The 144,179-nt window shown below is 37.4% G+C and overlaps 1 protein-coding gene across 1 annotated transcript; it reads left to right on the top strand.

The window, feature by feature from the left end:
- The first annotated feature begins 64,007 nt into the window (after window positions 1–64,007).
- Window positions 64,008–126,987, top strand: RYBP (RING1 and YY1 binding protein). Its single transcript, XM_051980847.1, has 5 exons — window positions 64,008–64,140; window positions 64,742–64,867; window positions 120,696–120,872; window positions 120,971–121,069; window positions 122,853–126,987. Exons 1-5 carry the CDS (start codon window positions 64,109–64,111, stop codon window positions 123,103–123,105), a joined length of 687 nt encoding a protein of 228 aa, XP_051836807.1. The 5' UTR covers window positions 64,008–64,108; the 3' UTR covers window positions 123,106–126,987.
- Window positions 126,988–144,179: the final 17,192 nt, after the last annotated feature.

Here is a 144,179-nt window from a genome sequence, read left to right as displayed (position 1 = left end):
ATAGATATAGAGAGAAATTGATAGATAGAAAATAGATAGATTGATGGATAGATAGATAGATAGGTAGGTAAATCTTGAGAGAGAGAGAGAGAGAGAGAGAGATTTCCACTATGTGGAAATTTAAATTAAGGAGTTTCTTTATCTCTCAATGTCTCATTTTCCTCAGCTATAAACTGATAGAATTGGAACAGATCTCTGAGTTTCCTTGTATCTCTCAAAGTTCTACAATTGTTATTGCTTCAGTAATATTTTCATTTTAAATCTTGATACTAATTAGAAAGGCAGAAGAGTTGCCCCTTTAAAAAATCAGGGAGCAGTCTAACAGGTGGGGAAATTGTGTAAAGGAGGAGGGAAGGCATTTTTCTGGACCCCTAGAACTGGCGACTGCCCCTTCTGCTGATTTGGCTTACAGAGTCTGGGGAGATATTTTCAAAATGCCATCTGGCCAAATATGGCAGGTGGTTGGATTTGCAGAAAAGGAATCTAGAGCCTTCAGTTCCATTCAGCAGAGACCAAATGAGATAAAGAATTGGTCTAGCGGGGATATCCCAGTAAACAGGAAAGATTATAAGTCTCTGTCCAAGGCTCTCAAAACTATATTATAAATAGAAGTTACGGTTCCAATTTGTCCAATAGAGATGTTCTGGCTCTATGCCATTTGAAAAAAAATACTGCTCTTAGTTTATGATCAACAGTTTGGGAAAGATACATGCAGTTCTTGGCGAAAATGCTAGGAAAAAATTATGGGCTAGGACAAGGATTGCTCTTATGGAAATTTTAATTCAAGTTAATTAGCATTTATTAAACTCTCACTATGTTCAAAGTACTGTGCTTTTGAGTTGTGGATATAAAAATAAAAAAAAATGACAGCCCTTGCTCTGAAGGAGACTATACTTTAACAATTTTTGTGCTTCACAGAACTCTCAGTGTCCTGTGCTTTTCATTCGAATGCAACAGAGTATTGGGATAAAACAGTTACCAACCAATCAATTAGCATTCATTAAGAACCAGCCATGTGCTAGACCCTGTTCAAAGCGCTGAGAAAACTACAATCAAGTAGGAAACAATCCCTATTCTTAGGGAGATTGCATTCTATTGGGGAGGCAATATTCAATTATGTACAGAATGAATATAAAATAGATTTGTTGTTGTGTCCAGCTCTTTCTGATTCCATTTGGGGTTTTCTTGGCAAAGATACTGGAGTGGTTTCCACCATTTCTTTCTTCAGCTCATTTTACAGATGAGGAGACAGAGACAAACAGGGTTAAGTGACTTGCCCAAGGTCACACAGCTAGTGAGTCTCTAAGGCTGGATTTGAACTCAGATCTTCCTGACTCTAGACTAAGTGCTCTATTCACTGCACCACCTACCTTTCCAAAATAAATGTAATGCAGCTAAATACAATGTAGTTAGGGGAGAAGGGCAGGAGCAGTTGTGGAGAATCAGAAATGGTATAATGTAGAAGTTGCTGCTTGACCTTTCTCCATTCTTTGCAAAGATGGGGAAGTACAGATGTGGAATATATATAATGATATATGATTTTTTTTTAGTGTGTTGGTTAGTTTTCCTGAAGTGTTTATTTCCCCCCAATTTTAAATATTATTAGGGATGACTTTGAGGGGAAAGGGGGTGATGTCAAAACAAGACATATCCAAAAAATGTATTAAAAGTAAATGGTACTTGAACTGTATCTTGAAAAAAGTCAAGGATTCCATGATCGAAAAAGTGAAAAGAAAATAAATTGTAGGCATAGGTTGTGACCAATGCAAAAGCTCAGAAGAACTGTGGATATCCTTGCATGAGAAACAGAGACAAGGCCAAGTTAGCTGGATCTTCATGTATGGGGATGGGAGTCTTATATGATGAGATAGGACAAAATAGGACCAATTTAAGAAGGATTTTATATTTCATCCTATAGGCAATAGAAAGCTACTAGAGCTTATTGACTAGGATAATGATATAGCCAAAGCTCCACTTATATGGAAAATCACTTTATCAACTATGTGAGGAATGGATTGGAGAAGGAACAGTTTTAGTCAGAAAATCCAATAAGAAGGTTATTTCTATCATCCCAAGTGAGAGATGTTGACAGTCTGAATGAAGGCAATGGCTGTGTGAATGAAGAAAAGAGAGAGAGAGAGAGAATGAAAGAGAGAGAGAGAGAGAGAGAGAGAGAGAGAGAGAGAGAGAAGAGAAGAGAAAGAAGAGAGAGAAGAGAAAGAAGAGAAGAGAAGAGAAAGAAGAGAAGAGAAGAGAAGAGAAGAGAAGAGAAAAGAAGAGAAGAGAAGAGAGGAGAGAGAGGGGGCAGGGAAGGAAGGAGGGATGAAAAGACAGAAATGGTAAGATTGGATGTGTGTAGTGAGGGAGAGTGAAGCTAATATTGGGATTGCATAACTGGAAAACCAGAAAAAAAAAGTAACTGTGCCTTTGGCAGAAATAAAGCTCAGCAAAAAAGAAAGTTTTGGAGGATTGATAATAAGTTATATTTTAGACGTAGTCTCAAATATCTCTAGGCAATGCAGCTTGAAAGATCCACTATTCATTTGATGATGGGGTTCTGAAGCTCAAAAGAGAGATTGAAGTTGAATATTTAGATCTGTGATTCATTTGTGTAGAGTGGTAATCAAATCCATGGGATCTCATGAGCTTCATCTAGAGAGAGAATGTAGTGGTAGAAGAGAAGAGAAGAAGTCCTAGGATAAAGCTCTGGAGTACAACAGAAGTTAAGAGACATGATATAGCTGATCAATATGCAAAGGATATGGCAAAATAATTATATGGACAGAAGAAGAACAGGGAGAGAAATTTTTCAATGAAAAATCAGAAAATAATGAGTATCCAGAAGAGGGTGGATGTCAAACATAATTATAAGAAAGCTCATGTTTGATAAAAATTATTGACTATTATTGTTATATAATTTTTAATAGAGCAGTTTTAGTTGGAGATAAAGTCAGAAGTCAGATTGCAGAGTTGAGATGTCAAAGGAAAGTAGGAACAGAAAGTATAAACAGCTTTTTCTAGGAAATTGGTTGAGAAAGGGAAGAGAGACGCAGTATGATGGCGCAAAAGGAAGATGGGATCCACTGAAGGCTCTTTAAGAGGCATGAACTGACTCATCCTGAAGAAATGGATATTCTATAAGGTGAGATAATGGGTATTTATATAAGAAAATTCAAAATCTACACAAGATATAAGGTGATTCATCCAGCCATTCTGGAGAGCAATTTGGAACTATGCTCAAAAAGTTATCAAACTGTGCATACCCTTTGATCCAGCAGTGTTTCTACTGGGCTTATACCCCAAAGAGATACGAAAGAAGGGAAAGGGACCTGTATGTGCCAAAATGCAGTAGCCCTGTTTGTAGTGGCTAGAAGCTGGAAAATGAATGGATGCCCATCAATTGGAGAATGGCTGGGTAAATTGTGGTATATGAATATTATGGAATATTATTGTTCTGTAAGGAATGACCAGCAGGATGAATACAGAGAGGCTTGGAGAGACTTACATGAAGTGATGCTAAGTGAAATGAGCAGAACCAGGAGATCATTATATACCTCAACAATGATATTGTTTGAGGATGTATTCGGATGGAAGTGGATCTCTTCGAGAAAGAGAGCTAATTCAGTTTCAGTTGATCAAAGATGGGCAGAAGCAGCTACACCCAAAGAAAGAACACTGGGAAATGAATATAAACTGCTAGAATTTTTGTTTTTCTTCCCGTATTATTTATACCTTCTGAATTCAATTCTCCCTGTGCAACAAGAAAACTGTTCAGTTCTGCACACGTATATTGTATCCAGGATATACTGTAATCTATTCAACATGTAAAAGATTGCTTGCCATCTGGGGGAGGGGGAGGAGGGAGGGAGGGGAAAAATCGGAACAGAAGTGAATGCAATGTTGTAAAAAAATACCCTGGCATGAGTTCTATCAATAAAAAGTTATTTTAAAAAGATATAAGGTGATTTTTGAAGGGGAAAATGCTAATAGCTCAAGGAATCAAGAAAGGTTTCATGAAGACAATGTCTCGAGTAGAATTTTGAAGGATTCCCTTTCCTACTCTGAGATTCTGACCTTTGTGAAAGAACACTATAGTAGGAAATTAGAAGGCCTGGATTGGGGTCCATTTTCCCACCAATCACTAGCCACGGAAAATAGACATCTCCTGTGATTCTGAGATTGCATATTCTCCTCAACAAAATGATGAGGATTATAATGCCTTGTAATAATAATTACAAGATTGTTGAGAGGGAGTACTTTGATTTAACTGCCAAGTGGTTTAAACCATCTGAGTGGTCACTCAGTGGAAAGTCCCATGTTTAGGGACTTTTATGCCCATACTATGTGGTACAGGCATTTTCTCATGGCTGGGTAGAAGTCCTTGGTATCTAAAGGACCAGAGAGTCAGGGACTCTCCAACTCTCAGCTCTGCCTTTTTCTCTCTGTCTCTGTGTTTTCTCTGTCTGTCTCTTATTTCTCTCTTTCCCTGCCTCTCCCTCCTTCTCTCTCTGTCTCTGTCTCTCTCATTCTCTCTCTCTTTCTTCTCTCTCTCTCTCTCTCTCTCTCTCTCTCTCTCTCTCTCTCTCTCTTTCTCTCTCTTTCTCTCCTCTGTCTGTGTGTGTCTTTGTCTCTCTCCCCTCTTTATCTCTCATAGCTCTTTCCCTTCCTGCCTCCTCTTTTCTTCTTTCTCTTTCTCCTCCCTTCTTTCTTCCCCCTCCTCTCTTTCTTCCCCTTCCCCCTCCTCCTTCCTTCCCTCCCTTCTTCTTCTTCTTCTTCTTCTTCTTCTTCTTCTTCTTCTTCTTCTTCTTCTTCTTTTCTTCTTCTTCTTCTTCTTTTCTTCTTCTTCTCTTCTTCTTCTTCTTCTTCTCTCTCTCTCTCTCCTTTGTGTGTGTCTCTGTCTCTCTCTCTCTCTCTCTCTCTTTTTATCTCTCATAGGTCTTTTCCTCCCTCCTTCCTCTTTTCTTCTTTCTCTCTCTCCTCTCTTTCTCCCTCTTTCCCTCCCTCCTTCCTCTCTCCCCTCTTTCTTTCTCCACCCTCCTTCTTTCCCTTCCTCCTTCCTCTCTCTCCTCCCTTTTTCTTCCCCCTCCTCTCTTTCTCCCTCTTTCCCTCCCTCCTTCCCTCCCTTCCTTCTCTCTCTCTCTTCTCTGTGTGTGTCTCTGTCTGTCTCTCCCCTCTTTATCTTTCATAGCTCTTTCCCTCCCTCCTTCCTCTTTTCTTCTTCCTCTCTCTCCTCCCTCTTTTCTTCCCCCTCCTCTCTTTCTCCCTCTTTCCCTCCCTCCTTTCTCTCTTTCCTCCCTCTTGCTTCTCCCTCCTCTCTTTCTCCCTTCCCTCCCTCCTTCCTTCCCTTCCTTGTCTCTCTCTCTCTCTCTCTCTCTCTCTCTCTCTCTCTCTCTCTCTCTCTCTCTTCTGTGTGTGTTTCTGTCTCTCTCTCCCCTCTTTATCTTTCATAGCTCTTTCCCTCCTCCTTCCTCTTTTCTTCCCTTTCTCCTTCCTCTTTCTTCCCCCTCCTCATTCTCCCTCTTTCCCTCCCTCCTTCCTCTTTTTTTCTCTCTCCTTCCTCTTTCTTCCCCCTCCTCTCTTTCTCCCTCTTTCCCTCCCTCCCTCCTCCTCTTTTCTTCCCTCTCTCCTTCCTCTTTCTTCCCCCTCCTCATTCTCCCTCTTTCCCTCCCTCCTTCTTCTTTTTTTCTCTCTCTCCTTCCTCTTTCTTCCCCCTCCTCTCTTTCTCCCTCTTTCCCTCCCTCCCTTCTTCTCTTTCTCTCTCTCATCCCCCATCTTGTGAATTTCAGAGGGATGAAGGATTTAAAGGTTTTCATCTGCATCCTGGCAGCTTGCCCAGAAGCGGTAGAGCTGTTGGCAGCGCCTGCTTTAGAAGCTAAGGACAACTAAATGCATTGAGGAAAATCAGCTTTAGGACTCTACAAGAGGCCCAGCAGAAACTACTCTGTACCTAATGGGGACATATTGAGTACTCCAGCAAATTATAACAATAATGATAGTTAGCATTTCAATAGCACTTTAAGGTTTGCAACAAGCTTTACATATGTTAACTCGTTTGATCCTCCCAACAATCCTGTGAGAGAAGTGCTTTTACTATCTCCATTTGTAGATGAGGAAACTGAGGTATATAAGGTTGAATGGTTTGCCCAGTGACACCCAGAGTATCTGAGTTAGGATTCATACTCAGGTCTTCCTAACTGTAAGTCCTGTGCTCTATCCATTGTACCACCCAGCTGCCAAGAGCTATTAGCTATCTTTAAACTCTCTAAACTTGAGCCTAATTTTTTCTGGATTCTGTATATACTGATGGGAAACTGTATTACAGATTGGGGGCGGGGCGGGATGTTGTACCAATTCATCTTACAATTACATCTTTTTTTTTTTTTTTGAGACAATTATAGTTAAATGATTTGTTCAGGGTCACACAGCCAGTAAGTCTCCTCCTGACTTTAGGACTAGTGCTCTATTCACTGCATGACTTAGCTTACATCTTAATAAGTAACCCTTTCTAAAAAGTCTGGTTGACTGATATCAACTTATAATCACCAGGGAAGCATATTGATAGGAGCTCATAAATCGTAGTATTTGGGGGGTGGGGGTGGGAAATAGTCCCCTGTGTTCCCGGGAATACTGAGGAAATAAGAACTTAGCACAATGTCTGGCACATACTAAATGTGTGTAATTTTTAAAAATCTCAATGATTGCCCACCAAATGATTCGAGACCTAAATTTCCTCCCTGTTCTCCCTTTACGAGCTCTCTTTTGTCACAGATAAGTATAGTCAAATAAACTAATATATTGGCCATATTTTAATATGTATGTCATATTTTGCACCCCTAGTCCTTCATCTCACGGCTAAAACTTGTGAGGTAATCTTAGTTATCAGTCTTTTGCAGTTGCTGGACTGATCAGAATTCTTAAGTCTTTCAAAATTATTTTCCTTTCCATTCCTGAGATTGCCATGAAATTATTTTGCTATTTCTACTACTCGTTTCATATTATATTGGTTAATACAATTCTTCCCAAGCTTCCCAAGCTCTCTGAATTCTTTCTGTTCAGTGGTTCTTGTCGTAAAATAATATTCCATAACATTCAAACACTATAATTTGTCAGCCATTCTGCAACTGATGGGCACCCAATTTATTTCTAGTCCTTGCTACAACAAAATATGTGACTGTCAATATTTTTACACATCTGGATCTTTTACCCTCGGTCTTTGATCTCTTGAGGGTATATTTCTAGCAGTACCAAAGCCTTAGATGGTTTCTGCTCTCAGGAAGGTAGTTTGTAGCATAGTTCAGCACATGAGATTGCTCCAGGGACATCCACAACACTGGAGAAAACAAACAGAGCTGTGCAAGGCGAATCATCATATGATCGCATATATCTTACAAATCTCTATCTTCTTCTAAGCCAAACCATTCCCTTGAAGAGATAAGATGGGCCAGTCCTGACAGACCCCACTGAAGAAGGTCACTTCATCCAGCTGTTATCTGCTGCCTTTGAGCATGAAAAAGGAGGAATGTTCTCAGGATTACTGACCATAACTGCTGCCTCTGTCTCCAAAACACAGGTGCCCTGAGTTCCTTACTTTGACAATTCGATGTTTTAAAACAAACAAACAAAAAACTAAAGAAAAATAAGTGTGCACGGATTGTCTAAATATATGGAGGTACCAAACCCACATCCAAATGTCACATTTCTTTTGGCTGGGCCCTTAAATCAGCTGCCACTGGATACATCTTCAAAGCTGGGCCAACTGGTTGTAAGATTTGTCATGGCCTTGATGGTAAGATCTCTTCCATAGTTCATCTTCCTGACCTTTCAAAACTGGGAAAGTCACAACCTCCAACCTTGTTCCCCTGAACAAAAGAACAAAATGCAGAGACAAAGAGATCTATATTTACAGATCACTTGTCAGCTTCAGATAGGGAGGACCCAGGCCTTTCCCCTTACAACAGTGTCTCTCTTCTGTCATCCCTGCACCATCAGCAGGAAGAGGTCAGCCAAAGAGAGAAGGCTGCCTCTTTTCTTAACTGCATGTGCAGCACTCTATTCCCATCACCCCAATTGGACTGAATTAGACACTTTGCTTTTCCTTTTATACCTCTTTGTGATCAGAAAAAAGAGATTATCTTTTTATTTTTCCCCAATTACATGTGAAAACAATTTTTACCACCAATATAAAAAGACTTTTTATTTCTAAATTATCTTCTTTTCTTCCCTCTTTCCTCACTGATAAGGCAAGTAATTTGATATAGGTTATACATGTGCAGTCATGCAAAACATATTTCCAAGTTATTTTGTGAAAGAAAACAAATTTTTTAAAAATAAGAAAAAATATGCTTTGATCTGCATTCAGATCCAAGAGTTCTTTTTCCTGGAATTTTTTTTTTTCATAAATCTATCAGAATTGTCTTGGATCATTCTATTGCTGAGAATAGCTAAATCAATCACAAGCTGATCATGTTGTTACTGTATACAGTGTTCTCCTGGTTTCACTCATTTCACTTTGCATCAATTCACAGAAATCTTTCCAGGTTTTTCTGAGAGGACTCTGTTCTTCATTTCTCATAGCACAACAATATTCCATCATAATCATATAAAATTTATTCTGTCATTCCCCAGTTAATGGATATCTCTTCAACTTCTAATTTTTTGCCACTATATAAAAAAAGGCTATAAATATTTTTAAACACAAAGATCCTTTTTCTTTTCCTTTTTTTTTTTTTTTTTTTAATCTCTTTGGGATACAGACCTAGTAGTGATATTGCTTGGTCAGAGAATAAGCATGGTATGCACTAGGCTTTTGGGCATAGTTCCAAACTGTTCTACAGAATGACTGAATTAGTATACAACTTCACCAACAATGCATTAGTATCTCAATTTTCCCACATCCCCTTCCAAAATTTGTCATTTTCCTTTGCTGTTATATTAGCCAATCTAAGAGACAGAGTTATTTCTCTGAGCAATAGTGATTTAGAACATTTTTTATGATTATAGGTAGCTTTAATTACTTCATTTGAAAACTGCCTGTTGTAGCTATCTTTGACCATTTATCAACTGAGGAATGGTTCTAATTCCTATAAATTTCACTCTGTTCTCTCTATATTTGAAAAATGAGGTCTTTTTCAGAGAAATTTGCTATAAATCTTTTTTTCACAGTTATGATTACTATATATTTCCCCCCCTGTTTATTCTATTTTCTCTTTTTTGCTTCTGACTCTTACTTCCCCCAATCCACCCCTCTCTTCTACAAACTCCTTTTCCCTACTTCTCTTATTTCCTTCCCCTTTCTACTTTCTGTAAGGTTAAACAGGTTTCTTCACTCCATTGAATGTATATATTATTTCCTCATTGAGCCATTTCTGATGAGAGTAAGGTTCGTGAGCTTCCCCTACGTCAATCATCCCCATTTTCATCTTTCTCTCAAGTTTTTTTTGGAGGGATTTAGGAGAGAGCTCAGGAGAGTTCCTGCCTTTTCTCTGCCATCTTGGCTCCACCCCCTACAAGACTGTGTCTTAACTTTAACTATTTGGAACCAGCATTACACAGTGCACTTTATTGGGCTGAATTTTGTTACCTTGGAACATCGTCTCCATTTACGATATTGTAGCCATCTATTGTTTCTCTCACTCTCCATCAGTTCACTTAAGACAAAAGGACCTCAGAAGGTCTCTGAGGTCCTTGGGGAAGAACAAACCTCTTCCAAACCATACTTCAAAAACAATCTTCCCTGCAGCTTTCCTGAGAAGTAGCTATCCAGCCTCTGCTTGGAGATCTCCACTGAGGCACGACTCTTTACTTCCAAAAGCAACTCATTCTGCTTTGGGACAATTCCAATTGTTAAAACATTTTCCCTTAAATCAAGCCTAAATTTTCCTTTTTGCAGCTTCCACCTAGGGTTCCTAGTCCTACCCTCTGGGGATAAAGAGATAAAGCTTAATTCCCCTTCTGTATCACTGCTTTTCAAATACTGGGAGATTGCTATCTAGTTCCCCCAGAGTCTACTCTTCCCCAGGCTAAACATCTGGGGAAGTCTATTTAAGCTCTTTTCCTTAGGTTTGGAAATAAGTCACTTAGCTATTTTGTGGATATTCTAGAGCTTATCAATGACTTCCATAGATACAGGGCCTTGAACTCAATACAATACTCCTAGATATGGTCTGACAAGGTCAGAGGACAATTAAACATTAGACCTAGCTCTTCCTAGAAGTTATGCTTATTTTAATAGGGATATTATTTTTGTCTAGTCTCGAGACAGTAGATTTGCTTTATCATTTCACAGAAATCTCCTTACCCTGACATTCACTTTACCCCCAACTTCTCACCAGAAGTACCTCACCCTCCCCATCATCCCACTCAATCTCTGCTTTCCTGTCCGCTTCTCCCATCTCTTCAGTCTGCAGAAGCTTGAACCAGCTCCCAAGAGATGATCATTAAATTTATAGTGTTAAGTATTTGCACCCAGGAAATCAGCAAATGCTACAAATCAAGGGTTGATTTATTGTTTTGCTGATTGTCTAGATCAGTGATGGAGAAAATGTTAATGATGCAAATTAAAATCTCAAATGTATCCTGCATATAATATATATATATTTCATATATATGTTGTTAAATATTTACTAACACATCCTGCCCATGCTGTACCCTTCCTCTGGCTGATTCTTCTTAGAACCTCCATTTTAAGGAAAATGTCTAAACCAGCCCTGTTGTCTTGTCTAGATTGCACCCCTGATTCAGTAGACTTTTTTACCAAGCTTGTTCTTTTTGTGTATGTCTTGTCTTTTCCCACTAGAGTGTAAATTCCTTGAGGGTAGGGATCGTCTTTCTTTGTGTTTGTATTTGTATTCTTGGTAGAACTTATCACATCTCTTGACACTTAGGGCTTAATCCAAGCTCGTTGAGTTGACTTGGTTGTCATATTATGTAAATATTGAGCTAACTAAACCCACCAAACTACTAAACCGTTAAAACCAAGCTTTTTGTTTTTGTTTTTGTTTAGGATGAATTAATATATAAATGTGCTTTCTCCTCATCTTGTGTTTATGAAATTGATTTCTTGACCATGAATGTAAATGTATTTATCCCTAATAGGCAGATGACTCAATTTATAGGACCCTGGGCCTGGGATCAGGAAAACTTAAATTCAAATCCAGCCTCAGACTTAATTTCTGTTTGCTTGTATCCACTAAAGAAGGGAATGGCAAACCATCCAATATCTTTGCCAAGAAAACCTCACAAACAGTATGGCTCACAGGGTCATGAAGAGTTGAACACAACGGAACAAGAACAGTAAAATTTAATCTTATTAAATTTGATTTAATTCTGTAGCCCATCAAGATAATTTTAGATTATGAATCTGTTATCTAATATGTTAACTATCTCTCCTAGCTTTGATAAGCATACCATCTGTCCCTTAGTCCATGTCATTGACAAAAATGTTAAATTGCTTATTTCCAAACACAAATCTTTGGGAAACTCCACTGGAAATCTTATGAGCTGACATTCATTGGGGGCAGTCTTTGAACATGGACATTCAACTAAGGCAGAATCTGTGTAATTGTACATATCTTCTAGTGTGATCTTGTAAGCTTTTCTACAATATTAGCCTGAGATACTTTATCAAGTATTTGGCCAAAATCTAGGTCAATTAGAGCTATAGTATTCTCTTTAATCTTCTTTTTAAAAAGAAGAATAGACTAAAATGATCCCTCCCTCCTTTTTTTTTTTTTTTTTTTTTTGGATGAATCCATTTTGACTTTTTGTGCTTAGGTTCCATATCTTTATATTGACCATCTCTTTAATGATATATTCTAGAATTTTGTCAGGAGTAGCACAAATTCCCTGGCCAAGATTTTTAGATGACATTCTTTTCCCTTTTTTGGGGGGAAATTGGGATGAGATCCCATCTCCAGTCTTCTTCTTCTGATCCTCCACTATCACCAAAATAGAATTGGTTAAGGAATCACATCCTCAGAAATGAAAAACAAAGGAAAGTTGCAGATTTTGTCACTCAATGGGGCCCTTTTAATATTACCCCAAATTGATTTACATAGGAACCAGGGGCATCATGGGAAGTTGAAAAGAACTTCATCAACCCATCTCCATATACTTCAATTTGCAGAATGGAGTAATTAGGATGACCTGAAGGATGCTGACTAACAGCCAGGGATCTGATAGAAGTCGAAAGAAATTTCAGATTAAAATTCAAATAAGAATAGAGAGTAGCAGCAGCAAAAACTCACATCAGAGAGAACAGACAACATCTCAAAGGAGATACCCAACAGAGAGAAGTAGAGCAGGAGAAGAAATAAGTTATTCAATGACATCATCGAATGGACAGAGGAAGCTTAATAGTGCCAAAGGCTTGATTTCCCCTGGCTAAATATATACTTCCCAGTGCTTTTTCTTGACTTTAACTATTCCTTGTATACAGGAAGGGAAATGCTAGTACACATTTAACTGTTTCTCTGGGGGGAAATATATGTCCAGCACACTTTTAAGTTTTATGTTCATTATTAACTTTTTCTTTATCATCTTCTTAAGTCTAGAAAAATCAACCAAATAAATTAATTCCTAATTTGAAGCATTTGTCATTTTCCACAGTGTAGTACAGCTCATTGTGGAAATTTAACTGTAGGCTCTACACACTTGCTTTTCTGGGTCTTCTCTCCCACTGGGAGAGTGGTAACCTGTGGGAAAATGCACCTCCATTTGCAGGAGGGAAATTTTTGTCATTTATCTTTTTATACTGCTCATTTAAATGTCTCTTCTTTGAACTAATTTGTCTCCTGGATGACTGATAAAAGAAATTCAATATCAATTTTGTAAAAGGTGACTAAAGGCGTAGTAGAGAGAACATTGAGCCTGAAGTCAGGAAGATCTGAGTTTAATTTGGCTTTGGACTCTTACTGGCTATGTGACCTTGGATATGTCACTTCACTGCTCTCTGAAAGTGTTTCCTCAACTGTGAAATGATGATAATGATAGCACTTAGCTCTCAGGGTTGTTGTAACTATCAAATGAGATAATATTTTTAAAGTGTTCAGCATAGTGCCTGGCAAGTAGAAACTATATGAATACTTATTCCCTTCCCCCTAATGAGTGGGCCTGATTTTTAGTGCACACTGACTTATACCCTTAAAATGCCTGGAGATTCAGAGTAATGCATTTTTAAACTCCATTTTTTTCAATGTACAAAAGTTTATTTAATTTTCCTCCCACCTCCCTTCAACTCACTGAGACAGAAACAAAAATAAAACTTTTGTAATAAATATATATAGTCAAGCAAAACCAATTCTTAAATAGCCACATCCAAAAATATGTCTCATTTCATTTATGTATGCCAGAATCTTGAGTTTATCATCTCTCTGTCAGGAGATGGATAGCATTCTCCATTTTTAATCCTCTGGAACAGTGATTGGCCACTACATTGATGCTTAGTTTTTAAGTTATTTAAAGCAGTTTTTCTTTACAATATTGTCTTTATATAAATTGTTCTCTTGGTTTTGCTTACTTTACTCTGCATTAGTTAATATAAATCATCCCAAGTTTTTTTTGGGGGGGAGGGAGGGGAAACTGTCCTTTTTTTCTGCCACTTTTAAAGAGCTCTGTAGTATCCCTTTGCTTTCACACTTCATAATTTGTCCAGCCATATCTCCTCACATCCACCTCCTGACTTCCTTCAAGTCTCAGGTAAAACTCCATTTTCTGCAAGAAGCCTTTCACAGTTCCCCATTCATACTAACACCTTCCTTCTGTGATCACCTCCAATTTACTCTGTTTTTACTTAGTGTAAGTCCCTGAAGGATGAGTGCTCTTGCCTTCCTTCCATCCTCAGTGCTTAATATATTACCTGACATATAAGTATTTAATAAATGCTTTTTTATTGCATGAGTGATTGACCCCTTAAACCAAACGTAGAGCAATATTCATGATACCTGATGGATAAAGAGAACTCCAGAGTGTCATCTATATTTCTCATTCTTTATGGTACAATTATATTCATGACATTCTTATACTACAATTTTTCCATCTATTCTTAAATCACTGGACACATAATTTCTTTCTAGTCTTTTGCCATTACAAAAAGTGCTGCTATGGCTATTTTGGTACTTTTTTTGACCTTTCTTTCTGTCACTGACTTCCTTGCAGATATAAACCCACTTGTAATCTTCCTGGATCAAAGAGTAAGAAAAGTCTAGAAAATTTTCTCTTGTGATTTCAAATTGTTTTCTAGAACATCTGGGCTAATTCATAACACCATCTTCAGTGACTGAGTGTATCTGTTTTTCCACAGAATTGACTTTTTCTCATCTTTGCAAAATTGAATGGATGTAAGGTAATACATCAAAGTTGTGTCATTAGATTTCTCTGATTATTAGTGCTTTTGAATACTTTTCTCCATGTGGCTATTGAGCATTTGCATTTCTTCTTTTGAAAACTGTTTTTCTCTTTTGATCATTTGTCTTTAAGTTACTAAACCTTGACCTTAAAGATTTGTGCCACTCCCTATAGATTGCTAGCATCCGACTTTTATCAGAGTTGCTAGTTACAAAAATATTTAGAAATTGAAATCTTGTTGTTAATCAGTTTTCCCCAGAATGCAAAGATCAAATTGAACTCTAGCCCAGGTGCATTATCAAAAAATTACTAGTTAATAGATTCTGAATTAATGAGGCTTCATTGTGTATTTCTGGCCATTAGAGAATTGTTGCTCGAGTAGAATTAGGAAGCTTATAACATTTCCTACATGCATACAATATCATTCCCTAGAGAAAGAATTATGGTCAGACTTCAAATTGGATCAACAGATAAGACTAGAAAAATCTCTTGAGGAAAATGGAATTAATTATTTATAAATATTTACAAAATTAACTGGAAGAAGGAAGATACCAAAAAAGAAAATGCAATGCATATAGAAAAGAATTCAATAGAAACAGGATTCACTTGAATTTCCTATCAGCAAAAAATGCAAAGGGCACAGGTTTGAAAAGTGTTTTATATCCACCATCTTATTTGAGTTTTATAACACCCTTGATCATTCCTTCTGCTGGTAGATCATTCAATAGTTAATTAAAGATTTATTTACCTATAGCAGAGAAAGTCTATTCAAGAAGGCTAAGCCTTGAGAATCCCTTGAGCTGATTCTGGAGAAGAGTTCTCAGTGTAAAGCATCAGCCAAGTGATAGTGAACTCCTAACACTCCTCAAGGCTATTTTGTCCTCAAGTGATCATAGGCTGAGTCTTTATTATCCTGAGCCAACCTTTTCTAAAGGAAGGTCTCAATTTTCTTTTAAGAGAAAACGAACATCATCTGCATGGAGGAGGGGGTTTGCTCTTACAACACTGGTGCCTTGGGATAAGGTCCTTTGGGTCTTCCAGCGGTCCTTAAACTTTTGTTCTCAACATTTTTGTACTATTAACAATTATTTAAGAATCTGCCTTAAGAAGGTTTTGTTTATGTGGGTAATGTTAATAGATATTTACCATATTAGAAACGAAAACTAATTTTGAATTCTAAAGGGTTTCGGGGACCCCTAGGATTCTCTGGTCCATACTTTAAGAATCACTTTCTAGGGGAAGTATTAAAGATATTACTAATCAACCCTGACTTCTAGTATCCAAGAAACCTGATACAAATAACACTAAAGGAAGAGGAGAAAAATGAAAACAGAAACATAACAAAAGCAAAACAATGTAACAGTTCCTTGAAGGAGTGACTGAATTTGGGAAAGTCCCAAGACACATCCCAAGTCTAAATGATTAGGTTCATGTGGGTAGGAAGCCAGATCTTTATAGTTCACAATGATTCTCTCAATATAAAAAGATGAAGATAAGCAGGAGAAGGAATATCAGGGCTATAGTAACGATGATACTATTTCCTGCATAGCCATCAATTCTTACAGATAAAGATGATTGCTCTATACCATCATTCACTTAGTTTTCCTTGGACCACTAGCCAATATGTCCTTTTCCTAGGATTCTCATGGGACTAATATCCAAAATATTGCTCCTATCATAGGAACCTGAAAAGATTATGGTGCCATCCATAGAAATGGGGAAATTGTAAAGAAACAGGTTTTTTTGGTGGGGAGGAGGAGACATGATGAATTCATTTTTGGACATGTTGAATTTGAGGTATAGACAAGTTATCCAGGTGGAGATGTCCGCTGATAGTTATAAGCGTATGATTGAAGCTCAAGGAAGCAATTGGGCAGGAGTTTAGGTGTTATTCTTGGATAAGCACCCAGGGAAACTATGTAAGTGCTTGAAATCACTAAGTGTAGAGAGAGGAGAAAAGGGAGCAGAGGAGAGAGCTTCAAAGGATTCATACTTGGAGTATAAGTAGAGAAAGATGAAAAGGACTCAGGCAGATAGGAGGTAAATCAGGAGAGAGCAGTATCAAAAAAGGCAAGGGAAGAGAGAATATTAAGGAAGAACATAAGGCAGATCAAAATACAACAGAAAGTCCAAGAATCATGATGGCTGCTGAAAAGAGGTCATTCTCCAGGAAATTAAGAGATCACTGCTCATTGTGAGAAGGAAGGTTTCAGTGGAATAATGGGAATGGAAGCCATATTGCAAATGAACTGAGTAAGTGAGGGACTGTTTAGGAAACAAAAGTAATTAATGCCAACTACTCTTTATAAAAATTTATCAGTGAAAATGAAGGAAAATATAGGGCAATAACCTGAGAGTTAATGGGGCCATTGGAAGGACCTTTTAGGATTAGAGCATCCAAAAAGTTATCAAACTGGGCATACCCTTTGATCCAGCAGTGTTTCTACTGGGCTTATACCCCAAAGAGATACTAAAGAAGGGAAAGGGACCTGTATGTGCCAAAATGTTTGTGACAGCCCTGTTTGTAGTGGCTAGAAGCTGGAAAATGAATGGATGCCCATCAATTGGAGAATGGTTGAGTAAATTGTGGTATATGAACGTTATGGAATATTATTGTTCTGTAAGAAATGACCAACAGGATGAATACAGAGAGGATTGGGGAGAGTTGCGTGAACTGATGCTAAGTGAAATGAGCAGAACCAGGAGATCATTATACACTTCAACAACGAGACTGTATGAGGATGTATTCTGATGGAAGTGGATTTCTTCGACAAAGAGAAGATCTAACTCAGTTTCAATTGATCAAGGATGGACAGAAACAGCTACACCCAAAGAAAGAACACTGGAAAATGAATGTAAACTGCTTGCATTTTTGTCTTTCTTCCTGGGTTATTTTTACCTTCTGAATCCAATTCTTCCTGTGCTACAAGAGAACTGTTCAGTTCTGCACACATATATTTTATCTAGGATACACTACGACATATTTAACTTGTACAGGACTGCTTGCCATCTGGGGGAGGAGGAGAAGGGAGGGAGGGGGAAAGTCGGAACAGAAGCGAGTGCAAGGGATAATGTTGTAAAAAAAATTGCTCTGGCATGGGTTCTGTCAATAAAATTTTTTTTAAAATGTAAATATATTTAAAAAAAAAGGATTAGAGCATCAATCAATCAGCAAGCATTTATTAAGTGCCCACTACATGCTAGGTGCTAAGTACAGGAAGAAAAAAATGAAAGAGACTTTACCCTCAAAGAGCTTGCATTTTATTGGGGAAGAAAAATGTTAGTTAATTATAGTAAAAGAAGTAGTGCTGGCAGTAGGGTAATAGATAGTATTGATAGTAGTAGTAGCAGAAACGCACTAATAGTAATAGTAGAAGGAGTGGGGGGGTAGTAATAATGATAGTAGCTGTGGTAGTGGTGATGATAGTAGTAGTAGTAGTAATAGAAGCAAAGAAAAATCAAAGATGGGAAAAAGATGGATCTAGGCTTCTGAGGAGATCATGAACAAAATCCACAATAGAAACATGATAAAGAAAACACAAGCTGGCTAAAAAGTAAGCCCAGAAATGAGAATCAGTCTTTACTTAGTAATGATTGCCAAGCCTGGTTCTGACCTTCCCAAATTATCATCAACCCTACTGAATTCCTCCTAAAAGTTTCAAAACCAAATGACTTTGAAGAGGATGTTATGGAAATCTCATCAGGAGAGATTTGGGTTTGAGTTCCAACTTGGACACATTAACTTCTTGGCTGTGGCTAAGTTTCTGAGGGTTAGTTTCCCGATCTATAATATGTGGATTCAGTAATAAATAATGGGTCTAGCTCTGAAGGATTATTGGAAGAATCAAATATAGAGGAAGCATTTGTAAGCCCTAAACAGCCACATAAGGGCTCATCAAATAGTCTCATGGCTACTATTGATCTGCATCCATAATTTTACTAAAATAGGGAACTCCTGGAAATCTCTCCCAAAGTAGACCAGTCCCACCTGTGAAATTTAGACTCTTAAGAGTTACCTGAGAAACTGAAGCCCCACCCATCTAATCACATTGTCTTTCTATTATTATTATTAAACATAATTATAGTTATAACACCTACAGCCATTGGTTCCCAAGGAGGTGGGGCTTGAGTAGGAGACTTCATCAGGACCAAATTCCTTTTCTGTCTCCCTCACCTCAAGAGGGAACTGTCGAATCCACTCTCTAAACTGAGAAGAATCCCATCCATATCCCAGAGCCCCTCTGTTGTTTCTTTTGCCTCACTGGAAAATCCCACTTTGCCATGGCTTATATTTGGGGAAGCTGGAAGCAGTTTTCTCTATGTTTTTATACACTTTAACAGACCTATTATATGTGTTGTCTAGAAGGAAGATTCTACCCTTATAGAAAATGCAGGCCAGAATCCCTTAATGTCTAATCTTCTCCCTGGTTGGGACAGCTCAGAAGAGAAAGAAAGGAAATGAATGGCATGTGTCCCATGTCCTAGTCTTCCAGACCCAAAAGCTACTTGTCATTTTGTTTCATATACCAGTGCCTTAAACATAATAGGAACGCAATTGTTTGTTGGATTGCTAAAACTGATCTCATTCCTGGGACTAGTTTAAAATGGGAGTAGATTGACAAAGCTTGGCCATGATCAAATTATCCACAATCTAAAAGACCCGGAAAATGATAGGGTCATAGATTTAGAACTGAAAAGACCTCAGAAATCCTGTAATCCAATCCCCTCTCCACTCACTTTTTTTTTTTTTCTTTTCTTACAAATGAACAAACAGACAGGGAGAGGTAAAGGGATTTAACCAAAGTCTTAAAGATAATAAATGATAAATTCATGATTCAAATTAAGTCCGGCAAGGCTAAATCAAGTACCTAAGAACACCATGGGACCAGGTTATATATTTAGGACAATTCCTGAGCCTCTTTAAGCCCCTTGGGCACTCCAGTACTTTTCTAGAATAGTTCCATAGGTCTTAGAGTGACCTTGGAGTGGAGAAGATCTCTTTGGGATTCTTTGGACTGAATCCAAGAGCTGAGAGGTCCCCGAAGTTACCTCTGATTTGACAGTAAAGCTCATTTTCCTCCAGGCTATCTCACATCCCCTTGAGTGCACCTTTAGCAGTCAAGCATAAGCCAAAAAGCACTTTTAGGAGGAGTCAGGTCTATGACTGGAAGAAGGAGAAAGGTGAACAAAAGGCTTCCCAACCTAATCACTCTTTTCTCCTGCCCCTGAGGAGAAAGAGCTTAGCAATGAATTCTCACTCTGGTAGCAAGGGGAACTGGGTCTTTTAAAATCGTGATCACTGGCTCTAAAAAGTAGCTGGAAAGCTGAGAGGAAACAGACCTGAGGAAGTAGAAACTCTTATTCTGTACTTCCCACCGCCTTGTCTTACTTCAGCACCTATTTCTGATCAGGTCATTGAAAAAAAAACATCAAATGCTACGTTTGATGTTTTTTATAAACATCTTTGGTGATTGAGCTTGCTGACGTCCCCTGGTTCTGGGCTGGAGGGCATGGAACAAACAGGAAAAAGTGATCACGGTCAACTCCCGCAGGGCTGGGATCCCACCAGGAGCCCAAAGCTGGAGTTTCAGTTCTCTAACTGGGGGCACCATCTCAGGATTGGAGACTGCAAGACTACAAAGGAAAGCTGGAGACCTGAATCTAACCTAGCGATAAAAGGTTGCATATATTTACATACTAAAGGCAGGAGGAAGATAATGATCTTGCCCTTTGGGGTTAGCTTTTGTGTTTATTTAGATTCATTTGCCTGGGAATCCAAAGCATTTTTAATTGTACTTTTTCTTCTAAACTTAACTGAAGTCAAATGAGATTATCATTTCCATATGCAAAGCAGAACCGAAAAGCAGTCCATCACTCAAGCATTTATTGAGTGTCATTATTATCTAAGTGCTGGGAATACTCACACCAACTGAAAGAAAGACAGTCCTGGACCAAAAGTTGGATAACATACTGAGCCTTGGATCTCCACCATAAAAATAACTTCTCTCTGAATATACAGTGAATTCAAAATGTCATTTTAAAAGTTGTTCTGCTTGTCTCTTTCCTCTTAATCTTCATTTCTGTGTGTTTTTAAATGCTTCCATGACACTCTTAGTTTTCTCTTTTCTTTTTTCTCTTCAGAAACATTATTAACCTCCCTCTCCACTTACCCCCCAAAAATCCCTCCCAAAATGTTCTGGAAAAGAGTATCCTTATGTCAAATTACAAAAGAAAGCACATCCTCATATTGGCCATGTCCAGAAATATTTATGTTTGTCATCTTGTATTCGCAATTTCATTGTCAATGGATGACTGCCACATTTCATCATCATTTCAACTGAAATTGTGGTTAGTCTTTGCATTGATCAGAGTTATTAACTTTTTCTTAGCTATTTTATTTTACAATATGGTTGTTATTGTAACTCCTGTTTCAGTTCACTTCACTTTGTATAGAATCATAATTCTCAAATTTTTCTGAAACCCTGTCTTTTGTCATTTCTTGGAGTCCAGCAATCTTTTATTACAGTCTCTCAAAGGTAGATTTTTTTTTTTTTTATGTTGGACATGTTTATCATAAACATTTTTTAAAATTAATTTAAACTTTTCTAAATGTACACACTTCTAATGTAGAGAATCTAAATTTAGAGAAAACTCCATGGTAATGTTTAAAATAAGCATACAGACAGGCAATAATGGTTGGACTACAAATATAGTCTATTAATGTGCTTGAGTTCCCTCAGTCCCTTCAATAATTGCCCTTGTCCTTTTTTGTCATATTTGTCAGTCACTCAACAAGCCTTTAGTGTTGTTAAGTAAGTAAGCAACTACTTACTGTACTAATCTGAGTTATATTTATTTTTAAATGTTCATTTCTCTAGTTTTTTTTTTGGAGCATTTTCATATGGATGTTGATAATTTGGTTTTCTTTCTTTAAGAACTACTTATTCATGTTCTTTGATCATTTATCTATTGAGGAATAGCTATCATTCTCTTATATATAATTCAGCTCTTTGTCTGTCTTGGATGTCAGACCCTTATCAGATAAAGCTGTTACAAATATTTTTCCAATAAACAATTTTCCTTCTGATTTAAGCCTTACTTTGTGTGTGTGTGTGTGCAAAATCTTTCTAAATTTATGTAATCAAAATTGTCTATTTTATCTTCTGTGGAAAAGTACCATCTTCCATGCTTCTTTAATTTTTTTTTTTATGATGTGATTTTATATCTAAGCTAATATCTAAGTTCTCTAATAAGACAGTATTGTGTTGTATGGTGTGAGATGTTAATATACATCAAACCTAATTTTTGCCAGAGTATTTTCCAATTTTTACAGCTATTTAAGAAAAAAAAAATGGTGAGCCCTTGTCACTGTAATGAAATCTTTAGGTTTATCAAACATTGTGTTACTTAATTAATTTGCTTGTATGTTCTACATTTGTCCTTTTCCAATTATAAGACTTCACTACTTTTCAACCAGCATCAAATAATTTTGACGAATACTGCTTTGAAACTGTAATTTGAAATCTGGTTTTTTCGGTCCCCTTCCTTTCCAGGTTTTTTCATTATTCTCCTGGAGATTTTCAGTGAGTCAGATTCTCACAGTTCTGTGGTGTTCCTGTGTCAAGATTCCCTTCAAGTGGATTTGAGAACATGAGCTCCTCTTGTAAAAATGAAATAGGGACTTACACAGACTTGCTGCACTTTCATTGAAGGCTACTCAAGGAGACCCTGTTTCTATAGTAGCAGTGAATGGAAATTGGGGGAGAAGGGGGAAAAAAAGAAAAGAAAAAGATTTGAACCTTAAAGCACTAGTGAGCTTGGGCAACTTTGTTCCAAAAATCAAAAGGACAATGGGAGAGCTCTCTCTTCTTGTGTTGAAGAGCTGCCTTAGCAAAAGACTTAATCCAGAATCTGGGAACTAAAAGAAACCCTACAATCTTGTGTATAGTGGAACCATACATGGCAGAAAACACAGGACTAATAGAATACCCTCAACCAATAGCTATGAAGAGCAGGGAGAGTAGACTATGAGAATCTAGTGGTTAATAGGCCTATAAAGTGTTGGGCCTGGAGTCAGGAAGATCTGAGTTGACACTTATTGGGAAAATGCTAATCCCTGTTTATCTCAGTTTCCTCCCATGTAAAATGGATTGGAGATGGTAATGGCAAACCACTGCAATATCTTTGCTAAGAAAGCCTCAATAGAGCTCATGAAGACGTGAATATGACTGAAGATGACTAAATAAAAACAGAACAACACAATCATATTACCAAAAGATTCAACAGCCCTGCAGTACGACAGGTATAAATTCCTCCACCACCCTGGCTCCAGATGCACTGCAAACATGTCCATTCTTCCCACTAATAATTTGCATATCTGTGGGGCAATTCTGCCCCAAGTTTGTGGGTAGAAATGGTATATTCCTACTTTTCTTGCTATTGTATTTTACTAAAATGTCTTTGCTTTGAAATAATTGTGTCTTGTAAATGATCAGAAGAGTGAACACAATGGTGGGGGCTCTTGAATTATGATTTTCAAAGAATACAAACCTATGGAATATTTTGAATCGACAGTAGCCTTGTTTGGGAACACATTGTGCAAAGTCAGAAATTCTCCCAGATGCTACTTCTTTATCAACAAAAGGTTTGGGTCACACTCTCTGGATTTAGAAATGGGAAAAACATGTCCTCTTGACTTTTCCTTTGAGTCTGTTCCCAACTCTAGTTTTAGAAGTAAAACTGTCAAATCTACTTTTTCATAGCAAAGCACAGAAAGACATACTGAGGTTCATAGAAACACAGAGCTAGGTCATTGTTCTTCTTTAGCTATCTCTATGCTTTTTCCATTTTCTGATTTGAAAGGCATTATTCCCTTGAGTACAGTATTGATGAAGCCCAGATGCCCATTAAGGGCTAGAACAATGAGAATCATTGGGGAGAAATTGGGGAAAATTTGGAAATAGATATCAGTGTTAAATATATCACCATATAGCAAATGGAAGCAAAAGGAAGAGGTAGCTCTTATTGCTAATCTTTAATTCTCCAAAGGGGTACATGGTTGCACGAAATGCTATATAGTTAGCATATTCCTAGAGATGGAATATTTAGTTCACTTCAACTTATTTTTCCTGGAAATCATTTATCTGATTTGAGTTTCAAATATTCTGAAACCTACTCATAGTTCTCTCCAACTTCCCAGAGAATCCTTACTCATCATGGAATCTGTAGAGAAGTTTGCTCTGTTCTGAAGACTCTCTGCCTTTTTCCTTCCTTCCTTTCTTCCTTCCTTCCTTCCTTCCTTCCTTCCTTCCTTCCTTCCTTCCTTCCTTCCTTCCTTCCTTCCTTCCTTCTTCCCTCCTTCCTTCCTTCTTTTCTCTTTTTCTCCCTTCCTCCTTCCTTCCCTCCTTCCTTCCTTCCTTCCTCTCTTCCTTCCTTTCTTCCTCCCTCCCTTCCTTCTTTCCTTTTTTTTCTCCCTCCTTCCTTCCTTCTTCCCTCCTTCCCTTCCTTCTTTTCTCTTTTTCTCCCTTCCTCCTTCCTTCCCTCCTTCCTTCCTCCTTCCTTCCTTTCTTCCTCCCTTCCTTCTTTCCTTTTTTCCTCCCTCCCTCCTTCCTCTCTTTCTTGCTTCCTTTATGCCTTCCTTATCCAGAAGACCCCATATAGGAAGAGATGCCAGTTAAAGAGGAAAAAGAGATTGCTACGGGGAACTATTTGATCAATGGCTAGATCCCATCAGCGAGGAGTGCTGGGTGATTGGGTCTAGCACTGGTATTGCATCCAGCATCAGCTACTCTTAGTATCTCTCACCTATCAACCTATGAAAGTGCCATAATTAAATGAATGTCTTTAGTTTTCTCAACCAGCAATCTTTTTCTAAAATGCAAATTTCCTTGGATGATAGATTCAGTTAATTTACACTAAGACGTTCCTGAATTATGAGATTCAAATCAATTCAACAAACACGCAATAAGCACCTCCTGCCTACTTTCCCACCGACCCACTCCAGGTTGAGACACTTTGTTTCCTAGAATGGAGGGCAGGGGACCAAAAGAGTGGGACGTGTTGCAGAAGGGGGAGGAGAAGCCTGCTGAAGGCGGTCAGAATCTGGCCCCTCCCCCCTCCTTTCCTTTTGCTCTCAGTCCTAGAATCTTCTGGATGAGATACAACTTGGCTTCAGAAATCAGACTTTTTGTTTTGTTGTTGCAATGTTCCACTTCTACTGCCTGGATGGCTTTCCCAGGTTCTCGTGCTCTTCTGCTGGTGGGAATGAATGCCTGTCTGGTTTCTTGACCCTCGGAGTTATTCCACCTTTGATTCCTCCATATCCCAATTCCTATTGCTCGTGAATCTTTGCCTTGGAGTTTTTCCTGGCTCACTTTGGCTGTTGATTCCTACTTTTATTAGATTTAATCTTATTTTTTAGCCAGGTGTGGATGTGGGGGTCTAAAATCGCTGCTACTGGGGAAACTGAGGCTGGTGAATTGCTTGAGTTCAGGAATTCTGAGCTGAAGTAGGACTAAAACCCATCATAAGACTCTCACCAAGTCCAGTGGCAATATGGGGAGATCTGGGGGGAGGGGAGAGGCAGCGGACCCAGGCTGGAATCAGAGCAAGTGAGAGCTCTCGTGTCCGTCCCCAGTGAGAACATCCAGTGTGAACAAGAGAGGGAACCAGAAACTGAAAAAAGTTGTATCTTATTTTTATTAATTTCTTTTGTCCTTCTGCCTCACAGATTACAGTGCATAAAGCCAATTTAACCACAAGCTGATGAATTAATGAGCTAGAAATGGCCAGAGGCAAGGGAACATATCAGAGGTGAAAGCAGGGTCAAACCCGAAATAGGCAAAGTCCAAAGGGGAAGGTCTTTGAGTGCCCTGCAGATTTTTATATTTGAACCTGGGGGCAAAAGGGAGCCACTGCACTTTATTGAGTGTAGGAGGAGTAATTTACTAGAGGATATGGACAAGGGTCGTACCAGGGTGAGAGAACACGAAAAGGTTACATCACATGGATGAAATTGCAGTCCTGTTGAAGTTTCAGTCAAGTAGAGCTGGCGTCCTGGTACTGGAAATATTTCAAGGATGTTTGGAGGTGAGCTTCCCTTCAATTTTAAACATTCCGCTCAGATCAACAAAGACTGATTGAGTTCCTAATATGCTCAAGGCAAGGTCTGGGCTGTGTGCAGGGAAATCCAGATTTTGCTGTGGCTCTATCTCTGCATAGCGTAGATGCTCTGACCCTTTCCTCAGTCTGCTGAAGCTTCTGGGAACAATGTCACCTCTTACTCAATCAACTGCAGTGGCTCCCTATTATCTCTGGGAATCCTCTGGAAATCAAAGTCCTTCATAATCTGATCCCCCTCTAAGATTTTCCCATCACCCTATACTTTACATTGCCTGTCTTGCTTCCACCCCACTCAGATTTTTTTGATCTAGTAACACTGGCCTCCTGCCTATTACTCAAACAAGAAATTTTCATCTCTAGACTCCCAGCATTTTCACTGGCAGTGCCCCATGCCTGGAGCACTTTCCCTCCTTCTCCTTATATTATTCCCTCTGGCTTTCTTCAAGTCCTGACTTGAACAGGGAGCTTTTCCCTATCTCTCTTTAATGCTAGAATCTTCCCTCCATTGATTTTCTCCTATTTATCCTGTTTGTAGTTTATTTGAAGTCATTAGTTTGCTCTTTTCTTCTTCAACAGACTGAATTCTTTAAGAGCAGGGTCTCATGCCTTAGCACAGTGCCCAGAACATAGTAGATACTTACTGAGTGTTGATCGACTGATTTAAATGCAAAAAGTAAAATACATAGGATTACAAAGTAAACCAATGACATTGAAACATAATTATAAATTTTTTTATGCATAAGTTCACTGACCCCAATGAACCCCCTCTTGGCCCCAGATCATGTTGCAAGATTGCTCTCTTGAACCACAGATACAGACAAAAGATGAATGAATGTCTTTTGGCCTGTGAGGAGTGGGGGGAAGAATGACAACATCCCGGAAAAGCCTGCTGTGCTCTGACCACATTGACAGTATTGTGTCCCATTCTAGATGTTTTCATATATTAGAAGCCTATTGAATATTGGATATTGACATTTTAGGACATGTTTTAGAATGATTTTGAGTACTGGATATTGATATTTGAGGTCATTTTTTACTAGAATATTGAATGTTGACATTTAGTATATGTTTTAGTAGGATATTGAATATTGACATTTAGTACACATTTTAGTAGGATTTGAATATTGGATTTTAGGACGTTTTAGTAGGATATTGAATATTGACATTTAGTACATGTTTTAGTAGGATATTGAATATTGGATATTGACATTTAGTACACGTTTAAGTAGGATATTGAAGATTGGATATTAACATTTAGTATACATTTTAGTAGGATATTGAATATTGGGTTTTAGGACATTTTAGTAGGGTATTGAATATTGGATATTAATACTTAGTACACATTTTAGTAGGATATTGAAGATTGGATATTGACATTTAGTACACGTTTAAGTAGGATATTGAATTTTGGATATTGAGATTTAGTATACATTTTAGTAAGATATTGAAGATTGGATATTAACATTTAGTATACATTTTAGTAGGATATTGAATATTGGGTTTTAGGATGTTTTAGAAGGATATTGAATATTGGATATTGACATTTAGTACACGTTTTACTAGCATATTGAAGATTGGATATTGACATTTTAGGGCAAATTTGGGACATGTCCAGAGGAGGACAAGTGAGTAGGGAGGGAACTTGAAATTTATGTCTTGAAATTTATGCCATGTGAAGATGATCCTTCTTAAAGGGAAAGAACAGCAGTTTAGTTGAAGGGTTATTCTATAGGGAGGATACACTTGTTCTGCTTGGCCACAAAAGGCAGAACTAAGGCCAAGGGGGACAAGTCATAAATGGGTAAATTTTAACTGAACATGCAGAAAAACTTACGGGCAATTAGAGCTATCCAAAAGGGGAATGGATTGACAAGTTAAGAATGGGAGGAGTGACACTTAACACCGTACACAAAGATAAGGTCAAAATGGGTTCATGACCTAGGCATAAAAAATTAGATTATAAACAAATTCCATAGGATAGTTTACCTCTCAGACCTGTGGAAGAGGAAGGAATTTAAGAGAACTAGAGATCATTATTGATCACAAAATAGAAAAATGCAGACAAGATTAGAGGGAAGCAATAAACTGGGAAAATATTTTTTATAGTCAAAGGTTCTGATAGAGGCCTCATTTCCAAAATATAGAGAGAATTGACTCTAATTTATAAGAAATCAAGCCATTCTCCAATTGATAAATGGTCAAAGGATATGAACAGACAATTCTCAGACAAAGAAATTGAAACTATTTCTAGCCATATGAAAAGATGCTCCAAGTCATTATTAATCAGAGAAATGCAAATTAACTCTGAGAATTCTGAAGATACCACTACACACCTGTCAGATTGGCTAGAGTGACAGGGAAAGATAATGCGGAATGTTGGAGGGGATGTGGGAAAACAGGGACATTGATACATTATTGGTGGAATTGTGAACACATCCAGCCATTCTGGAGAGCAATTTGGAACTATGCTCAAAAAGTCATCAAACTATACATATTCTTTGATCCAGCAGTGCCACTACTGGGCTTATTACCCCAAAGAGATTTTAAGAAGGGAAAGGAACCTGTATGTGCAAGAATGTTTGTGGCCGCCCTGTTTGTAGTGGCTAGAAACTGGAAAATGAATGGATGCCCATCAATTGGAGAATGGCTGAATAAATTGTGGTATATGAACGTTATGGAATATTATTGTTCAGTAAGAAATGATCAGCAGGATGATTTCAGAAAGGCCTGGAGAGACTTACACGAACTGATGCTGAGTGAAACGAACAGGAACAGGAGATCATTATATACTTCCACCGCAATACTATATGATGATTAATTCTGATGAACGTGGCCTTCTTCAACAATGAGATGAACCAAATAGAGCAGTAATGAATTGAACCAGCTATATCTAATGAAAGAACTCTGGGAGATGACTATGAACCACTACATAGAATTCCTAATCCTCTATTTTTGTCCACCTGCATTTTGGATTTCCTTCACAGGCTAATTGTACACTATTTCAAAATCCAATTCTTTTTGTACAGCAAAATAACTGTTTGGACATGTATACATATATTGTATTCAATTTATACTTTAACATATTTAACATGTATTGGTCAACCTGCCATCTGGGGGAAAGGGTGCGGGGAAGGAGGGGAAAAGTTGGAACAAAAAGTTTGGCAATTGTCAATGCTGTAAAATTACTCATGCTTATAACTTGTAAATAAAAAGCTATAATAAAAAAAAGATAAAACCTAAAAAACAAAAAGAATGGGAGGAGTGATCTTTGAGCAGAGACATGATTTGGATTAGGGTGAGACCCACTGATTTTGAGCTTTCTGCATTTCTAAGACTTTGGTTATGAGGGGAGCAGACTAAATAATTATCACTAGTATTTATATGGGACTTTAGATACCCTGGGAGGAAGTTGCTATTATTACTTCTGATTTATAGTTGTAATAACTAAGGTTGAGAGAGGTTAATGACATTAACTAGGGATACCTAGATGCTACATGGTACAGTGGATAGTGTACTGAGATTGGAGTCAGAAAGGTCTGAATTTAAATCCTACCTCTAGTACCTGGTAGCTGTGTGACCCTGGATAATTTTACTACATGTGGCTATAAAGTCAACAAACATTTTTTGGTTTTGGGCTTTTTTTTTCTTGGGGTATGTGTGGGTGATTCAGGGCAATTAGGGTTAAGCGACTTGCCCAAGGTCATACAGTGAGTCTCTGAGACTGGATTTGAACTCAGGCCTTCCTGAGTTTTATCCACTAGACAGCCAAGGTCCCTACATGAAATCAGAGGACCCCACAAGCTTTTACAATCTAGAATTTTTTGTCAGTTGTCTTTGTAGAAGAAAATAGTTTTATGCATCAATTAAAGGGATTGTATTTTAGAAATGTGAATATCAGGGGACAGCTAGATGGCACAGTAGATAGAGCACCAGCCCTGAAGTCAGGAGGACTTGAGTTCAAATCCAGCCTCAGACCATGGGCAAGTCACTTAATCCCAATTGCCTCAGCAAAAAAAAAAAAAAAGAAAGAAAGAAAAGAAATGTGAATATTCTTTTTAGCTGGGAATAACTAGGTAGAATACTAGACCTGGATTCAGGAAAACTGCACTTCAAATCTGGCCTAGACAGTTGCTACATATGTGATCCTGGGCAACCTATTTGCCTCAGTTTCCCCATCTGTAAAATGAGCTGGAGAAGGAAATGGCAACTACTCCAGTATCTTTGCCAAGAAAACCCCCAATGGGTCATGGAAAGTCACATATGACTGAACAACAAGAAGTTCAATGTAAGATAATTTGGGAAAGGATAAACTAGCAATTTGAGGGGATCAGGAACAGTTTCCAATAGGACTTGAGTTATATCCTGAAGGAAAAGAGGGAGTTTATGAGGAGGGGGGGCACATTGCAAGTATGGGGGACAGCCAGCGTAAAGAAATGGAACTGGGAAAGTTTGTATTGTGAGGAAGGAACAGAGAATGACAAGGAGAATTTGAAAAAGAGAATAATGTACAAAACAGAAGGGGATTGAGGAGGAGATCCCACCCTAGGGTAGGAGCCAGGGCATGGAGGGCTTAAAAAGATAAACAGAGGAATTTATATTTAATCCTAGAAGCCCCGAGAGTTTATTGAGTAGAGGAGTCGCACAGTCAGATCTTTGCTTAAACAAAATTGTTTTGGCCCTAGGATGGAGAGAGATTTGAGAAACTTGATGAGAGAATAGAGGGAGGGGGTTAATAAGGTTTTGAACTAAGGTGGTGTGAATGGAAAGAAAGCATCGAGTGCCGGAGAGGTTCTGAAGGTAGAAATAGCAAGATTTGTCAAACGATTGTGTATGAGGGGTGAAAGAGAATGACAAACCTGGGAGAACTGAAAAATACTGGTGCTTTCAACAAAAGTTTGACAAGGAAAAATGTTTTGAGGGTGAGACAATAAATTCAGGGTTATACATGTGGAGTCTCCAGGATATCCCATTTGAAATGTCCAGTAGGCAATCGGTGATAAGGGATTGAAGCTCAGGGGAGACATTGGAGCTAGATTTATAGATCTGGGAGTCATCAGTATAGAGATTTTAATTAAATGTGAGAGAGATGATGAGACCACTAAGAGAGAATATAAAGAGGAAAAAGTAGGGGGCCTAGAACAGAACCTCAGGGAATATCCACAGAGGAGGGGGATGATTGGACTATGAACCAGAAAAGATGACTGAAAAAGAACAATTATATAGGTAGGAAAACCCAGATGGTAGAAATATCAGGAAAACTCAGAGGGCAGATGGTGTCCTTGAGGAGAGGATGATCAATAGTGTCAAATGAAACAGGTCAAGAAGAATGGAGACTTTTAAAAGACCATCAGATTTGTTCATTAAGAGATCACTGGTAAATTTGGTGAGAGTAATTTCACTTTATGAAGTGGGAAGTCATATTGCAGAGGGTAGAGGAGTGAGTGATGGGTTAAATAAATTTTCTGTTGCCTCATTGTGGTGCAGAGAAAACCTTGGATTCTTCAGTGTCATGCTAAGAAAACATCAACTCTAGAAGGTTCCATCAACAACATGCCCCATGATAAACTGTATTTTTGTTGTTCAAGGACCAACTTTGCTAAATTCAGAGATTTAACAACAGGTTGGCCGGAGGGATGAATTTTTTTCAGCCTGTCTAGCAGATTGCAGAGAGATTGCAATCTGGCTTGGAAGGAGGGAGTGTCTACCTTGCAAAACTGAAGTCTGATCTGTCAAATTAATTGAGGCCACATTTTCCCCTAATGGGGTCACCACTCTCCAATTTCAACGGGATTCTCATTTCTGTTGACTTCAGTGGTTCACCCTTTGCTTCATGGATCATCGGAAAACAGTTTTAATTCATTTTTACTTCAGTGAATACATACTTCAGCTAAAGCTAAACATTGGCTAATGACAAGATTAACTTGCCTGGGCAACTAAAAACCAAAAACTTCCACTAAAGAGAGGGAAAGTGCTGAGTAACTGGTCTTGCCTGTTTCCTGGATCTTTCAGAATCTAGAAAGAAAAAACTTATGTGAAATTTAATGAAACCCATCATGTTTTTCCTGCATGATATTTTTTCTTAGAGAACAAAAATCGTTTCATCAGCCCTTTTCCTCCATTTATTTATTTGTTTGCTTATGGAAATATTCTCCCGATAAGTTAAAATTCATGCAAAAGAAAGGTCTGATATTTTAATGTGACTTTTCCCAAGCTTCCTCATTTCACTACATATATAGAAGTTTGAATTCTGTGTTTCATTCAGCTCTAATAATAGTAGAACGGGCTAGTGTTTACATAGCACTGTAAGGTATGCAAAGAATTTTACATATACTATCTCATTCAATTCTCCCAGCATCCCTGTGAGGGGAATGTTCTTATTAGCCTTCTTTGACTCATGAAAAAAGTGAGATTCAGAAAGGCTTGCCCAGAGAACCACAGCTAGTGAGAGCCTGAGATGGAGTTTGAACTCAGCTCTTTTGACTCCAACTCCCCTGGAACTCTATCTATTGTGTCCTGCAGTTGCTATTCTTTCTGATACAAAGCACACTTAATTGTATTTTAGTTCATTCCAGAAACTATTGCTTAAGGGAGTTTATGTCTCTTCTAGAGCAAGTCAGTTTGAATAGGAAACGTAGCAAGGTTTTAAACAGAAAACTTAATAGGGTTTTAAACCAGGGACAGAGAGTAGTTTCATCATACTGGCTAAAGAGAGAGAATCCGCAATTACCTGAGAGCAAATGGTCTGATTATAACGCTGAAGACAAGGGCTGCTAAAAAACTATCATCACAGAGAGCAAAGTTTGTTCTTTCTAAACCTAACCTCTAACCTGACGGGCCTAACCCTGACCCCTTCTCATGCTAACTTCTCTAGAAACAAAAAATGTTGGCTATTACCTTAGGATGTGAGACTCCGACCATAAAGTAACCATAACTTCTGAAGACTTAGTTTTCACTCAATTTTTAAAATTAAGCTAATGAGATGATGCTAGGGGCAGAAAATAGGTCTTTTCCCACCTCCTGGATATAACATTTTAAACTTATGTAGAGGGTAATAATACATTTAATGTACAGATAGGCAGAACTGTCATGAATTATTTGTGGTGTGGAAAAAATTAATCTTTCTGAAAGTGTTTCCATTAGAATGGAGTTTGACGAACCAGTTCTTCAAGGGTGCACAGTAAATTCTGGCTTTTCTGAATTTCTTTGATCTGTCCCTGATGGACACACACCTCTCACTGTTTTGTCTCCAGCCAAATTATCTGTTTAAGGATGATGTTGACGATGGCTCCCATTCTTATAGTACTTCATAACTTACAACTCTGGGGGATAGGTAATAGAAATGTGATTGTCCCCATTTTACAGATGACGAAACAAAAGACCTGCGATGGGACAGTCAGAATTCCCCTTTTATCCTGTGCCTCAATAGCCAGGTAGGACGATCTCAAATGCTTTTGTCCATTACATGTGTATTGCAAAATGACTGATTGTTCTGCATAGGCGAGTTAATCTTGTCATTAGCCAATGTTTAGCTTTAACTGAAGTACGCATTGAAGTAATGGGGTGCAGTGGAATGGGCACTGGATTCCCAATCCTGAGTTCAAATTCTCCATATATACAGCATCTTATTTGAGCCACCAGTATCCCGGCCTGGCTTCTGGTCCTTCTCCCTTCTGGGTACCAGGAAAGCTGGGTCTCCAGGATCTCTCCTCTGCTCTGGGTCTTCTCCTTTTCCAGCTTCTGTCCTTGTTCTGACCCTGCAGGCCCTGAAGAACTTGCGCAGGCTCCTGGCTCATTGACTAAGCTGATATGACAGTTATACCCTAGAGCCAATGAATAAGGGACAGCTGTCACTGCTCTCAGATGTTGGCACCAGCCCATCTCAGTTCTCAGGCTCAGCTCATGAGGACTTGTGGGTTCCCCTCCCCCTACACATAGAAACACTGAATAAATCTTAAAGGGATAGACAAATGTCACCTAGATGCTACAGGGTATAATGGATAGTGTACTGAGTTCAGAATCAGAAAGGTATGGATTCAAATCTTACTACATTTGGGACCTAAAGTAAATCATTTGACTTCTTATGAGCATTGATTTGATCATCGGTTACATCAAGCACTGGAACAGGTCATCTCTGAGCTATACATCTAGCTTTAGTTAGTATCTATGAACACCATGATCCTAGGTCTTTGCCCTTTGCTTTACTGGAGTTATATGGGCTGTGCAGGTTCCAAGTGAGGAAGACTGACTGCAGAACTCCAAAACACTCCATACTTCTTCCCCAGCTCCATTCTTGATTCCCTAAATTTCTAACTCTATATCATCTATCTTTTCACCCTGAAAATTTGCCTCCTTACCAAGTCGGCAAGCAATCTGATATAGATTAAACATGTGAAATTCTTTTAAACATATTTCCATATTTATCATGTTGCACACATACACACAAATCAAATCTAAAGGAAAAAAAAAAGCACAAGAAAGAAAAAAAACCAAAGCAAACAAACAACAACAACAAAAAGGTGAGAAAACTATGTTTTGATCCACATTCATTTTCCATAGTCCTCTCTCCAGATGTGGATGGCACTTTCCATCACAAGTCTGTTGGAATTGCCTTGAATCACCTCATTGTGAAGAAGAGCCAAGTCCATCACAGATGATTATCATATAAACTTGTTGTTACTGTGTACAATGTTCTCTTGGTTCTGCTCACTTCACTCAGCATCAGTTCATGTAAGTCTTTGCAGGCTTTTCTGAAATCAGCTTTCTTATAGAACAATATTATTTCATAACATTCATATATCATAACTTAATCAGGCATTCCCCAACTGAGAGGCATCCATTCGATTTCCAATTCTTTGCTATTACAAAAACGGTTGCTACAGACATTTTTGTGCACGCGGATCCTTTTCCCTCTCCGATGATCCCTTTGGGATACAGATTCAGTAGGGACACTGCAGGGTCAAAATGTAGGCAGTTTTACAGTCCTTTGGACATAGTTTCATGTTTTTCCACTTTCACTCTTAAGGTATCTTCTCCCCATCTCATACTTCTCTGTGCTTTTCAGATTTAGTTTATATTAAAAAAAAAATAGTTTTCCCATTAGAATGTAAATTCCTTGAAATCAAGGACTTTTTGTTTGTTTGTTTGTTTTATTTGTATTTACAGCACTTAGTCCAGAGTCTGAAACATAGTAAATACTTAGTAAATGCTTCTCTATCTCTCTATCTGTTAATAAGTTGGAAAAGATTCTGTAACTATCTCTGAGAAAGGGTAGGAGAGTTTTTCCTGACTATAGGCCAATCGTGAATCTTTTCAAAACTTCTGCTGTGCAAATAAGATATTTTCTATGTTTAATAGTTGTTAGATTAAGAGTTTGCAAGGGAGCAGAGGATCCCATTAGAGTAGCATAACAAGCCAGATTCAGAAGTTACCAGGAATTCCTAGATGGGAGAATGAGCCAATGAGGGATTCTGTCCCCCAAAACTATATTTGGGATCATTTATCAGGAAAGATGTTCTGAATCCAAGGATAGAGAGCAATTAAATTACATAGTGGATAGAGCAGCAACCCTTGTCAGGAGGACCTGAATTCGAATTGTGTCTTGGACACTTGACAGTTAATCTTGATTGCCTCCAAAAAAAAAAAATAGGATAAATCTTTGCCTTATCTCTTGTTCATATTTATATTGGCTGACTCAGGAGCTGATTACACTATTAATCTTGTGGGTTTTTCCTTGTAGAAGCCATGGCCTTAAATTATGGGACTACCAACTACAAAAAGGCTTTCATCTTCTCCCATCTTCCTTCTTTGGAGAGTCCTTTTAGAAATGTAGTCTCTGATTAGCTATGTAACTATATTTTCCTCATCCCATCACAAGTACTATCATGGTAACTGGAAAATATTGAGAAAGATCAAGAGATTTTGAAATCAGTGTATATGCCAAGTGTAAATGAAAGCTAAAAACTTTTTATCTTTACATGGCTCTTCATGCCATCCAAGGTACTTTCACATACTACCACTATTCAAGACCAGGCAGCACAGGTTTTTACTCATTTTGGAAATGAGGATCTTAAGCCCTACAAGAATAGTGAATAATCCAAAATCACCCTGCTTAAAGGAGGATGTGATTGATTCCTGTGATCTTTCCAAGATAGCACTCAATCACCCATATCAATGGACTCCTTGAAATAGGGAAAGGAGCTAGCCTCATGGGTGTGCCTTTGTTCTTGGAACTTAGATCACCTATTATGCAAGATCTATTTTCCTTGCAATTCCATTCCATTCCATTCCATAGTTGTGTAGTTCGAAATGAAAGTTTTATTCTTTAATTAGCAAAAATCTGTTTTCTCTCTCTACCATTCACTTCTACCCCATTGGGAAAAAAGAAAGAAAAACACAAATATATAATATTAAGATATTAATGATATAAATATACACACACGCACATATATAATGTATGTAGATTGGAAAGACTGTCTAAGGGAAGGAGTAGGGAAGGATTTTTTTTTTTTGGACTATCTACAGGTCAATAATTAATCCCTTCCATATTTTTGCTATATAAGTAAAATAAATGCACACATATATACATACATATGCAAATACTTATAATCAAAGAAACAAATTGTCTCAGTGGCAATGTTGAAAAAATCAGTTTCATTTCATATCCTGAAATCCATCACCTTTCAGTCTGGAGGTCTGCAGCATCATTGGTCCTTGGGAATCATGAATGGTCATTGTGGTACTGATGGATGAGTTTTAATAAGCTTTAATAGCTTAAAACTGCTCTAAGACCTTTGGAACACCCTGCCTTGGACAATTATGGCAAATGGATGCTGAGCTGGGCCCAGGAAAGAACAGATGGAGGAGAATGAGCTGGATGGCTTTGGGGAAAGTGCTCCAGTACTAACAAGGAAATCTTTGGAAAGTATTTTGGACGAAAACGATACAAGTAGGAAGAAAAAGTACTAAAAATGATGGTAGGGACACCTATTAGCATGATAGAAGGACTAGAACTTGCAAGGTTAAGCTTCATTCTGTCATGCTGCTACCATGCTGGTGGAGACCTTCATCCCCTCACACCTGGGCTAATGTAATATAACCTTCTGGTTCATCTCCCTGGGTCTCTATTACCTCTAGGAGGGAGAAAGAAAGAAAGAAAGAAAGAAAGAAAGAAAGAAAGAAAGAAAGAAAGAAAGAAAGAAAGAAAGAAAGAAAGAAAGAAAGAAAGAAAGAAAGAAAAAAGAAAGAAAGAAAGAAAGAAAGAAAGAAAGAAAGAAAGAAAGAAAGGAAGAAAGGAAGAAAGGAAGAAAGGAAAGATGAAGGAGGGAAGGAAGGAAGGAGGAAGGAAGGAAGGAAGGAAGGAAGGAAGGAAGGAAGGAAGGAAGGAAGGAAGGAAGGAAGGAAGGAAGGAAGGAAGATCCCCTCCCCCCAATCAAAACCCCTTATTTGGAATTCAAAGCCCTTCACAATCTCATCTCCGTCTACTTTTCCACTCTTTTTATACTTACCACTTGCGGTTCCTTGCATTCCCCCCTATCTGAAATTCTCTCCTGCCTTATCTTCCAGCTTCCCTAAATTCTTTCAGGCCTTAGGTAAAATCCTGCACTCTACAAGAGAAGTCTTTCCCATTCCTCCTTAACACTATGCCTTCCCTTTGTTGATTATCTCTTTTTTATTTTATATATCTATCTTGATTGCTTGATGTGATTTGTATATTGTCTCCCAATCAGACTGGAAGTTCCTAAAGAGTGGGGCAAAGTCTTTTGCCTTTCTTTTCACTTCCAATGCTTCCCAGCATACAATAGGTACTTAATAAGTGTTTATTGACTGAGTGAAATTGATTACCAAATAGAATTTGCTAGATCAGCTCAGCCTGTTTTACATAGTTAAAAAAAAAATCTAAACTCAAAAAAAAATCAACTTAGCTGGCAATTTATATTTTAAAAAATGGGGGTTTTATGTGCATGTGTGGGTTGTCAGTCAGTATGAGTCAATAGTAATATGCAAAAAGCGATTGCAATCTAGGCTTCATTAACAGAAACTTAATTTCCAGGAATGGGGAAGTGATGGTCCTCCGTTCTGACGCTCTGTCAGAAAACATCTGGAGTTTTGTGTTCATTTCCAGGCACCGCATCTTAGAAAGGAAATTGATAAGTCCTGTGGAGGCAAACCAGAAAGGGAAGGACCTCAGATTCGCACTAGAGGAGGAATTTGTGAAAACAAGCGATGACATTGCAAGGAGGAAGAGAAGCCGTTGGAATGGGACAGAGAAATTGCCTCCGGGTATTTGGAGGGCTTCCCTTCTGGGTTCCAGAGGGAAGAGAGGGGCAGTGTCAGAGTCACTTAAGTCTGGCGTCAGTAAGAGCTTCCCAACAGTGAGAGCTGTCTGTCCAGAACCGGGGTGAAGAGGCCGGGTGATCCTTGACTAGGCGTTTTGTAGCAGGGACTTAGGAGGCTGAGATGTCCCTTCTTACTCTGAAATGCTGTGATTCAGTATTCGTCCTGCACTTGTTATTTTCTTCTTGAAGCTACTTTGGTTTGGCTCCATCCCTTAAGGTCCCCTGCTTAAGGCATTTCCCACCAAGCCTTTCGCTTTCAGCCTTCTCCCCTTCCCCCTCTCTCCCATCCCTCCATCCGACCTTCTAGCATCTGATCTGAAGCACTTTCAGATGCGGACTGGGGAGGTGTTGTTTCATGGGAACCGAGAGCCAAGTCTGAATTAGTGTGAAAGATACATGTTTTCCTGTCAAGAGTTTATTATGAGAGAAATGACCTCAATTTGGGCTGATAGGAACTTATATGTGACAGATAATAATGCAAGTGAAAGCAGCCGCAGTGGGGCTTCTTTTGAGTCAAGCTGGCATTTTGTGGCTTGAATCATAGAGCTGGAAATGACCTTGACAGGCGTCCAGACCAGCCCTCCTTCTTGAGAAGTCTACACCTCCTCAGAATATCCAGCCCCGCTCTGAAACTCCACGGCTCACTTTTCAAGCCTCCCTGGGACTTGCCAGTCTTCTCAACGGTCTCCCCCGAGCACACTGCTCGCCCCTTGAGCGAAGGCCCCCGATCGGCTTAGTCCGCCCCACCCCCACCCACCCCAGGCACCTCCTTCCCAGAACAACCTCGCGGAAATGTCAAGAACTTCTCTTATTAGCTCTATCCTAGTTTCTGCTTAAAGTTCCGACAGACGTTTTTTACCATTTGGTAAAGCAATTGTCGGATGGGAAAAAACCGCTAAAAGGACCATGGAGTCCAAGCCTCTCCTTTCACAGATGAGGAAACGGAAGCTCAGGGAAGATAATGGTGTTTGTGGGTCACACTGCTAGTGTATGCAGCAGGATTCAAAGCCGGCTTTTACTGAGTCCAACCCCAGCGTTTTCTCCACTGCCTGGGTCTCTGAAGTAGGGTCATTGCTTCTGGTGGGAGCAGGGATTACTGGAGTAACCAGGGGTGGGATACCCAGAGCGACATGGACAAACTGATTTTTAGAAGTACAGTACTATGTGGTTCTGGGGACAGGTGAACGGTGGCCATCTGAGGGCCCCAGGGAGCATCCTAAGGCCTTGGACCATTCCTGTTTTATGGTGGGTGGGGAGCTGTGTGTTCCTTAGTGATGCAGGGACTATCTAATATCCCTAGAGATGGGTGGATCTGATGGCCTCATGGGAAACCATGTTGGCTAAGAAGAAGAAAGACCATTCTTTATTTATGCCAGCCCAGGGAACAATGGGAGCCATGGTAACCATGGGGCAGAATGACCACTCCCTATCTATGGCATCCCTGGATAGCAGTGGAATGCCCACAGAAGCTTAGACAAGTAGCTTGTCAATGATCCCCCAGGCTCCAGAGAGGGAGAAGGCACTGCTCGTCCTACTTGTGGACCACTCTCACTGTTAGGAAGCTCTTACTGACACCAGGTTCCCTCCGACACTGCCACTCTTTTCCCTCAGGAAGCTGGGCAGCCCTGGAAGGCAGCTATTATACCCCATTCTCCCCATCTTCTCCTTTCCAGGTTATGCCATTGATTCTTTTCCCAAATCCCTCCTACAGTGTACATCTAAGGTCCTTCCTTTTTCTGGTTTGCTGTCTAAGTAGCTTGGACAAAGCAACTACTATTTCTTCTTTTTATTTTTTTTTTAAATAACTTTTTCTTGACAGAATCCATGCCAGGGTAATTTTTTACAGCATTATCCCTTGCACTCACTTCTGTTCCAATTTTTCCCCTCCCTCCCTCCACCCCCTCCCCCAGATGGCAAGCAGTCCTTTACATGCAACTACTATTTCTTGATCCCTGGGAGCAGTGTGGTCTCCTATAATGATCCAAGAACAGGAGGACCATTCAGTGATCGTGGCCTGGAAGCAAGGTGGTCACTCACTGCCTGCTGACTGGACAGATCAGTTTGAACTACACGGTGATGCAGAACCATCACTTATCTACTGACCCCCTGGAAGCAGCACAGGCAGTATAGCCCCTACAGTGACTCATTGACTGTATCCCTGGAAAGCATATGAGCAGTACAGGTGACCTATTTCTACCTGCTCATCCACAGGAGCTCAGCCATCCCCGATGTACCAGGTCCTCTGATCTCCCAGGTCCTCAGTAGTTTCCTCTTCTGAAAAATGAAAGGGTTGGAAGAGAGAATTCCCAAGATCTTTTCCAGCCCCAAGTTTTTATGATCTCATGAGTTGATAGTGGAAGCCATATTTTCTCACTTGTTGAGGATGCTGGCATGTGGCATCAAATTAAAAGCCCTCCTGGAGTTTAGGTAGATTGCTTTTATTGCTTCTGTTCTTATCTACATGATCTGTCACTTTATCATAGAAGGAAATTAAATTGGCCTGGAGTAATTTGCTCTTCAGAAAGCTGGGCTGGATATGACCCATTCACCATCTTGGGATTTTCTGGAGGACTGCATAATTCATTGGTCTGTTCTAGAAAATGTCCAGATACTAAAGTTAAACCCAAGGTCCCATGATGACCGGAGCATGGCTGCCCTTCTTTCCTTCCTGGAAGGTCACTTTAAATTTTCTATTTACCCCAGCTCCACAAGTCAACATGCCATTATGGAAAGACAGGAGGGAACCGATCTTCAGAGAACCTGGTTTGGAAGGTGATCTTTGTCATTCCCAGTCCTGAGAGAGGATTTGAACTGAGGACTTCCTGACTCCAAATACAACATTTGAATGCACTAGGCTGTGCAGCTTCTGGAACACTAAGGCTGCATTTTCTGTGGTGACCTGGGGAGAGAGAAATTGCTTCCCTGCTTGGGGCTTCAGATTCCATTTGTGCAAAATGAAGAATTTTGGACAAAATGACTCTATGCTCTGGAGCTGTGTCCCATGAGTAAAAACTGACCATCTGGACTCATTTCCCTGTGGAAACAAACAGCAGCTCTAGTGAAAAGAAATGATTAAAGATTTAACAATAACCCCAGAGAGGCAGCTTGGTCTAATGGATGAAACCTGGAAGGCCTGAGTTCCAGTCCTATCACTGACCTAGGGGATCTACATGAGCCCTTCTCCCAGTGTTCTGGACTAGATACCTCTCTGAGGCTATAAGTGGCAAAGCAAAAATGCTGCCTGAATTAGCAGAGGGAGTGTTTTCAGTGGGGATTTCTCTACACCGAAGGTGTCACCCATTCAGTCCTTCTCCTTCTCTGATGCAATGACCCCATGGGATCTGGAAGACACTCTATGTCCTCCTCTCTGGACAAAGGTAGGCTGTGTTGTACATCCTTAAAGATGAAGCAGGCTGGTTTGTACTCTCTCTTTGTGTGCATCTTAATACCTTCCACCCCTTCAATCTACACTAACACAACAGGGCACTCTATTATATAGATAATCCACACTGTCGATAAAGATTTTTAGTGTTCATGGCTGAGCCCCTCTTGGTTGAGCTGAGACTTGTCGTTCCCAATGAAAGTTCATTCATCTGGTCTGTTATAATCCAGAGAACTCCTCTGATTTCTTCACTATTTACTATTTGTAGATATTTTTGGGAGTAACTACCATTTGGTAGGAAGGGGTCAAACCTTCAGCTGTAAGTCTAGAATACACGTATGAGTCATGGTGAACAGGAAAGAACATCACATTCTTCCTCTGGGCTTCATCTCTGGCTCTATTTCAGTCAGGAATCAAAGTCTTCCTTGAAGTGAAGTGGTCAAATTCCTGAGAAACCCATTCATACCTCTTAGTGAGCCTCATTTAGATAACCCATGGGAATATACGTACAGCCTAGCGGAGTATTACACATTTGGATAGTTGGACCGTCTAAGAGCTAGAAAATTTTTCTTGATAATGAGCCTGAAGTTACCTTTTCCCAACTTTCAGCCAGTGGGTGGAAGGTAGTGACTTCTATCCCCTGGGACTAAGCAGAACAAGTCTTGTACTCAACAATCTTTCAAATACTTAGAGGTTCTCTTCCTACCCTCAGGTTTTCTCTTTTGCAAGTGAACCATTTCTGAAGCTTCCAACTAAACCACATGAACTTCAGGCCCTTCATCATACTAGTTGGCTTTCCTTAGATGCTCTCTAGACTATCAATTATCTTCTTAAAATGTGGTTCAATTCATCTGAAAAACCATAAATGTCTACAATATAACATCCTAGATGAGAGGATAAAAGGATTTTTTAAAAATCCTGGCTCCTCTGGAAGAGCTAACCATCTATTAATAGTATACATAATACTATAGTATAGCATAATAATAAATATACAGATAAGTGCCATACCAGTTGTATTATTGCAATAAAGGAGACATGTAGACAAAGTAAGAAAATTTAAAACAGAGATTTCACGGAAGATGTGACAACTGAACATTGAACAGGGGTATTTCGACAAATATTTAACAATGGGCTCTCCAAAAAAACCCCATATGTTTAATCCGTATTATTAACATTTTATCTATCACTTTATTAAGTTTAAGCAATCAACAAAAACAATAAATCAAATTTTTCCAACATGTAAACGCTCACACTGAAAAGTTTATAATAAGCTGTCTAGATTCAGTAGTAACAAGATCAAGGCTGATTGGTCCTTTTTAACTATTTGACATTGTTGGTTTGGTGAGTTATAGTTTAAAGAATGTTAATGCTAAGTGCAGTTGATTTTTCAATTGAGCAGGAACCAGGTTTTGTGACAAAATAGAGGCAGGGTTTTGCACCTTTGCCATCTCATCCTTTCATTATCCTGTTTTTCTGCAATGCATAATATCATCAGCAATTGCAGGAACGAACTTGGACCTTGTCTCTGGGTGGCAGGAACCTGAGCTACCAAATGCTGAGGAGAAAGGGCAGTGTCCTGGGCCCCAGGTTTTGTCTGATGCTTAATTAACAAAGACAAGGGCTAAATTGGACAATTTCCAGTTCTAGTCTTTCAGTGGAGGCTGACTGAGCATACCTATCTCCTGGGCCAAAAGCTCCCTGGAATTAGTACTAAGATGCTAATAGGTTACCTTTTCCAGGTGACATATTTGCATTTAAATAGGGGCCTTCTAGGGACAATGCCTTAACAGTCAAAGGAATGTCGCTTTCCTGGGGTGCTGGACAGCTCTGAAGAAGAGAGAGGATGTCAGCCTTTCCCTTGCTTCAGTGTAGTGTTTCTGAAAGACTGGTTCCTCACCCCCCCTCCCTACCCCCAATGCCCTGGCTTCTAGTGGAATTAATTTCGCATTGACTTTTTCAAATTAAATTTTTGAATACATCACTTTCAGTTCCTACAAATCTCCTCTTGACTTAAATATCTTTTGGGTACCTGCCAAATAAGCCCAAATCCAAAAGAATGTAAGCTCTTTGAGGGTAAGAATGATTTTCTTTTTATTTGGTTGTCTTTTTGATCTATACAAATAAAAGTCCATCTTTTTTTTTTTTTAACACCAATATAATATATGGTTTTTGAGTCATAGAATACTGTGGTTTCTAAAGAACTGAAATTAAGAATGATCTTAAATGCACTAGAGAAAAAGCATATATCTGATGATCATCAAGATGCAAAATGTTACAAATGGGAAATTACATTGAAGAAGAGTGAAAGATCAATGAACCAATTAATCAATAAGCCTCTAATAAGAGCTTACTATGTGCCATCCATTGTGTTAGGCATTAGGAATATAAGTACAAAGATTGAAATAATCTGTACTTTCAAGAAACTTACATGTTTACATGCAGAGGAGAATATATGAAAATAATGTATCTAGTGTTTTAAACAGATGAATAAATACATACATATAGAAAAGAGTTTAAAAACCAAGGTAGTTTGGAGGGGAGCTAAGGAATCTTAAAAGCTTTCAGGCAGAGGATGATGCATGAGCTGCCTCTTAAAAGGAAGAACTGTATCCTATAAGGCAGAAGTAAGGAGACAGTATGTTCCAGGTAATAGGGGTAGAGGATTGTGAATGAGGAACAGGGAAAAGTCCAGTTGGACTGGACTGTAGAATTTCAGGGAAAGGAATATCTAGTGAGGCTGGAAAGACAGATTGGGGTAAGTTGTGAAGAACCATAAAATCTAAACAGAAAAGTTTATATTTTATCCCAAAGAGGATACAGGAAGGTACGGCAGTTAGTGGTGAAATAGGGAGAGTCACAGAGAATATATGATCAGGAAAAACGACTAGCTGGGCATTTACCTAGAACAAGGAACAATAAGACAGGAAAAACAGTCTATTGTTCTACTGATATTCACAAAATGGGAATAGAAAACAAAGGTTGCCCCTTCCTCTCCCTTCAAAGATGTGCTGAGAATATTTCAACCCTTAGTATGAATTCACATTCCTATTGGCCATATGGGAGACTCCTTGTCTCTTATCAGGACAAGGGTCTCCCCTCAACACACAGTCCCGTGCTCTTGGTAGTTCCCATGTTGAATTGATGGAGCACATGAACATGACCTGGCTGCATTGCTGGAGGGAATATCGAGATCACAGATCTACCATGTATACCTATACTTATTGCCTACCTCAGTGGTTTATACAGGTATAACTTTATGAATGTTTGCCAAATTGAACTAAACTCCAAGAATGTAGAAATGTAGGGTTTCCTGCCTCCCATACCATATTGTATTTTTCCCTCATGAAGATTCCTCACAAAAAAGGCTTATCTATTAAGATGACATATATAGGATTATGAGGACACATGAGGGCAAACTTTTTAAGACCAGAAGCAAAGCCAGGGGATGGTTGGAAGCCCCGGATGCTCAATCTGAACTATCCTTCAACTTTAGCTTTTCTCCTTAACTAACATAACTAACATTTATGTGGTAATTAACATTGATTACTTCCTTTGGTCTTCACATTAATCTTATGAGATTGGTGCAATAGGGAAGTTATATCACTAGGATATTGGAGCTAGGATTTGCATCCAAGTCTTCTGGATCCCACGTCCACATCCAACTGGTACAACTGCCAACTGCCTCTCCCCATCTACTTTAGATTACATCATTGAAAATATACCCATCCAGACAGAAGCAGCTACACCCAAAGAAAGGACACTGGGAAATGATATAAACTGCTTGCATTTTTGTTTTTCTTCCCGGGTTATTTATACCTTCTGAATCCAATTCTCCCTGTGCAACAAGAAAACCGTTCGGTTCTGCAAACATATATTGTATCTAAGATATACTGTAACCTATTCAACATGTAAAGGACTGTTTGCCTTCTGGGGGAGGGGGTGGAGGGAGGGAGGGGAAAAGTCAGAACAGAAGTGAATGCAAGGGATAATGCTGTAAAAAATTACCCTGGCATGGGTTCTGTCAATAAAAAGTTAAAAAAAAAGAAAAGAAAATATATATCCATCCAGGATGGGAAACATTGCCCAGAGTGCCAAACTTTTTCTATCTGTTTGGTGAACTTTGCAGAAAATTTTGTATTTTCTTCTTTAGTATAAGGGATGGCTCTCTGATTTGGGGAAAGGAAAAAAGTGCATTAAGAAATGTAGGTGATATGAAAACAAAAAAAAAAACAATAAAATTTATTTTGAAAACCAAATATATGAGAGGCTTAAGGGTCCCATTCTAATGCCAATGATGCTCCCCAATATGCACAGCACAGGATAGTGCTGGGAGGTAAAACCACATGTGTGGAAAGCCAGAAAACCACTCTTCCCTGTCCGAGTTCTCCGCCTTCTCCTGGGACACTAGGCCTTCACAATTAATACTTTATTGTGAATTCGTTGATCAGAGTAGATGTAGCCAGTCACCGGAGTCAGCTAGGAGGGATTCACAAAAAAAGGTAGGTTTGAAAATGAAGGGAAAAGTCTAGAGTTTGGGAGGAGGGATGTTTGGGTAGAAACAGTTGGGGAAGGAGGGAGGATAGTAATGTTTTACACAATAATGTTTTTCTTTTTTCAAAATTGTACCTAGGACAGACCTCACATTCAAGGAGATCTTCTGAGGGTGTGTGATGAACAAGGGATTTTCAGATTTCTTTCAAGAGTATTTTGTAGATAAGTAACAAAGGTACAAGGGTTTTGTGGACTCATCTTCAATCCCCTGATCAATAAGGCAGAGACCTGGGAGCAGAACTCACATTCTTTGCATCACCAAGCCTGGTGCTTTTCTCACTCAACCATGACTTTCATTGCAAAAGTCTGTGAGCTTCCAATACCAGAATTTGGCCCCATCTGTTCCCTCTCACTCGTTATCTTTGGGAATCCCATGTTACTACATACAATATAATTTTCTGAAGGGAAAGATTTATGTCTTGGATTTTGAGAATTTGTCAGCCTTCAGAGTTTAAATTCCGAAAATATGGCTTCACTAATGGAGTATTTTCAAGGGGATTTTTTTGGAACAGACATAGGAACTCCTCAGAAGAAGAAACATGATAGAAAACAAACCAAGAGATAATCATAAATAAACTGGATGGCTAAACGATTTCTTGAAAATTCTTTCTAAGGCTTTTGAATAAAAAAAAAAGTCACTAAACAAAAGACCATCTTTACTGGGAATGGCACTTTGGAATATGACCTGATGTCTAAATGAAGTTCAAAAAGGATTATTACTTTATCAGTCATTAAATGAGCTATGGAATTTTCATTATCTATGTTTTTTTCATCTTTTAAAAAATCATTTATTTATTTTTAACATTCAGTTTTTAAAATGTTGAACTTTGAATTCTTTCTTGCCCCTCTCCCCATCCATTAAGACAGCCAGCAATATTCTGTCAGTCATATGTATAAAATCATGCAAAATATATTTGCATATTAGTCATGTTGCCAAAAAAAGCAAGAAATACAAATAAAGTAGGGGGAAAATGTTTTAATCTCTCTAGAGATAGATTGCATCTTTCATCATGGGTCCTTTGGAATTGTCTTGGATCATTTAGACTTATGTTTTAAAATCACGTGAATTGATGTGTTTATGCATCTTATTCTTAATGGTTGACTGAAACACAAGCTCTCTCTCATTTTTCCATCTTCTCTCTCATCTTAACAATAGTCAGGAGGCGCTAACTTAGGAGTCAGCAATTTGGGAAATTGCTGTTTATTCTTTCCAAGTTAACATTAGCCAGCTAGTGTTTAAACTACTTGGGGTTTGAGTGTGCAAATACACATGTTCACACGAGCTGGCACAGATCTATGGTCAACGATGGAATTCCCGATTACTTTGTGGTCTGTAGCACGCTTAGTTAAGCTTCTTAACAATTCGTGATCTACTGAGAAACTGTAGCCCTAGACAGAAACCTTTGCCAGTACCCTCACATGCCCTGGTATACTAATGGTATGATTTTCATTTTCCTTCTGCTCTTTTCCTGTTGGCTTCCATCAAGTGTATTTTGTTTAGTTGCTTGAATAAAAATGCAGTTTCCCCAGGGCTTCATCATCCTCTCCTGCTTTTCAGTATTTTTTATGATATTTATTGTTTTTCAACACTTTGCTACGAGGTATCATTGCTATGCAGATGTTACCCAGTGCTATCTATCATTTTCCACTTATCCCATTGTAGCCATCCATCCCCATATCATAATGCCTATCCATATTGCAGCTAGAGCATTCTACAAATTGTTTAAAGGCTCTCTGGTAAAGATGCTTCTTGGTGGTTTGGCATCTTGCTGGTTGTTTCTGTGGATAATAATCAATACATCCCATTAGGAAGACAACGCCATATATCACTAAACTTTGACCTTTGCTCCCCAGAGCAATCCCAAGATGCTTATTCATGCACAGGCGATACCCATATTATATAACTGCAATTCTATTTGCTAGGCTTCTTTGAATTAAATTTCCTGGGTTCCAGCAATGACAGAATAATGCAGCTAATGTACAGGCAGGCCTTTGATCTTAACAGAGTGTGCTTCCCTGGTTGAAATGAAAGCAATTACCTTTCTTCTTGATTGATGTCTTTTGTTTTTGTTTTTGTCTTTTTTTACACTGCAATCATTCCCCAATATGCCCGCCCCCACATCTGAATTCTCCCTTGGAACAAAGAAAAAAGTTTAAGCAAATTTCTGAAAACCAATAGACCTCATCCAACCGCATGGGCAGCATCCTGCACCTGTAGCTCCCTCACCTCTCTAAGACAGAAATAAATTTCAGCATCAATTTTCCAGATCAAGTTCAATCAGAGCAATTGATCTCCATTCTGATGCACCTTAGTGTTGTTTTTGTTTAAAGTTGTAGTCATTTTATATATATTTGTTTTTGTAGTTCTTTCTCCCCTCTTCATCATTTCATACATATCTACATATGGTTCTCTTGTGATCATCATTTCTCCGGATGGGCTAATATTCTATTATTTTCATCCATCACAATTTGTTCAATTTTTTTCTCATTTTATAGGTATATAGCTATCCCCTTCTGTCTATATATTTTATTGCTATTACAGAGAGTACTTTTATGTATATATTAATATTCTTCTCTTTCTGTTCTTGACCTGCTTGGGGCTGTGCCCAGTCTTATAGGGCCTTTCCTCTTTGTTTCCAAGATGCTTCAGTTATTTTAGATTAGAATCAGTAAGTTTTCATGATTTACACATGAGATATATAAGAGATCTTCTATATGCAAAGCACTGTACTTTGTACTGGAAGAGTTACAAATTAGAGAATTCAGGCTGTTGGGGAGAAGCCCTGACTTCAAGCAACTCGCTGAAATAGGGAGCTTTATCTTACAAAAAATGCAACAATCCTTATTCTACCTACTAAGGCTACCTACCTATTTCTTCCCTTGAGAGTAGGGATTGTTCCATTCTTTGCATTTTTATGCCCAGAACCTGACACATTCTCAGACCATGGTGAACATTTGAGTAAGCTTTCTAGTTTTGCATCATTTGAAAATCTTAGAATATGCCATTTGGGGCACTTGACTATTCTCTGTGGTGTCTAGAACTCTGATTACTATTCTCTGTGGTGTCTAGAACTCTGATTCTGGAAGTCAGGAAGACCTGAGATCAAATATGAATTTAGACTAGCTGTGTGACATTTAACCTCTGTCACAATTTCCTCATCTGTAAAATGGGAAGAATAATAGCATCCTACCCTATGGGGGTTGTTGTGAGGATTAAATGAGATATTTGTCAAAAGAGCTTAGCATAGCACCTAGCACAGAGTAGATACCACACAAATGCTAGCTATTATGATTATTATAGTGTTTGTATGTTTATCCAGGTCCCAGATAAAAATGTTAAATAGCACCAGGCTAAATCCATATTCCTAGTGGACTCCACTGGAGATTTCTTTCTAAGTAGTCACTGAACCATTAATGACTATTCTTTAGGGGCAGCTAGCTGTGCAATAAGTATCGAAAACACTTAACTTTGAGATAAGGTAGTTTAAATCCACCCATTTAATTTCATAAGAATTACAGGAGATTTTACCAAAATTTAGGTAAATTTATCTACAATATTGCCTTCATCTATTAGTCTTTTTTTTTTTTTTACACTTTCCTTGTTTTTTAAAGACCAGATTTGTAATTTCATTTGTAATGGGAACTGGGAATGGTGGGGGGGGGGGGTGAGGAGTGGGGAAGGAGTATCACTTATCAATGCCTTGATTACTTGTTCTGAAATTTATAATCTTTGAGATTCCTGGGATACTGAGAGACAACGTGATTTATTCAGCATCACATCAGCCAGGATATATCAGATTCACAACCTGAATCCAGGTTTTTATGATTCAGAGGCCAGTCCTCCTGCTTTTTTAAACTTAGTGTCACATGGGGAAATGAGTCACAATGGGGGCATGAGCTGGCATTTGGGAATCCTTATATCCTTTTCTAAATGTTCACTAATGGTCTCTAGCTTTCTTTGCTTGGAGATATCAACACAGTCAATGGCGTACCACTCTGTTCCTAGATACCTCAGTTGACTGTAGGCTACATGGAACCCTTAAATCCTTTCAGTCAACAAGTTGGATGTTAAGCTGCTATATTGTGGAATCCCAACCTCACCACCACTTTGGAGAGTGCCTCAGAGTCCCAGATAACCAGCCCAAATTGTAAAACACATAAGAATTTCCATATGTATCAATGAAGGGAAGTTCTCTGCTGGAAGCTCACTATAGTAGGTTTCAAGAAAGGTTCCATCTTTCTTAGTTTCCCTCCACCTTGGTCTCCTTGGGCAAGCATAGAAAATGTTAGCATTGAGAGGAGTGATTTGATTAGTATTCTGGAATATAATCTTATTTTTTTCTTCAGGAATCAAAATAAAACTTCAAAGAAACTAGAGATGTATGGGGAGCTTCAGAACCCCCCCTGCAGGGTCAATTAGCACCTGTAAATGTTGATCTAAGCAATCACTTGGTGGCTACTTCATTAAGTATGTACTTAAATTCTCCAGAGAACTTATTAGTTCTGTGAACAAGGGTTATTTTTTTTAATTGTTTCTTTTCCTCTTTTATAGTTCTACCCTGAGGAAGGCTATCCCAGTGGAACCCTCTCTGGCCAACAATTCTAAGACTGAAAACAGTCTTTCCTCTCCCTTCCTCACTGAACTCCAATAACTCCTGCTTCTCTCCTTTCCCCCAAGATCTTCAGATTTTTTTTCTTCCTTTCTTCCCTCCTTTCCTCCTTCCTTCCTTCTCCCCTTTTTTCTTTCTTTCTTTCATTTATTGTAACTTGACCATCTGCTTAGAGAGGAGTCATATTCCAAACTTTTTTGGGGAAAACCTATGCCAGTAAAGCCACAGAGCCTTAGAATGTCATCCTAGATAACTGGATAAGTGATACACTGGACAGAGTATTGGACCTGGAGTTAGGAAAACTTCAGTTCAAATCCAATCTCAGATCCTTCTTAGCTATGGGTATGTCTGTGAGAAAGAGAGAGAGAGAGAGAGAGAGAGAGAGAGAGAGAGAGAGAGAGAGAGAGAGAGAGAAAGGAAAGGGGAGACAGGGAGACAGACAGACAGACACAGAGACAGAGAGAGACAGAGAAAGGGAGGGAGGGAGACTAAGCAAGTCACTTAAGCTCTGATTGAGTTTCCTCAATTTTCAAATCCATACCTTAATAGCAGGTGACTTGCCCAGCCCTCCCACCCTCAAATCCCATTCACTTGCATGCATCACCCCCCCTGATGCCCTGTTATCTTTAAGAACAAGGGATAAACATTAACAACAATACTTCAATATCACCCAATTCTCCGGTTATGAGGACCAAATGAGATGGTTTTTTAAAGTGTTTATTGAAGAGATTGGCACATAGTAGTGCTACATAAATTCTTATTCCCTTCCTACCCAAAGCCCTTGCTAAACCTTAACGCACTGTATGAATGGCAGCCATTCTTATACCAGTGGGATCCAACCATTGCAGAAGTAGAGGTCATCCCAGCATCCCAAGTTCCTCCGTGTGACTTAACTGTTCCATCTATCGAGGTCAGCTGAATACCTGGTGGCGGAGCCTAGGAAGGGAAGAGCTTAAGGGTCTAACTCCCATTGAGCTGGTGTGACACTGTTTAACATATATACACTTTTAATGAGGATGCAAAGATTATGTGGATTGGTTGTCCATTTGATTCCTTTTGCAGGGACTTGTGGAAGAATGAAGAAGAATTTTTCCTCATCAACACAGGTGAAATCCATCATGAAGTGAATGTCCGCCTTCCTGTGTGATTTTTCTCCATATTCAGCACTCCAACAGTTTCTTCTCGTTTGCCTAAAGATTGGCCAAACTTTCCCTGATTCTATGATTCTCTGAGATTACCTTTAAGGAACCAATGATGAATGAATGAATGAAAAAACATTCTTTAAGTACTTACAATATGCCAGGTCCTGTCTTAAGGTCCTCCTATTATATTTTTAGTAAACCCTACAGAGTGGAGAGCTGCTCCTCCCAGACAAAGCATCAGAGATTCACTTCTCCCTCCACACTGAAAAAGGAGCATAAGTGATTGTTATCATCATCATCATCACACTAGTAATGCCAGCTTGATAGAGCGGCTAGAGAGCTGACCTTACAGCCAGAAATACCTGGATTCAAGATCTGCTTCTGGCATATATCTGCTTTTTAATTCTCCATACATCATTTAACATCTAACTTGTTCCAGGTAACTCTCTAGGATGATAAATTACAGAAAAAGTACTGATCTGCACTGGGAGGAGGAATTCTTCACTTTTATACAGATGAAATTACAAGTCCAACCAAAAAGTGATGAGGAGGAGGACAGTGCTCAAAAGTTTGTGAATCACACTATACTTTGTTGCACTTGATTTTTAAATTCAGCTACTATAAAGAGTATCCACTAACATTCTGATTAAGTATGACTTTGGCATGTGGGCACCCTCATCCCACCATGACAACCACAACTCATTATGGTTGACACTTATTCCCATCCTTCCACATCTTGTGAGGAACCCATCTGCCATAGCCCAGGGAGCCACCCAATTCAGTCATCCCTTGTATCACGGGGTCAGTGAACACTGTCTATGTCTTCATCTATTTCTCCCCTTCCTGACTGCTCATAGCAATGATGTATAAAGGTATATAGTGCCTTAACATCTATGAACACACCATACAACCTTGTGGGGATAATTATGCCATGTTATTCCATATTATGCCATATTATATCCACCATCTTATTCTTCATTCTGGCATTGGGATACAAAGATTAAAAAACGAAAAGGGTGGGGGGGATTGGAACACAAGGTTTTTTTTTTAATTTAATTTTATTTAATAATAACTTTGTATTGACAGAATCCATGCCAGGGTAATTTTTTACATTATCCCTTGCACTCGCTTATGTTTCGTTTTTTCCCCTCCCTCCCTCCACCCCCCCCCAAGATGGCAAGCAGTCCTATATATGCTAAATATGTTGCAGTATATCCTAGATATAATACATATTTGCAGAACCAAACAGTTCTCCTGTTGCACAGGGAGAATTGGATTCAGAAGGTAAAAATAACTCGGGAAGAAAATCAAAAATGCAAATAGTTCACATTCGTTTCCCAGTGTTCCTTCTCTGGGTATAGCTGTCTCTGTCCATCATTTATCCATTGAAACTCAGTTAGGTCTCTTTGTCATAGAAATCCACTTCCATCAGAATACATCCTCATACAATATCGTTGTCGAAGTGTATAAGGATCTCCTGGCTCTGCTCATCTCACTTAGCATCAGTCCATGTAGGTCTCTCCAAGCCTCTCTGTATTCATCCTGCTGGTCATTCCTTACAGAACAATAATATTCCATAACATTCATATACCACAATTTACCCAGCCATTCTCCAATTGATGGGCATCCATTCATTTTCCAGTTTCTAGCCACTACAAACAGGGCTGCTACAAACATTTTGGCACATACAGGTCCCTTTCCCTTTTTTAGTATTTCTTTGGGATATAAGCCCAATAGAAACACTGCTGGATCAAAGGGTATGCACAGTTTGATAACTTTTTGGGCATAATTCCAGATTGCTCTCCAGAATGGTTGGATTCATTCACAACTCCACCAACAATGCATCAGTGTCCCCGTGGAACACAAGGTTTTGCAAAGGTCAATGGTGAAAAATTATCCTTGCATATGTTTTGAAATTTAAAAAGCTTCAATAAAAAACAAAAACAAAATCCACAGTCCTGGCCCTCAAGGATTTTACTTTCTACTGAGAGTATAAAAAAAAGTAAATACAAAGCATGTGCTTGGGCGGGAAGTAAACCTAGAGGAAGGAAAACCACAGTGTCCTATTCTCACAATGTAAATAAGGCTTCCTTCATTTTGGCTTCATGTTTTATTATATGAAGCCCTGCTTTGTTCTTTTATTCTTTCATGCTTTTGTACTTTTCTCCCCAATGAGAAGGGAAGCTGTTTGAAGTCAGGAGACACATCATCCCCTTTGTGTATTCTTCCAAGCATCAACTGCCATGGTGCTGTCTATATAGTCCCCAATATCATAGGATATTTTCCCCTTTCCTTTCCTTTCCTTTTTTTTTTTTTTTTTTTTTTTTGGCTTCAGGGAAAGCTCCTAAATTGTTAAGACATTTGTGGCTCCATTCAAGACTTTCTCCACCACTCTGCTAATACTTCCCTCCCCCAAATCCTTCAATTTCCTTATACTTATTGGTTTTTCTCCATTAGAATATAAGCTTCTTGTGGGCAGGGACTTTGTTTTCTGCTCATATTTTTATTCCTGGCCACACAGTAAGTGCTTAATAAATGCTAATTGATTGCTTTATTTTCAAGAACCATCTTTTCTTACATGATAGGCTTCTGCCAGCCTCTCCCTCAGTTCTTATACTCCAACCCTGAAATTTGGGCTGACTTCAATTTCCCATTGAAAGCGCTAAAGGACGCCTAGAACGGGTGAAAATTGGATGCTTCCTTATGAGGACATCAGTCTGACTTCCTTTCTCCCTCGATGGGCTCTCATCCCAGTCCTGCTTTTAGTGAAGCCTTAATAGCCTAAGGTGCTCCCTGACACCTTCCCAAGGACTGCAGCCATTCCTATCTCTTCCCTTTCCGCACTACCTGAATGAAGCCTTGAAGGACCAGAGGGCTGGAACTGGCTCCCAACTCAGAAATAATATTAAAATAACCTAATATTTAAGGAAAAACCTTTCAAAGACCCCACCAGGATGCTTAGGGGAAAGCAGCTATCTGTTCTTGAGAGAAGTAGGATAGTTTTTTTTATTCACAGTAGATGGTTAATATGCATTCTTTAGTCCCAAAGTCCCGTGGGGATAAGATGTTGAAGTTAATATTTATATTTGGCATCCAACACGGTGCATAAATAACGGCTTTGATTCCTAGTGCTTTGTTTTACCTCAGTTCAATTTAAACAGCCATCCCAGGTGCAGAACCATTCTGTGGACCTTTACTCCCCAGGGTGGTGCGATCCAGATGTTCTGCAGGGGTGATGAACTTGGGTCGAGTTGGGGAGGGGAGGTGCAGTTTGTTTCGTGGCAAGAGCTGTTCCCTACCCTCTGTTCCAGAGGGAGCCATGGACAGTAGACTTGGACCTGGTCCCATTTCCATAGCCAGAGTCCAGGAACAGTAGCAGCTGCAGATGCTACTAGGGATGAGGGTCCATTCAGTTGGGAATTAAATGGTAGGGGGTGGGCAGTGGGAAAAAAGGAGGGTAGGGTTTGAATATGTTTAGTAGTCCATGCTTAGATTAAACCGAGGGAGTATGAAGCATGAAAAAAATGAGTCTATTAATGGAAGCCCTGACTAACGTGGCATGTGTGACCAAGTGACCCACAAAAGTGAATGCTACATTTTAATAAAGAAGGCGTTGCAGAATTGGATTGTACAAACAGGTTGTACAAATCCTACACTCTTCCTTCAAAATGTACATATAGGAAGGTTGTAGTTTGTGTATTTGATGCAAAGGACATATGTTCATTTTGTTCAAAATATGTTAGGGGGGAAAATGTCCAAACAGAAATAAGATGCTTGCATATGAACAAATACTCCAAAACCGTGTTACACATTTCTAATTTAAAGAATCCCACTTTAGCATCACCCATCAATGATGAAGAGAAAGTCTTTTCATTCACAGATTGTGGAATACTACTGATTGCTGTTCTTTCGATGGAAAATTTTAAAAGCTATTTAAATAGAAATTTTAAAGAAGATAGATGTTATAATATATAAGTGAGGAGGGTCTTAAACTTTTTGGTCTTAGGAGCTCTTTACGTTCTTAAAACCAGGCAGTTAGGTGGCAGAATGCATAGAGTGCTGGGTCTGGAAGTCAAGACTTGAGTTCAAATCCAGCCTCAGACACTAGTTATATGTGACCTTGATCAAATCATTTAATCTTCTTTTCCTCAGCTGTAAAATGGGGATAATAATAGTATCTATCTGTCATATATAAGGAACAACTCTTGCCATGGTGGCAGATATCTGCCAGGTTGTTGTGAGGATCAAAACTGATAGTGCTTATACGGTGTTTGGCACAGTGCCTGGCACATAGTAGGCATTTAATGTTTATTCCCTTCCTAACCCTGTAAAAATTATTGAGGATGCCAAAGAGCTTTTGTTCATGCAGATTATGTAGATATTTACCATATTAAAAATCAGAATTGATGCATAAAATATTGTTTAAATATCAATAATAAATCTGTTTATATAAATAGTATTTTTATGAAAAATAACTTTTCCCAACAAAGAAACTTAGTGAGAAGAATGGCATTTTTTAAAATATATTTTTCCAAATCTCTTTAATAGAAGCCAGCTGGATTCCCATATCTGTTGTGATATGTTGTTTTACTTAAAATATGTGAAAAAAAATCTAGTCTCTTAAAGATAGGTATTTGGAAAAGGGCAAGGTATGTTAGTATTGTAATGAAAATAAACTTGACTTTGAACACTCCCTTAAAGGGTCATAGGCTCAAACTTTGAGAACTACTGGTTTAGTGAAAAGACCGCTCTCCTGGGAGTCTAGAAGCCTGGGTCTTGCCCTAGACTTTCCACTACCTTCTTGTGTAACCCTGAGTAAATCTAGATTCTCTGGACCTCTATTTCTTCTTCTATGAAATGAGGAAGGTTGTAGAATATACAATTTTAGAGCTGGAAGAGATCCCTAACCAATGCAGGAATCTCATTAATAACAGCAGGACAAAGGGTCAAGCAATCTCTGTTTGAAGCCCCTTAGTGACTAGAAATTTACTACCCATTAAGGAAGCTCATTCATCCTGAGAAAGTTGAAATTTTTTGGACATTTAAAAAAATCTGTTGATCAAAAATCTACCTCCCCATTCTGCTCTTCATAGATTGGATTAGGTGCCATCCATGGCAAAATTCCATAATTAAACTTTGGTCAGTTTAGCATTTATGATTAAATGGAAAAAGATAAACATCAGCATTCTGAAATTATTATCCTCACCCTATTAGTGCTGGGACTGTGAGAAAGAGATCAATTTTTTTTTAAACTCCCTGTTAGATGATGGACAAGTCACAGCCTCTCTGGGTTTCAGTTTTACTCATCTATAAAAAAAAGGGGTTGGGACTGGATGGTCTCTAAGATCTTTTTCAGGTCCAACTCTATAAACCTAAGACTAGATGAGTACATGCCTCAGTTTTGATTCAATGATAAAGATTACCTAGTAAATGTTAGAAAAGCATGACAGATTTATGTTGAAATAAGCAGCCCAGCTTTCAGAAATCTCTAATAAAAAAAAGAAATGAACCTCTTTAAAGCAGGAAATTGAAAAGAGATGAGCAAAGATGAGGAAGGATGTAAGAAGAGAAAAAAATTTGTATTTTCCAGCTGCTGAAGGTTGACTTTTTTGTTTGTTTTTTATATTAATAAAAATCACATGTTCAAAAATTTCTGAAGCGCCATTATTTATTTCATCTTTACCAATAGCTCTGAGAAAGGTAGGACATGTATAATATATTCATTTTGTACATCAGTAAGCATGGAACACATCATTGATTTAAGACAAGTACATTCACCTAATAAGTATCAGAGACTGAACCCAAGCCCAGGTGTGCTGGCTCCAAATCCAGTGCTTCTACCCCCTTGCCTGTGAAGGCACTACTTTCAATCTGGTTTTGAAATAATTGCTAAAAATCTTCAGAGACAAAAGTATGGCAGTCTATTATGTTAGTCTTCCCAGCCTGAGTCTGAAAGAATGGTTGCAGATTCCAAAAAATGGAAGAGTACATCAGAAGGTAATGAAAATTACAAATGAATCTCCTGGGAAATGTGTCCTTTATTATGAAAGTCAAGATTTTAAGTCTACTCTAAACTGGGCAATTCCTATTGAAAGAATCAGTGTCATCAAATTTCTAAGTTAAAAACAACTCTCAGAAGTTTAGTCCATATCTTGAAAAAAAAAATCCCCTCCACAGCACCCTCCCCAAAGTGGCTATCCAGTTTTTGTTTGAGGACCTCAACAAAGGGAAACTCCTAATTTCTTCCCTCACCCTCCCTTTTTTTTTTTTTTTTTTTTTAAACATCATGGACACCTTTTGGAAGTTTAGGGAAGCCTATGGACTTTTTGAATAAGGTTTCTAAATACATAAAATAAAATAAGGTTACAGAAGAAAACTAGCTACATTGAACTACAACTAGCAAAAACAAAAACTTTTTTTTTTTTTTAAGTTTATAGACTCCAGTTAAGAAACCTAGCTCTAACTGAAGTTCTAATAGAAGTTCTCCTTCTATAAGGAGAGTCATTCAGGGGAATAAGTTCTCCAATCAACTGTATGAACTTACAAGGGGGAATGAGTCTTGGGAGGATCTGAGGGGCCAGGCAAGCCTACGGGCACTTTGTTAAGAGGTCAGATGGGTGCACTCACTGACTTTTTAGGATTTGGGGCCACCTCAAGATGATTAGCCAGGACTCTGAGGAGGCCGACCTCTTGGAGGAACTGCTCCTCTTCCTTGGCCAGTAAAAGTCCTTCAAAGGGGCTGCTCAGTCTCTACCCGGCAGCTCCCTTTCCATTTCTAGAGTTTGTAACAATATAGTGATCGGGGTGGGGAAAAGTGTGGTGCTGATTTGTGTTTGATTGTGACTCTGAATGGAGATTCCTCTGTAAAGATAAGGAATAGTTTAACAATTCCTCCTCCAGTGGCAAATAGAGACCAAGTGACTTGTCTCAGTTTCCTCTTCTGTAAAACAGACTAGAGAAGGAAATGGCTAAGCACTCCTGTATCTTTGCCAAGAAAACTCCAGATGGAGTCACCAAGAGTCGGACAGGATTGAGCCACAACAGTAAGAAAGACAGTTTTCTCATTATGTTCTCCCCAGGACACAGATCTTCCTGTTCCTACCTCAGTTCTGTAAAGATTCATTCTGCTGAGTTCTGAATGGGGGATGAGGCAAATAGGCAATTGGAAAGGGGCAGCTCCTCTCATGAGTTCAGCCAAACGACCCTCTGGAAAAAAGTAACAATCGGGCACATCTACTTTGATATTTTCCAGAAGGACCTGCCCATCCGATGCCCCCAAGGGTCCCCACTTTACAAACTCATTCAGTTGCCTGAGGAGCTCATCAAACTGATCAGGAGACACCCCTTGTCAACATTTCTTTGCTTCCATCAAACCTAAATCATCTTCTTGGTACCTTTGATTCACTGTTGCTAATTGTGCCTTTTGAGGCCAAACAGAACAAAGCTTCCCAGGAAAAGCTCCTCAGAAACAGTTATCTTATCCCCTGTCTTCCCACCCCAAGCCTTCTCTTCTTCATGCTCAGTAATTCTTCCACAGACATCACTTAAAAAAAAAATTAATGACCTCCACACTCCAATTTGTCCTCCACTCAATTGCAAAGTGAATTTCCTAAAGAGCAGGTTGGACCATTCATCTTTCTCTTCTTCTACCCCCAAATAAACTCCAGTGACTCCTTATTACCTTCAGGATCAAATATAAAGCGCTGTTTGGCATTCAAAGCCCTCCATTCCTTTCCTGCCTTCTTTTTTACCCAGGCAATCTAGGGGGAGCGACTTGCCTAAGGTCACAGAGCTGGTGTCAAGTGTCTGACACTCAGGTCATGTTGACTCCAGGGCAGGTGCTCCATCCACTTGACCACCTAGTTACCTTTCTAATCCCAACCCACCCATTCCAGGAGACTGGCCTTGCTCCTGTTCATCTCATAGGAAAGTCTCTCTTGCTGTCCCCCATGGTTCTCTCCCTCTTCATCTCAAACTTCTTCACTTCCCTATCTCCCTTCACATCTCAACTTCTGCAAGAAATTGATCCGGTTCTATTTCCTCTTTCCCTTTCCTCCACCCCAGTCCCTTTCCCTCTGATATTACCTTTGGTTTACACTCTGCTTGTCAATTGGCTGATTGACCTTTACATATTTAAGGACTGCAAAAGATTTGACATGTACTGTCCTTCAAGTCTTGTGAAGGGGATGTTACAAATGTTATTAGCCTCATCTTCCAGATGAGAAAACTGAGACTCATGCCTAGTACATGTCACACTGCAACCCAGATTTCTCCTGCATTCACATCCAGCTTCTAGTGTGATGAAATTTGTACTTCTGAAACTCTGAGACTGTTCTATCAGTTACAGCAGGATTGATGGAGGATACTACTCACAAAGTGGAAATCACAGATCCTTAAGGTACTGAATTCTAGGTCTACTGACTATGAACACTATATAGTAGCTTGCCATCAAAAAAAAAAAAAAAAAAAAAAGGAAAGAAAGAAAAAGCAAAAGCTGCTAAATGTCAAAGCCAGATAACAGCTGAAGGAGCACTGAGAATTCAGCCAGGCTGCTCCTCCAGTTAATTTGCTGATCTGGATCATTGGGCAGATGTCAATTGTAACATCATCTCAAGAAATCCCTCAGTGCCCAAGTCTCTCTGGTACTTAGTTGCTCAGGGAGATAGCTCCCCTTCTTAAGCTACTAGAGAAGCATTTAAAGCTAAATAACATACTAAATCTTAGCAACTAGAATTGGATTCTTAACCTTTTCACATTCATTCATTCATTCGATTACTGAGATCCTAACCACATCAGGGCATTTCAGGATATTATCTTATTTAGGGATGATCAGTTTCCCAGTATGAGTGTCCAGACCTGTCTTCCCCCCTACTCCATCCCAAGATAACTTTAAACTTTTATGGGCTCCATAATTACATCTTAAATCCAATCAGTGTAAAATCCTAGCACAGGGCCCAGTTTATTATTTTTTAAATGACATTTTCTAGTCAATAGCTAATACTATTTTTAATACAGGTGGGATATAGAGCCAGTTTGGTATTTTGGTAAAGACTCACCCTCTTATTGTGGGTAATACCTTTGTTAGTTAATCCCAAAGTTTAATATCCCTAGACCTAGGATATTCAGAATTTGTATTCCTTTGTGGAGACATCCTTTCAAATGTAAAGTTGAGAAGCTACTTTTGCAGTATTACAGTATTTCAGAATAATCTCCTGTGGTTATCTCCTCTAGTTTACTAGCTCCTGCCTAGGCAGGGCCGTTCCTGGGCTGGATAGCTTAGAGGAAGGCTTGGGCTGAGGTCTATTGCTCAGGCTTGCCAGGACTATTTTTCCTTTCCCCCTTTCTGGTTTTAGCATCTAAAAAAGAAAGGGGGTTTAGCTCCTTTACTTCTTCTTTGCCTTGTATGAGCTTAGTTCTATATAACAGTGATTACAAGTTCTCCCTTTGGAGTTAAATCCCTCTCCCTAAACTTGGTTAGCTTGGTAACTAAAAGGGCTTACAATAGATCTCTCTCTGATTTACTTTAGCCGTCCTAAGCTCAGACAAGTCTCTACAGCAATAGCGATCTGCTCCCAAACTAAACAGTGCCCACCACAATGATAGAAAACACCTCCCCTCCCCCAAGCCCAATGAACCTAAAATCTGGTGAACCTTTTACTTGGAGGACCATTCCATCATTTTATATTCTATCCCATAGATTTGGATTCAACCCAATAGAATTTTACTGAATTACAATGTGCAAGCCATGGTGCTAGGTCATAGGAAAGACAGCCTGACAAGGTATTGGTGTGCTTGCTGAGAATCATTTTAACTAGTATCCATAATTAAGATAAAGGTACATGAATTACCCACCAACAAGGTCATGTGTAATAATAGTTAACTAGTGATACAAACCACTTTTAAAAATGTCTATGATTTCTTAGATATAGTTAAAATGTTAGTTTGTGTTTGATATGGGGACTCCTTTTATGAAAACTTCAGACAATAATCTCTTTCTAAACACCTCTCTCCAGAACTGTTTAGCAAAGTAGGATTAACACAAAATGTCCACACCCCTACTCCCCCTTTTACTCATAACAGTTTATCTCCCCCCCCCACTTTTGTCTCTCCGTGTGGGTCTCTCTCAGTCTCTCCTCTTTCATTTGGCAATCATGCCACAGGAAGGGTCAGAGCTCTAGTAGTTCTCTGGGGGCTTGCTGACCCTTGCTTTATCCAGGGATGGTATTTCTCTGGCTGGATGCAGGGTGAGCCTAATGAAGAGTATATAATGGGCAGAATAAGCTTATCTTTAACGTCCTCCCTCCTTCCTTTTATTTCTTCCTTTACCAGTTCCCCTTACTTCTTCCTTCAGACGGATGAATGGGAAGCCTTCACTCTTGCTCTGGTTCTACTGAACACTAATTATAATAATAACACCCTGTAAACAGGGCCTCATCTCTGAGGAACCCTAGAATGCACCCAACAGGCTGGTCCTAGTTTCTTTCTACTTTTTTCCTGGTCGTTCTTGTACGTTTGTCAAGATAATGCATCAACTAATCTTGGAGCTTGAAGAGACCTGAGAATCGGGGATTTCTGTTTCTTCAGCTCATTTATTAATAATGAGTTATAAACTTCACTACGGCTCTCCCAATTAAGGGAGAAGCATCGTTACTTAAATTCAAGGGAAGTCCGAGAAGCATCGTTTATGAGTGACAATGTGGGGCTATAGGTTGAGTGGGAGGGGACTGCCAGATGCCTTCTAATTATATGGTGCGGGCTTTATGTACTCGATCCTATTTGAACCCCACAATCACTCTGGGTGGGTGTCACTATTCCAAGCATTATTCTTCCCTTTGGAGGCTGAGCCACCTGGGGTTCGGGGGTCGTGTCTTGCTCAAGGTCACCAAGACTGCAAGCGGAAGAGCCGGGATTCAAACCCAGGACCCTGGCCTAAAATGCTAACACTCCCCCACACTTCCAGAGCAGAATCTCAAACCCAGATCTTCCTGACTTCGTCAAAACTTCCCTGCTCCCTCCTCCACAAAAAGACGTGCCCTTCAGGAGGTTTGGGTAGACTTTCATGGGAAACGTGAAAAATACAAAAGACGGGGCAGCGAAGCCCCAATGGGATCCTGCGCATTGCCCAAATCACCGGGCAGACGATGCCAAGGGGTCTGGGAGGCTTCCAGGGGGCAGCGATCATAGATCGGGAAACATCCGTGCCCCTTTGGGGGCAACCCCCCCCTCCGCGGCGTACTCACGCCTCCGGCCCTCCCTCGGAACCGTGGGCAGATCGAGGGCCAAGGTTTCCCGCTGCGGATCCCCGGGTGCAGCCGCTCCTCAGCCTGGCTCCCCCACACTCTGCCCTAGGCTGCAATGAGCTCAGGGGCCGAGCGGGGTCCACACCTGGGTGGAGCACGGCCTCGACCCAACCCCCGTCCGAGGCGTTCGCGTCCTCCGGACCGTGGGAGTTCCAGGCTGGGGACGGGGACCCCCGGCACGGCCTCCCCCTCCTGTCCATCCCGGCGCCCTCGGTCGCCCCTCGCTCGCCGTGACTTCGGGCGGTGGCCGCCTGACAGCCCACCGTGGGGTTGTAAGCACATGCCTCCTAGCCAGGCAGACGCCTTTCTTTCGCGTCTCTCCCCGTCCCTCCCTCCTCGCATCCTCCCCGTAAGTCTAGCTGCGTCTCGGCTTGGTCATGCGACAGGCGTCCCCTCAAAGCTCGGAATACATCCCCTTCCCCACAAAGTCCCGTTTGGGGATCCTTGGTTAGACGAGAAAGGCCACCCACAAAATAGCTTGCTGGGTTCCAAGTGTGGGCCGGGAATGCGGCCCCGGGCTGAGTTGGGAGGAGGGGGAGGGCGGGGAACTCACACCGACGTCCCCCTGCACAGATGTACACACAGAGCTGCGTCCAGAGACGCACAGACACGTGCATGGACACATGCACAGACACAGACATACAGACACACAGATACACACAAATGCACAGCAATACAGCCAGGCGCCGGTGCAAGCACATACAACACACAACACACACACACAGAAGCGGGCTGAACACCAAGAAACACATGCAGACGCGTGCACACACAAGTCAAGGGGCCCATGCACGCATACAGACATGCATGCATGCACGCACGCACCCACGAGCTCCCCCCCCCACCGCGCACACGTCCGCAGCTCTCTTCCCCCTCCCGCTTCTAGCCCTCCCTCCGCGCCCCCTCCCCCAGAGCCCCCTCCCCCCGTCGGAGTCTCCCCCTCCCTTCGTCGGAGAGGCCGCGCGCCGCCATTGGTTCGCCGGGCGGTGACGCGAGGCGCTCGGCCCCGCCCCCAGTCAGTCACTCGGCGGAGGCGGCGCTGGCGGGGACTAGTCTCGTCCGGAGACTGGCAGCGGCGGCGGCGGCGGCGACGGTAGCGGCGGTAGCGGCGGTAGCGGTAGCGGCGGCGGCAGCGGCAGCGGCAGCGGCAGCGGCGGCGGCCGGAGCTCGAGCCCGGGCGGCTTGGGGGGGGGGAGGCGAGGAGGACGGCGGCGGCGAGGACGACGGAGGCGGCGGCGGCCGCGGCGGCGACGCGGCGGGCGGCGTTTGGTTTCTCCTCAGCGCGGCCCCTGTTTTGCGGAGGGGGGGGCGGGGGGAGAGCCCATCCATGACCATGGGCGACAAGAAGAGCCCGACCAGGTACCTGCTGCCGCCGCTCGGGGCCGGGGCCGGGGGGAGGGGCGGGGGCGCGAGGCGCGGGAGGGGCCGGAGCGGGAGGAGGCGCCCACGACTAGGCCCCGCCGCCGAGTCCGGGCCGCGGTAGCGGCGGCGGCGGCGGCGGCGCGCGCGCGGGGGTGGGGGGGGGCCCGGAGGAGGAGGCGCCGCTAAGATGGACGTCGGCCCGGGGCGGGCGGGCGGCGGGCGGCGCTGTCTGCCGGCTGGGCCGAGCGCCGCGCGAGCAAGCGAGAGCGCCGCCTCCTCCTCCGCCGCCGCCGCCGCCTCGGCCGCAGCCATGGCGGCTCCTCTCCCCGACCCTCCCAGACAAAGGGAACGAACGGCTTCCCCAGGTGGGGAGGGAGTGAGGCCCGAGAGGGGTGTCGGGGGGGGGCACTCCATTGGGGTCCCCTCCGGGGCCGCCTCGCCGTGCCGGGGGGAGAGGGTCTCCGCCCTGGTAGGGCTCGAGCTGCGTCTGCCCGTGGGCTGGGGACTAACTTGGTGGGGGGCGCTCCGGAGAAGTGGGCTTTCTCACCCGCGCCTGTGTTTGTTGTTCTCCCCCTCTCCCGCGGCCCGCTCCGCGAAGGCCAAAAAGACAAGCGAAACCCGCGGCGGACGAGGGCTTCTGGGACTGCAGCGTGTGCACCTTTAGGAACAGCGCGGAAGCCTTCAAATGCAGCATCTGCGACGTGCGCAAAGGCACCTCCACCAGGTACCCGCGCCGGGCCCCGGGGGGGACGGGGGTGCTACAGGCCCCCGGACTGGCGGTGGATGCCGCCGGGAGCAGATGGAACGGGGCTTGTGGAAGGAAGAACGTTTAGTACTCGTTCTATGAAAATGGTGAAACCGATCCCCAGGAACCTCTGCTCGGGGGAGGGGTGGTGGTAGAAGGCTTGGTCTTTGTCATTGGGAGCCTGTTTGAAAAGAAGGGCTTTGAACGCCGGGACCCTGAGCCAATGCTCGCCGTTCTGGGTAGTAGATCTACTTGGGCTTGGTGATGGTGATGGTGTGGTGCTGGCGGCGGTGATGCCATTTGGAGATACTAGCAGTGCTTACTTGGGAGTGCTTTGTATCCTCCTGTGTTTGCTTTGAACAGAATTTGGTCCGGTGTTATAATTTTGGAGTTTGAGTTTAAACTGTTTCGGTTATCATTTGATGTCCAAATGTTTGTATTTGTTCTGGGTTGGTACTTGGTGCAGATTGGCAAAAAGTGTCATTTTATCAGGTGTCTGTTTTGTTTGCATGGTAGTCCGATGTGGCTCCTGTGTAGTATTTCAATTGCATATATAATATTTGGTAATTTGTATAGTTTCATGATTGGAGATTCTTTATGTAATGCTTTTAATGTTGTGCTTTGATTTGTTTTTTTTTTTTAAATGCTTGAAGTAAAATGTAGTTTGGCTTAATTTAAGGATCTTTAGATTTAAGTAGCATAGTTGAATAAATCACTTAGAAAGAAAGAAAAACCCTGAAATTGGGATTTTAAAAGCTAATTTTCTCCTGGAAAATTTTTTTGGAGTTAAATCACAACTATAGAACTGTATTTATACCAGGTTGAATTGGCTTTAAGTCTGAGGTACCGCATTGTTTTTCACGTTCTTAAATACAGAATTCTGTCAAACTTTGAATATTATAAAGTCACCTTTAAATACTATTAGTTTTTTAAATGTAAATGCTAATTTATTGTGGTTTGAGTGTTAGCATAAATGATATATGTAGTAAAAGTCAGTGATTGAGAAACTCTTGAACTTAAAATATATATATATTGCTATAGTGTTGAAATAAATAAATCATTGCTTTACATCTGATTTATTGTTGAATTAAAAGCATCATGTAACTTAAGCACATTTTAATTTTTTTTCCCTGGATAAGATTTGAATGTTAGCAGCTCCCTCACTCCTTCCTTCCCCCCCCCCCCCCAAAAAAAAAAAAAAAAAAAAAAAGCCCTACCAAATAGGGACAATACAAATACTGGTTATTGTATTTTTGCCAATGTTGTGTGTGGTTAAAATGAAATGCTTGTTGAATTTAGTAGTTTATTGCTCTGTTTAGATAGTAAATCTTTACAGGACCAAAATGAAGAATTTGAATAACATACAGGGTGAACTGGAAGGATAATACAGGTTGAACTGGAAAGCCATCTAATGTTTAGTAGCATTTGTGTCTATACAAGTTTAGTTTGATATCAACATTGGTATTTTTACCTAATTTCAATAATAAACTACTTGAGTTAAGTTTCTTTCAAGTCAAGACATTATATGATCTAGTTAGGCTTAATTGCCTATCCAATGGTGGTGTTTCCAGGTCAGAATTAATATCTCAATGTTTTTGTAGATTAGAACTACTCTCAAAATTACAGTTAATTGAAATGCAAATAATATTTTGACATTAGTATGTTGTAAATGTTCCTCTGTGTGGATGGGGCACATTTTATTTAATTTCACCCGTTCAGTGCACAGTCTTAATGCTTGTTTATTTTCTTTGTGATAATAGTGGCAGTTGTATTTGTACCCATTCTACATTTTTACCTTGCTATTTTGGGGAACCTCCTATGATAATGTATGAGTACAGAACCTTCTAATATATTGATCTTCACAGTTAAAATTGATAGACTTCCTTTTTTGGTGTTGCCTAAATCATTCAAGAAATGTCTAGAATATTCCACTTAAAATCCTCAGAATGCTTTTGCATTTTGTTAGCTAGGTAGCTTTTTCTGTCCTACTGATTGTTTTATAAATTGATTGTTTTTTTTTTTTTATGCTTCATTTTTAGATAGACAAATAATGTGAGTTGTATTAACAAGGGATTTTAGAATTTATTAAGCACATATGTATATAGCCAGCACTGTGTTAAGCACTTGGGGATACAAAGACAGGCAATCTGTTCTAAAGTAGCTACCTATTGGAGAGAATGAGGGATGTCTTTATTACTCTGACTTGAAAATTGGAAAGATAATGCTGAAGGAATGCATTCTTTCCCTCTCCATGTAGAATTGATTTCCACAAAATAGGATCGGCTCAGTTTTAGGAAGATTTTTTAAATGGTTGTTTACCTTTCATCCATTTTTACTGTTGGAATGAGCCAGGTGATTGAACCTGAGGTTTGAATTAGCATACCTTCCCAGCTCTCTAACAAAATGTAGAGGAATCAAAGATTAGGAAAGATCTATTTGTAAGGGGAAGGATCATACCCTGGCAGGTAAACTAAGAATATGAGAGCAAGGAAAGAAATCAGTCATCTAGAACCTTTTCTTTTTTAATTTGTTGGACTTGCTAGACTGCTGCATATTACTACCATGTGCATGTTCTGATTGGACTTTTTCAAAGAAAAAGGCACTGATTGGATATTGATATCCTCAGAGTTAGCCAAATACTTATAAAGTTTCCCAAAAGTTTTTCTGCACTTTTAAGCTATTAACTTTTTGATAGCTTAAAACTGTAGGAAAGCTTTTTGAGACATGCCCATATTTCCTGGTTTACTTTCTCAGACACAAGGATAATAATACTTTTAAAAAGATAAAATGACCCCCCCACCCCACTTATTTAATCCTTTTTATTAACAAATTACTCTTAATTCTAATAAATTGATGTTATCAGTTTTGTGAGTAACTATACTAAATAGTATTGAATTTGCTCTGATCTGTTTTCATAGATGCCTGTTATCTTCCATTATTGAGAATAGCTAAGTGCATAGAAATGCTGTGACAGTTATCAATCAGTTCTTTTATAAAGTAGCAGGCTCTTGAACTTAAGGCTATTCATATAAAAACCTTCAGTTTGAAGGGATTTTTTTTTTGAGTAACACATTGAGTAACATTTTATGATAATATTGTTTGAATTCTATCATTGCCATTTAAATGATCTTACAGCTTTATTTACAAGTTGAACTGAGAAAAGTAGATAACAATGCTATTGTAACCTATCGATTTCTTCAGATCTAATAAAACTTTCAACTTATTGTAAACATAGTTAAAAACTTATATTCTTATATAAAACAGGATAGCACTATATTGGAAAGACAGAGGAAATAGATGGGTTATTTATTTTTTTGTTTTGTTTTGTTTTTAATCACAAATATGTCCCTTGACTTTCTTGTGCTCCTTAGAAAATCAGAATACGCCTAATATCAATATGCAATAATCAAATATGCAGTTTAAAACACGAATTATGGTGTCATTTTGTTGTTTCTTAGGAGGCCTTAATGGATTTATATGCATGTTGTGTTATATATACATACACACACATATATTTATTCTTTCATTCTTGTGAGACTGGTATGGGCCATTATAACCCAGTTGAGTTTTATGGATAACAAAATTCTAGAGGAAGGATAAAACCAGATAGGTATGGAGCTTAGACCCTTTTTTTTTGTTGTTGTTGTTGTTGTTGTTTTTGTTTTTGTTTTGTTTTGTTTTGTTTTAGGCAATTGCGGTTAAGTGACTTGCTCAGGGTCACATAGCTAGGAAGTATTAAGTATCTGAGGTCAAATTTGAATTCAAGTCTTCCTGACTTCAGGGCTGGTGCTCTATTCACTGCGCCACCTAGCTGCCCCCATAGACCTTTTTTCAGTTTGTGAGTAACACTTGGCTGCTTTTTTATTGTAAATTAAGCAGGTTTGCTTGTAATAGAAACTCTTCTGCATACAGAAGATTTTCAATTAAAGCTCAAAGGATATTTGTGTTTAAAATCACCTAGGTCTCAAAACATTCATTTTCTATATCTTCTTTTATAAAATTATTTCACATTGATCATTTTAATCTTTGGTAATTGATAGGTAGAATTTATTGTTTACTAACTTGAGGCAACTTTAATATCAATTTCAACCATATATTGAGACATTTTCAGAATTTATGAGATAAATCAAAGTAATCTTTTGACATTGTGATGAATTTACACCACTTGGGCTTACTATCTAATTATTTTTGCAAAAAGTCACTTGGGTTAAAGAGTTTGAATAAAGTTGATATAAATCCATCACTGCTGTAGTAAAAAGAAATTAAAAACTAGTAATATTTAAAGGATTTATGTATTATTAGTCTTGAGAAAAGAAAGAAGATAACTTGCTCCATTTACACAGACCTGAAATGCTGTTACATCTTGGTGCATATGCTTTTGAATATCCATCGAAATGGCCAAAAAAAGGACATCATTCTGTTGTCAACCCAATTAGTGACAATGTTGGATAAATATCTAGACTGATTCTCAGGACAAGTTCCTGTACATTTGACAAATGTTTTTTCAGATTGGTAAGACTGGTCAGGGGTTTGTGTTCTTATATACTTAACAACCGGAGTAGGAGGGCTTTTTTTTTGGGAGGGGGGGAAGGAAGTATATTTTATCATTATCAACTCATTTTTTGAAGACTTTAGAGAAAAATTTATCCCTGCCTGAACGGTTCACTCACAAAATTTAATAAGTTGGGAAGGATTTCAGTAGCCATCCAGTGCTATCTGTACACAAAAGGATCCTACCTATATAACATCTTGAAACAGTAATCTGGTTGAAGATGAGTGGCAGTTCTTGGTTTGTTGTATCTGTTTATCTCCAGATATAAGTTGTAATATTTTTGGCTTTTTAATGAACAGAAACAAGTTTTGGACTTTAAAACTTTGTTATTGCTACCAAGTAGTAATGAATATTTTATCCCTAAAGGAACTTTTACAGCCCCCTCCTCCATTCCCCCCCCTCCCCCCAAATAGCCAAATATAGTGTGAATTTAAAAAAAAAAATTATAAGGTCTCGTCATAGTATACAATTCAGACTTTTTATTCTTTGTAGGTCAAAGATAAGAGTCTTTTTGTAGCATTATTAAGGCTAGATTTTCCTCTTCAAATTACTTCATTTGCTTTAATTATCTCTGGTAAAATGTAAGCTCTTTGAGGACAGGGACTCTATTCCTAATAGAGTTATCCCTTCTACATTGAGGGGGTTAAGTCAATCTGAAAAATCTTAAAATATTTTGACCCTCTCTTCATACCATAGAGACTACTGAATTTTTTCTTTTAGGGGGGAGTTGACAGTACCATATTGTAAAATTTGGGTTGAGTATTTGGTCTAGACTTTTATCTGTGGCTTTCAAAAAAGTCTAAAAAAGTTTTCATTCAATTTCTTGTGTGGATGGGGAAAAATTGATGATGGGGAAAATTGAAATGTAGAAAGGTTAACTAGTCATTAATTTTAAGTATTTAATAATATAAACTAGAGGAATATTTTATCAAAAATACTTTTCAAGACACTTGAGATGGAAAGAATGCCTTGTTTTGATTGCTTTTTAAGCCTTGTCTGCCTGTATTTTTAAATGGGAGGGGACAGCTTACATAGGAACTGTGGGCCCTTTTCTTTTTGTTGTGGAAACCTACACAGACCTAAGAAATCCTTGATGCTGGCAAAATTAGCTGAAAGGAGGCTATTAAAATTTTTGTTTTTCTAACAAGAGCATCTTCAGCTGATTGAATTTTTTGAGAAATCCAAAGTTTTAATTCTTATTCTTAGCCTCATGAATTTGTTTTGTTTTAGTCTGTTTAATTATAGGATACTAGAAAATGGTAAAGGAGATAGATCTGCTGTACTTGATTTAGATCAAATTTAGAGAATTGAGAGGGGACACTGAGATGATTTGCCCATGATCACATAACTAGTATAGTAAAGATGTCATTTGAACTTGAAGTTCACTTTATCAACTCCATGGTACATTCATGATGGAAAAGCATGAATTATGAGAAAGGCATTAAGAAGTAAAACATAGCAGTGTGTATTTCAGACTTCTCACCTAATAAGTTTCGTGATTTCCTTTTCAAGTTATTTCTTTTTATCGTTTTTTTAAATTCACTGCTGTCTTATCCAAACAGTATGTCAAACAGATTGGCACATCTATTCTTTTCCTTTTGTCTCTAAATACCTCTTTTCCTTTCCCCTCCTTAAGACTATATTTAGTTCTGTAGAAATGCTTTGTAAATTAGGAAAGATTGTAAATTTAAAAAAAAAATTCTTTAATCACACAAATGTATCTAGAATGATGGTGTTACTTCTGATCTCTCCTAATCTTTTGCATTTTGGATATAGTTGCTTCTATTCCCACTCTTCTAGGTCTGCTTTATGCAAGCACTTAAGTGCTAGGTATACAGAGGCAAAAATAAACTTTAGTTGTCTCTTCAAGTTTACTTTCCAAGAGTGGTGGTGTTGGGGTAAGAACATATACCACATATTCAGATCAGTATAATCAAGTTATGGGGAGGGGAAAGGGAGGATGTTAAGGAACTTATGAACAGGAATTGGACCTGTAATTTCACTGAGAGAAGAAACTCGTGGGGTAGGAAGTTCCTTACCAATTTATTTTGGCACCTTTTCTGGTTCAGAGCACTGAGAAGTAATTTTGCTAGGGAAAAGCATGGTTATGAAGCATCAGAGGTGGAATAGCTTTGAGGCCAATTCTCTTGTCTATTCCTCTGTGCTGTAATAGAATTTCAGTGTGAAAGAATATTAATAGCTGGCTCAGGGGGAGTCTTTTTGAAGGACCATACCATGCCAGGCCCTTCTTTTCTTTACTAGCTCTTGAAGTCTGTTTAAGTTCATATTTGTTGTTTCCATGACATAAGAACAAGAATCAAAAAAGTACAAAAGAGTAGGGAGGAATGCTTTCTCACCTTTGGGGAATATATGTGAATGAAGGAGATGGGAGAAGACATGTCAGGTTTGGAACAATTAGTAATGTGTTTTGACTGGAAGCTTGAATGTGTGTAAGGAAGGGGAGTAATGGAAAATAAAGCTGGGAGATGGTTTTTAAATACCAGGTTAGAAAGTTGATATTCTATCAATGCAATCTGGAAAGTTTTTGAACATGGGAATAGTGTGAATGATATCTTGAATAGTGGAGGAGTGAGAGAATTTTGGAAGCCTTTATAAAGCCTTTATAATCAAGTTTCCATATCAGACAGAAGTGATTTTGAATTTGGATGGCAGAAATAAATTTGGAGGAGAGAGAACTAGGAAGGAAAATGAAGGCTATTAGTTTTGAATTCAAGTCTTCATTTATTCAAGTTCTTTATATTACAACAGTCACTGCTATATAGATTTAGGAGTTTTGTTTACAGAAAACTGATAATTAATTGCACGAGAATTGACAAAACTAGTACAAAGTATGGCGAAGAGAAGTGGCCCAGGAAAGAGACTTGGATAACTAGATAGGTAATATTTCATTGAAGCAGCATTCAGATAGGTAGGTGGAAAATCAGGAAGGAACATTGTTAATGTCATGTAATTCAAGGATGTACGAGCAATTAGGAGGTTAGTCAGAAATATTGAGCTCTACAGAGAAATAAGGTCAGAGGGGTAGACATGAGTATATAAATTAAGGTATCAGTTTTGGGTGATGACTTCTAAGGTATGAATTTCCCCTCCTTCCATTAAGGAAGAGTTATGTGGGTCATGGAATTAGGGGTGTTGACCTGGAAGGCCAGGATATTCAAGAAGATAGTAAGGTGAATCTTGAAGTGTACCAAATAAGAAGGTAGAGAGCACTTCAGGTAGAGAGGAATACTCTGAGTGCATAGTTCTCAGCCATGACTTCCATGAAGATTTGGATAAATATGTTAAGAAATAGAAAGAAGAGTTTGTTGAGTTTCTGGATATTGTTCAGTCAAGAATATGCAAATACCCTGTTGTGTCTGCTGCCCTATTAATATTTAGCTCCTGACTCTGGCCCACTAGGGGTTCTTTGCCCATTTCTTTACCCTTACTGTCAATCTATCTCTTTGTTAGAGATGAGGAGCCTATGTTTTGTGTTCTTCCCATTTGTACCATTATAGTCACTGTCTACATTGTCTTCTTGTGGCTGCTTATTTCACTCTACATCAGTTCTTAGCCCCTATGATTTTTTGAATTTATCATTTTCAGGATTTCTTCTAGTATAATAGTAAATTACTATAGAGCAGATAGATTATACAGTGGTTAGAGCTCCTGGCCCAAAATCAGAAAGACCTGAATTCAAGTATGACATTTTACTAGTAGTGTGATCCTGGACTGATCACTTCACCCTGCTTGTCTTAGTTTCCTCAACTGTAAAAAGACCTGAAGAATGCAATAAATAAGAAATCAAAGATCTGAAAGTAGCAAACTACTCCTATCTTTCCTAAGAAAACTTGAGAGAGGATGAGAGTCAGACACAACTGAAAGACAAATTGCTGTGTCACAAATCATTTTTAAAATACGCACTGTGCTAATAATGTTCCATTAGGTTTATCTTCCACAGTTTGTCGCACATCCTGGTAGCTTTCTTAGCATAAATTTAAATTGGTTTCCAGATTAATTGGGCCATTTTTCACAGATTTTCTAATTTGCTGTAACCTTTCCAACATTAACTTTGTTTTTCAATTTATTTTTGGTTGTATTATGTATAGTCTGTTTCTTTTAGCATTTTATTTTTCTTTCTTCTTTTTTTTTTTCAGTCTCATGGCTTGGTTATGATAACACAGGATTTAAAAAAAGTTTATAGGAATTACTGGTTTTTGGTGATATTTTTCATAGGGGAAAAAAAAGCTTTAGATATCCTTGGTAGCGCTCTTCCCTTTCCCCTCTTTTTTTTTGGTATGTTTTCACTCTATACTCTGCCAAAATACTTTTCTTAGATTCTTAGTATATATCATAGAACCCCCTTTATGGTGGTTACTGATGCTGAACCTTCTTTAATTTTTTTCTTTGCAATTCTAAGCATATTTCATGTTTATCATGCTGCACAAGAAAAGTTAGATCAAAAGGGGAAAAAAGAATAAATCAAACAAATAACAAAAATACTATGTCTCTTATAAATAACATAAATAATTTTTTAAAACTCTTGTTTGTTAAAACATTCACAAAAATACTGAAGACATTGCATCTCTTAGGTGGAGCAGCATATTAGGTAACTTCCTAATTGGTCTAGATCAGATAGATTTGATGTGCTTTCTTAACTAAAGATTGGATTAACTAAGAAAATTCTTACAGTTTTCTGAAAGCATATTTAATACTACTATTATTAAAAGAGAATCGGAACAAGGCATGAGTAGAATGGGCTATCCCAGGAGCTGTCTCAGTGAGTTGCATTTCCTTTCATTGAAAGTTTCTTAGCAGGGGGATGCTGAAAGAGGTTTCAGTATAGGCATGGTTTAGAGTAGGTGGTGTCTTTGATATATTTTCAATGAACAAAAATCCAACTTCTTTCCTTTCCACTTTTAGAGACCCTTCCCCCTCTCCCACATGAGAATGAAAAAAAAAAAATCACCCTTTACAAACATGTATCATCAAGCAAAACAAATTTCTATATTGGCCAGACTTCTTTGTAGTCTTCACCTCTCCTTCCTCTTTCTCCTCCTAACCCCAAGTTTTACTTTCTACTTATACACCTATTACTTATCAATTAGGAGTTAAATAGTAGCCTATTTCAACAGGAGTCTTCTGGAACATTTCATTATACTGATAAGTCCTTATTTCTTTCTAAATTGTTTTTACCATGTTGCTGTCATCACAATCTGGTTCTGTTCACTTTACTTTGCATTGTTTCATATACGTCTTCTTTGTTTTTGTTTTTTAATTACAATAGTATTATATTACATTATATACCACAACTTGCTAGCCATTCCCTAATACCTTCTCTAATTTCCAGTCTTTTCCCCTTCAGAAAAGCTAAGATATAAGCTATAGATATTTTTGCTTAAGACTAATCCTTCTCTTAAAGTTTTGCTTAAGACTAATCCCTCTCTTAATTTCTTCTTTTCTCCACTTTCTCTTTTGTGTAAAATCTATTTCTAATTTGTGTATTTGGGTTCCTTTGGCCACTTCAGGGGTGAGTTTAAGATTAAAATTTCAACTATAGTCTTCCCCTCAGTCTTTCCTTCTTGTTTAGATGTCTTTTCACTTAAAATTTTTTCCTTATCCTTATGTCCCTTTTCTTCCTTTCCTTTTCTTTCCTGATCTTAAGATTATCAAGAAAAAAAGTAAAACCATTCTAGATTTTGTTTAAAATGGACTCCCTTTGTGAACTCCCAATGATGATAATGATGTTCAGAGAGGATACATTCATCATCTCTCCATATTTGATTGTGAGCATTTTATTCTTGCTTAGTACCTTATGGGTGTTCTTTTTTTTTTTTTTTTTTTTTTTGCTTAATACTTGTTATCTGTGTTTGAAAGTTTCCATGAAGCCCCTTGGCTTTTCATCAGGAATATTTAGAAATTCTTTTTTATTAAAGATTTCATTTTCTCTTTCTCCTATAGTATTCTATTCAGACTTTCTGTGTAAGTTATTCTTTACTATAAGTTTGTATCTTTTGCATTCTGAAACACATCATATTCCAGTCTCTCTGTTCTTTTATAAGCAGTTTAAATAGTTTATAATGGGGACCGCTATATTTTATGTGATCCTGATACTGGCTCCTTTAGTACTTACATTCTGTTTCTGGTTGCTTGCAATATGTTTTCTTTGACCTGGAAGCTTCCTTTTTGAGCTTTATTCCAGGGAGGTGACCAGTAATTTCTATTTCTACTTTTGCCCTCTGGTTCTAAGAAATCTGGTCAATTTTCTTTTAAAATTTCTGAAAGTATGATGTATTTTTTAAAAATAGAATTTAGGCAGCCAAATGTTTCTTTTTTCCCTAATATTTTATTTTTCCAATTACATGAAATTCCAATTGCATGAAATTCCATTTCAGTATTCAGCTCTGTACGATTGTGAGTTGCACATTTTTCTTCCCCTCTTATCTTCCCTTCCTTCTCTCCAAAACATCAAGCAATCTGATACAGGTTATATACTTGGACAATCATCTTAAACATATTTCTATATTAATTTTGTTGCACACAAAAAATCAGAACAAAAGGAAAAGGCCAGGAGAAAAAAGAGGCAAATTAAAAAAAAAAAGAAGTGAAAATAGTATGTTTCAATCCTCATTCAGTCTCCATAGATCTTCCTCTGCGTCTGGATGGCATTTTTCATCCCAAGTCTCTTGTCACTGAAAATCACTGCATTGCTAAGAAGAGCTAATCCATCACAATTGATCATCACATAATCTTGCTATGCAATGTTCTGTTCTGCTCACTTCATTGAGCCATCAGTTCATGTAAATCTTTTCAGTTTTTTCCATTTTTTCTTACAGAAACAATAATTCCATTATATTCATAGACCACAACTTATTCATCCATTCCCCAATTTATGGGCTTACGTTCAACTTCCACTCTTTTACCACCATAAAAAGAGCTGTTATAATAAACATTTCTGCACACATGGGACTTTTCCCTTTTATGATTTCTTTGGAATACAGACACATGCTGGATCAAAAGGTATGTGGAGTTTTATAGCTCTTTGGGCATAGTTCCAAATTGTTCTCCAGAATGACAGGATCATTTCAAAATTCCATCAACAATGCATTAAAGTGTCTTAGTTTTTCCACGTAATCTCCAGCATTTATCTTTTTTCCCCACCATTTTATCCAATCCAGTAAATGTGAGGTTGCCTCAATGCTTTTCTTTGAGAATAGTCTTTTCTATGAGAATACTTTATGAGAAGTATGAGAATACTTGGATAGTAGTTTTTTATGAGAATACTTTAAACATTGTTTTAGTCTTTTGGCTTTGTTTTTAATATTTTTTTATTATAGCTTTTTATTCACAAGATATCTGTATGGGTAATTTTTCATCATTAACAATGGCAAAACCTTTTGTTCCAGTTTTTTCCCCTCCTTCCCCCTCACCTCTCCCCTAGTTGGCAGGTTGACCAATACATGTTAAATATGTTAAAGTATTTGTTAAATGCAATAAATGTATACATGTCCATACAGTTATTTTGCTGTATAAAAAGAATCGGATTTTGAAATAGTGTACAGTTAATCTGTGAAGGAAATCAAAAATACAGGCATACAAAAATAGAGGGATTAGGAATTCTATGTAGTGGTTCTTAGTCATCTCCCAGAGTTCTTTCTCTGGGTGTAGCTGGTTCATTTCATTACTGCTCTATTGGAACTGATTTGGTTCATTTCATTGCTGAAGATGGCCACGTCCATCAGAATTGATCATCATATAGTATTGTTTTTGGAGTATATAATGATCTCCTGGTTCTGCTCATTTCACTCAGCATCAGTTCATGTCAGTCTCTCCAGGCCTTTCTGAAATCATCCTGCTGGTCTTTTCTTATAGAACAATAATATTCCATAATATTCATATACTACAATGTATTCAGCCATTCTTCAATTGATGGGCATTCATTCAGTTCCCAGTTTCTAGCCACTACAAAAAAGGGCTGCCACAAACATTTTTGCACATGTGGGTCCTTTCCCTTCTTTAAGATCTCTTTGGGATATAAGTCCAATAGAAACACTGCTGAATCAAAAGAAATGCACAGTTTGATAACTTTTTGAAAATAGTTCCAAATTGCTCTCCAGAATGGTTGGATCTGTTCGGTTTCACCAACAATGTAGCAGTGTCCCTGTTTTCCCACATCCCTTCCAACATGTCATTATCTTTTCTTGTCATTTTAGCCAATCTAAGAGGTATGTAGTGGTATTTCAAGAGTTGTCCTTATTTGCATTTCTCTGATCAATAGTGATTTAGAGCACTTTTTCATATGACTAGAAAGTTTCAATTTCTTCATCTGAAAATTGTCTGTTCATATCTTTGACCATTTATTATTTGAAGTATGGCTTGAATTCTTATAAATTTGAGTCAATTCTCTATATATTTTAGACACGTTCATTTTTTACATAGTTCTATACCAGTCATGTTGGGAAAGAAAGAGAAACCACTAGAGGAAAATAAAAGGGGGGGGGGAAGGGATACAACGCTTCCATCCATCTTCAATCTTCTTAGTTTTCTCTTTGAATCTGGATGGCATTTTCCATCCAAAGTTTATTGGAATTGCCTTGGATCATTGAATTACTGAGAAAAACCAACTCCATCTTAGTTGATTATCACACAATCTTATTGTTCTGTACAATATTTTCCTGGTTCTGCTTGCTTCATTCAGTATTGATTCATGTAAATCATTCCAGGTATTTCTGAAACCAAAGAATTTCCCAATTCTTTGCCATCACAAAGAGTTGCTAAATTTTCCCCATCTTTTTTGGGTACAGATCCAGCAATAACCCAGCCTTCTTCATGTCTTTGAACTTGATGTTAGGGGCCAAGACTTGCAGTTCTGGAGGGAAGCTTGTGCTGGACCTGCCCATTGTTATTTCAGGCAGTTTGGGTGTCTCAGATAGGGACTTGCTCCCAAAGTGTTCTCATTTAGGGTAAGGTCCATTGCCCCCTGAGTTTTTCAAGTTCCTGGCCAGGCTTTGGGGCTGATTAACAGCTATTATGAACTAGTTTTAGCTGGGGTACTCTGTGGATTCAGAGTGGCAGATTTGTAGGCAATCCTTTAGGCTAGGATTCCTGCCCTGGTTGTTCCCCTACAGGCTTCAGATTGGCTAGAAATTGGGACAGCAACCTTATTGTTTTCTTAAAATTCAAGCTACACAACTACTACTTCTGAACTTGCTGCTTAGGCTATGGCTACATTCCCTTTTGGCCCTCCTCCCTCTTTTTGGTCCACCTCTCACTCTTGAACAAATCAAGGAATGAAAAAGCATTTATTAAGATAAGAGGACTAGGAATAAAAATGTTAATAGTAAAGTTCATTTTAAAAAATGGTAGGGGAAAAGGGGTAATTGTGGGGTATGTGATGAGAGAAGCCTTTCCTCAGGATGTGTTATCTATCCAGGGTGACAACGTAGATTTTGTAGTGAGGGGGAAAAAAATGAAGTGAACCATATTTAGGGCTTTTCTTGGAGTAATATGTGTACCAGGACAATCAATCAACAAGCATGTATTAAATGTCTGTTACATTCAACATGCTGTGCTTAGGTCCTGGAATGCAAATACAAAGAAACAATTTCTACACACGTTATACATATTATATATTTTGTCTTACCTTGGTAGCAGAGGATGGCAGCCAATTTTTGTACATCCCAAAGAATAGTTTAACATTTCAAAATATAAACTACATACAATTTTATAAAAATTTAAAAAAAATTTAGGCTTAGTGCTCACTTCACTCTGCATTTTTTAAAAAAAATTCTTGGTTGAGGGGAAGTAGCTGCTTATTCCTGCCATATAGAATATAAGTTCTTTAAAATCATGACCTCTTTGGCTCAATGGATAGAATACCAGCCCTGAATTCAGGAGGAACTGAGTTCAAATGTGGTCTCAGACACTTAACACTTCTTAGCTGTGTGACTCTGGGCAATCCCAATTACATCAGCAAAAGGAAAAAAAAAATCATGACCTCTTATTTTTGCCTTTCATACTAACATCTACTATGGGGCCCAACACACTGAAGTCACTTATTAAATGTTGCACATTGGACCAAATAGAACAAATGTAAAAATCTTAATATAAAAATCAACTAGTAGTTTACACCTAGTAGTTGAAGTATGATGGATGCTAAAATAGCATTTTACAAGAAAAAGAGATTGGGAGAGGGAGGTTGATGATTTGAGAGAAAGAAATCTAGTGAAATCCAAGATTTATTGAGAGAAAATCATTGTCCATGAGGTAGGTGGTGATTGTCCTGCTTTGTACCTATCATCTGGTCCTCTGATTTGGACACCATAGTTTAGACAGTAAAAATCATAGACAGTATTTTGACAGAAGATTCTTCAACTATTTGAAAGGTTGTCTTTTTTTAATAACTTTTTATTGACAGAACCCATGCCAGGGTAATTTTTTTACAACATTATTTATCCCTTGCACTCACTTCTGTTCCGATTTTTCCCCTCCTTCTTTCCACCCCCTCCCCCAGATGGCAAGCAGTCCTATACATGTTAAATAGGTTACAGTATATCCTAGATACAATATGTGTGCAGAACAGAACAATTCTCTCGTTGCACAGGGAGAATTGGATTCAGAAGGTATAAATAACTTGGGAAGAAAAACAAAAATGCAAGTAGCTTATAGTCATTTCCCAGTGTTCTTTCTTTGGGTGTAGCTGTTTCTGTCCATTCTTGGTCAATTGAAACTGAGTTAGATCTCTCTGTCGAAGAAATCCACTTCCATCAGAATATATCCTCAGACAGTATCGTTGTTGAGGTATATAATGATCTCCTGGTTCTGCTCATTTCACTTAGCATCAGTTCATGTAAGTCTCTCCAGTCCTCTCTGTATTCATCCTGCTGGTCATTCCTTACAGAACAATAATATTCCATAACATTCATATACCACAATTTACTCAACCATTCTCCAATTGATGGGCATCCATTCATTTTCCAGCTTCTAGCCACTACGAACAGGGCTGCTACAAACATTTTGGCACATACAGGTCCCTTTCCCTTCTTTAGTATCTCTTTGGGGTATAAGCCCAGTAGAAACACTGCTGGATCAAAGGGTATGCACAGTTTGATAACTTTTTGAGCATAGTTCCAAATTGCTCTCCAGAACGGCTGGATATGTTCACAATTCCACCAACAATGTATCAGTGTCCCCGTTTTCCCACATCCCCTCCAACATTCCGCATTATCTTTCCCTGTTATTCTAGCCAATCTGACAGGTATGTAATGGTATCTCAGAGTTGTCTTAATTTGCATTTCTCTGATTAATAATGATTTGGAGCATCTTTTCATATGGCTAAAAATAGTTTTAATTTCTTCGTCTGAGAATTGTCTGTTCATATCCTTTGACCATTTATCAATTGGAGAATGGCTTGATTTTTTAATAAATTAGTCAATTCTCTATATATTTTGGAAATGAGGCCTTTATCAGAACCTTTGACTATAAAAATGTTTTCCCAGTTTGTTTCCCTTCTAATCTTGTCTGCATTAGTTTTGTTTGTACAAAAACTTTTCAATTTGATATAATCAAAATTTTCTATTTTGTGGTTAATAGTGATCTCTAGTTCTTCTTTGGTCATAAATTCCTTCCTCTTCCACAGGTATGAGAGGTAAACTATCCTATGCTCTTCCAATTTATTTATAATCTCATTCTTTATGCCTAGATCATGAACCCATTTTGACCTTATCTTGGTGTACGGTGTTAAGTGTGGGTCAATGCCTAGTTTTTGCCATACTAATTTCCAATTTTCCCAGCAATTTTTGTCAAATAATGTGTTCTTATCCCCAAAACTGAGGTCTTTGGGTTTGTCAAACACTAGATTATTAAAGTTATATTGGCTGTTTTGTCAAAAGGTTGTCTCTTAAGAGAGAACTGTTCTCTTTGAACCTAGAGAGGGCAGAATTGGGAACAATGGGTAACATCGTGGAAAAGGCAAATTGAAACTTGACCGAAGGAAAAACTTTCTAATGGTAATAGCTGTCCCAAAATAGAATTGGCCACTTAGCTAAGCAATGGGTTTCCCCATCCTATGGGGTCTTTGTTTTGGAGTGAGAGGACAGTGTCACTGGGAATTTGTGTAGCTTTCAATTGGGAGGGATCACTAATTGGACAGCATTTCTTGTGCCACCTACCACTTTATTCCATTTTTATTATCAGTGCAAAACCCATTATTCCTACACAGGAAAAGAAGAGGGGGAAAAATACTGTTTTTTGAGTTCAGGGCCAAGACTGAAATTTTTCTTAACAAGAGAAACTTCCCTCAACCAGTGAGTAGTTTTGGAAATTAGCTTTTGCGCCAAACTTAAATTTTAAAAAATGAATTCAATCTAAAATTACCAGGCAAAATAGCATTTATATGTGAAGCTTATAATTAAGGTAAAGTCTTTCTTTAATAGTTGTTTGAATCACCAAGCTGTTTTACAAATTTGCTGAGTTGTTTTTGGGTTTTTTACCATTTTATTTTTTATAACAGCGTTTTATTTTTTCAAATACATGGAAATCTTGCACAGTGGAGAAAAGCAAGAAAAGCATAACCACTGTTATAAACATGTATCAATCAAAACAAATTAATATATTAGTTTTTGTATTTGAAAAATATCTCAATGTCCTGGAGTCTTTATCATTCCTCTATCAAGAGATACCGTGTTTTATCTTAAGTCCTGTGGAATTATGATTGATCATTATGTTCATAGATCCTAAGCCTTTTTTTTTTTTTAACATTAATTTAAAAATTTTTTGAATTACAAATTCTTCCCACTCATTGAGAGGGCTAGCAATATATATATAATACATGTTAGGTCATGAAAAACACAATTTCTAAGTCTTGCAAAGTTGTTTGTCTTTATTGTATTACTGTTACATAAGTAAATTGTTCTCCTAGTTCTACTCACTTCACTCTGCATCAATCCATGCAAGTCTTCCCAGGTTTTTTTGAAACCATTCCTTGTTCATCACTTAGTATTGCACAGTAGTATTCTAGTGCATACATATATAGACAGTACTTGCTTTACATAAATTTGCATTACACAGATTTGACTTTAGAAAGTATTTTGAAAGAAAACTGGCATTCTAAAGAAATAATCTCTGGCCCTTGCCCTCCTTTCCCCAGAACCCTTCCAAGTATAAAAGCAGAAAAATGGATTGTGGAGAGAATGCTATGTCTTGGAAGACCATCTTTCCTCTCCGTGTTTTTCATATGCTGCCCATTTGGGGTATCATCTGTCTGTCCCCAGTTCCTACCCTTTGTCCAGCACCTCCTCTTTATTGGCTGAGTGTACCCTCTCCCAAAAATATAAGTTTTGGCTATATGTCCAAGTGACCCCGACCCCTTGTGTTCCATCTCCTTCAATCATTTCTTTTGTCTTTAGTCCCTTTGCCTTGAATCATGTGCCAATCTTCTTCCTCCACTGGCATGCAGTTCCTTTTCCTACCTTCTTTCTTCCTTTTTTCCCTTTTCCTTACCTCAGAGCACATTCCCATTGTGTTGGTTTGCTTTTTGGCCACTACAAAAAAAACCAAATATCTTTGTAAATATGGCCAAATTGTGTTTCAAAGTGATTCTATCAACTAAGAATTATACTAGCTTGAATTAGTATAAATCTTTACTTTCCATCATCATCCCCCATCTCAGTCAATTTTGAATTTTTCTCTCCTTCCTAATTAAATTGGTATTAGACAATCTGTTTATATGCAGTTTTTGAGTATTAGATTTTGAACACTTGTAAAGATGATTATTGATCATTTGAGCTTTGAGAATCATTTGTTTATGTTATCTGTTTCTTTGGGGCTAGATAGCTTCTATAAGATCATAGATTTTGAATGTTTTGTGTTTTGTGTTTTGGAGTTTGAATAAGGCACACTGTATCAAGATTAATGGAAGTATATGCAAATCGAAGACAGTCGCTGCTGTTTGTATTTCTTCTGTTGTGCCCTACTGATTTCTTGAATGTTTTTTCATAATTAGGAATCTTTATTTTGTTGTCTCTCAGAGTGTTTCAATTTTCACTTACTGTCTGTAATGCATATTAACATAAAAATATGAATAGAAAAAAAAGTCATGAATGTTAATAATGGCTGTTAAAGTATTGGTCATTTATTATTTTCTTTGGCGACAGGAGACTAACGGTCAACTGAATTAAATGACTTACTGTTATCCTATCCACATCTTGTCTTTTCCCATTGAGGTTTTGATGTGTCACAGGGTTGTCATGAGAAGTTAAATGGTAATTTGGGGGGAATTTTGTGGAAGCTGCAGACACATGAAGGCCAACAGATGGCACAGGAAAAGTTTAGAATCTCAGAAATGTATAAGACACGTATAGTATTCTGTATCAATATTTTATCTTTTAATACTTCAGACTTTTCTGATATTAAGGGAGGGCCCAAATTTTTTACCTGGATTTTCAGATCTGAGAGCTTCTAAGTTCCCTAACTCCTGTGGTGTGGAAGATAAAACTGTACTTTATAAGAAATCTTCATGTTCGAGAAACTTCAAATTATTCTCTATCTCAAATTATACTGCAGTTTCTAAAGGAATGAGTCCTTTGGAAGCAGAGGGCTTAGAATAGAGAAAATAAGTTGCAGGGAAAAGAAAGTAAATTTTTTGAAAAAATACGTTTATATTTAAAAAGTTAGGGACTTGGGTAGTAAAAATTGTGAGATAGTAAAAATGTGCCTGTTAGACCAAAAAGGACAGTTTTTTGTGTTGGATTGATTTTCATCATCTGATACTTCTCCCTATCAGCTGAAACGTGTGTACGTGTGTGTATATGTATGAATACCCACCATTAATTACACTTTTTGACCAAATGGATCCTTTCTGCTTTCTGGAAATTTTCGATGATATGGAACACTGAGAAATGTTAACCAGAGAATTGTTTAAAGTCAACTTTATTTGTTTAGTCTTGTCATATTGGTATATTATTATTCCTGAGGGGGAAATTTCCTTCTCCCACTGAAAAACTGCAACTGTTTTTTTGCTGGAGGTTTGCTGGAGCACTTGGAGGCTTTGCCATTATATTCCAGTGGAGCTGACTTGAATTCAGCCTTTGCTGAGTCTAGTCTGAGTGCTTATTTTCCTAATTGCTTGCTACAACAGTTCCCCAATTTCTTTTGACTATCATAATGTCCTAACCAAAACTAAAAGTGATGAGTTGCTAGTTAAGTCTGAAATTACTTTAAAATTCTACAATCTTCAAAAGAACTACCATGTTGAAAGAGAGCTTTTTAAACGACCTTTTTTTTTTTTCATTACAAATAATAAGCAAAAGGGAAGATCTTATTATTCCTAATACCTTCAGTTAATTGGCTACATGTAAACATAAGCTAAAGATAAGTCAGATGGATACATGATATCTCTGTAAACCCATCATAAACAAATTTGAGGAGCAAGGAACAAATTACATTTCAGATCTATTGATGGCATTGGGACTAAAAAAGGTGATGCTGTGCATATATATTATATATATGTGTACATGCCATATGTATCTATAACATATGTATTATATATAACATACTGTTTTAATTTGTCAAGTTCTTAAAATGATTTTTCTATCATTTTATGAAACAGATTTTTGAAATAAACTACAATATCTTTCTGGTGATCCTTTTGATAGTGGGAAAACCTCTTGTGACAAATAAATTTTACTATTAATAACCATGTCCAAAAACATGCAAAAACTCTGCATCTTGTATGTTCATCATCATGAACATTCTTGATTAGTCTTCTGAAATCAGTTGATTATTACATTAATCACAGAAGTTCAGTATTATTTCTCTTTACAATGCAATTTATTAGTTCTTTTCACTTTGTATCATTTTATACAAGTCTTCCCATATTCCCATTTTATTATTCCTTTTTTTGGGGGGGGGATAATCGGGGCAAAGTGATTTACCTAAAATCACACAGCTCATGCCACATGATGAGTCTTATTGATTTGAACTCAGGTTTTCTGACTCCCAGGCCTGGTGCTCTCTTCACTGTGGCTTTTCATTATTCCTTATAGCATAGCAGTATTTTATTACATTTAGCCCTAATTGATGGGCAACTATTTATTTTCCAGTTCTTTGCCAGTATTAAAAAACAGTCTTAAATATTTTGGTTTGAGATATCCTTTTCTTCTGTCTTTGATTTCTTTGGATACATTGGAGAATAGGATTTGGATTCTGGACCATGACTTCTGATTTGAGTTTCAGAAGGCTCTTAATGAGAGCATTTAGAAATGCAAATAGTGTTCACTAAAGGCTAAATAGTTTAACTAAGAACTGGTCATTCCAGATTAGATTTTATTTTATTTTATATATATAATGTACTTTTCTCACCTGAAAAAGTAATTTCTTGATTCTTAATGATATAATTACATCTTTTATAAATTTGCATGGGAAGCCATGAGTTATTATTCTGGGTCTTCATTCTGGGCACTCAACTTGATAAGTAGAAATGACCAAATCTCCGGAGGCAGTGACCATTCTGATTTTAAAGGATCATACTGAACTTCATAGGTTTGCCCTCAAGACTAAACAAAAAGAGATTCCAAGTTCCAAAAAAAGTATAGCATTGGGTTAGGGTAGGTAGTTGGATCAAAATGGATAGGAAACACTTGAGAGAAAAATTCTGTTGATTGGGTAGGAAATAATTTGACAGAGAAAAGGGGATTGCTGTGACTGCACAGGGAGCTCATTAGTGACCTCAGATTTTAAAGACATTAATACAAGCTAAGGGAAGGAACCTTTGTTAATCAAGAAGTTCCCAAACGACAGGTCATATAAACGATTAAGCAAGTCTTATGTCTATTTTACCTGAAACCTTGAAGAGACAAAAATGCTTGAGAATGTAGTACATGAATGTAATAGGTATGATGTCAGAATAAAAGAAAACTTCGGGAGATGAGTAAGCAGAATCAGGAAAATAAATATTTGTAATTATAACAATGTTAATTGACAGAAAAACTACAAACCAAACTGAAGACTATGAAATTATAATGACCAGTTTTGACTTCAAAGAAAAGATTTCCCAATGAAAGTACTATTTCCCTCCCTTTGCAGAAGAGGTGTGGTTGGGGGAGGTGGAGGAGTGGGGGTGGCTATAGAATAATATAGAATGTGCTTTTTTTCCTTTGTTATAGATGTAGGGGGGATGTGTGTAGAGTTAGTTGCATTGGGACTTATTGATGATTTAAAAATAAAAGAATTTTTAAGGGCCATAGGTTAGTGAAGAAGTCATAGGATAATGTTTCTTGTTTTGTACATTATAGAAAGATGATAAAGGAGAGAAATCAGAACTGCTGAATTTGTTTTTCTTTTTCTCTATATAATCCATTGACTTTGGACTTTAAAAGCATATTCAGACAACTATGGAAGATACATTCTAATTGATTGAAATGCTTAAGAAAATAACTCTTACTCATTATTCTACTTGCTTCTCAAAAGGCCCTATGAAGTGTTTCAGATAGTCTTAGCACCCCTTTTAACCTCCTTTTTAATAGATGAGAATACTAAAAGTTGATAAGTGCTAATAAATGTCACCAGATTATGATTTTATGAGAAATCAGGATGAAAAGCAGAGGACTTGTAGGTTAGGGATGGGAAATTTTTTTTAAAGGTTAAGAAAGTTAGGACTTCAAACATCCTTTGTGAGATTGATGTCATTTCCCATTAAAATTACTGAACATAACTTGGGACTAAAAAAAAAAGAAGCTATGATCATAAGCCCAAATAGATTTATTAAAAATCAAATCATACAAGATTAATTTCATTTTTTTTTGATTTCATGTTTATTTTTTGATTAGCTAGTGGATTGAAGAGAATGTACAGTAGAAATGGTATTTCTTCCATTAATATATATTAACATGCTACCAATAGGTCTATTTTTACCTTTTTATCTCTTCCCCCATGCCCCATCCTTTCATCTCCGGTAACAATAAAACAAGAAAGAAATGCAGTTTAGCAAAATAAACCAACATATTTTGGAGACTGACAATTGTATTCAAATCTTATTCTGTGCAAAAAGGGAAAGAGGATAATATATTTTCTTTTTCTTTTCTTTTCTTTTTTTTTTCTTTTTTTTTTTTTCATTAAATAACTTTTTATTGACAGAACCTATGTCAGGGTAATTTTTTACAGCATTATCCCTTGCACTCACTTCTGTTCCGATTTTTCCCCTCCCTCTCTCCACTCCATCCCCCAGAAGGCAAGCAGCCCTTTACATGTTAAATTCAGAAGGTATGAATAACCCGGGAAGAAAAACAAAGATGCAAGCAGTTTATGTTCATTCCCCAGTGTTCTTTCTTTGGGTGTTGCTGCTTCTGTCCATCCTTGATCAATTGAAACTGAGTTAGATCTTCTCTTTGTCAAAGAAATCCACTTCCATCAAAATACATCCTCAAACAGTATCGTTGTTGAGGTATATAATGATCTCCTGGTTCTGCTCGTTTGACTTAGCATCAGTTCATGTAAGTCTCTCCAGTCCTCTCTGTATTCATCCTGCTGGTCATTTCTTACGAACAATAATATTCCATAACGTTCATATACCACAATTTACTCAACCATTCTCCAATTGATGGGCATCCATTCATTTTCCAGCTTCTAGGATGGTATATTTTCTTATCTTTGAATATATTATCTTTGACCAGCTTGGTCATTATTATATAGTGTTCTGTGTTTTATTGTTTTTCTTTCCATTTACATTGTTTTAAGCATTATGTTCTTTGTGTATTTTTCTAATTTTGTTTCACTTTAATTTGGTTTACAAATCTTATGTTTCTCTATTTATATTCAGCATTTCATATGTTATATTCATGTGTCAATTTCTTTAGTGTTTCCTCAGGATTAGTAAACATATGCTTTGCCTTATTCATTTTATTTTTGCTGCTACAAAAAGTGCAGCTTATGTATTTTGGGGAGGGAGAGTGGAGTGTATCAATGTTCTTTGGGCTATATACTTAGCAATGAGAGTTGTTTAACTCTGTCTCTTTTTGTTAGCATTTTTCCAAATTGCTTTCTAGGATTCCAACTCAGTAATTTTGATTTTTATGACTGATAAGTTGTCACAAACTATACTCTATGACATTAGTTTTAGTAGGTATGATTCAGCTCTGTAAACTGTTGAGTTATACTATATATGAACTTAATTTCAATCCTTGATGAGAATAATAAGTAGGGTAAGTTTTGAGTCAACCTATCAATCACCTTGTATTTATGATCAGGGAGCACCATGGATATTTGAAAATTGATGATTCTCGAGTTTCATTTTAATGATTAATTTCAATTTTCTCCAAAGAAACCAAAATTCCTTATATATTAGAACACCCATCAAGGTAGAAAATCAATTTAGGCTTTTATCCTCTCCCTTTGAACTTCACATGTAATTCTACATATCTGTGTTCAGAAACAGGGATGACCAGGTACAACTACACTTTTTTTTTTTTTTTTTTTTTTTTGCTGAGGCAATTGTGTAACTTGCCCACAGCTAGGAGATATTAAGTGTCTGAGGCCTGATTTGAATTCAGATCTTCCTGACTTCAGGGTCAGTGCTTTATCCACTGCTGCTCCACAGCTATACTTTTTATAGTAGCAAAAACAAAAACAAAAACGTAAATTACAAGAGTGTAGACGGATGGTAGAATGTCAGTTCCCCATAATTGGACTGTTGAATTACTTGAGAAAAGCTAACTGAAGTGTATATAGTCTTTATCCAGATTTCCCATTTAATGGGCATTTAATTAGCCCAAGGAGGTCAAAAGATGTCAAATTACTAAGATATATATATATATATATATAAAGTTTTTTGGGGGGTGAATGTCCCTTGATTGGGAAGGACTGATCAAATTACCCATTTGTAATGAACAGTTAAAAACCAATGTCAAAGTGATAATGTGGTGTTAGTGTTTAGACTCTAAGAAATAGCAAATAAATTGGATTCAGATTTACTCAACCAGATGCAAAGGAAAGAACCTATAGAAATAAACAAGAACTGAGACAGATGTAAACAAAAACTAGCAACCGTTGATTAATAAAGATTATAACCAATGATGAGAAATACCCCACCTCCCTTGGTGGAGGTAATAAACTCTTGTGTATGTGTGTGTAGTACTTTTTCCTTAAAACCAAAAAAATCAATAAAATGAATTAGAGGCTCCTTTGATATCAAGGAGATTGCCCCTCCTCCCACCTTAAAAAATTTTGTCCCCGCCTTGCTTTGTATTCCATAATAGATTTTTAATGAATGTTAGAATTGATTTGTACATGAGAGATTTTGGCTCTGCCAGCTGTGTGACCTTGGGCATATTGCATTTCCTCTCTGGGCCTCAGCTTCCTTATCTATAAAATGTTGGGATTAGATTAGTTGATCTCTAAGGTACCTTCTAGTTAAATCTATGATCCTAATTCACTAACTGGATTTATTAGTCTCCAATGAATTGAAAGCTGGTTTACCTAACTGCAATGCTTTCTAGCACTGTCCTTAGGATCTTCTAAACTAGACTTGGAATTGTTTTTATAGACAAGAAAGAGTAAGAGCAATGGGAGAAGTGTTTTTGCATTGGTGTATGGGTGTGGGTGTGTGGGTGTTTCCAGTATGTCAGATTGGAGTAAGTATATATACTTGAGTAGATTGCAATTTCATTTTAGAAACATTTTTTGGCAAGATCCAGAGAAAGTGACTCCCTGGTTAAATTAATATTAATTAATTAATATATTGCATATAATTATTAATTAAATTGATATTCATATAATTCCTTGGGTTTCCATGAGTTCTTTTGAAAGACGGAGGAAGGAATTTTTCAGTTAAATTGGTTAAAAGTTATTGTGGGGGTTAATTAAAATCATTTATAAATGAAAATAAAATATCTTTTTACAAAATGTAAACTGATGAGAAAATGCCTTGATAACATAGAAACTTGCTTGAAATAAATTTGTAAATTGTGATATAAATACTTTTGCTCAGTATTGTTTGGGAAACTTCATTCAACTTTGAAGATGTTATGGTATCTCTTCAGTACTAGGTGAAATAAAATACTAACACTTCCTTGAATGTAAAATTGAGCTAGGTAAATGATTACTAATGAAAGATGTTGATTTATTTACTCTTTTTGCCAAATTGAATTTATAAACATGTTGAATCTTCATTGTATCTCAGCTTTAATAAATCTTATTTTCTGTCTTAAAACACACTATTTGCTTTCATAATTTTTTTGTAGCTATCATTAAGACCTAGTTTTACATGTCTTCTAACTTATTAGATCTGTGTGTGTGTTCATGGGTAAGCCATTTTATCTCTCTAAACTTCAGTTTCTTCATCTATCAAATGAGGAAAACAATCAGCTTCTTTCAATGGTTTTTGTGGGACAGCTAGACAGAACACTGGATAGAGCATTGGCTATGGAGTCAGGAGGACCCGAGTTGAAATATGACCTCAGACATTCAACACTTATTAATTTGTGACCATGGGCAAGTCACTTAACCCCAATTGCTCACAAAAAAAATTTTTTGTGTGAAGATCAAATGAGAATTATCTGTCAATCAGTCCTTGAGTTAGTTTACAGCAGGAAATAAAATGGTGCTTGGTGTTGTGCTCCAAAAAGTTAGAGATTTTTCTATTCCAAAGTTTTTGAGTGTGGGGTGCAGGTATTATAAAGCATTTTGAATCATATGTACAAATCCCTTTTAGTCATATATTAGTTTGATTTTATGTCAGATATGAATTATTGTGCCTAGTTCTCCAGATTTTTATTTATCATCATTATTTTTTGCATAGCTAATCTGTTCTTTCTCAAATACACATTGATAAGAACCTAGATCATGCAAGTTTCCATGGAGCCAGGAATATTAAGTGGGGTCCGATTTTGCTTTACTACTGTCTCAAATTTTATAAATTGCAACAGAAAAATATGTGTTTTATTGAAAGTTTGGTGCTTTCCCTCAGCTGTTCTGTGGGAAAAGTTATTTTAGAGCTTTTGCAACCACAGTCATTATGTGACCAATACTAAGATTTCTGGTTTACCGTACCCGATTAATTTACTTTCTAACATCAGAAAGTATCCAAATCAACTTTAACACATATTCTTAAATTCATTCAGGAAATATCACACAATAATATATCTTATTTGTTTCCCTCTCTGCTTTTACCTAACTCCCTGATTTAATACTGATCTCCTTCCAAAAATAATGTTAAACCAATAGTTCTCACTTTTCAAAGCAATTTTCTTCACATCCTCTCAAGATTAGCAGTTAGAAGTATTATCATCTCCATTCACCATGTGAAGAAACAACTCCTAAAAATTGCACAGTGTTGTTATAACCCAATTTTGGATTTAGGTTTATGGGGAAAAAAGTTATTATCAAATTGTACTTCTTTTTCTATACAAACATTTCTTACATAATTGATTTATGTCACTTAAGAAATGATTTGAAATCTGGCCAAATCAAGGACAAAACCAACTTTTGTATTAGGCTCAATCATATTACTCTTTCTATCTGGTGATTTTGTATGTGTGACTTTTTCATGACTCTTTCCCTTCTTTGGTTTTTTGATTATTTTGATCAAACCAAGGTTTAATACAAATACATGAAAAAGGGGAGTTGACTAGATGGGTCTCTTAGGATCTTTCAGCTTTAGTAGAGCACCAGCCCTGAAGTCAGGAAGACTTGAGTTCAAATTTGACCTTAGACACTTAACATGTCCTAGCTGTGTGATCCTGGGCAAGCCACTTAACTTCAATTGCAGGGGGCCGGGGGAGGGGGGGAGGGGAGGAAGGAGGAGAGAATCATATGATTCTATGATCATCTCATACATATGAGAATCCACCTTGCTCTTATAGCAACAAATGATTTTCAATAGAAAAGAAAAGACAGTAGAATCTTGTTGTAGATGTGAGAGTGTTTACTTGTTTTCTCCTATGATTTTCATCAAGGACTATGGCCTCCATAAATGACATAAAAGAATGAGAAAGTAGACATATTGGTTAGTAGTTATTGATCACCCCTAAACAACCTTGTCACTTTTTAAAAAATTTACTAATTCCAAAACTATTTCAGAATTGAAGAAAGAAAACATTTTGGTTGTGTATGGAAATTATATGGACAGACCTTAGGTTATCTAGAGTTTCTCCCCAATCAAATTTTCATCTTTTTAATAGTATTCTATGGTATAACCAAGAATGTCAAGGATCACAAGGTTAGGTAAAAGAAAGTCATGGGTGAATATAATTAAGCTGCACATTTGGCCCTGATAAATTGCCTAAAGTTGCTTAAGATTTGGAAAGAGAAGTTTGTGCACTGGTGCAACATATTTATTTGTAAATTAGTAATAAAAGAAATTTTTTTTATTTTTAATACCTTTTTATTTACAAGTTATATGCATGGGTAATTTTACAGCATTGACAATTGCCAAACCTTTTGTTCCAATTTTTCCCCTCCTTCGCCCCACCCCAGATGGCAGGTTGACCAATACATGTTAAACATGTTAAAGTATAAGTTAGATACAAAATAAGTATACATGTCCAAATCGTTATTTTGCTATACAAAAAGAATCAGACTCTGAAATATTGTACAATTAGCCTGTGAAGGAAATAAAAAATGCAGACAGGCAAAAATAGAGGGATTGGAAATTAAATGTAATGATTCTTAGTCATCTCCAGAGTTCTTTAGCTGAGTGTAGCTGGTTCAATTCATTAGTGCTCCATTGGAACTGATTTAGTTCATCTCATTGCTGAAGATGGCCAGGTCTATCAGAATTGATTATCATATGTATATAATGATCTCCTCCTCCTGCTCATTTCACTCAGCATCAGTGTGTGTGTGTGTGTGTGTGTGTGTGTGTGTGTGTAACTCACTGCAGGCCTAAGAAAGGAAATTTTTAAAGATGAAAGCAAAAATTAGAAAATATTAGAAATGCACTGAATGTGAGGAAGAAAGGCTCAAGATAAAATTTGAAAGATGAAGAATAATCCTTCTGTTGTGATCACTCATTTGGTACAGTGATTAGAGCACCATGCCTGGAGTCAGAAAGCCTCACTTTCCTGACTTTAATTCTGGCTTCAGAGATTAGCTGTGTGACTCTGTGTAAGTCATTTAACCTTGGTTACTTCAGTTTCCTCATCTGTAAAAATAAGCTGGAGAAAGGAATGGCAAACCATTTTATTATCTTTGCCAAAAAAAATCTGATTGATCGCTGCCCAAGTCCAGAGTTTTTTTCACTACATGCTTCTTTGTGAAGTCCTTGAAATAAAAATTTCCAGAATAAAAATCCTCTCAAAACAGGAACTACCAAATGCTGTACTACTGGTTAAACCAGTGCTTTCATTTTTTTAAGGCTTAATTGTTGATTTGTAAATATTTCTAGAAAGAAGACTTGCTGTGAGTAGTCTTGACTACATGGTTATCAAACTCAAATAGAAACAGTCCCTGCAGGCTGCATGTTGATTTAGAAATCCAGAAATCAATGTTTTTGGTTTTATTCCCCCTAAAACATTTTACATTTTAATTTGATTCTGGTTTACTCTGGTTTGGACTAAAGTAAATTTCTTTATCCTTTTCATTCTCCCTTCTCATATATATATATACACACACACACATTTCAGTATATAAGAAGATATTCATTGAATAGAAAGTAGTATAGAGTAATTGATTTTAAATTTATTTTTCTTACACAGTTACAACTTAGTAATATTGAAATTAAAATTTACATTTTAAATTTTCATTATATTTAAAGACAATTGCTGACAAAAATAAAATCATCTTAGTGATGATTGACATGGCTCTTTAGTGTGAAACTTAAACCTTATTTTGTTACAGAGTTGATATTACAGAGATAGAGCAATGTATGTGACTTTTGGAAGTTGGAAGTCAGGAACATCTTGCCACAAACTGACCCTAGGTTACTTCACCTCTTCTGTGTCAGCTTGTACAAGAAAGGAACTGAATCAAGATGGTTTCTAAAACTATTATTAATAGTATATTATTAAATAAATAACTGTCTGAAAATAGGAAAGGTGGACATTTCAACTGGAGTTAGGTCTTTTTAAACTTTGTTCTGGCTAATAACTTCAGTGTAACTCAGTAGCTTCCAGGTACTGGAACAACTATGGAAACTTCTCCAGTCTTAATTTCCTTAACTCTCATAATGCATTTTCCATTGCATCTATAGTGATTTGATACCTTCTTCTTTCTCTGCATTTGAATAAGTATCCCTAAAGTTTTTATATATTTTTATAGTTTATAAATTTTTGCGTTTACTTTTCAGAAATCTTTATTTTTTAGACTTCAGATAGCACCTTATTACAAGAAATCTTCTTTGGTATATCCTTTAAGCATTTGTCCTAGACTGCTTTTTCTTCACTTCTTGATCATTTTAACAAGTATGAGGTACACACAGTGTTGTATGAATTTACTTGGGACAGACCATTTTGGTAAGGTTTTATGTTGTGACAGCAATAGTTATTGAGTTATTCTCTTAACACTAGGGTAGTTCAACATCTGATTCATGAAACTAGACTGTCAGTTGAGTGCTGGATTTCATGCTGTAAGAGTTTTTTGTAATGCTGTAGTTTTCAAAAAGATGCAGAGAGATTTTAGGATTAGCCAAGAATTGTTTTTGCTTCCTTTGTTGACTTTAAGTGACATATTAGCAGTTTTTAAGGGTGAGGGAATTAAGCATTTCAGGGTTTATTCAAGGGCAAGAGGAAGAGGGTCAGTCACATTGAAATATAAAAGAAAGCATGGTTAAAAAGTAAAGCAATACCAAGAACCATATATCTATGATTGGAAATACCCTAAATTAATCCTCAGAAAATAAGCAAAGACCTTCAGAGTAATCTGGCAGGTGAAAAGCATTGATTGCTCTATAGTGATTTCGAAGCAGCAAGGAAAAAAGTTTTGACAAGACAAAAGCCAGCTGATTTACCCTTGACATGATGACAAAAATGTCATTTTTAAGACCTGGCATTTCAGAACCATTCATCACAGTACCAGGGCACAGAACGAAGGGATGGCAATGCAAAGATAGGCAAAGCAAACACTCTCCCCTAGCCCTGCTCTAATCACAGAGATCCCATATAAATAGTTAAGTACACACAAGATACATACAGATACATGGAAAATAATGTGAGAGAAGAAGCAGCCAGAGAGACTGGGAAAGGCCTCCTATAGCAGGTCAAATTTGAACTGAATCTTCCAGGGAACCAAGAGAGAGAACAAGGGAATGAGAGGATGAGAGGGGGAATCAGTGCAAGGCAGAGTTGAGTTGCTGTCCTCATTTAGAGGAGACAAAGTAAGAAGAGGTAAAGTTATGAAGAAGTACAGAGTACTTTGTGTTTGATTCTGGAGCTAACCAGGGAGTCAATGGAATTTTTTTTGAGTTTCTTATGTTGAGAACCTGGGTGATGATAGGGCCCTAAACAGAATTAGGGAAGTTGGAATGAGAGAAGTGGGGTGTTTGTTGAGTTTGGGAAGTCTCTACAGGCATCAAAGTGAAGATTGAACCCTGGACAGGATGGACTGAATGTCGATTGGGAATCTTTATGCTTAAAGGTAATGTTGAACCTTTGGAAGTTGGTGAGATCTAAAGAAGGGAGGAGATAAAAGCCTAGGACTGAGAATGGTCTTTTTTTTTTTTTTTTTAATCCATATCTGGAATAATTTCTTTCCACCTCTTTTAGAATGTCATTTTCTTGTGACAAGCCAAGAACTGGTTTTCCTTTTGTCTTTGTTTATTCCTAGTGTCTACCCACTTAGAGCACTTAGTTCCACATAGCTTGGTTCCTTGCAAATAATAGGCACTTGACTTGATAAATATTAGCTAGAAGATGCATAGAGGTTTTTATGATGTAGAATTTGTGTTCTCATGGGGAATGAAACCTACTTGTATCTTTTGGAAAAGAAATAAACTGCTTTATTTGGTGCTTGAATTCTTTTAAGTATTGAATAACCTATCGTGGTAGGCAATTTTAATTTATTACTGACCATTCAAACAAGGAACCTTAGCTTCACATTTGTCTCATTATAGCTCTTAAAACTCCTCCACAGAGTTATGGCAATGTCATAGTCTTTATGGTCTCATCATGTTACAAATGTTTTAGCGCTAAGGCCCTCATTTTTGTCCTTGTTTGATTCTTTTTTGGTTTTCTGATTCTCCTTCTCTCCTTCCCTCCCAATTTTTATGTCTTCTCTTCTGTAAATCTTCTCAAGTTGGAATATGTTCTTGCTCCTGTTTGACAATCCTTTCTTCTACAGTTACTGAAATATCTCTTTAAAATTCAAATTTTTCAGTGAATAGGTAAAAATAGGAGTAGTTTCGTGAGTCTTAAGATTACAATCCTTTTTTCCCATTCTGAGAGCCTAAATATTTGTATAGTTAAACATAAGTGCAAAGAATCTACAATTACTACTCTTCCTCCAATGTAGAATTTATTGGCCACTAGATGTACTAATATTTGCTTGCACATAAATATTTCTGCTCTTTGTTTCTTGTCTTGGATGTTTCTTGGAGTTTGACAAATATTTCTTTTTAACTTAATCTATTTGATAATAAAAATGTTTAAAAGTAGAGTTAAAGTGTTTAGAATACTTGCAGTGGCAGGGGGCGGAGGGGGAGTTGAGCTGGCAAACTGTTTTGATTATCAAAATTAAAAGGAATGGCTTAGCAAGATTTTAGTGTTCCAGATAGTATGATTAAAGAGATAGGAAAAATAGTATTTGGATTGTTTTCTTGACTAAAGCAATTTTTTCTATTGCCCACCCCTGACATTTTTACTTAGATTGCCATAAACTCTTCACACTAAAAATGTTTTTAGTGCAATCTACTAAAACCAAGTGTTCTGATAAATTTTCCCATGGCCAGTAGGGAACAATTACTATTCAAAGATATTTTTAAGTGATGTGCTTATTGCGTGGTTAGTGTTGAAAAGAAAATGATATGGAATTTGTTTTAAATAATGTCTTCCAAAAGGTGCTTTTTAATGGAACACAAGAAGAAAAAAAATTCCAGATAGAATTTTAATATTGTTTGAAACTTTATTGGCTAAAAGTTTTGGAAGCATAAGTCAGAATTGTTGATAGGTATTGTTTCCTTTAACTTAAGTCTGAGACTCCAGATGACACATTGTGTTAGGCTGACAATTCTACACGTGTTGTAAGTCAGGCATACTGCCAAGTGCTCAACATTTAGCCAGCAGGGGAAAAGCATTAGGAATCCCAATAATCCACATCAATCTCTGTGTACTCTGGTCAGTGAAGACTGAAGAAGTGAGCTGTGGAGAGATTGTGGGTATTAAGTGGGATGGGTAATGAAAGGCTCCTTGGCATTGATGTCAGACTCTCTAAATGGAAAATGATTTAAATAATGGTGCCAGGATGGTGGAGAGATTTACAATTGGCATAGGTTATATTTTATATTAAATTGAAGTCCTTAGTCTTGAGAGTATATATACAAGTTTTACAAGACTTAAGTAAATGGAAGAAAGTTCTATTGGTAGTAAGGATCCTAGATTGTGACTTGAGAGACCTATGCTTCTGTTCATTCCATCTATAAAATGAGATTGATAATATTTTCAGCGATTATCTTACAAGATTGACTCAAGTAAAATGTGTTCAGTTTTGTGTGTGTGTGTGTGTGCGCGCGCGCGCGTGTGAGCGTATGTATGCTCTCACACATGCACACTTTAAAGTGGTATATAAATGTCAGTGATTTTCTTTCTAGAACAGTTGTCCTCATTTTGTTCAATAATTTCATGAACTGCTATATAACCACAACAATAATGTTACCCTGGAATAAGAGAATTTCTAAAACAGTTCTTAAAAAACCTAATTTTAACAGTATATTGATATGTCTTGTTTATTGTATTTATATCCACTAATACTGACCTTTATATTACTGTGACTTTTTACAATATAGATTTAGACTGGTAGGTGATTTTCTTTAACTATAAATATGGTGATGTTCTTGTTTACTTTTTATGTTTATTAAATATTTTAAAGTTAGATTTGAAGTAAAGGGAACTATAAAAGCATGTCTAATTTATAACCTCTTTATTCATATCTCAAGAATTTGGGTTATAGAATGGTTATGTAACTAGCACATACCTATCAATATAATCAGGACAAACACAGATGATATGAATTAAAAGTAAATGGTGTACCTTGTGTAGCCTTTTGGATTTCTAATCTAGGAATTCTTATCCTTTAATGTTATGAATCCCTTTTGCAGTCTGGTAAAACCAGTAGGCCCTCAGGATCTTTAAAATACATGAGCTAACAAGGAAAACCATGCGTACTTTTTAAAAAAAAATTCATGAATTCCAGGCTAAAAAGTATGTACTTAAAAAACATGGATTCTAGGTTAAACCTGCTATGGGCCAACCTTTCTTTACATTTTATAGGAAGCAACTAAAATCCAGAATCACAGGCAGAAACTAAAATCTAGATTATGTTAAGTGGTGATAATACAAATAGCTTATGACAATTTAAAATTTCCAAAGCATTTTGCATGTGATTCTCACTTCATCTTTATCAATCCTATGAGATACTGTTAAAAATTGAAGGTAAAGTGCTTTCCAATATATTATAGTTTTTCCTACCATTTCAAGGCTGGAAGGAAACTTGCAGAATATCCTTCTTTGATAATTTTATTTTGTTCTGCATTAATTTGATAGAAGCTTGTGGTAAATCAATTCAGTTAATAATATATAAAAGTATAATGCTTAGCTCTGTTGATTTAACCCCCTTTCAGGAGGAGATAATTTGATTGAAATGTGCATTTCAGTCAATTTTTCCTATCTTTCCTTAGTAAATAGTATTTACTATTCTGTGAGTGTGTTTTATCAGTAAGCCCATTCGTTCTCACCACCAATGCAGATTACAACCCATGTAAATGTCTCATTTCTTCCTTTGCCCACCATTTCTGCTCACTTTGATGTCTTTTATACCACTTCTTGGCTAGAAGTCATGGTTGATAGTATGCTGCAGTGAAGTGTAGCAGTTGCTAATATGTTAGAGCCATCATATGTCTAATGTCTCTTTTGAATCAGAGATTACTGTATTTTTGTGAGTTATACGAGAAAAGATATGCTTGTGGTTCGTTTGCAGTATATTTAAATATGCATGTGTGCATGCATGCATGCATGTAATATACATATAATGTAGTTGACACAATAATGTTGAAAGCATTGCAGAGTTTCACATACGGTTCAGCTCTTTATATTCACTATTTTGCCCCAATTTTCTTTTTGTAGAACCACTGTTTTTGCTGGCTCATCATTCATATCACTACTCCCCTTAATTATGGGTGTTTCCCAAGAATTCTGTCTGGTTTTTTTTTTCTCTGTACTTTCACAGTAACCTCATTAGTTCACATGGGTTTAACTATCATCTCTATGGAGACAACTCCCAAATCTATACATCTAGCCCCAGTTTGCTTTTTGGATATTTCAAACTGGATGTCTCAGAGATATCTCAAAACTCAGCATGTCCAAAACTGAGCTTAGTCTTTCCCCAAAAGCTCTCCCCTTTTCTTTCAAACTTCTGAATTTATGATAAGGGTCATCATCCTTCCATTACCTCAACTTTTCACTCTTAACCTTCAGTTTTACCTTCATAGCAGGTCTTATTTTAGATTTCTCTCTACCATCCTTTTTCAGGTACTTAACTTGGCATCAGGAAAATCTGGGTTTAAATCTTCACTTAGTTTATCAGTATTGTGACAAGTCATTTAACCTCTTTGAGCTTCAGTTTTTTGAAAACCTGCAACATTATTAACAAACCTACAACAATTAAGTTGATAGGATCAATCAAATTAGTCAGTGTATATACTAAACCTGGTAAACTTATTGAGAAAGAGAGAGAGAAAAAATAAATGCTAGCTACTAAACTAATTTATTTAAACAGGTTCTTAATTAACCTTCTGGCTTCAAGTCTCTCACCATTGCAGTTCATCCTACACACTGCTGTCAAAATGATATACTTTAAACATAGATCTGATGTGATTTCTCCTACTCTATCATCTATCATGATTTCCAGTTGGTTCTAAGATTAAGTAAAACTCTCTTTAGCTTTTAAAGACTATGTAACCTATTTTTCAATTACTCCTACTCTATCAGGGACCTCTGCCTTTAGATTGGCTTTATAATGTCCTTTCCACTTCATGTTCTTCCCCCGATGTCCCTAGCTAAAACTTTTAGCACCTGAATTCCTTGTGTGGTATACGTGTTAGTGTGTTATTGCTATATACGTATTTTTAAATATCTACCTCTCTTTTTTATGAGAATATAAGCTCAAGTATATTAGAACATAATTGATTGTTTCATTGTTTGACCTATTCTCTGGGAGCAGGTTTCTTGGGGGGCTTCTGGGTACAGCCTTCGTTTCACAGTTCAGTGTAATCATTCCAAATGCAGCTAAAAATTAAAATCCAAATCCTTTATTGTCTCTTTAAAGTCTTTCCTCCTTCACTTGGGGTTCAGCTAGTTTTCTGGAGGCCTTCTGTAGTCTTGATTCTGAGAGTTTAAGCTGCCTTCTCTGGCTTATGAATCTCCTCGACTAAATCCTGGCTGAGGTTCTCAGAGCTCTTAGTGGGCTTGTCCTTTAGTGGGCTTGTCTTCTCTGGCCCTGACAGCTTCTCCTTATATATGCTCTTTTAAAGGTGTGAATCTTGTGGGATTATAGTAAGTACTAAGTACATGTAAATTAGAGAATCATTATCTCATCAATTCCACTTTTAGCACCTTGTAAAAATCCTAACAATAGGTGAGCTAATATATCCATCTGCATGCTACAATATAGGTAATGTGCATTCTTCTGCTTGTTTTTTCTCTTTGAATCTCCTTAATTTGTGTGATAGTATCTAGATGCGGTCACTTTAAATAATGGGTCATGTGGGAGTCAAAAAGTTCTGGATTACAATTTGCCCTCTGAAGTACAGTAGCTGTATGACCCTGGGAAAGATTTTTGAGACTCGGTCTCATCTTCAAAGTGGAGATAACACCCACTTCATGGGGTAATTGTGGGGATCAAATGAAATAATGTATGTAACCTTTATTATCTCCAGATAGTAGTTGTGCATTTCCTCTTTGATTTTGCCTTTTGTGAGGCTAAATCTTTTCATTTTTGCTTGGATTGATATTGACAATCAGAATTTGCTCTTGGGGAGTGTCTGTCCTGTAATCTTGTATGATTTTAACATGTGCAGGGAAAATAGTTGGAAGAGAATTTTTTAAAACTATAATTATGCTTTAATGACTTCAACTAGTAATTGAACAAATAAATCAAAATCGAGCTTGTAAAAGGTGTAGCCAGTTGTGTGACTGAAGATATATAATCTTTTTCTGCTAACTTTTTTGTTTCATCAAGTATACCTTCCATACATCAATCCTTATGAGATGAGAAAAAAGATTCCTAGTTGATGTCGCTTGTACATATACTATCTTATTTACTATTTTTGGTATCTTTTTTTCCTTTGATCTATTTTTAAAATTCTTGAAATTAAAATTGAAATCTTCAATGTGGATTATTTTCTTTTCATGTTCATATCCTGACATTTTATTTACCTAAACCTTTTCACATGTCATTTCTACTTCCTGAGGTGGCAGATAGCAACCCAATTTGGTCTTTAGTCAAATCATTCAGTGTTAGAGCTTTGGGTTGGTTTTGTGTATGCATGTGTGTGTGTACATATGTGCATGCCTGCATGTGCAAGAATTTTTGTATTTTATTTGTGAAGGAAATTTGTGAAGTTTGAGTTACTATTGTCTATTAAAGTAGATTGAAGATAGGTGTTAGGTAAGAGTAGGGACAGAAAAATAGCTTGCCCAGCCTGTCCTTTGTAGTTCTTTATTTATGACTGCTTTTTGTTTTCAACTGGGTTGTATATTCTCCTCCAGAGCAGGCACCATTTCTTTTATAGGCTTTGTATTTCCAGTTTGCTGTTTTTTGCATGAAGCCTGTGGTTAACATTTGGTAAATGTTACACTAGATAATAAACATTAGTACGAATCATGTTTCTTGCATCTTTTCATAGAAGTGATACAATATAGAAAACCAGTAGTTTGGCCTCTTTGGGAGTGGGGGGTAGGTCACATAGTCAGAACATAATTTCAATACTTCAGGGAATACAATCTTTTAATAAGTAAAACAAATCACATTCCATTTTATTCTTACATGCATAAATGTGTCTATGCATTTTACAATTTAACAGTTTAGCTCTTGGCCTATTAGCTTTTTAACATCTGTTATCCTTAATTTTTACCAAATGTGAAGCCCACTTCCTTTTCTGATTATTTATTTTCACAATTATATAGTTTTAAGAATCAGAAAAGGGACTCAAATGTCCTTTTTTTTGAAAAAGGGATTTTGAATGTATAAAGAGTTTGTATAGTCACTTTTTTTTTTTTAGTATAAATGAAATTTTGAGGCATTAACAAAACAGAAAACCTTGTCCTTGCCAAATTTATAAGGAAATTAACTTTCTTGGCTATAAGTAGATAATGTTATTTGATTTATTGCAGAAAACATTTCCTGTATCATTTTGATGTGGAATTCTCACCTTGTCAAAGTGATGACTCATGAAAACATCTGCACATATCACCCCATTTGATCCAGATATTTGTTTTTGTATGCTGCAAAGTACATTGGTTTTTCAATCATATTACTAGGTAAGATTTTGTAGGGAATTACAAATCCCCTATGATACTCACCACTGTCGTTTTTTAATTTGGCCAAGTTTTAAAGGTACCACACTTTTTGGATTCTTTCCTCCCCCTCCCCCCACCCCCACTCCCAGGTTAGACCTAAAGTTTTCGATTTCAGGCAATTTAATCAGGTTTTTCATTTTCCTATTGCATGTAAAGAAAGGTTGTGAACTTTTTTTGAAATACTGTTTTCTTTTTGAAATCCTTTCATGAAAAATCCTTTGTTTAATCAATATGTTTTAATTATCCTTGGAGTTAGGAGTTAGGTGAAACTAGGAAGATGAAGCTGGGATTAAGTAAGCCCTTTAGGTTTGTACCTAATGATTTTATAATGGTAACAATAATTTGAAATTGAGTAGTTTAGGATGTAGATAACCTCTATTCCACTATTCTATTAGTGGATCTATGTTTGGGGAAAGAGTGGAGGTTCAAGAGATGAGCCTTCTGACCCTGAATTGTTTGTGAATTAATTAAATGATCAATAAATGAGATGTGATACTAATTTTTTCAAGATAGTCTAAATCCCAGGTCTTCTGATTCCAAATGCAGTGCCCTTTCCCATAAATAACACATAGAGCACCCTGCCTGGAGTCAAGACCTGAGATCAAATGTGGCCTAACATGGAGTGACCCTGGGCAAGTCCGTCTCAGTTTCCATTTCAGTGATCTGGAAAAGGAAATGGCAAACCACTCCAATATCTTTTCCAAGAAAACTCTAGATGAGGTCATGAATTGGACATGATTGAAAAGACTGAATAACAATAATACCAGTATTATAATATCCTGATACTTCTTCCCTCACTGTAGCTTTACTTTTTATTCTAGCTCCTTAAACACTTATGTTCCCTGGGGCTTAGCCTTTAGCTTTGGGATTATCTGTCTGCTTGGAGATGTCAAGTCTAGCCTGTCAAATAGTTTGAAATCTACCATTTTCATGAGAACACTGTGGGAGATTTTTTATCATTGGGATGTGTTGTGTGTGTGTGTGTAAGTGTAATACATAACATTTCCTATGGTGGAAAAAAAAGAGTAAGTAGAAATATCTGGAAAAGTAAATAGGCTGCTTCCTTGTCTGCTAATGAAGTGAATAGACAAGAATCCCTGTAAAGAGAACTATTACCGCCTATCATTCTATAACAGCTTCCTTTTTATAAGTAATTAAATGTACTTTTAGCTTTTAGTCCTGCTCAGTCCCTCTCAGTTCTTCTGCTCCTCAACTAGGCCTTTCTCCCCCACAAAACAAACAAAACTTCCAAATAAAAGCAAAGGAATTGGGGGAAAGAGTTTGACTTGAGACTTTGACTGAGAGATCTTTGCCCCATTCTGCCCCTTCATGTTTGTCTTCTGTGGGTGCTTTTGCTTGCTTCCTCTAACCTGCTCTGCCTTCTCTATGCCTGCCCCAGATGTGTCTTTTAAAATGCACGCTGCCCCTCCCCATGTCTAATGCAAATTATGAATGATTCACTTAGATAGTGAAGCTATTCTGTCAGATAGGCCTGTGATGTCATACACACACACACACACACACACACACACACACACACACACACACACACAGCTAGCTGCAGGTGTTATGTGTTCAAAGTACTCCTTACTGTCCTGTTGCCTTGGACTTACTTTGCAAATAATAGATACTTGGTCTGTCTACTAAAATTGTAAGCATCTTTAAGAGAGCAACAACTGTTTCATGCTTGTGCCTCCAAGCTTTAAGCACATGTTTGCATGTAGGCAATTAGCAATGCTTTCTTTCCCAATTCATTCCTGGAAAATTCTAGATCTCAAACTCTTAAGCTATGTTATAAAAAACCATGATCTCTCCCCCAATTCCCAGAGTAAACCAAGAGTGAGACTCTTAAATATCCAGGATCTCCACTCCTCAAAACAAAAACCATTGCCACAGAGCCACTTGGCCATTCCTTGCTTTCATAATATAATATCAACAACAACAACAATAATAATAATGATGATGCCTTCCATATTATATTATTTGTTCACATGATAATACACTAGTATATGTTTTGGTATCTTTATGTTGGCATAATATTATATATTATTGCATTTTTATTTCTTTTGTTAAATGATTCCTAATTACATTTTAATTTAGTTTAGAGGATGACTTTGACACTTTTTTAAAGATTAATTTTCCCTCTTGAAACTTAGCTATTTAACCACATAACTTTAGTTTTCCCTCAAATTACTAATTGTGATGCATTTTGCAGTGTCTGCTTTAGCTATATGAACTACACTTCAGAGACAGCTAAATACATTTTAATTGGGATATTTTGGTATAATGTTCCTCAAGACAAATGACTTATCTTGTTTACATTTGAAAATTTTTATTTTTTATATGACTTACAGAACAATAATAATAATAATAATAAGTTACAACAATAAACAGTTAGAAAGGTCAGAATTTTTCAAATGGGATTTTAATTGTTTTATAAATTGGGGAGAAGATACATTATTAAAAAATCATTCTTTTAAAAAATAAAATGTTAAAGAAGTTAAAGACCAAATCAAAAAGTTATTCTGAAAATATTAACCCAAACCCTGTATTACAAGTGAACAAACAAATATTTAGGACCAACTCAGGCTTAAAAGGGAAATACAGGAATTATGTAAGTATCAAAAAAGTAGTTCACTGTTTATTTTTATTTTTATTTTTATTTTTTTAATTTAAATTTTATTTTATTTAATAATAACATTGTATTGACAGAATCCATGCCAGGGTAATAGTTCACTGTTTAAAAAAGAAATTTGGGGCAGCAATTATGTTTTGGTGAGTGATTTAGACAAATATACTTACTGTGGAATAATTATGTTTTCCATCTACAGTAGTTTAGTGAATGCCTACTATATGCAAAGCGGGAAGTGAGATTTGTATTTAGTATATAAAACATTTTTGAGATGATTCTTGGACATTCCCTCCTCTCCACATAGACAATTTTAAAAGGAAACAGTGAGATATAAGAGTCTAGAGAAAAAATCTGGGTTCATATCAGACCTCAGCTATTACTAGCTGTGTGACCCTGGGCAAGCTACTTAACCTTTATTGGCCTTTATCTACACATCGCTTCAAGTAGCACTGCCAAGAAAATCCTATGGAAGTGTTGGATGCACTGTGCGACCAAACAACAATCATGCTCTAAAAGCTAGTCCTGTTCTTTTTTGACTTTATGTTGAATGTTATTTAAACATTAGTTTTGGGAACTGATTGTTCCCAATTGTACTTTATACTATCCTTGTGGTTTAACAGCCTGCAAATGTGGGAAGGTATAAGGAGGATGGCTATATTGACAGGGACTTTATTAAGAAGATGCTGTATCTTTATTAGATCTGCAGAAAGGAAGTAACTATCTCATTGAAGTTTTCTTAAGTTGGTTTGGTCACCATGCTTTTAGATCAATATATGTAAGTGATTTGATTTCTATCAAGATTCAGGTGTTAGAGAAAATCCTTTTTTTTTCTTTACATCTTATGGGGTTTTTTTTTGGGGGGGGGGGTAGGGGGTAGGGACTGCACTTTTAACAGTATTGATTAATGAAATCCCTAGATCTCTAGTCTACTTAATCCCTAGAATCCCTTCTTTTAAAATAATTGCCATATAACCATATTCCCTCCCCCATCTTTTATTTATACATCCTTGTTAAATTCTATCCATTATTAAAATTATTATTAAAATTCCTTCCATATTCTAACCTAGAAAATTCTTTTAAAATCTTTTTTGTGCTTTCTGTAAATTTTAAGCATAACACCTATGTCTCTGTTCAAGGAGTAGCTAAAAATGTTAAGGGCCCTTGGGATTTTCCACTAGTAGCTTCTATGTTGACCTAAGACCACTATTCCAATCAGTTCTAAATCCAGATCCACCTAATTCTTCTATTTGCTTGTAACTTTATTACAAGAATGAAAAACTATCCAATATTTTGCTACAATTTGTTTTTCCACTACATAAATTGTATCTACAATATTTCTAGTTTTTAAGACATCAAGCCCTACAATTGGATGGAGAGAACCTGGAGGAAACAAGTGTAGATTCTTGTTTTGGTTGTTTTTAGTAGTATGAATTTGAAAAATGTAAGATGACTTGGAGATTAGCCAGATCAAAGACAGAAACAGTCCCTGCTTTTTAGAAGCCCCTAATCTAATTAGGAGACATAGGCAAACAAGTATATATAGACAGCTATGATATAGAATAAATTATAGATAATCTCAAAAGATGGAAATAGCTTTTTTTAAAGCTCCAGTGGCATATATAAATTTCATTGATATTTTATGACTTTATTGATAATAGGAACTTTTGGTGGTTCCAGAAGGTATAGTTAGAGTGGGGTAGGGGCAAAGGAGAAAAAATGAGGGGGGATAAGGATTGTTAAATGAGGAATGTAGGGGGTAGCACCTAGAGCAGAGGTCCTCCAACTATGGCCTGCAGGCCAGATGTGGCAGCCGAGGACGATTATCTCCCTCACCCAGGGCTATGAAGTTTCTTAAGGCCCACAAAACAAAGTTTTTGTTTTTACTACAGTCAGGCCCTCCAACAGTCTGAGGGACAGTGAACTGGCCTCCTATTTAAAAAGTTCGAGGACCCCTGACCTAGAGGCTGCTGTTGATCAGAGGAAGTACCATTTGGAGAAATGATTGTGATAATGGTCATGAAGTACCATTTTGGTATAGTATAGGAGAATTTCCCTTAAAAAATACAGTGAAACACTTTGAGGGAATTGGGAGGAGGAGCAAATGGGACAGTTGTTTCCAGTATCTGTATGAACTGTATGAAAGAGGGAAAGGAAAAGGGGAAATGGGAGAGCATGTGGAACTATAATATGCATTATGTGAGATATGCTATAACTTTTCTCTCCCAAACTTTGATAAAGGAGTAGATCTCATCCAATTTTAGTTTGAGCCTTTAAATTTACTCTGACTTAGGGTATGGTGATATCCCATTGTATATATGGTATCTAGAACAAGGATTGTCAACTGCATAACCACTCCCACCCTTTTTTGGGGGAGGGGGGAGAGGGTATGGTGTCAACCAAGAATGGTTTTTTCAATTTTTTAATACAGTAAAGCTTTTGTAATTTTAAAATCATTCTTATTTCCCTGATTGTACAAATGTAGCATGCCACTTCTAATCTAGAACATAAGGCATTGATAAATGCATTGGATTTGATTACAAAGTGTAATATATTATTATAGAATTCTTTAATCAGATTTATGTCTGAGTTGGACTAGATGAACTTTTAAGATTTGTGAGACCAATATATTATCACTTATTTTTGGAATATTTGAGGAAAAATTTTAATCTTAGGCTCATTCACATCTCAGGAATGTCCTATGAGAAATGATGATTCTACCTGCCTAATGCAAATAGGTGGATAGAAAGTTAAGAATGTAATTCTTAATTTGACTGAACAAGATGGATAAGGGCATAGTCACTGGGTGAGAGATGTAATTTGACTGAACAAGATGGATAAGGGCAAACTCACTGGGTGAGAGATGTAATTGGACAGATCCCTGATCTAAGGAGCATATAGTCTGAGCTTAATATGAATGAGTTGGCAAGATAATGTGGAAAGTTTTTAAAGTTAATACTAGACTATATCGAGAGGTAGGTAGCATAGTATGTAGGACTAGGGGAATGGAGCTCTGGTCTCCATAGTATACCATATCAAATTTTGTTCTCTTTGTTTCATGATGGACTTCACTTTGATTTTAATGTTTTTACTTTCAATTCTGTTAATCATGTTTGGATTTAAGAAGTTTTACTTTGATATTTAAGTAGAACTTTAAATTTTCTTTTCTAAGTCTGAAAAACGAACATTGGGAATCCCACATTATATACAATTTTGTTTTTTCCCCTGCAATTGATTTAACTTTTAGATACTTAACTTTTTAGATACTTTAACTTTAGATACATTAAGGACAGTAGATTCTTGTCAGTTATAGTAGTGATTAATTAATTAATACTAAACCATTGTTCATATGGGAAATATAGAAGGTTTGTTGAGTTAACTGCTAACTTATAGTCATTTTAGCATTTATTTACTTTAGTGTTTTCCAAAATGGCCTCATGAATAAATTAAATTTCCTCTTCTTTTTTCTAAATGTAATGAATTGTTGATTGACTTAACACTGAACTCATGGCCTATCGTAACTCATGCCTGAATGCAGTTTATCTGAGACATTTTCTCTGTAAGGCACACCACAGCCTTCTTGTGCTGAGGAGCATTAGACTTAACTATAGGGTCTTATTTGAGAGCCATTTTAAATCAATGAAATTAATGGACAAAAAGCATAAAAGTGGGGGAAAAAGTCATACTAAATAGATCAAGAAAAGTTTGCTTGTTTAGAATATGAGAGCTGAAATATGGCAGAGTATTGCCTTTTTCAGTTGACCTCAGCTTATATTTGCAAATAGCTGCCATGACTATTTTAGGATTGCAAATACATTTTAATGCAGTTTTTTTACTTGTCTTTTTTTTTTTAAATCAGAAGTCACAATTTCACCCTTGCCTTTTCACATAATCATGAGCTCACCTTTTAACCCTGCATTATATAAATCTTTATAAATTTTAGGATTTTTAAAAAACATGTTGGATTCTCTTTTTAATTTAATTCCATAACAAAGTGGTCTAGAAAAACATTATTGCACCTGAAATTTCAGATTTCTTATGTACATCTTGCTATTCTCTTTTGTATATTCAATAAAATTAATCATGTGACACTTTCTCTCTCCCCCCCTCCCCAATATTGAGGTGACTGCCATTAGAAAAGCATTTGCATATATGCATACACACATGCATATATGCATCATAACTTTTTCCTGGATCCAAACAGCATCTTCACAGGCTCTTTGTGGTTACTTTGGGTATTTAAAATAGAATGATTTGATTTCCTCAAAGGTGTTCTTAAAACTTTCCTATTGTTACTATATACAGTGTTCTCTTGGTTCTGCTTATTTTATGGAAGTATTTCTGTTTTTTTGTAAAATCATTGGGCTCATTTTTATAGCAGAATAATATTCCGTCATGAACATATACTAAAATTTATTTGGTCATTCCCAATTTACAGACATCCCCACAATTTCCAGTTCTTTGACACTTGAAAGAATGCTGCTATAAATATTTTAGAATATGTAGATTATTTTCCATTTTCCTTAATTATCTTGGAAAACTGACCTCGTGGTATTGCTGGGTCAAAGGATATAGGCAGTTTAATAACTCCATATATACACAATTTCAAATCTCTCTGGATTCTGCCTTCTACTCCATGCTTTTTTATGGATCAGTACATCCAGTTAATGTTCAGTTATGATTAAAATATTTTCCTTAATCTTGTTCTTCCATACTTTTTTCTTATTTTACCCTTCCCCCCTTTTTTATCACAAAGAAAAAGCTGGTAAAAGAGAAGTTTGCTTTAAAATGAGTAATTTATAATTGAAACAATCTGGTTTTTGTTCCTATATCGCCATACTCTTCCACTTTCCCTGATCCCATCATTTTTACTTTTTCTAGTAAAAGTAGGGCTATACTATGCTCATTCCCCCAACTTCAATTTTCTTATATTCTTTCTTGTGTGCCTTCTTCTCTTTCTAGTTTCTTTTCTTTCATTCTTTCTTCTTTAATCAAAAAACAAACACATATTTCAGGACATTTCTGTCCTATCTAGCTTTCTCTGTGAAAGGGTTTTTTCCTCACAATTAGAATGTAAACAATTCATCATAGATAATTTTTATTCACAAAATGTATTTATCTTGATTCTTATGTTTGATTTGGAATGGTTTGGAAAAGCCCATTATATATCCCATTCCCCTCACTCCCTTTTGGTAAGATTATGCTCAGTTTTTCTCATTTTTCTCATTTCAAGTGTTTTCTCTCTCTCTCTTTTCTCCCCCCCCCCTTCCCCCCTAGCCACCACCTATCTTGACAGTTGAGAAATCTTGTTTTTTTGATCTCCTTGTAGGGTGTAGGAGCTTTATTCTTTTGATTTGATGCTTTTGGCTATAATGGTTTTTTCATTTGGGAATTTTTGAAATGATCAATGCACTCTTGTCTTCTGTGTGCTCTCTAATTCTAGTAGATTTGGAGTTTTCATTTTATTTTCTTAAAATATGGATAGCATCCAGGCCTATCATCATTATTATTTTCATCTTATTTTATTTCTTCCAGCTATTTGTATAGTCCATTTGGCTTTTCTCTGAAACTGTTTGGATATCTTGTTTATATTTCTCATGCTTTGCACAGGTCCTAGCACTCAGTATTTATTTATTTATTGACTGTTTTTTGCGGTATATAGAGTGCTACTCTAACTGGATCTAGTTCCCATATGCTTTGTCATCCTCCTACATTGACTTATCTCCATCCAGAATTTCGGCAGTCTTTCTGAGCAGTTCTGGACTAAAGGACTTTACAGGTATTCTGTATTGTTTTAGAGCTTCTTTAGATCTTAATACATTGCTATTTTTTCACAATTTTCACCTCGCATTTTATTATCATAATTAAAAACTAATTTCATTTCAAGGCTATAAGTAAATTTTCCTTGTCATAAGTGTATGATTACTATTCTTTTGCTTTTCAGAAATAATTAATTATCACTTGAAGTATTCAAAATAAAAAAGAAAGTACTCTTTTTCCCTCTCTCCTCCCCAAGGATGAGAGTTGGGAGACAGTGGGGAAAATTTTTGTCAATGATATGGGAAGCTGTCAGTGTGGTTAATAGTTTAGCATAGGATATTTACAGAATATTGTAGCTACAGAGGGCATTTTTTTTATGCAGGGGTGTGATATTGGTGTGTAATAGCTTTGTTGCTATCTGAAGTAAAGATAGAAAGGAAATTTTATTTTTGCATTCGTGAATAGGTATCATTTAGAATGCCTCTATTTCTAAAATACTGGGACTTCCTAAAAAAAAACCAAAAAAGATTTCAAAAATTATTTAATTCAATCTTATCATCTTAACCTATAGAAGTTGAGGACCCAAAATTTCAATTTAATTGCTCAAGGTAATGAAATTAGTCAACAGGAGAATCAGAATTAAAACCTGGTGACTTTACAGTTATCCCTTCCACATTGCAACTCTCCCCATTGCAGTTTCGATATATCTAGGGTCGGCATAAAACATTAAATGGGAATTTTGGGGAAATTTTGTGGAAGACACAGAAAACAAATGAAGGCCAACTGATAACACAGAAAAAGTTTAGAAAGTCAGAAATGTATAAAACCACAATATAATACCAACATATTTTAATAATAATTCAATTTCTTCTCTGGTATGAAGGGACAGCCAAAAAATTTTATCTGGAATTTCCAGATCACCCCTAACAACATTTTACCCCAATGTGGAAGGGGTAACTATTGACTCTAATCTTTCCATTATAGCACACTTGAGAGAAATGAAATTTCTTTTTTTTTTTTTTAATTTAAATTTTATTTTAGTTAATAATAACTTTGTATTGACAGAATCCATGCCAGGGTAATTTTTTACAACATTATCCCTTGCACTAGAGAAATGAAATTTCTATAATCATAGGAAATTTTTGTAGTGATTATCACCCAAGTGTTGCATACTGTGAAGGCGATAGAAGTTGGTTTTATTATTAGCAAAGCTGAAAATAAAAACAATTAAGCTAGTAATAACTTTCTAAGGGAAATAAAACAATTTTGGAATCCATTGAGGTTTTCAGTTATCTTAATTTGTGAATCATTTCTACCAATTCTGTTCTCCATGAAGGTGCATTTATAGATAATTGAACAAATCTGATTTTTGGAATCTCCCCCCCCCCCTTTTTTTTTTTTAAATTAAAAAGGTGAGATATCAAATGGAATTGTATTGATACCTGTGATAATATCTAAGTAGGGCATGTATAGTTTCAAACTTGAGAAACAAAGCATGGAATAAGCACCCTTACATGATTCACATGAAGTACAAGGAAAAATTTGTTCACATTTTTACTCTTCTCTTTTCTAAAATGAGACAAGGTTTATAATAGGCTGAAAAGAGTTTTTACCTCTCTTTCTCTCTCCCCTTTCCCCCCACACAACTTCTGTAATGTAACTCTGCTCCTGGTTTGATTCTACTTTCTAGTCCTTTTTCTTTCTGACTTCATCCAACATATATTTTCTACTTGGTCTCTTTCTGGTCCAACCCGAGCTCCCATTTTCCTTCAGTGGTTTCTGTAACCTTACAAGCTTATTTCAGAAATATTATGGATTTGGTTCCAGACAACGGCAATAAAGCAAATCTCATAAAGTTTTTTGTTTCCTAGTACATGTAAAAGATTACACCATATTGTAGCCTCTTAATTGTGCTGTTAGTCTTTGACAAAATATAGTACCTCAATTAAAAAAAAATTGCTAATGAGGAAACCAGACTATCACTCTTTGCAGATGATATGATAGTATACTTAGAGAACTCCAGAGATTCTACTAAAAAGCTTTTAGAAATAATTCATAACTTTAGCAAAGTTTCAGGATACAAAATAAATCCTCATAAATCCTCAGCATTTTTATACATCACCAAAATTCAGCAGCAAGAGATAACAAAGAGAAATTCCATTCAAAATAACTGTCGACAGCATAAAGTATTTGGGGATCTATCTACTAAAGGAAAAGCCAGGAATTATGTGAGCAAAATTACAAAAAAACTTTCCACACAAAGTCAGATTTAAATAATTGGAAAATATTAAGTGCTCTTGGATAGACCCAGTGAAAATAAGAAAGATGACAATACTCCCTAAATTAATCTATTTATTTAGACTCTATATACCAATCAGACTCCCAAGAAAATATTTTAATGATCTAGAAAAAATAACAGCAAAATTCATGTGGAAGAACAAAATGTCGAGAATCTCAAGGAAATTAACGGGAAAAAAAAAAATCGAATGAAGGTGGCCTAGCTGTACCTGATCTAAAAATATATTGTAAAGCAGCAGTCACCAAAACCATTGGTATTGGCTAAGAAATAGATTAGTTGATCAGTGAATTAGGTTAGGTTCACAAGACAAAATAGTCAACTATAACTATCTAGTGTTTGACAAACCCAAAGATACCAACTTTTGGGATAAGAATTCATTATTTGACAAACTGCTGGGATAACTGGAAACAACAAACTGGGAAAACATTTTCGCAGTTAAAGGTTATGGTCAAAGGATATGCACAGACAATTTTCAGATGATGAAACTGAAACTATTTCCACTCATATGAAAGTGTTCCAAATCACTATTGATCAGAGAAATGCAAATTAAGACAACTCTGAGATACCATTACACACCTCTCAGATTGGCTAAGATGACAGGAAAAAATAATCATGAATGTTGGAGGGGATGTGAGAAAACTGGGACACTGATGCATTGTTGGTGAAATTGTGAACGAAACCAACCATTCTGGAGAGCAATCTGGAATTATGCCCCAAAAAGTTATCAAACTGTGCATACCCTTTGATCCAGCAGTGCTACTACTGGGCTTATACCCCAAAGAGATACTAAAGAAGGGAAAGGGACCTGTGTGTGCCAAAATGTTTGTGGCAGCCCTGTTTGTAGTGGCTAGAAGCTGGAAAATGAATGGATGCCCATCAACTGGAGAATAGTTGGGTAAATTGTGGTATATGAATGTTATGGAATATTATTCTGTAAGAAATGACCAGCAGGATGAATACAGAGAGACTTGGAGAGACTTACATGAATTGATGCTAAGTGAAATGAGCCAGAACCAGGAGACCATTATACTTCAACAATGATACTGTATGAGGATGTATTCTGATGGAAATGGATTTCTTTGACAAAGAAAGGATCTAACTCAATTTCAATTGATCAATGATTAACAGAAGCAGCTACACCCAAAGAAAGAACACTGGGAAATGAATGTAAACTTTGCATTTTTGTTTTTCTTCCCGGGTTATTTTTACCTCCTAAATCCAATTCTTTTTGTACAACAAGAGAACTGTTTAGTTCTGCACACATATTGTATCTAGGATATACTGTAACCTATTTAACATGTATAGGGCTGCTTGCCATCTGGTAGAGGGGGTGAAGAGAGGGGAGGGAGGGAAAAAATCCAAACAGAAGTGAGTGCAAGGGATAATGTTGTAAAAAATTATCCTGTCATGGGTTCTGTCAATAAAAAGTTATAATTATTATTTTTAAAAAATTGCTAAAAAGTGCAAATTTACAATTGAGCCTTAATCTTTTTTTTTTTTTTTTTTTTTTTTGTGGGGAGTCTTGCAATAATGTTGTTGGCTGCTGTCAAACTTATTGAAGTTTGGAGTGGACTGTGTCCACTGACACTTTAAAATAAGACAACAGTGAAGTTTGCTGCATAGATCAAGCTCTTCCTTGGACATTTAAGAGGGGGTATTAATTAGCTTACTTTCATTATTTCTGTATCTCGGGGAATAGGGAGACCAGAGGAGATTAGTAGTCTGTGGAGTAGTCATAACAACATATTCAGCATTTATGGATGACATTTATATGGGCAGGAATCATGGTAACCCAAAACAGAATAGTAATATCAAAGATCTCAGATCTCCGATCACCATAATAGGAATAATGATAATGAAAAACTTTGGAATATTCTAGGTATTTCTAAAACGTGACACAGATAATAATGTGAACACATACTGGTGTGGATTCATTTGCTTGATGCAAGTTTGCCACAAACTTTCAAATTGTAAATAATACAACATCTGCTAAACGCAGTGAAACAAGGTAGCCCTCTACCTGATTTGACTTCCCATTGTTTTGTTTCATCCACTTGTGGACCCTAGTATTCACATACCTTCAAATGACGAAGTGCAAGTGTTACTTTAGGTAGACTTAATTTATTGTACTACAAATTAATCATATTCCACTTTTATATTAATTTCTGTCATAGAAATTTCACATCAGATTTTTCTAGATAATTTTGAAATGCATTTGAACACACAAAAGTTTGACCAAAACTACAATATTCACAAGAGCAATGAAATTTATTAATATGAATCCTGTATTTTTGTCAAAAGGTCCTAAACCTTTACTCTTTAGTTGAGTTCAGTCAGCAAACCATTTATTAAGTGCTAGGTACTAAGAGTACAAAGCCAAAAATAAAAGTCCTGTCCTTGAGAAGCTTTACATTACTGTTTCAAAGAAAACAATGCATCCATGCAATATGTGCTTTTATAAATACCATATTAAGATTGGGAAGAGATTAGAATCTAGGAAGAGAATTTTGAGTCAGACAAGATTTCATGTAGAGAAGAGGGTGTTACTTGTTTTGAACCTGATCTATGAAATTAGAGAGTCTACAGTGAGGATGTTCAGTGTATTTTGGGGTAGAGGGAATAGCCTATTTAAAAGATGGGGAAAGATAAGTTAAATGTTATGTGAGGGTCAGAAAGTGATTAGACCAGTTTGACAGCATTGAGAAGATAGTATAGAAGTAAATTCGAAAGTATAGGACAAATTTTATGTGCCAAACAAAACCTTGGAAACTGGAAAGTGACAAGTATAGGCTGATGCTTTAGGATTATTTGACTGCTCTCTAGACAAATATCAAGAGCAGAGTGGCACATTGAAGAAGAGAAATGGATGCAGAAAGTCACCTGAGGAAAGAAGCACTTTCAAGGAGATTCTCTGACCTTTGGTACCAGAGAAGAATACTGGTTATAGACTTCCAGACCATAACAGGAGTTGAGGTACATTCATACTCTTTTAACTTGAGACCCACTCTGGCTGTGGACCTCTGTGCATTTGTGGGAGAGTGTACTTTTGGGGGGAAATACCTCTTATTTAAATTAAACCAACATGTTGACTTTTACCTTAAAAAAAAATCATAAGCCTTTGTTTCTAGATAAGGAAATTAAGCCTTGAAGCCCATAGTAACTTGTCCAAGATGATAAAGGCGATAAATGGCAGAGTTACCGTGTTTCCCCAATAATAAGACACTGTCTTATTTTATTTATTTATTTTTGGGCAGAAAACCTCCAGAGGGCTTATTTTCAGGGGAGGGCTTATTTTAATGAACATTGACAGCAATTTTAATAAACAAGTAAATGTGAACCAAAAAAAGTACCTTTATTCAATAATGATCATGTCATCTTCTTCAACAACACGGTCATAAGTGTCCATACCCTGAATTCTGTCCTGGATGTCTTGTGCCTCTATTTCCTTCAGAAGAAGTGGACCCAATCTGTCATGTCCAGCAATCTAGCTCTCTTTAAATGAGCATGTCTTGTCCAGGTAACCTGCTCGTAGTGCCTTGGTGACACAACTGTCAGTAATTTTATCCCATGACTTCTTCACCCAAGCCACGACTTCTTGCAGACAGGGCTTCACAAAGCTTCTACACTGACTTCTTTCCATTCTATTTTCAATGTAGTCATTGACTTCCATGCACAAATGGTCCTTGAATGGCTTGTTTATTGCAATATCAAAGGTCTGGAGATAGGCAGTTTTTCCTGCAGAAATCATTACTTGATCTATTCTCTCTGCAAGGAAGTTCTTCATTTCTTTAGCGCGGTGAGTGCTGGCTGAATTCCAGATTATTAGACCTCTTTGGTTACCTCGCATAACAAGTGGCAGCATTAAATCAACCCACTTTCTTATAACTTGTGTACACCAGGCTTTTTCGGTTTCAAGAATGTAAATGCCTGATACACATTCAATCTTATCTTTCTTGCCCTTACTGATGATTAGAAGTGTGGCTTTCTTTCCATCCAAAGAATTGCCAAAACACAGGTGACCTGTGCAGACAGAATAATAAAATTATGACCATCAGTCCTTCTTTTCACTCCATCATGCCCCTCAATAATGTTTTAACCCCATCATGCTCCCTGAGTGGTCCTTCTATCCTCCATGATGCCCCCTGAGGAGTTCTTTTATCCTCCATCATGCCCCCTCACTCCCGCTTACATACCGGTTTTATGTTGTCCTGCCTCAGCTCTCTTCCGTGGCACTGCTCTCAATGGCGCCAGCAAGCAAATCACTGGGGAAGAACAGGATGACAGCTCAGAGCGCGGCGTGCGTTTCACCGGGGAGGAGGAGGGACGGTGCATGCAGAGGGTACCGTAATGTAGCATGTAGCGCAGGGGATCACCTTCACTACAGTAGCAATCACAATAGGGCTTATTTTAGAGGAATCTTACACAGTAAGGGGAGGGCTTATTTTCGAGATAGGTCTTATTATCAGGGAAACACGGTAGATTCTGAACCAGGTTCTGTGACCCTGAGTGGTATAAACAAAAACTACTAGGAGTATGTTATATTTAGGTTGATTCTCTTATTGCAAAGGATAAGTTTTCTTTCAGTGGGGACAGACAGGCTAATTGTCTTGACCCATAAAAGTGTTATCACACAGCTAAGCCAGATTTTTGAGAGCCCCAAATGTTGAAATTGCCAAAACAGGTGTGACTGGAGGGAGAGTGGATTGGATGGAGGATTGCAAAGTGAATAGAAGAGATATTAGCTAATTGTTCTTCTCAGTTCTTTCTCTGGATGCAGATAGCATTTTTTGTGGTATATTTGGGTATTTGTCAATATCTTATAAATACAATTACCAACATATTTTTAGTAAGTATTTTTTAAATTATTCTAAAATTCTAATAAGATCCCAAAGGGCTAAATTTCTGTCTTGGAAAATTGACTTAATGGAATCAAAGAATTTCAGTTTTTCCAATTTCCATGATATAATTTAAGGAATTGCTTCGGGATGGCTATTGTCATTCCTGCTTTTGTTTTGTTTAAGTCTCTTAGGACCAAAACAAAAATCAAATTCTCCTAAGTGCTACTGGTACTGGTAAAACAGGCTTGTCAGTAGATGAAAGTTTGTTCTGGGAGAAAGTTTCCTATTAATGTTTGGGTGGAAGAGCAGAGAATTATACCTACATCAGACCTGTCATCCCTTTGAATTTTCCTCAATACTAATACTAGTATGCTTACCTAAAATAATAAATTCCAATGTCTCCTTGCTTTAAGGTTAAAAAATATATAGATTTGCTATTTGGCTTTTTTAATCCTTCACTGTATGGTCCCAACCTACCCCTTTATTTGGAAGGATACTCTTCCAATTTTATTTTCCACACACATACACATATTTATATAGTTTCACAGAAAAAACTCAACTCAAGGGCAAGGATTCTTTTATTGTTCTCTTTGTATACCCAGTATGTCTGGCAGACCAAATCAGTCAATAAATGCTTGTTGGGTACTTGAATGATTATGAATGAGTTCCCAGTCAATGTCCTTTTATTAAAAGCCTGTTTTTAATAACATATGTGTGCTTAACTATAGCCTGCTTGGGGAAGGTGGGGGAAAGAGGAATAAAGGGGGAAGCAAGTAAAAGAAGTATACAGCACAGAACAAAAGAATAATCTACAAGGAGGGGAAAAAAGATGGGTGGGCCCTCATGAATATAATTCTTATATATCCTTTCTTGAACTGTTCATTTACTGTAATATATTTGGAGTCCTTCCTGATCTGCTGGGCATTTGACAATGGTGGGTGTGTGTGTGTGTGTGTGTGTGTGTGTGTGTGTGTGTGTGTATATTTATAAAAAACAACCAAAAAAACCCTGTTCAACCCATTGTGCAACTGAATTTTTATTGTATTACTGTCATGTTTTCCTTTGGTAGGCAGATTCTTAACATCATATTGGAACTACTAGGGAACATTTATATTTCATGGCAAGAGAAAATCCTTTGGATCTTCTCATTTATTACCAAACTTCTTATTTTCCAATGTTAAAACCAGTGTTAGGCTATAATAACCAAAGCTATTTCACTTTTCCATTCCTTCCTTTTCTTTTGTTTGTGTTGTGGCAAAGCTTGCACTAGAGAGATAAGGAAAGTTCCTGATAGAAACATCATGATCTATGTTATTAAATGTGGTTAATTTATTTGATATTCTGTTTTCCTTGTGGGTTTTTTTTTTTTTAAGCAATTTTCATGGAAAGAATGTCTGGATAATTCATTTTACTTAGCTTATAATGTGCATAATGCACTCCTTTCTATTTTGGTCTGAAGGAACATGCATTGAGAAACTTGATTGGCAGTATTTAGAATGTGTGGACAATGGTTCTAAGATAGTGTGTCAATTGGAGATTGGCACAGGCATGACTTTTGAGGACTGTGTGAATGTATCATTTGTATCCTCTACTGGAGATACAGACTCTACTGGGAATAAATATAAACCTCAGTTTTTTCTTGATCCAGATGGGTTAATTCATGTACAAAATTGCATTGGAGCATATGGGCTCTATAAATTAGTTTGGAATATAAATGGCTGACTCACTTATTTCATTCTTCTTTTAAGAAATTATCTACCAATATCTGATAAAAGGAGATTGACAGATTTTCTTATAGTCTTCAATCTTGACACCTTAAAAAGTTGTTTCTAATGCTCCCATACAAGAGTAAGAGAGCATATACTACTAGTACTATTAAGACAAAGACACATTTTCTAGATTATATTTAGTGGATTTTGTTTTAGCAAAAGTGAATTTTAAAATACTTCCATTTATTAAGGTTAACTTTACTCACAAAGTAAGTAACACTTGCTTTTTATCTCCATCCTTTTATAGAAAACCTAGAATAAACTCTCAGCTGGTTGCACAACAAGTGGCCCAACAATACGCCACACCCCCACCACCGAAAAAGGAAAAGAAGGAAAAAGTGGAAAAGCAGGAAAAAGAGAAACCAGATAAAGAGAAAGAAATTAGCCCTAGTGTTACAAAGAAAAACACCAACAAGAAGACAAAGTAAGTTCCCAAGCAAACAAGAAATTTATCATTCATAATTGAGCTTATTAAGTTGTAAATGAAGCCATAAAATAAAGCATATTTTTACTCCTTTTTAGACCAAAGTCAGATATTCTGAAAGATCCTCCTAGTGAAGCAAACAGTATACAGTCTGGGAATGCTACAACAAAGACCAGTGACTCAAATCACACTTCAAGGTAAGAAATTAGCACCAGATGGATTATATGATTTAGTCAGTGAAAATTTGTTTACCTCTTGGATTGTAGAGACAGATAAGGAATTATTTTATTGTCTTAAAATTGCATTTGTATCACTAACCAAAATATAAGCTTGACTACCTATGAAACCATTACTGATAGAATTTTTGTTGTAAACTATAGTTTTTAGTTGTAAACTTTTCAGATGTGTTCTCTATAAATACAATTGTATTTGTACAAATGTACCCAATTGAGTTGAACTCCCATGGCTTTGCATTCCTTATTTATGTGTTTTCACCTTGTGGAAATATTACTTCATACCTACTTTAAGAAATTAATTTTTTTGGAGCAGTTAGGTGGCTCCCTGAAGTCGGGAGGACCCAAGTTCAAATCTGGCCTCAGACATTTAACACATCTAGCTGTGCGACCCTGGGCAAGCTCAATTGCCCCCAGCAAAATAAATAAATAAATATTTAGAATCAGATTATATTAAGATTAATTTAATTATATTAAAATTAAATTATATTTAAAATTTTGTGTATGTGCATGTGTATATAGTTTTTGTTTTTCAAGTTCCTTTAGGCTTATTTGCCTAGATTTAATTTCATTATTCAATAACCATAGTAAGAAAATTTAAGAGATATTAATCTCTTACATAGAACATTATTTATATTTTGAATTTGGAAGTCACTGAACATTCTCTTCCAGTCTCATCCAATTATTGATTAAAAGATTCCTAAAATAAGAACAAAAAGTATATAATTAATTAGATGTTAAGTGAAAATAGACAATTATTCCAAAAGTTTAAAATGAGAGATTACAGGTTGAACCACTGTTCAGCTAGGTAAGTAAACTTTACTGACTACAGGTAAGTAAAGTCTTTTAAGAGAAGGAAAAAAGAATGTTGAAGAAATTATGACAGCTCCTCATAGAGTGGGTTTTCAAACAAGAATAGACTCTTAAGCAGAAGAGTTCTAGGTTTCCATGAACAAAAATACCAGTAGGAATGGGGAAAGACAGAGTTTGTTTCTTTATCAAAAGAAAGGGACAGGATCTATGATTTCACTGGGATAAGAAACACAGTGAGAAAAAAATCTCCTCCCCTACAGCTTGGCATCTTCTTGTAAGCCTCAGAATTCCAGTTCCCTTTGGGCATTGAGAGGTTCATTTATTTGTCTGAGGTCATGCACCTTAAGAGAGAGCGTTCACCACAGTGTCTAAATATTAAATATCGATAGCAATTTATTTAACAATAATAGCTATCATTCTAAAATAAAGAGCTATTTAATGGAAAGCAAAACAAAACTTTTTATAGTTTGCAATAAGGGGGATAAAATGGGCAAGACAAGATTAGATAGAAAAACTAAATCTTTTGGTCATCATAATGTTGTCCCTTGGAACACTTGGACAATTCTTATAGCGGGATTTGTCCTTAAAAAGGGAGACTTTCTTAATGGGACAATGGAAATAGATTCCTCATATCCAAGTAATATGTGGAATGAGACATCGAGGAAGACTTTGAGGCAGAACAATATGGGTCTTCCTTTATTTTCTCATTTCTTGTATCTTAAGTGGGAGTATGAATTGAACTAAGATAGTATTTATTAGTGTCCTGAATAGTGAAGAATTTCAGATCCTCCTGAGCCCCTGAATTCGGTGGAAATTTGGGGGAACAGCCTGAATATCTTTGTTAGATAAATTTTTCAGAGGAATTAGGAACTGAGTATGTGAAGGATATGTGAAGGACATTGACATTGTCTGCTTCTTATGATTATTCTTTTAGGCCCAGGCTGAAAAACGTGGACAGAAGCACTGCACAGCAATTGGCAGTAACAGTGGGAAATGTCACAGTCATTATCACAGACTTTAAAGAAAAGACTCGTTCTTCTTCTACATCATCATCGACAGTGACCTCGAGTGCAGGATCAGAACAGCAGAACCAGAGCAGCTCTGGATCGGAGAGCACAGACAAGGGCTCATCCCGTTCCTCAACGCCCAAGGGTGACATGTCAGCAGTAAATGATGAATCTTTCTGAAATTGCACATGGAATTGTGAAAACTATGAATCAGGGTATGAAATTCATATCTTCCACCTGCCCATGCTGCTTGCATCCCTGGAGATTCTTCTGTGGACATCGACCTAGTGATGCTGCCAGGATCATTTCTGCTTGCCATGGGCATCTGGCCAGCAAGGAATTTCGCACCCTGACAATTACTCTTGACACTTTTATGTATTCCATTGTTTTATATGATTTTCCTAACAATCATTTATAATTGGATGTGCTCCTGAATCTACTTTTTATAAAAATCTGCTGTGCACAATTTTCCATGTACATTACAACTGTTGGGTTTTTTTTTGGGGGGGGGGAAGGAGGGTGGGCAGAGCAGGGAGGGGGGGCTTTATTTATTGCAGTCACAGACTCCATCCTTTTCAGCATATCCTTTAAGTTTAGTTCTTTCTTCCAGTTATACTATGTACTATCAGTTTTGATATAACTATATATATAAATATAAAAATATATATATATAAAGGGTTATTTGAAACCAATACATGGCAACGCTGGTGCTTTGATACACTGTGAAGTGAAAACAGCATTGAACAGTTACAGATCTGGGACAGTCCCTTCTATAAAAGTGATGAAACTAAATTGAAACCAGTCTTATATGAAGTGTGTTCTAACCCTATGTGGGAACTTAAGTCTCTCATCTGTCTAAAGAGTACTGGATGGTATAAATTTATGTTTTTTAGGAATGTGATCTCAAATTACAAGACTGCTCCAGATATCCATCCTGCATTTGCAATAGAATAACAAGTCACAAGTTCTCTTGTCCAATTGGAAGTGCTTGATCATTCAAAAGTAATTTAAACTGGCTTCAGAATGCCAAGTAAATTATGGTTATATGTTAACATTGCTAATTCTTGCATAACCAACCATTCATAAAAATATGGTATTCTGTAACTTGAATTCCATCCATTTTCCAGACCTGTGTTCATGACTGAGGTAATTATTAAAAAAAAATCTATAAAGTGTCTCTTAGTTTTAGGATTTAAGACATTAAAATCAACACTGTAATTGTAGGGCTGGAATGTTTTTCAGTCAATACAGTAAGCAGTTACTTGTTTCCATGTAACATTGCCTAGTGATTTTTGTAATTAAATTTTGCCTTTCTTTTCCTTCTCCTTATTCCCTAAAAGCTTCTTTCCTCTCCCCTCCCCCCTCTCCCTAGATCTGCTTGTTTTCTGAAGGGGATTATGAACTATATATGTTTAATACCAACATGGTGATTTTCAATGTTTGTAGAAATTCATTGGTATTCTATCGTGGGAAGCTTCAGTTGTGAACAGTGTTCATGCTAGTATCTGAGACACAAGCGCAGCTCATGCTGATGGGGCTAGTTTTTCCCTCTAGATACAAAGATGATCTGACTTAAGGAAATTCTTCCCAACCTCTTAAGAGTTACTTTGCAGTTTGGTTCCTATTTAATTGTCCCTTGAAAACACTAGTGTGATTTTTTTTTTCTTATTTTTTTTTCTTTTAGCCTTTATCTGTATTGGTTTTTATACACTTACTCATGTGGCCCAGAGTGCTTCTGAATCATTTCAAGCACAGAGCCAGTTCAATATATATGGTCATGCTTTAGGTACTCACATGTGAGAGCAGCCAATTTGTAATGACGCACCAGATTATGTTATGATAACTTGGTTTGGGAAAAAAAATAACTTATGTATATGGAGGCAACTGAGTAAAAAATAAAATTATCAGCTTGATTTTTGAGTAGCCAACAGGCAAGGTTCCTTTCACATTTACATTAAAACTATTTCTGTAGTCACTAATGCATCATAATTTAAATTCTATTCTCAAAAAAGCATAGATTACAAAGCAGTGCCATTTGTTGCTATGGTCCTAGTCTAAAATGCATGGACAATGTTCCCCTCTTTTTAAATTATACTTGTATCAAAGATGCAAGTTGTAATTACCTTTTTTAAATACGTTTTTAAAGTATTTATTAATGAACCAAAGGAAAACAGATGCTTTCCATAGCATCAGAATATATAATACATAGTGGTTTGACTATGAATTTTAAATCCACATTTTAATGTTAGTGGGATATTGCAAAGACATTCCTTCTAAAGTTTTAATATTCCTTTTATTAAGGGTCTCAGGGAGGGTAAACTGGTCAGCCATATTTATTTTCCAGAGGTGTATGGAGATGCTAAGTTTTTATTTTACAAAAAAAAAAAAAAATACCACCAAACTAATGTGTATGTTGCACTGCTTTTATGAATCAGTAAGTGTTAGTTTGCACTTTGTTCAGAAACACTGTGTGTATTTTTTCAAAATTAGTTTCATGTAAAGTGAATGGACCCCTAGTTTAGTGGAAAAGCTGATTAACCAGCTACTCATAGGCTGCTAATTCATTCATTGCTAATGTCTTGGTTTTTCAGTTTTGCCTCCTTGGTAAATTAACTTATTTTAGGGAGGGGGAAAGAAAGGGAGGAGACTTGCTTTGGAACAAATGGAATAAAACTCTGCATTGACTAGAAATTGCAGCTAAAAGTGGAAGTTGCTAGCTAAGCAGTCAAATTTCATTGTTGGGCCAGTCCTTTAGCTGCTGTTGCGTATTCTGTTAAGGTAGTGTAGGTACTTTTAGACTTTTAATTTCTGAAATTGATTACACCCCTCAGGCATGTATTCTGGAAATGGAATTCCCATGATTTCCTGCTTTTGCAGCACGTAAAAAACACTAGTGTAGATTATATATATATATGTGTGTATGTGTGTGTGTGTGTGTGTATGTGTGTATATATAAATATATGAAATACATATATACAAATATATACATATGTGTATATGTGTGTATACATACATACATACACACATATATATATATAAAGGACCAGAAATACTTGGTATTCAGTGGCACAGAACGCAGGTTATTTAAAAATAAAAAAATTAAAAATTAAAAAAAAAAAAAAAAGCACAGTGTTAGGCTTGCAAGTTTCACTTTTTAATGCCACACAGTCTCTCACGTGTGTGCATGCGCACACATAGACACACAGAGCTTGCCTGACTTGCTGTACCTGAGTCATGCAATGAAAAAAAGGAAACATTTAACACAAACAAAAAGAAAAATATTTATTTTAATCAATAACTTTCGGTTTAAATTTGGCTAATTATAAAAATTGGCAGACGCTTCTGTGAGTTTAGTTCCACTAAGATGTTTCACCTGCCTTATCAAGACCATTCTCAGTCTACTTTTTTAAGCTACCATATCTTAAATTATTGAAAATTTATTAATTGCTGAATATATAATAACCTTTGCTTGTATGTAACCGAAAATGGTTTAAGAGCCAACATTTAGAAATGTATGACAATGGAGCTGAACAGTTTTTAATGCGCAAGCAGTTCTGTTCTTGTGTATGACTTGTAACCTTAATTTACTGTGTAAAGATGGTTACATTATTTCCTTAGCTTTGTTTGTTGGAGACAAATAGAGAATGCTTGTTAAGTATGTCAAAACATAATCTTATCTTGTGAATTTTTGTTAATGTATTATACGAGCTCTATTTTTCATTTGCCCAGAAAGACAGCTTGTATAACGCTTTTGAAAGTTTCTGCTCTGTAAAGTCTTTAGAGCTGACAGTCTGTTAGGTTTGTTTTTATCTTCATGCTAAAAGTGTCAATTGGTGGTTTTGTGAACTGGTCAGAAATTCACAGGTCTTAAATGTTTTGGGAAAATTTATATCGGACACTGCTCTTTGTCTAGCAAATAAAAGATGTTAATATATTCCTGTTACTGGCATGTGCACGACTATGTTATTAGAAGCCACTTTATCATTTTCCTGCTTTAAATAGAAATGTCTATTTATGAATTCTGCTTGTAGTTTTTTCACAAATAAAATAGTAAAATTTAAATCTGGAAGCTTTAATTTTTTGTAGATTTTAATCTCCAAAAAAGTGACTTCCTGGTTTTGTTTCAATTTTTATCTATTTATAGAAATGAAATGTTTTGCACATCTTTGAGGTGCTATTGTAATTCTCTGTCAGAGTCAGATTTACTTTCTAAAATGTATATCCTTCTGCTTTTACTCTCCTCTAAGCAGAGCAGACTTCTCTTAGGAGCAGCATGTAAAAAAAAGATCCTGAATAAGAGCAAAGAAATTTTACATTAACCAATAAATGTCTACTCTAAAAGTAAACAAAGGATTGCTCCCTCAGTCTAAAGAATTGAACTAACATCAATAGGTAAATTGCCCTCAATTTGGGAAGTTGTAAACTAAAAGATGACTACATTGTTTTCTAATAGGCAGTTATTTACATGAAAAACTAATAAAAATTGAAATATTTGCCATGTGTAGTAGTGCATTTGAGTTAGAAACTGGGGGAAAAAAGCAAACTCATCTTTGCAGAGTGCTTATATGTGGTTAGTACTAAATTTCCCCCTTTCCCCTCCCTCTCCTTTTTTTCCAAGCATCAGGTAGTAAGTATCAATTCTGTCCTATGAGGGCATGTCAGTGTTATCAGGACAGTCCTGCTGAATGAGTGTTGTTAATTAAGAGGGAGCAATTTCTTGGCTATATTTGATTTAGAAAGCTTTCAGAGGGTAGGGGTAATTATTTTAGGGCTACCCATAAAGGTAGATTAAATCTCCCATTAACACCAAAAAGGGAATGGTTACTCTTGTAGTCATTTCAACAAACTTTAAAAAATATAGTTCAATTCTACAATGCTAGAATTCCTTATAAAAAGTTGGCATTTTCTATCTAGCATTGTTATATAGAAATATGAAGTTAGGTGCCTTGTCAAACCGTAGAATCCTCAAATGAAAGGGTAATATAGAAATTCAATTTGGCTGTATCAGTGACTTCGTTGTTACTATAAGAATACTATACTATACAATACAATTACTATAATAATTTTTTGAAAGTCATACAATTACAAAGATTAGATGGTTTTAAAAATGCTTTTTTTCCCCCAATCCTTTTTTGCTGTCCTAATGTGAAAATTTAACTGATCCATTCTAAAATTTAGCTTTTTGTTCTATATATAGAAATATGTTAAAAATCTGGTGCAGTCCTTCAAGTCAGTATTTGGAAACAAATACTTGAAAAATAAGGTGGCATGATTTAATTTGGTTCATTGCTTCCAATCCTCAGGCAAAATTCTGAGGAGGATTTTTGAGAATCTACATAGAGTAGGGGTTGGGAAGGAAACTAGGAAAGTGTGAGATCCATGTATGCGTCTGTAGGGCTTTTCCTAGATCATCATGTGGTCACTTCTGTTTTTCTAAGTTCAACAGGAACAATGTTTGGAAGACATCAGTGGTGGCTGAAGCTCCTAAGTTAGTTCTTCTTCCTCACTTTCTTTCTTTATCTTGAGCTACCTATATGGAAAGGTCAGCCTGAGGTCCAGGTCTAGTGAAAGGGGAGGAGCAATATTACTTCTAATCTTGACTCCCACAAAGCCAATGAGTGCAGGGATTGGGAAGGAAAGATGCTATTTTTAGTACAAATACTCTGAAAATTCAAAGTACTGCCCTTCCGCTTTGCTGAGACCCTGGGCCTTGGAGTGATGGAAAAGAAAGAATTCCATAAAGTTAGTTAGGGTGTTCAACATTTTGTTATCACCTTATCCATGAAATTGAGGGGCTCAAACTAGACCTAAGATATTGTCTGCTCTGAACTCAGGGATCTTAGGAACTGGGACACCAAGGTCACTGTCAGGGCCCCAGTTTTAGGTTGAGCAGAGGAATAAAGCCATGCTGATACTCCAAAATGTATGCGCTGACTGGTTATTCAAAAACTTGCCCAATCAGCAACAGTTTTAAGGGCCAAATCAGAATCAAAAGAGATATTTGTAAAATACAATACCATCCATGTCATAAGTGCTTAATAAGCGTTTGTATCACCCTGGGCTAAAATTGTGATAGAACTTAAGTTTTGTAAATTAGAAAAGGGATTGTTGAGTTCTAATCAGGAAACAAAATCATTAGGCAGATAATTCAAGTTTCTCACCAGCCATGTGGACCTAGCACCCTGGGACCTTAACATTAATCAAATCTGTGCTGGATTTTAGCATTCCATTGTTTGTCCTTCATTTTTGCGGAGGACCAGAGATATCACAATGATGACTTGTATGTCGATTGGAGGTGCACGTCATCAACCATCACTCTTTCCAATCCTCCAGGTCTAGCACCAAGACAAAAGTCAGGAGCCAGCAGGGGCCCAGGGCGCTGTGGGTGACCGCGGTGTCTGGCCAGACTGTGCCACAGTGCACATTTCAGCTGCATTCATGGCTTTTGGAAGAAATGGTTCTCATCCCCCCATTTTGCCAGGGGAAGTCTTAACATGCTTGGCCCATCTGCTGTGAGGGTTTTACCAGCATGTATCCACTGCGTGCTCGAGCTGCGTGGAGCCACAGGAGTGAAGGTGGACACCAAAGGTGGATGAGGGTCCTGAAGTGGGTTTGGCGAGCCGTCACTCCAGAGGTGCGCTGATGGTCCCCGAACACTGCACCTCCTCACATCGTGTGCTGGGCTGCTACAGAGGCCTTCTCGTCCAAGCCGAGACGAAGGTCGGCTTAGTAATGGCACGTCCAGCTTTCAAACACCCAGCTTCTTGGATCGTGTATCCAGTGCCTTCCTCCGAGGTCTTAATGTCTACTTAACACATTGCAGTTGAGCTTATTAAAAGAGCCTATTGCATGTTGTTTTTTCTCATTTTTTCCCTTTTTGATCTGATTTTCTCAGGTAGCATGTTCATTGTGGAAATCTGTATAGAAGAATTGCACATGTTTAACATATATTGGATTACTTGTCTTCTACAGGAGGGGGTGGGAGGAAGAGAGGGAAGGGGAATTTGGAACACAAGGTTTTGCAAGGATGAATGTGGAAAATTATCTTTGCATATGTTTTGAAAATTAAAAGCTTTAATACAAAAATAAAAGAGAGCCTCCTAGTTCCCTTAGCCAGAGAATATCAAATGATGAGGCAGTCCATGGACAAGATGCTGATTCTTAACAAAAGAATAGCAGAAAACAAATTCAATAGCAGCTGAAGATTGAATATGTTACTTAAAAGCAAAAACTTCATCTAGCCCAAAGGGCAAAGGGAGCTGGCTAAATGTGTTATCCTAGTCTTTTCGACTAGCAGTTAACAGCTAGCAACCACTAGACGAGCTATTGAAATGCTTAGGGAGAAAGGACCACAAATAATAAGAGATCTTTTCAGCCACACTTACTCAGTAACAGCAGCCCTGGGCAAGGGGAATGATATGTTACAGCTACTATCGGATAGAGAAATATAAATTGTATTCATTGCATCTTTCCTTTTAAAGGAATTTGTGGAGTTATTCAGAAGTCAACAGTGGACATAGATCATTGGCTCGGATTATAAAAATTTACCGGGGTGGAAAATATGTGAATTTGAGGGATTCCCACATGCTTAGACTTCCTTATAAATTAGACTATAAAGTTCCTGCCTCTCTTGCTTGGAGAGATAATCTTGACAATGCAAACTAAGTCAGCAAACAAATAGGGTAATAAAGGCAAGAATTGGGAGTCTTCTTCCATTCATCTTGAAACAATAAGTGCTATATTGCTGTTAATCATTTTACTCTGGATAGATAGATCCAACCCTCATGTGTGTGTCTAGGAGAGACTGAAATAATTCTTGTTGCCTAGTAAACATAGAATTGAGCCTACAGATCTGACTGTTAGATATTTGTTGTTCTTTTAAAAAAAGAAAAACAACTAGATACAGATACCTAAATCCCTCTAATTATCTAGATTGTATTTGAAGCAAGTAGGACAGAAACTTAAATCAGGAAAGTGTGGAGGGCAATAAAAATCTACCAATAAAATAAGCATTTATTAAGAACCCACTGTGTGCTAATCCCCAGGGACACAAAGACCAAAGCGAAAGTCCCTGACATCAAGATAATTCCTATCACATTTTACTTACCTGTCTGATAAAATGTTTTATCTTTTTGTTCCTTTCATCTGGTCTTATATGCCCCAGAATCCTACTGTTTTTTAAAGACCAAAGTCTTACAAGCCACATTTCATAGTTCTTCCTTCCAATTCTCCACCAAATCATCAAATTAGACATGGCTATAGCTATTTTACCCTGCATCTGGTTTCACAAAGGGATATTTGAGTTTCAAGTGGGAGAAGCTATAGTAATAAAATGTGGCATCTGTATAATAAGAAAGGTTCTGATACCCTAATTTCAGTCATTGAGACACTTAACTATTGTTTGAGGACCAATCCATAACAGAGACAATCTCTCTGCCTCCTAACCTACTAATCCATCTTTTTTTTTTTTTTTTTTTGGAGAGATTTAAAACTAGATAGCTGATGGTTAGCCATTATCTTGAAATTCCTCTCATCTGTTCAAACTCTAATTCAAAACGAATTTCTCTGAACTCCGTGGTCATTTCAGTCTGTCTTCCAGGCAGCTGACAACTAGTGATGATTGTCCATTTGTGCCAATGAAATTCCAAGTGTTGTCCCCAATTCTGACACATCTGAAACTTTTAACCTCATGCTAGTCCCTAAAGTGAGATGAGAAGAGTTTATGTGTAATGGGGGGGAAATCTCTCTCTGCTAGGAAGTAAAAATTGAAAGATAATGTCCAAATAAGTGATGGGCTGGCTGGTAATTGTGGGAAAGTATGTCATAAGCACATTGGACTAGATCTAAATTGTTGCAGAAGGAACTCAGGAGGTATTAGGATTCCAACCTGCTAAAGAAGTGCTGAGTTCATATTAGAACCTTTAAAATTCATCACTTCACCAACAAAAAGTTATTGATTATTTGATTCATTTGTTCATTCAGCAATCATTTAATTGCCTACTATACGTTCAGGTTATTGTGCTAAGCACCGGGGATCCAAAAATAGAAAAGGAAATGGGAACTACTGGGGACAGTGGGATTTGGAGGTACAGAACAATAGCTAGATGGCTAGGTTAATACAGAATAAATACAAAGTGGGTATTACTAGTGGTGACTGGGATCTTTCCTACATTCTGTTGTTCACATACCAACACCAATTATTGGAGGAGTATTGCTTGCTTCAGATGGCCTAAGAAATGCAAAGTTCTGACATGTGATATGTATTAGTCTATTTGTATGATTTTCTTTTCAAGAAGCAAAGGGCTAATATACATAATTTGTAAGTCCCAGGATCCTCAAGGGTGCTTCAAAACCTTTTGAAATGGGTGCCCCACGCTAAAAAAACAAAATAAAAAACTGTGCTTGTTTTAAAATTCAACATGACAAAGGTCAGGCTTTGAAAGAGAGGAAGTAACATACTAGTCTAACCAGGCCATCTCTGCAGCCTTCTTCACCCAGGGGTTGTAGTGTTGGTAAGCCATTTTCAAGCTGGCTTTCCACATAAAAAGTTCTTTGGTGAAAAAAAAATAAATTAAAAAAAAAAGTTATCTGCTGAAAAAGAAAAAGAAAAAGAAGATCCAGAAATGCATGGGTTAAAAAAAGTGAGTTTGTAATGAACTTTAATTGTAACATGAGGTTCTCAAAGACATGAAGAATCAAGGCAAGGATTTCATGTTATCTTTCAAAAAGTAATCTCAACAAGCTCTTGAAAGTTGCTAAGTCAAGTCAACAAGCATTAAGTACTTCCTATGTGCTAGGCAGTGAGCTAAGACTGGGAATACAAGCACAAGGAGAACATCATTTTCTACCCTCAACAAAGAACTTACATTCTAATGTGGGAAAAAGGGAAGGGGAAGAGGATAAGTCTTAATAATGCTCTTGTTAAGTACCAGGCACTGTGCTAAGCATTTAATACAATGAGACAGACACAGTTATTATCTCCATTAAAAAAATTAATTTAATTCCATATTTGAAGAAACTGAGGCAAACAGAAACTTGCCTAAAGTGATCCAGCTACTATCTGAGACCACATTTGAACTTGAATTTTCCTGTTTCCAGGCCCATTGCTCTACCTTCTAAATGGCTAAATCACAGGATGCTGAAAACTGGGAGGGGGTAAAGAGGAAGAAAGAGGAGGAAGAAATGGAAGGTATCCTTGAGGGTCATTGTAGAGAAAATCTTTCTTAGAAATTCAGGAGTGCAAATTGGAGAGGAATAGAAATATACCTGGCTGTGGAGTCCTCTTGAAAGGTAGAGGTCCTAGAAGAAACCAATCTGCAAGAAACAATAATTATCCTATCAGAGGATCTATAGATTTATAACTGATTTTGTATGAAATTTCCACATGTCACCCAGGATTCACCTCATAGACCGGTTCTCTCATCTTTCTAGATCATTTTAGCTAAGTTAGAACTTCCTCCAGTTTATGGCCAAAGCCACTGATGATAAACAGAGATCCCATGCTTTTCACTCTACTCCCCAAACATTGAAGGATTGATTAGAAAGACTGATGCCTTCAAGGTTGGGGGGGGGGAACAGGTACACTCATCTATTGCTGGTGAAATTGGGAAATTTTGGGGTGAGCAATCTGTCAGTTCAAGTGACGGGGAAAAAATTATACATTTGGATCCAATCATTCATGGGTAGAAATATTTCCTGAAAGTATTATCAAAACCAGATACCTCACCACCGTCCTTTCTCCTCCCAGGCAGGGCTGGGATACTCTCTAGGCAAAGATTTTATAGCAGCATTAAATGTATGTGACCCTTTGGGGGCTGCTTCCTAACATGTTATTGATAGATTATAGGTTGAATCCTTAGGTGGCAGCTTTAGTTACCTCAGGTTCAAAGCTATACTGTGGGTCTGAACTCACAACAATGAATTTATCTTTAATAGTCAGACAATGACTTTTTTTTTCTCGTTTAAAAAATATCTATCATATGGAATGGCTCTCAGGCAAGGGGAGGATACATGGGATATCATGCTGATATAAGAGACAGAAATCATCAATTACTGAAAAAGGGGGGGCAATCAATAATCACAATTACTAAGATATTTCCTCAGAAGTGGCTACAAAAATTTCTCTTCTCCTGGAGGCTGCTGGGAGTCAAGCACCTCTACTGGGGAGGTCACTTGGCTGAGCCCGCTCAGCAGCTCCATCTCAAATTGCAGAGATTCTTAAATATATCAGTTTCGCTTCTCAGTGGTCAGTTATCACACTCCCAAGAAGGACACAGATTCTCATCTCAATTGGCTTGAATGATATGGCGAGAGAAATCCTTTCCTTCCAAATTGATTCCTTCCCAGGGCCTATGGGTTCAGGCTTGGATTCCCCAAATGCTCAAATTCTCACACTTTCTCCAGGGCTTAACTAGTTAAAACATTCAGAAGCATAGCCTTGGTACTGTTAAAATGTTAATAAAGCAAATTAAACTGAAAAGTATGTCATGGGACTATTGTAATCCCCTCCCCTAGACCCAGTTGTTAAAAATTTATTCACATCTCCTGGAGAGTGTGTTGCCCACCCAAAATCAGAGAAGAAATTCACATTTGTAAGATCACTAGATATCAACTTCTTAATATTTCATTATCCTTGTTATCTATGTTTTTGTTGTTTTATACTCATATCAATTGGGGATAGAAGGCACAAAATCCTTCTTCCCCCTTCCCATCCCTCCCTTTACATATAGAAAGCATCCTTGGCACCCACAGAGTATTACTGAGATTCACTGAGTTGGCCAAGATTTCTGTTTCACCCTCTCAGACTAGAAGCTTTCTAATTAAACCATTGATTTAGAGAAGCAAAATGAAGTAGTGGAAGAGCCTTGATCTGGCAGTCAAGGAAACCTAGAGTCTATGTCTCTGCTCTGCTACTAGCTATCTCTGTGACATGAGGTAAGTCCCTGAACGTAGCTGATCCATTGCAACTTCTTCTCTAACATGGGGCTGTTGTACTTGGTGGGAACCACATTTCTTTCCTACTCTAAACTCCACATGATCCTGTCATCTTACATTATATCACCACTTTGCTTGGTGCTGTAATGGATACAAAATGGTGATGGTGATGGCGATTATAACAGGGCTGGTGACTGTAGTGGTGATTGTCATGGTGACCATCAGAGGAGGGTGATGACATTAACAACTCACATCTTGGAATCCAAAGGAGATCCAATTTTCGGATCCCTTTGGAAGAGTATATTTGTTTCATTTCAGTGACTTGTTGAGCTCCTACTAAATAGTTTTGTGATTCAAGAGTAAATTTATTCTATGCTTTCAGAAGCCTACATAAGAGTTATTGAACAGAGGAAATTGAGAGGAGGGAGAAAGCTGTGTGCATACATTCATAATTCCATATGAAATGGAGAGTAGCAAGGATAACATAGGAAGCTGAAAAAGAAAAACCAGTGAAGAGTCCCAATAATTAACTTACCAGACACATTATTCTGAAAGAGGAGCAGGGAAATATTGAAACCAGTATGAACTTTGAGCCAATAGTTAAATTGTTAGTATGAGCACTCCAGAAATTGACAAATGCTACAAATTAGGGTTTGAGTTATTATTCTATTGATTTTCTGGATTTAAGAAAATGATAGAAAATAATAATACAGATTAAACTAAAAAGTTTGTCATTTGTTTTTCCCCTAAATCTAGTTGTTAAAGATTTACCAGAACACCCTGAAGAGAGGCAGTAACAATACCCATCACTAGAATTGTTTGTACAGAAATTTGCAAAGTAAACATAATAAATAGAATGAAACAGATTTTAATGCAAGAAAGTAAATTTGCCCAGGTGTTTGTGTGAGGGAACATGTCTCATCCAGGAATAAGAGAAATGGAAGTGGAAAGATATCCCTTCAACCCTTGCAGAGCTGGCACTTTTTTCCAACATATAGGATTTATTTAGCACAGTGCCCAGCACATGGTAGGTGCTTATTAAATAGAACTACTTGTATAGATCTACTGAAGCTCTTAATTCTACTCAAAGCTGAGTAGCAGATAAATTTTTGAATTGGCTTAGTAATAATTTCATTTTTCAAAAGCTGGAGAAAATGACAAATTGAACTGCTCTTCTGGACTTGATTCTGGTCCACAAGGAGAAAGTGGTCGTCAAAGGAGAAATAACTGGAACCTTGGAAGAAAGTAACTGCAACATCTTAAGTATTCATGATGGAATGGGGATGGGGAAAAAACAAACATGAATTTAATCTAATGTGCCCCCTAGATTTTGGGAAGGCTGATTTCAAATGGTTTCCTCTCCCCCTGAATAGGTAAAATCTCATGGGTTAAAAGTCCTCAGGGAAATTGGCACAAGAGGGATGGAATGCTCTGAAGATCAAAATTCTGGTGACACTGTGGACATACCTAATTTCAGCGAGGAAGAAAAGTAGCATCTGTTTAAAGAAGCTAATGAGGCTGCACTGGGAATTCATCAGCCAATCTAGATTTTTAAGAGTCTCTGAAAGAGTATTTCTTATGTGACTCCATGTGTGCAATGAGTTCAGAGAATTATGAAAAAACCTATAAAGACTGATGCTGAATAAAGTAAACAGAAGCAAGAAAACAATATACATGTAAATGACAGTTTAAGTGGCAATAACACGTACCAAAACATCAAAAGTGGATGTAACAAAATTATGAAGATAAAGCAAGATTCAAGTGAAGTGATATGAGAGGATATTCCCAAAATCCCCTTCGTGGAAGTGGGAGTTCCACAAGTGTTACATGTTGTGCACATTTTCAGGCTTCTTTTAACCTATCAATCCACTACTGCTTTTTTTTTCCTCCCTAAAAAAATCATTTATAACATAGGATGGTTCTCTTGAAGGGGAAAAGGGATAATGTTTGGGATAATTATCATGATATACAACAGACATTAATAAAAGCATTTTTTTAAAGAGGAAAAGAAGTGTAGTTACAGGCAGAGCAAGGACTAAATGCCAGTCTCTTGACCAGTATAATTTTTATTCAACTTCAATAAGATCTAGCAACATTAAGTTTGAGGCAGTGGCAGGCCATTCAGGTGGAATAGTCTTGTAGGTCACTAGAAATATGGACCAGAACTTTGTATAGAATAAAAATATAGTCTGGGGAGTCATTCATATAGAAGTGAAAGCTGGGGGAAGTAGATAAGCTAATTTAGAGAAGAATGGGTACAGGAAAGGAACAAAAAACAACAAAGCAATAGAGAGAATAGTGAAGTGGACCTTAAGGACAGGCACTGAAAAGAAATGAAAAAATTCACCTCTTTGTTCAGGTGGGGGATTACCAGCATGGAATTGTGCATATATTATTGGACTTGATTGATGGAATTTTGCTGGGCTGTTTCCCTCCTCCCAACCTAAAGTTTCTTTAGATCTGGGATTGTTTCATTTTTCCCCTCTGTATTTTCAGTGCTTAGCAAAGTGTATTACTACTTAACAAATGATGGTTAATTAATTTATTGACAGTTTTGTAAGAAGTAAGATCCTCCAGTGATCTGAAAAAAAAATTAAAGTAATTCTAAGGAGCTAGTAATTTACTGAACCAATTTAAAGAGCCTCATCTATACTACTCACCATCCCATCCTACTTGCCAGCCAGGCATAGAAGTCTGGATTTGAATTGAGGAATACTTAGGTTCAAACATAGCTGCTATGGAAAGTGCTGGACATGAGTTTGAGAAGCTATTCTACTTACCATTAGTGTGACTTTAAGCCAATCCTTTAGGCTCCCTTCTTCAAAGTTCTATCTTCTATATAAATGAGAAATTTGGATTATATGACCTAGAAGGTCTCTTCCAGCTCTAAGTCTATATTCTGCTCTTTTATAATAGTTACTAGCTATATGCTTACCATGAGCAAGACTCATCTTCTATCTGATTCTGTTTCCTCACCCATAATGTATAATATAATACAATATAATAATATCTGTGGCAAACATCTGACTTACTCGCCAGAGAGCTCACTGTTACAGACAGTACAAGGTTAGAACTGTAAATTTGTTTATAAAATATTGCAAAGATGATGGATGATTATGAACAGAGTCCCTGAATAAAGCACAAAGAAACAATGGAGACTAAAACAAATTTAAATATAACTTGGCAAGACATCCAACTGAGCAGTCATCCCAGGGGTATTCATGAATGAAAGTGGAAAGGGGATTACAAACAAAAGAAAAATGGAAAAGATCTGGAAAAATAATTTTACCAAACTATTTCCCCCCTCAAAGATGGTGGACTCACATGGACTCACAATCCAAAATGTATTTGTAGAGGAAGTAAACATAGCATTAAAGAGAACAAAGACAGGAAAACAGCCAGATTGAACCATGGATTCACAAAAGAAGCAATATAATTGTGAAGGCATTAGAAAACTGTTATAAAAGATGTCTAAAGAAGGGTAAAGATGTCAAAGGAATGAAAAAATCTGATTCCTTATTAATATCAAAAAATGTTATCTAGAGAATATCAATAACTACCAATCTATACGGCTACTCTTTTGTCTTTATGAGAATTATAGATAATTCTATAATCAATCAAGGATGTCCTCCATGAAGGAATTAATAGACAACACACTTTCAAAAGCAATATTTAGCAATGTGCAACATCCACCAACCGATGTAATTAACAGATAGAGGGAATATAGGATTTCATTGTGTTTAATCATCCAGCATTTGATACTGTACAAAATGAAGCCATATAGGCTTTTTACAAGGGGTCTACCATCTATACATCCAGATCATTGGCTCTCTGTTAATAAATATCAGACAAGTCATAAATAAAAAAGATGGATGCTTGGCAAAATTATTTACCATCCCAAGGGAGGAGAGCTAGTGCAGAGTCCATGATGAGAAGGGATTCTTTATGGATAGGGGGATCTCCAAAATCTCCAAACATTCCTTTCAGTGGAGAACATTGTGCTTATTTCTTCAAGTTCCAAAACATTGCAGATATTCCTGTGAGAGATCTATAATTACTCAAAAGAATTCAGTCTGTCCATTTATACAGAAAAAATCAAGTGGACAGTGTTTGCTGCCAAGATTTCAGTATGCTTTTGCACATCCTCTGTACAAAAGTATTCACACACACATAAACACACATATGTATCTGAGATATGATACGGAGAGACAAAATGGGCTTAGAGTTGAACAGAAGAAGGAAAAAAATATTGCATTGCTTCAGAAAATGATAAAGCTCTTTTCCTGACCAAAAGTTTCCTGTGAAAGATCCCTTTAAGTCCTCTTAAGATTTTTTCTTTTCATAGGGCCCAGCCTGTCTTTCTATCACCCAATGTGATAACCGTGTTAGTACTCTGGATACCTTAGAATCAGCCGGAGTCAGTATAAGCAAAAGTCCTTAGTCTTTATTCTTGGTCTTTAGAGGTAGGAGTGAATTGGATGGAAGCAGAATCTCCTCAATCTCCCTTTTTCATCTCCTGCCCAGAAATGACCCTGGCTAGTTTTACTCCACCCACTAGTCCCTCCTACAATTCTCTGTATACACCAATTATGGAACCAGCACAGAATAGTGGGAAGGGCCATTTTCCAAGCATATGCTAATAGAGTACTGTCCAATCGGTAATTAGCCTTAAGTGCTCAGTTATCCAACCTCAGTGCATGAACTCAAGAGTTTCAGCCCTCTACAACCCAATCCATTCATGATTCCCTTTCTGCCGAGTTTTTTCTCAGTTATGAGTTGCAGCCAGCCCAAATCTACTGTGTATTTCTCCATTGTTCTCTATGGGACAACTAATTTTTTAGTGTTCCACATCTCACTGACAGCAACAGCTATGTGGCAAGAATGAGAGGGGACAGGGATACTGTCAAAATATTTCACAGCTACCCTCAATATATAAGAAGAAGAGGAGGATCTTTACATGTCCAATTACAGTTGCACAGGATGGACAGGCCTAGAAGAGTTGAAATTTGTATCATTATAAGAAACTTCTGGGGCAGCTAGCTCTAAAGTCAGGAGGACCAGAGCTCAAATCTGAGCTCAGACACTTAACACTTCCTAGTTGTGTGATCTTGGGCAAGTCACTTAACCCCAATTGCCTCAGGAAAGAAAGGAAGGAAAAAGGAAGGAAAAAATGAAGGAAAAAGGGAAAGAAGGAAGGAAGGAAAAAAGGTAGGAAGGAAGAAAGGAGGGAAGGATGGAAGGAAGGAAGGAAGGAAGAAAAGAAGAAAGAAAGGAAAAAAGAAAGAAAGAGAAACTTCTAAAATGATGAGCTCACAGATGTTTGGGTACCTATAACGCCTGGATTGCCACAAAGTTTAAATGAGTTAATAATGTATGTAAAGGCTTTGGAAACTTCAAAGTGGTACAGAAATGTCCCTTATCTATTATTATTATTATTATCACCAGAGTAAGCTTCAGAGGCAGCGCTGGCCCCTGGGTCCGGATTCCTTGGGGGAGGGGTGAAAAGAACCAGAGATCTTTCCATATCCCAGCACTGGTCCCTTAAGCCCTCTGCAATCCGAGTCAGCAGTTTCATGTAACAAATCTTAACAGGTCTTGAAATAATCCATCTGGCATCAATTCTTCCACCCCAAGATTCAGAACAGATTGCTCGGAGCACATTAAAAAAGAAAAAAAAAAAAAGCCTGTCTTAAGAGTTGAACCAAAGGAACTTGCTCCTTAAGGAAAACTGGAATTGATCATTCTTGTCAGAGTCGAGTTCCAATCAGCTTGTGGTGTTGATGGGGGTGAGAAAGATGAAGGAACAGGGAGAGGAAAGATCTGTGACATCGATGGAGACGGTGACTTGCCCTTCCTTTGGCACCGAAAGTGGATCAGGCAGGAGCCACCGTGCAATGCTAGCACGGGAAAAAACCACCCTGTCACTGAATGCTCGGGTGGCAGCGTGGACCAGCCCTTTGTAACAAGTCACTGGGCTTCGTTGAAAAGCGGGACTAGTGTGTTTTGGGAGATGTACAAGACGGAATATCTTTAGCCTGGGACTGTGTGCCGAGTTTTTGCAGCTTTAGAAGCAAATATTCACATCAAAGAGAAACTTTTTTCCCTTTTCTCTCACACATGTAAACCAGCTCCTGAACCTATATAGATTACCCATCTCCTAGTCAGTGGCTTAATTTGTCTGATGGAAACAGTTATTTTTTAAATACCAACTCAAAAGCCTCTAAGGCAAGGAAAAAACATTGACATGATTTTTGTAACTAATCTGACACTTAGTAACCACATGACCTTGGGCAAAGGACTTAATCCTATTTGCCTCAGTTTCCTCATCTGTAAAATGGGCTGGAGAAGAGAATGGCAAAATACTCCAGTATCTTTGCCAAGATAAAAACCTCCAGTGTGATCACGAAGAGTTGGACACGACTGAAAAATGACTGAAATATCAATCTATATAATAAACAAAGGAGAAGGAGAAGCAGTGTGATGTAGTGGTTAGAACATTGGCTTCAGAAGCCCAAGATCTGGCTAGGTTCCTGTCCTGCCTCTGACATTTACTTGGTGTGAGACAAAGTCTTAATTTTCCCACTTTCTCTCTGTCTCCCTCCCATTCACAATTTTCCCACGACTGCCAGGGCACCAACCATCCTCCAATCACTCAAGCTCACCTTCTAGATGAGACCCTTGACTCTTCCCTCTCTCTTACCTCCTCTATCCAATCTGCTGCTCAGTCCTGTCAATTTTACTCTCTATCTCTTCTTCTGTGCCTTCTTCTCTCCCCTGACAGGGCTGCCATTCTCTCAGATTTTCCTCCTCTGGTGCTTGCACTATTGCAGGCGCCTCGGTGGTAATGGTGAATCTCTGTTAAGGCCCCTAAGTGAAGGGGCAGGTCAGTTCTCCGAGAGCCTCCACAGCTGTGAATCATAACACCTGAAGGAGTTGCAAAGCAGCCTTGACTGACACAGGTGTTGCAAACTGGGAATGAGATAAATTGGAGCCAGGGGGAAAAGAAGAGAGAGGTCAGAGAATGCAACGGCCTCTCAGTTTGCTTGTATCACCATCATCCGTCACAAGAAGAGAAGAAAAGGTCTACCAGAGGTAAAGCAAAGTTACATATTGTGTTCCCCCAAATCTCTTTTCTTTAAGGATCTCTAGAATCCAATATAAAAGCTCATTTAGTCTTTGAATCTGGCCTTTTCTTTGACATTTTCCACCTTATTCCCCTTCACATACGCTGTGATTCGATGACTGCCTTCGTAGCTCTATCTCACACAAGAACTCCGTCCCCAATTCTCCGCATTTTCATGCCTGGAATTCTCTCTCTCTCCTCATCTCTTTCTTCATTTCCAGCTAAAACCTCACCTTCTTGGCTTCCCTTAATGTAATTAATATAATGTAAATCCTCAGATTATTTTCTGTATTTATCTTGTTCGTATATATTTGTGTATCTCCCCCACAGACTATGAGCGGAGGCAAACAGCCTTTGCTTTTTTTTTTTTTTTTTAATTCCCAGAACTTAATGCAAGTGTCTGATATATAGTAGATAGTTAATATTTGTTGACTTGTTGAATAAAAATCAAAGTAGTTTGTATTGGGAGGTAGTATTAACCATGGGAAAAATTGGGAAAGGTGACTAACTGATCAGTTAACGTCACGGGGAGTGTCTAAGCCAAAAAGACTTGAGAATGGTAGTAGATGAAATCACATTAGAAGATATTTAAAAACGTCTTCTCGGGGCAGCTAGTTGGTTCAGTGGATAGATCACCAGACCTGAAGTTAGGAGGACCTGAGTTCAAATATGGCTCAGACACTTAACACTTTCTAGCTGGGTAACCCTGAGCAAGTCACTTAACCCCAATTGCCTCAGCAAAAAAACAAAACAAAACATCTTCTCTGTCTAAAATGCAAATTTGATGGTCTTTGTGGAGTTAAAGGAAGGGCAATTGATGATTTCATTATTTGGGGGAGCCAGGGAAACTAAGAGATAGTGGAATCGAGGAGGGAGAAATTCCAGACATGAGGGACAGACAGTAAAAATGCCCACTCAGAAAATAGTGTTTTATGGGGTTGAGCAAGGAGGAGAGTATAGCAAAGTGACTAATTGATTGGCCTATTGTAATAATCTTTTTAATTGTTGTCCCTGCTTTAAGTCTCTCTTTTCTACTGGATAAGATATAAGCAAACTGGACAAGTAGAAAGGAACTAGATTGTGAAGGGCTTTAAAAGCCAATAGGATTTTCTTTTTGATCCTGGAGATTGTGGGCAACCACTGGGGTTTATTGAATGAGAGAGAGGTAGGGCTTTATTTAGGAAGAGCGAAGTGAAGTAGGGAGAACAACTAGAAGGTTATTACAATAGTCAAATCAGTTAGTCAACGAGCATTTATTAAGTACTTACTACATACCAAGTACTGTGCTGAGTGCAGCCTCCAAATGTGAGGTAATTAGGACCTACATCAGGGTGGTAGAGACCTTCATCAAACAGATGTTAAAGGAGAGAAAGGGGCATATAGGAGGGAATAGATGGAATTGACAACAGAATTGATATGGGGCATGAGAGAGTGAGTAGTAGAGGATGTCATGTCGTGAATCTGAATGATTGGAAGGATGCTGATGTCTTTGACAGTTGGATGAGAGGAAGATTTTGGGGAAAAGATCAGTTTAGTTTTGGATATGTTGAGTTTAAAATGCTATGGGAAATGTCCAGTGCACAGTTGGAAATGCAAGGCTAGAAGTCAGAGGAGAGGGTAAAGCTGGATAAATAGATCTGCTGGAAATGATAATTGAATGCATGAAAGCTAATGACATCACTATGTGAAACAAACAGGAGAGGGGGAGAAGAGAAGGCTTAGATGAGAGCGGGCATCTGAAGTTAGCGGTCATAATGATGATCCACCCAGGAAACTGGAGGGCAAGAGGAGACCCGGGAGAGAACAATGTCATGAACACCACATAGAGTGTGAAGAAGATAATGAATCATTGTCGATGTCAAACAGATGTTAAAGGAGAGAAAGGGACGTATTGGAGGGAATAGATGGAATTGACAACAAAATTGATATGGGGCATGAGAGAGTGAGTAATAGAGGATGTCATGTCATGAATCTGAATGATTGGAAGGATACTGATGTCAAAGGCCATATAGAGATCAAAAAGGATGAAGAATCAGGAAAAAGCCATAGGATTAGGCAAAGAGATCTTTATAACTTTGGAGAAAAGAATTGGATGGTGAGGTTGGAAGCCAAACTGCAAAGAGAGTTAAAAGCAAAGTGAAGGCATCCATTTTTTTATGACCTCAAAAATTTTATCTATAAAATATGTTCACAATTG

Source organism: Antechinus flavipes, chromosome 1, assembly GCF_016432865.1.
Source record: "Antechinus flavipes isolate AdamAnt ecotype Samford, QLD, Australia chromosome 1, AdamAnt_v2, whole genome shotgun sequence".
Classification (NCBI taxonomy): domain Eukaryota; kingdom Metazoa; phylum Chordata; class Mammalia; order Dasyuromorphia; family Dasyuridae; genus Antechinus; species Antechinus flavipes.
This window is presented reverse-complemented; position numbering and strand designations above follow the sequence as displayed.

What these genes read in the sequence shown, in the direction of transcription:
- RYBP (XM_051980847.1), top strand. Translation starts at nt 64,109, where the DNA reads ATGACCATGGGCGACAAGAAGAGCCCGACCAG. An exon ending in GACAAGAAGAGCCCGACCAG is followed by an intron (nt 64,141 to 64,741) that starts GTACCTGCTGCC and finishes CGCTCCGCGAAG; the next exon opens with GCCAAAAAGACAAGCGAAAC. An exon ending in CGCAAAGGCACCTCCACCAG is followed by an intron (nt 64,868 to 120,695) that starts GTACCCGCGCCG and finishes ATCCTTTTATAG; the next exon opens with AAAACCTAGAATAAACTCTC.